General features: G+C 41.1%; 2 protein-coding genes and 1 long non-coding RNA gene across 9 annotated transcripts; 2 read left to right on the forward strand and 1 right to left on the reverse strand.

Moving 5' to 3' along the window:
- Window positions 1–4,304: 4,304 nt before the first annotated feature.
- On the forward strand, window positions 4,305–19,566 carry LOC144369974 (uncharacterized). Of its 2 annotated transcripts, XM_078030466.1 has the most exons (4): window positions 4,305–4,459; window positions 13,217–13,343; window positions 15,670–15,745; window positions 16,968–19,566. In XM_078030466.1, the coding sequence occupies exons 1-4, from the start codon at window positions 4,457–4,459 to the stop codon at window positions 18,598–18,600; spliced, it is 1,839 nt and encodes a 612-aa protein (XP_077886592.1). In that variant the 5' UTR covers window positions 4,305–4,456; the 3' UTR covers window positions 18,601–19,566. The 2 variants fall into 2 exon arrangements, with proteins under 2 accessions (XP_077886592.1, XP_077886593.1); XM_078030467.1 differs by lacking the exons at window positions 4,305–4,459; window positions 13,217–13,343 and adding an exon at window positions 14,040–14,083.
- A 30,499-nt stretch (window positions 19,567–50,065) lies between these two features.
- Window positions 50,066–107,695, forward strand: LOC110599075 (zinc finger protein 519-like). Of its 6 annotated transcripts, XR_013429852.1 has the most exons (8): window positions 50,066–50,188; window positions 72,390–72,516; window positions 78,669–78,747; window positions 79,975–82,151; window positions 82,580–82,686; window positions 85,306–94,464; window positions 105,353–105,463; window positions 106,547–107,695. XR_013429852.1 is itself a non-coding variant. In XM_078030474.1 (4 exons), the coding sequence occupies exons 1-4, from the start codon at window positions 50,186–50,188 to the stop codon at window positions 80,224–80,226; spliced, it is 228 nt and encodes a 75-aa protein (XP_077886600.1). In that variant the 5' UTR covers window positions 50,066–50,185; the 3' UTR covers window positions 80,227–80,420. The 6 variants fall into 6 exon arrangements, 1 of the variants encoding a protein (XP_077886600.1); XR_013429853.1 differs by lacking the exon at window positions 85,306–94,464; XR_013429854.1 differs by lacking the exon at window positions 82,580–82,686.
- On the reverse strand, window positions 65,477–67,747 carry LOC144369978 (uncharacterized). The gene is made up of 2 exons (XR_013429858.1): window positions 67,444–67,747; window positions 65,477–65,835 (listed from the first exon to the last, which is right to left on the reverse strand). It is a non-coding gene; the product is annotated as an uncharacterized LOC144369978 (long non-coding RNA).
- Window positions 107,696–110,797: the final 3,102 nt, after the last annotated feature.

Consider the following 110,797-nt stretch of genomic DNA (forward strand, 5'->3'; position numbering starts at 1 on the left):
TCCTGGTGTGTTGTTCAGCATGTCCTGCCTCTTGGGAGTTGCCACACCAAGACTGACACTCCATTGTCAGAGCCCAAGTCATCTTGAGTTTTTTCCCCTAAATATTCAGGCTTGGACATTCGTATGGGGCTGAATGTGTCAATGTTGCCTGGACATTGAGCCTTGACTCTGATCTTGGGGAGTTTACCACCCAGGGTGAATATTCACAAGTGAACCCTTTGCTTCTGGCTGCTCCTCTGGCAGGGGAATTCAAGGTCACCAGACCATGCCACAAGCGACTCCCAAAGTTCTCTGAGTCGCTTTCTCCCTCCTGCCCAAGCCCTCAGCAGGACCCCAGCAGGGAGTTCCTTCATCAGCACTGTTTAAGGCCAATGTGACAGGCTGCTTGTTAACACGAGGGTGAAACGAGAGCCTGGTCCCCTACTGCCTTTTCTTCTTCTTGAGGCTGCTACTTGTACTGGCCAGAAAATCCTAGGAGAGAGCAGGCCATGTCTGCCATGCCAAGAGTCTGTGCCAGCCTTCAGCACAGCACCTGGCCCAAGGTCCCTGGAAAGAATGGCTGCATTAATTGAACCTCAATAAGCCAAGAGTGCACTGACCTCAGGTTGTGACTCCCACAGTCACATGGCACGCCAGGGCTGGGAGGACATTGGGCACATTTGTTACCAGTCTGAGGCTGGCTTAGCTGGGGAAATGGCCTTAGCTACGGAAGTGCCCCCACCCCTCACCAAGACCAGCTCTGTTTGCATCAAGACAGGCAGGGGTGGGCAGTGCATGATGCTGTGTTTTCTCTTGTAAAGTGCAGAGTGTCCAGCTGCAATTAAGCATGCACGCTGGGCAGGGCCTCTGAGGTTTTTTAGAAAGGAGGTGTGCACCCACTGCCTGGGATCCCTGTGACTGGCGGAAACCAGAGAGAGCACTCAGGTTGGCCTCGGTTTGTGCAAGGCTGCCATCATGTGACCGTTGCAGGCATTTCTCTCCAAAAGTGGCCCAGCACTGAGCCAGGAAGCCCAGGTCCAGCTGGGTTTTACATTGGTACAGAGCGGGTTTTACTCTTCTATAATGATGGCGGTTTTCTCCCTCCATTCAGAACATGGACTCAAGATATGGATTAAACTCGGAGTTTAATCGGGTTCTTGTTGCCAACCAGGTCTGAGTCTTCCCCAGGGCACCTGCCAGGCCTGCTGTGAGCCTCCACTGAGGTGGGCAGCGTCACACTGGCAGCTTCCCAAGGGGCAGAAAGGCCATTTCTGTTTGTACCATTTTGCATGGAGAAGCAGATGACAAGTCAGCATCCCAAAGGACACTTTAGGGAGGTCTTAGTACAGGAAGAGGTCCAGCTCATTGCACTTGGTGGAAGCGACCTCAATTTTTTAGTGTTATGACCCAACAGAACGTAGAACTCTGGTGACCAGGCACATGCATTCTGGAGACAGTCCCCTATTCAGCTCACGTGAAGGGAGATGCACAACAGAGCAAGATGTTTTCTTGATGGGTTCAAACCTTCCAAGGTTCTAGGCCCCAAAAAGTTTAGAGTGGGAGCATTTTCACATGTGGACTCAGCCCTGACCCATCACCCTTGTGGCCGCTTATCAGGAGGCACCCACAGGTAAAAGAGCAGCCCAGAGAGGACCACTCCAGGCCAGTCCTGTGACCACCCCTGGGAAGTCCTTTAGCCTTCCCCCCCAAGCTCTAGTGGAAGAGACTTCAGGGGACCTATAACGACAGGATATCTCATGTTGAAACTGGCAGAATGTTCATGTTTGCACCACTGGACATGCATGGTAGGGTGGATATTAAGTATTGGATCCTAGTTTTGCTACACAAATATTTATCCAGAGACCTTATTCTGACCCAGCGTCACCACTGGATGGAGGCCTATGTACATATTCACATTTACCTGATCTGGGTATAAAGATTTTCAATGGAAGTGTCCTGTGGAGTCAGCCAGGATGGTCGGCGTTAATTTTTGGCCTACATGTAAGACAATCTCTTTGCGAGTTCCATGCAGCTCCTTGTTAATTCTGTCTCCTTGGGGAAGAGGAAGCTCACCACACCATGAACAATGGTATCTCTGGTCTGAGGTTAGATGAGCCTACTGGGGAAGGGTCTCCATGGCAGGAGCGGGAGACTTCTAGGACAGGCCAGGACAAATGGCCAAGTATGGGGACTCCTCCAGTCTCTGTCTGAGGACTTGACCACTTGAGTGACCTACATTCCCATTGCCCAAGAAACCTAGACTGCATTCCTCCCTCTGGCAACTGAATAGGTGTGAATCTCCAGATTGCACACTTGGAGAAATAACAGAGAAAACATTTTCAATGTTTACTGGGCCCTGAATGTTCCTTTCCTGTGGCTACTGTTTTCGTTTTAGCTACCTGCCCCAGGTAGCCCATATGCCAGTCACCTCCACTGTACTTACACTCCTTTACAAGACTTAAAAACTCACACCTTTGCCAGGAAAGTGTTGGGACAAAGAGGAGTGAGGGTTGCACAAACAATTGAGGTAAAAGTACTCTCTGAGTTTTTCAGGACTGTGCCACACCACAAATCTCTAAAGCCCCATCAGGCCAGCAGCTGTGTCCTCACCTGCCTTCATAATGTTCCAGTGAGAAATGTCATTTCCTGCAGCAGTGCAGCCTTTCAGTGCTGGTGGAATGTGACGTGATTCAATTGCATCTTCATTCAGACACGCCGCAGGGACAGAGTATGTATGTCCTAGTGGGCTGCCTCAGTACCATATGGCATCAAAAGACAATGCCCAGATGGGGTTTTAGGACAGAAGTTTATTTGTCCTAATTCCCAAGGCTACATATCAGGGTGCTGGCTGGAAGGATTTCCTTTGAGGCCCACTGGTTGACATCGAGATTGCCATCTTTTTTTTTTTTTTTTTTTTTTTTTAAAGAGAGAGGAGAGAGAGAGAGAGAGAGAATTTTTAATATTTATTTTTTAGTTTTTGGCGGACACAACATCTTTGTTTGTATGTGGTGCTGAGGATCGATCCCGGGCCGCATGCATGCCAGGCGAGCGCGCTACCACTTCAGCCACATCCCCAGCCCAAGAGATTGCCATCTTATGTCTATGTTTGCATGACATTTTCCTGTGCTTCTCTTCATCCTTATTGCCATTTCCTATAAGGGGAAAATGTTAATTGGATTAGACCTCACCCCAACTAACTGGATTAACACTTATCATGTCTTCATGAGCCATATATTCAAATAGAGTCACAGTCTGCGGCACCGGTACTTAGAACATCCACATATGAGATTTGGGCAGAGGACACAATTGAGCTGATGACCTAAAACAGTCTCCTGCTGAAGACAGGCTCCCAGGAAAGGCAATACTGAGTGAAGAAATATGCACAGAGAACAATTTAATAGCCACAGTCAGATTACATCACAAAGAGCTGCAGAAGTTACATTGCCACCAGAAATCTCTGACTGTAGCTGCTTCTCTGCAGCTAGGATTCCGTGGCCGTTGGCATTTAAAAAATTTTTTTTGTTTGGATAATCTCCTGTTCATGTGGCAAATAAAATCACACTGCTCCATTCTTTTCCAATTTCCCAAACTGACAAACTTGAGTCACTTTCAGCTCATTCTCAGTCATTTGGACATTTTCTCCCCAGAGTTGTCCTCAGGTTCTGGGCCCCGCAATGTATACTTCACTAGTAGTATTTCTTTAGTCACCTAAAGGTAATATTCTGAAATATCGGGTTATGTTATTAAAATCAATTTCAACTGTTTCTTTTCTTTTATGATATAAATACTAGAAAAAGTCCTATGCCTTGCATATGGTTTTCATGGGATATCGTTGCTTTAGGGGGTTGCTTCCCAGTTCAATGTTTAATCTGTCTCCTCACAAGACTAACGAGCAGAAAAGTTAAATGACATTTTACAGTAACTGTCATTATATTCTTTTCATTCATGAATAACATGGCAACATATACAATCCATAAGTTGAGATGACCTCATATGCAAGCTTAAGTGCAAATGTTCTGATGGTGGGGCTTGACCCCCACTTCTGGGAGGAAAATTTCCCTTAAAATCACTGCAGCCTGGAGCTCTGGGGTGTCCTTTCCAGATCTCAAAGGAAAAAAAAAAAGAAAGAAAGAAAAGAAAAAGAAAAAGAAAGCTGCAGCCTGTCATTCTGGCCTCATGCATGCCTGGATTGGTTGTCCTCTTCTGTCACTCAGAAGGCAGGCTCACTGGGCTCACACTCAGGGGGCGCGGTCTGTAGCCGTGTCCAATAAGGAGCGCGTAGAGTAGTGAGCACTGTCCAATCCTGCTCACGGCCGGCGAGGAGGGCGGGCTCCGCAATACGGCCGAGGTGCTTTTCCCGGACTCCGCCATTCCTGCCCTCAGGCTCGAGGCGCCCGTGGGCACTCTGGAGTCCGGCAGCTCTGCCTGCAGGTGCTGACGGTCCCTGGGAGCCGGCCTGGCTCGCGAGTGCCGGGAAATGGTGAGTGTGCGGGGGCGTCTGGAGCCTGCGGAGGGGGTCTGGGGAGGGAGACCCTGGGTGCCGCGGGGCCGCTGCAGGGGGGGGGAACGGAGCTGACCACCCGGACTCAGGCAGCCCCCGGGGTCTGTGGGCCTGCCCCGCTCTGGGGCAGTGTCCGTGAGTCCCACTGGCCAGCGGGGCAGGGACGCTGCGCAGCCGGCCTGGTCCCACAGGGCGTCCTCCGCTGCGGCCGCTGGCCTCTTCCCTGACGGCGCGGTGATCGGTCGGCGTCCGGGTTGCCCTGCACGTGGGGTTTCCCTGCGGGAGAGCTGCGGTCTAGGGACCTGGCTTTCCCCTGGGCTAGCAGCTTCCTCTCCTGTTTCTTTTTGGTCCTGGAGGCTGATCGCAGGGGTGCTTTACCACCGAGCTACGTCCTGGTACTTTACCTTTATTTATTTGAGACAGGGACTAGCTAAGTACTGAGGTTGGCCGTGTTATGGTTCCATTTATAGAGATTTTTCTATTGTAATAAAGAATGTAATTCTTACATACATTTGGGTTCCTGTATGGACTTGTTTATATTGTGATTCCTTGCTTTTTTTTTTTTTTTTAGTATAATGTTTAATATACATGTGTCAGGTAATGTTAGCTACTTTTTTACTCTTGTAATTCAAGTTTCTTGGCTTAACACATTTAACTGTAGATGAGTTTTAGGACTTTTTTCCTTTGCTTTCTTTTATTAAAAGTAAAGCATGCTCAGTAGATGCAGAAAAAGTATTTTTCAAAATATAGCACCCCTTTATGTTCAAAACACTAGAAAAACTAGGGATAACAGGAACATATCTCAACATTGTAAATGCTGTCTATGCTAAGCCCCAGGCCAACTTCATTCTAAGTGGAGAAAAATTGAAAGCATCACCTCTAAAAATTGGAATAAGACAGGGATGCCCTCTTTCATCACTTCTATTTAACATAGTTCTTGAAACACTGGCCAGAGCAATTAGATAGACAAAAGAAATTAAAGGGATACAAATATTACAAATACTCAAATTAGCACTGTTTGCTAGTTTGACCATATGATTCTATACCTAGAAGACCCAAAAAATTCCACCAGAAAACGTCTAGAACTAGTAAATGAATTCAGCAAAGTAGCAGGATACAAAATCCACCCATAAATCAAAAACATTTCTGTATATCAGTGTCAAATCCTCTGAAAAGGAAAGGAGGAAACCACCCCATTTGCAATATCCTCAAAAAACAAAACAAAACAAAAAACCTAGGGAATCAACCTAACAAAAGAGGTAAAGACCTCTACAACAAAAACTATAGAACACTAAAGAAAGAACTTAAAGAAGATTTTAGAAGATGGAAAGATCTTCCTTGTTCCTGGATAGGCAGAGTTAAAATTGTCAAAATGACCATACTACCAACAGCAATATACAGATTTAATGCAATTCCAATCAAAATCCCAATGACATTCCTCATCGAAATAGAAAAAGCAGTTCTGAAATTCATCTGGAAAAATAAAGAGACCCAGAATAGCTAAAGCAATCCTTAGCAAGAAGAATGAAGCAGGAGGCATCATCAGACCTAACTATACTACAGAGCAATAGTAACAAAAACAGCATGGTATTGGCACCAAAATAGACTTGTAGGCCAATGATATAGAATAGAGAACTCAGAGACTAACCCACATAATTACAGTTATCTTATACTAAACAAAGGTGCCAAAAATATACATTGGAGAAAACAGCCTCTTCAACAAATGGTGCTGAGAAAACTGGAAATCCACATACAACAAAATGAAATTAAACCTCTATCTCTTACCGGGCACAAAACTCAAAGTGGACCAAGGACTTAGGAATTAAACCAGAGATCCTGAGCCTAATAGAAGAAAAAGTAGGCCCAAATCTCCATTATATCAGATTAGTCCCTAACTTCCTTAATAAGACTCCTATAGTGCAAGAGTTAAAATAAAAAATCAATAAATGGGTTGGATTCAAACTAAAAGGCTTCTTCTCAGAAAAAGAGACAATCAGGTTAACAGAGAGCTTATAGCTTGGGAGCAAACTTTTACCACTTGCACATTAGATAGAACACTAATCTCTAGGCTTTATAAAGAACTCAAAAAACTAAACACCCCAAAACCAAATAACCCAATCAATACGTGGGCCAGGGAAATGAACAGACACTTCTCAGAAGAGGATTTACAATCAATCAACAAATATATGAAAAACTTTCCACATCTCTAGCAATTAGAGAAATGCAAATCAAAACTACTCTAAGATTTTATCTCACTCCAGTCAGAATGGCAACTATTAAGAATACAAACAACAATAAATGTTGGCAAGGATTTGTGGGGAAAGGCACACTCATACATTGCTGGTGGGACTGGAAAATGGTGTGGCCAATATGGAAAGCAGTTTGGAGATTCCTTGGAAAACTGGGAATGGAGCCACCTTTTGACCCAGCTGTCCGACTCTTTGGTGTGTACCCGAAGGACATAAAAATAGCATGCTACAGGGATACAGCCACATCAATGTTTATTGTACCACAATTCACAATAGCTAAACTGTGGAACCAACCTAGATGCCTTTCAGTAGATGAATGGATAAAGAAAATGTGGTATATATACATAGTGGAATATTATTCAGCAATAAAAGAGAATAAAACAATGGCATTTGCAGGTAAATGGATGGAGTTGGAGAATATAATGCTAAGTGAAGTTAGCCAATCCCCAAAATCAAATGCCAAATGTTTTCTTTGATATAAGGAGGCTGATTCATAGTGGGTTGGGAGGGAGAATATGGGAGGATTAGATGAACTCTAGATTAGGCAAAGTTGTGGGAGGGGAAGGGGGGGCATGGAGTAGGAAAGATGGTGGAATGAGATGGACATCATTACCCTAAGTACATGTATGAAGACACAAATGGTGTGAATATACTTTGTATGTGACCAGAGATATGAAAAATTGTACTCTATATGTGTAATATGAATTCTAATGCATTCCACTGTCATATATAACAAATTAGAATAAAAGATTTTAAAAAGTAAAGCATGCTGAATTTTTTTGTTAATTTTTTAAAATTTGTTTTAATTAGTTATACATGACAGTAGAATGCATTTATGCACTTTGATATATTGTACATAGAGGAGGTTTAATTCTACAACATTGTTCATGTTCTAGAATCACATCGGTTATGCAGTCATATATGTACATAAGGTAATAATGTCCATTTCATTCTACTAACCTTCCTATTCCCATATCCCTTTTCCTTCCCTCCCTTCATTCCCCTCTAAATCTTAAGGTAATTCTATTCTTCCCTAGTATCCACATATCAGAGAAAAGATTTGGCCTTTGGTTTTGGGGACTGGCTTATTTTACTTAGCATAATATTCTCCAACTCCATCCATTTACCTGAAAACACCATAATTTTATTCTCTTTTAATGCTGAGTAATATTCCATTGTATATATATATACCACAGTTTCTTTATCCATTTACCTACTGAAGAGCATCTGGCGGGGGGATGGTTCAACAGTATACCTATTGTGAATTGTGCTGCTATGTACATTGATGTGGCTATATACATTGATGATTTTAAGTCCTTTGGGTGTAGACTGAATTTTTTTTATTAGTGCATTACATTTATATGTACTATTGAGGTTTATTTTTGACATACATCAACAAGCATGGGATATAATATGCTCCATGTCAGGCCCCAGTACTTCCTTTGCCCTGTCTTCCTATCTTCCCCATTCGCTGTTTCCTGGTCTATTTATTTATAGATTTTAAAACTCCTGCTTCATAGATATATATAAAGTGAAATTCACTATGATATTTTAACATATGTACATAGGAATTTTGATGGTAAAATATTGGAGATTAATTTTGTGGAAAATGGTCATCTTTGTAATGATGGGTTTTTCTACACATGGGATGTGTGCTTGAGTCTTTCATATGCTTTTGATTATTTTTATTTTGTCATAATTTCTACATATTTTATTTTTCAACATGTATACATGTGAAGGTACCACATGCAGGTGATACCTATATAAAACTTAAATATGGTGCTTTGTACTATTTTAAAACTGGATATGATATGAGCAAGAATGTGGCTGGCCCCTAGTAACCATTTTCCCCACAGTTCCTCATTTATCTCTTCCAAAATGTACATTCTCCTGAACCATCCTCCTGGGTTTCCCATGTTTGGATGAATACAGCTGTGTTCTTACATGTTGTCATGGTCACATGTGATTTCCCTAAGTCTCTGTGTGGTTTTGGCCATTTTGCAAGGCATACATTTATCAAAACATCATGTTTGACACCATAAATGTAGGCAATTTTTGTCAGTTAAAGTAAAAAAATAAAAATTTTTAAAGTGAGTCAATTTCATGTTCATGTGACATGAAAGTGGAAAGCAATTTAAAATTTGGAATGATGGGTTTTCTTACTTACAATTTCAGCACAGGCTGAGAGGGGTATTATAAAAAAGCATCTACTTCCCAGAAGATGAATGTTAAAACAAACAAACAAATAAAATTCTAAGTTGTATCTAGCATCAAATTTTTGAGAAAGGTTTGTTTGATATAGATGGATGCTCCTTTGTTTGCGGCATAGATATTTATGATTGTTATGTCTTGTTGATGTATGATTCCCTTAAGCAGTATGAAATGACCTTCTTTATCCTTTCTGACTAACTTTGGTTTGAAGTCCACTTTAGCTCATATGAGGATGGAAATCCCTGCTTGTTTACATGGTCCATGTGAGTGATATGTTTTTCCCCATCTTCAGTCTGAATGTCTTTTCCTATGAGATAAGTCTCTTAAAGGCAGCATATTGTTGGGTCTTTTTTTTTTTTTTTTTAATCCATTCTGCCAGTCTTTGTCTTTTAACTGTTGAGTTTAGGCCATTAACATTCAGGGTTATTATTCATTTTAACTTGACTTGCTTTCTCCTTTGTTTGGCATATTTTTAGTATAGCCAGCATTGCCATAGCAACTGGGAAATCTTAACCCTATACTTGTGCACAGGGAAATGTTAACCCTATACTTTCATATGGAGGAATACTAGCACAAGCGCACCACGACCACAAGTTAGTCAGACACCTTGATTCTCAGCACCACACCCCATACTCAATTTGATCCTTGTTCTGTGGATACCCTTTTGAGGAGAGCATTTGACAAGAACCTTATCCCACAGCAGGTAGGTTTCTTGGCATATTTTAGCCACCTTCTTTTAAAAGGTATGATTGATGATTTCTGTTTTCCTGTAGATTGGGGTCTTCAGAATACATATTTTCATTATATATGCAATATTTTGCTCACTCATAGGTCAGTTCTGCAATAAAAGATAGTCCCTGTTAGTTTGTATTGAGGGGAGCCCATAACTTGGGATCAGCTCCTTTAAGAGGACTAGTGTTCTGAAGTCTTTTCTGTTCTAGTAGAATCAGCCTGACTCACAGAGAAGGCATCTACCAGTACAAGCAAATATTTATAGGTTTATATGAATGGGCATTTGGGTAAAGTATGCTTGTCAGTCATCAGAAGGCTATGTTTTTATACCCTAAGTATGTATTAGACTTTGAATTGTTTGAGTGCAGAAGACACAGTTCTGAATCACTTGCTGAACAGACCACTGGAGGCGTGGCCCTCACAAGTGGGCTTGATGAAACTAACACCCTTCCCCTAGTAGCACTCTCCTTGGAGTGTTTGATCAAGAACAGAGGGTGCTTCAGGAAGAAGGGTGAGCCTATGCGATTTTTGTCTGCACCTGGCACTGTTGTCCCAAAGTCCCAACTCCATTATTTGCCACTTTTCTCATTATCCTCAGTATAAACAGATTTGGAATTGGTTTGCTACAAGCTGAGGTGCTAGGGCCCTGATAAAGGAGTTTGTCCTTCCTAACACTTTTGACTGCCCTGTCAGCAGCCTGATTTCTCCTGGCCACACAGGTATCAGTTGTCTCAAGGCAGGATAGTGCAGGATCACCACCTGCTATGGGGTGGACACAGCCTGTATTATTGACAGTATTTTCAGGGGCATCCTTAGTGTCCTCTTCTCAGCTGTGAGGAGTCCTCTTTCTTTCCAGGTGTCTCCATGTGCATGTACCATCTTGGAGGCATGTTTTTTTTTTTTAAATTTTTATTTATTTATATTTAGTTGGACATAATACCTTTATTTTATTTATTTTATTTTTATGTGGTACTGAGGATCTAACCCAGGGCCTCGCACGTGCTAGGCAAGCACTCTACCACTGAGCCATAACCCCAGCCCCTTGCTTACCTTCTTTCCTTTGGTCAGTCAGAGCTCATGTGAGAGAACTTAGCTTGGTTTTCTGGGCTGATGTTGTTAGCAGCAGAGTCTCAGCTTTTAATACCTGTTGTGCCATGACTGCAGAATACCCAGATATCCATTGGCCATTGCCTATGAACTTGCTTTCATTGGTGAAGACACTTTAGTCTGGCAAGTCATCTTGAGCAGTCACATTGTATTGGGCCATTGTCATCTGCTGGCAACAGGTTTCCTCGATTTAAGGTGGCATGGTTTCTCTTGAAGTTGACATTTAGATTGTCAAAAAGGATGGCCTGGAATCTCCCTACCCTCCCAGCAGTCAGCTGACACCCATCCTTCTGTTTTAGTAGGACAGGACTTGGTGAGCAACAAACCCAGTGATGGATTGTTCTAGAGTGGATTTCTAAACCTCTTGTGGTAAATCACTGGTGTCAGTCACACCCCACAGGACCCTCCTTTCATGGTGTGGTCAAGCTGTTCCCACACACAGGCTACTGGCTGCAGTATACCCCCAGTGTGTGTAAGAGAACTTTAGCATCTGTACCTTGTTTCTCATTCACATAGAGTCTTAACACCTTCTGTGAGTCAGGCACAGAAGGGGCTAGGGCAGGGGCTCTCATGAGACTTTATTTTAACTTCTCAAAGGCACCTTGGCATTCTGGTGTGTAAGTGAAATGTTTTATTTATTTATTTTAAGGCCTCATACAAGAGTTTACCTGTTAGTCCACAATTAGGGACCCAATTATGGCAGCATGTTGACTGTTCTAGTCAGCTTTTTCAGTGCTGTGACCTAAATTCACAGCAAGAACAATTTTAGAGGAGGAAAAATTTATTTGCTTGTTCCCAGTGTCAGAAGTCTCAGTCCATAGGTGGCCAACTCCATTCCTCGGGGTGAACATCATGACAGAAGCCTGTGCTGGAGAAAAGCAGTTGGGAACAAGGTGCCAGGAAGCAGAGAGAGCTCTGCTCAAGAAGGAAAAAATATAAACCCCAAAGGCATATTCTCAGGGACCCACCTCCTCCAGCCACACCCTGCCTGCCTACAGTTACCATGCTGCAGCTGTCAGGGGTTAATACACTGACTAGGTAAGACTGTTATAACCCAGTCACTTCATGTCTGAACCTTACAGTGTCTCATACATGAGCATCTTGGGGACAATTAAAATCTAAATCATAACATTGACATTTCCAGGAACCTATGTACCTGTCTCTGGTCCTGACTTATTTATTGCTCAAGCTAGTATGCTTTTTATCTGACATTGAGATTCAGGTCATTGGCTAATCTGGAATCCCAGGTGGGTGACATGTTTATGAAATAAGCCATTTTAATGTACACTTCATATCCACATGAGCTGTGGTGGTTCAGTGCAGCAATAATATTTGAAAATCAGAATTCATAGTTGGGCTGGACTGTAAGTAGATCATTCTCATATCTTGAAAGTGTGTCACCAAGCCTGGGTCAATAGTGTGTTTGAAAAAAAGGACTCTATCCCAAATTCATGTACAAGTTTTTAAAAACTGAAGATATTTCTTTCATTCACATTGTGTCATTGTTTTACTATATAAAAAGTTGACATTTTTATGTCTGTGTATGGAAAATATAAATATCATTTGATCAATTTGATTTTGTTGTCTTAACATATTTCTAAAACTGATCTCATTTATAATAACAGCCTTTCTCTGAAAATTCTTTTATCATTCACACTTTCTTTTGACATTAGTGTTTCTTCTGAATTCCAGACCAAACAAACATGGTAAAAATCAAGCCCTGCCATTTACTGGATGCTTCATATATTTTCACAAAAAAATGAATACTCTTACTGCTATCCCATTATTTTGGGTTTTATGAATTAAGATATGAAAAACTCTTAGAGTGATATGTACACATTTCAAATTATCAAAAAGAATTGTTGGGTTTTGCTATTTAATGACACACATAAATCTTATTCAATATTTGAATATCAATGATTGATTCTTTTATTGGTCTACCTCCTTGCAATCCAAGTTTTTCTTGTATTACTGTTATTGAAATCACCAAAGAGCTTGCCACATATTCATAAAACCAGGCTTCATCTTAGAACTACTGAATCAGGGTCTCCTTTTTATTAAATCTCTGATTCATGGTTGTACAATTAAAATTTGAGAATTACCCTTCCATAACTCTCTCATGTGAGGAATATACACAATTTATCCTTTGATATATAAAACAACAATTAAAATGTCTATTCTTGTGTGGATGCCTTAATTTTATATTTTACTTTATAAAAGTCAAGTATATGCACTCTTTTTGGACTTACATCCCTTTTTCCTTGGAGTTAGATCATAGAGAGTATCACTGTGTTCAAAAGTATCTCACTAAATATTGGAAGACCCTCACTTACAAGACAGCCATTTCTACTAAATCTTATTTCAACTTCAGTTAAATTTAAAACTCTGTGAATGGTCATGTGGCCAATGTGCTATTTACATACAATTTCTATTCCAGAAACTATTGACATTCAAGGATGTGGCTATTGATTTCTCTGAAGAGGAATGGGAATGCCTGGAGCCTGCTCAGCAAAATTTATATGCAGACGTGATGTTAGAGAACTACAGAAACCTGGTCTTCCTTGGTGAGGATGACTTCCTTTCAGAATTCCTAATTAATTACTATATTTAATTCTTTTACAGAATATCTTTTGGGAACTTCTCTACAATAATAATTCAGATTTGTGCTTTTAAGAAAAAAGATAGGGGGCTGAGGATGTGGCTCAAGCAGTAGCACACTCGCCTGGCATGCGTGTGGCCCGGGTTCGATCCTCAGCACCACATACAAACAAAGATGCTGTGTCCGCCGATAACTAAAAAATAAAATATTAAAATTCATTCTCTCTCTCTCTCTCTCTCTCTCTCTCTCTCTCTCTCTTTAAAAAAAAAGAAAAAAGATAGGGCATGTTTGGGTACAGATAGAATATTAATTATGTTTCTTTTAGTCTTTAATCTTTCCCTTTCTTGGTGTGACATCTGTCATGCTTTCAGATTGTCCTTTTCCTCCAGGGATGCCCCAGTTCATCCCAGTTACCCACCACAGCACTTCCCTTTGCTTGTGAGGGTCAGCATGATCTGACAGCACTTCCAGTATTTGTGGGTCTCTTGGATATCTCTGCCAATATTTGGAGAACTCTAAGTCAAACCATTGTAGTATATTAACATCATAAATCAGTTTCTCTTACATTATTTGTATATTTATTCATTAAAATTCCCTTATCAGAGCTCTTTTTGAATGCTAGTAATGGATTTCCTGTGAAGTTTTTTGCCATGTAATGAATGTCAAGATTCACAATGGCTGGTCTTTTTGGGTCTACAGTTACAGGTATAAATTGTATTTATACAAAAGGGTTTATAAAATAATGCATCTGTGGTTATTTACGATTTCGTTTTTTTTCTTTCATTTTATAAAGTAAGTAGGCTTTCTCACATCAGTTATACTGTTTTATTTTGTGATTAGATGGAAATTTCCATCATTTCAAAAATTAGGACAATGGAGGTTGAAATTAAAATATGATTAAGCCATGTTTCTGTTGCCAATAAAATTACATGTGCTTTTACTTGCTTTGATAAATATTATACCTGTTTTTTTTAATGACTTGTATATTTTACCTGCATTGGTTTTTCATCCTGCCTATGTATATAGTAATGAAAATTTTCTATCTGTAAATTTAATGGAGATTGAATTCCAGGGTACTGTAATAATAAGATACATCCCCTGCCCCTTTTTATTTATATTTGGAGAAATGTTCTAAGTTATCAAGGATGGATTTGAATTTATAATCCTCCTGCCTCATAATTGCCAGAAGCAGAGATTATATGCATAACCATCAATTACATATTGATGAATTTATTTTTATTTATAGGTTAAAACCATAGCATTTTAATGGTAGCTTTCAAAAATTTTGCAATTCCCTTTAACTTATGTGTTGTTTGAAATAGTGATTTTGTTCAAAACCACAAAATAAAACTTGCTTTCTTCAATATATATATTTTTAAATTGGGGATAATATCAATAGATGTAGTTGTGTTTTAGTACATGGTGAGTTTAGTATATTGTACTTTTGATAAATGCTAATAGAATGAATGAAATGCTTTCTCAGCACACAACTGATAATTATGTGAAAAAAATGCATGCATTAATTCACTACATTTATTCATTTTACCATGTACATGTATTTTAAAATATGAAATACTTAGTACATATATAAATTTTTCAATGAAATAAGTCCACAAATAACAAAAAGTACAAGTTGTGTGTCTTGATTGCCATGTGTTGGCTTCATCCAGGTAATGTGGTCATAGGCCATGCATGGTTTTATTGCTTCTTAAGCTTTTTTTCATGATGAATCTTTTTGAAGCATGTGTGTTGTTTTTTCCAATTTAATACTTTTGTTCATATTTCTTCTTCAGAGTCTATAGTGTCTTTTTCCCTGTTGAACATCTCTGTGGTATTTTCATGCAAAATCTCTCTTACCTCTAGGTGTCTGTGTCATGGCAGTTAGAAACTAATTATCACACATTCTCCATGAAAGCCACACGTATTTGTTTAAGTTTAATATTTCCCTTATACTACTGAGAGTGAAGGGAGTTGATAGATTTTTTTTTTCTAATTGCACAATGCTAAATTGTGGAGGAGGGTAGAGTGTGGTTGATAAAAGGAACACAGTTTCCTTCCCTCTACTATACTCTTCTCCTTAGTAATGTACTCATCTTAGATCCTATGTTCTCTACAATGGTTTGGGCAGTCTCACAAATTTGTACGTTTTTATTTATTCTATGTATTCCTGAAGTAATGATTGTCTTGGATTTACTGCTGATGTCCTCACATGGGTAAAATTTTGTTATCTTTGCTAAATATATTCACTCCAGTCTAATAAGTAAAATAATTGTTATTTTCATTTATTTCAGCCACAACTTATCATATCCATGAATCTCCACCAGAGCAGGAAATAAAATCTTTATTTCAAAAAATGATGAAGGGAAGGTATGAAAATTGTGACTTTGACCATGTACAACTAAGAAAAATATGGGAAACTTAAAGTGAGCGTGAAGGTTAGAAATCATTACAAAGGACAAAGCCAATTAGCAATGACTATTTGTAATGTAATGTTACTGCCAACAGACATCCAGAACATTTAATACAACAGAGAAGAATTCAATTTATGCCAGTTATTTTGAGGAGCTATGTATGTCTTTAAGAATACATCCACAGCAATTTTTGAAACTTCCATTTCCTCTGAAAGGAAATGTGGAAAATTTGAAAAGAGATCTATTCCGTGCTTTCATTTTTAACTTGACCAATTTCAACTGCATTGAGTTAAAGTTGTAGTCAAACAATTGAGTAGATAAGAGATTCAGAAGTAAAGGACACACAATATCCGGGGGTGGGTGTGCGACTAGGGAAGAATAGAAATACTTTGGATTATCAGAAGGAAGTGAAAGGAGGGGAGGGGACATAGGGCTAGGAAGGACAATAGAATGAATTAGACATTATTACTGTATGTGCATATATTATTACACATTCATTGTAGCTCTACATCATGTACTACCAGAAGGATGAGAAGTTATATTCCATTTATGTATGATGTGTCAAAATGCATTCTACTGTCATGTATAATAATAAGAACAAATTTTAAAAAGTTAAGGACAAATTTCTAAAAGTGATCCTTTTGAGAGTTCCTTTACACAGTGTTATTCTACAGTAAAACAATAATTTCTCCTTTTGCTCAATCATACAATTATAATAATTTTAGGGAGGTCCTTACTTACCCACTATTGTTTAATGAACATTCAGATATAGATTTATGGAAAGTATACTACATACATAATGAAACAAGTAACACCTTTAGCCAAGTCTTTACCCTGGTTAATTACCAGTGTGTTTTTATTTGTGATAAAAATTTTGAATATAGAGACACTCATGAAAATTTAGTATTGGTTGCAATAAATCATTAATATGTTCACATTTCCAAGACCCTTTACATAGATAAACAATGTGGGAAAGCCTTACTTCAGTGCTCAAAACTTACTACCCATCCAAATATTCATAAGCAAAACCAGCTTTGCAAGTGTAAGGTGTGTGAAGGAGCTCTTCATCAAATTGCAAAACTTACTCTATAGAAGAGAATTTATACTGGAAGGGGGTTCTATGGGTTTAAAGAATGTATCAAAGCATTTCATTGTTCAACCCTTTCTAAACCCCACAGATACCATGACAGTGATAAACCCCACAAATTTAAAGAATGTGGCAAAATTTTTAATCAAAGATCACCTCCTGTTAAACATCCGAGGATTTATGCTGGAAAGAAGCCCTGCAAATCTAAAGAATGTGGCAGAGTCATTAACAATTACTCAACCCTTTCTAAATGTCTCAGACATCATAGCACTGAGGGGAAAAAAAGCTCACTTGGCACTGAACACCTGATAATTTGTACTAGAGACAGATCCTACAAACGTAAAGAATGTGCCAAAGTCTTAAAAATTTTTTCAGTCCTTACTCAACACCAAAGTACTCATACTGCAGAGAAGCCTTACAAGTGTGAAGAATGTGGCAAAGGTTTTAATAGAAGATCATTGCTTACTGAACACCAGATAATTCATACTGGACAGAAGCCCTACAAATGTAAAGAATGTGGCAAAGGTTTTAATCAAAGATCATATCTTAAAGAACACCATAGAATCCATACTGGAGAGAAGCCCTACAAATGTAAAGTATGTGACAAAGCCTTTACTAAAAGTTCCTTTCTTACTGAACACCATAGGATTCATACTGGAGAAAAGCCCTACAGATGTGAAGAATGTGGCAAAGATTTTAAACGAAGAATATTGCTTACTGAACACCAGAGAATTCATACTGGAGAGAAGCCCTACAAATGTGGAGAGTGTGGCAAAGCTTTTATTCGGAGATCATTGCTTACTCAACACCAGAGAATTCATACTGGAGAGAAGCCCTACAAATGTGGAGGATGTGACAAAGCTTTTAATCAAAGATCATATCTTATTTGCCACCAAAGAATTCATACTGGAGAGAAGCCCTATAAATGTCAAGAATGTGGCAAAAAATTTAATCAAACATCAAATCTTAAAAAACACCAGAGAATTCATAGTGGAGAAAAGCCCTACAGATGTGAAGAATGTGGCAAAGTTTCTAATCGAAGATCATTTCTTACTGAACACCAGATAATTCACAGTGGTGAGAAGCCCTACAAATGTCAAGAATGTGGCAAAGGTTTTAATCATAGATCATATCTTAAAGAACATAAGAGAATTCATACTGGAGAGAAGCCCTACAAATGTAAAGTATGTGACAAAGCCTTTACTAAAAGCTCCTTTCTTACTGAACATCATAGAATTCATACTGGAGAGAAGCCCTACAAATGTGAAGAATGTGGCAAAGGTTTTAATCAAACGTCAAATCTTAAAGAACACCAGAGAATTCATAGTGGAGAAAAGCCCTACAGATGTGAACAATGTGGCAAAGGTTTTAATCAAATAACAAATCTTAAGGAACACCAGAGAATTCATACAGGAGAGAAGCCCTATAAATGTCCAGAATGTGGCAAATCTTTTATTCGAAGATCATTTCTTACGGAACACCAGATAATTCATACTGGAGAGAAGCCCTACAAATGTACAGAATGTGGCAAAGGTTTTAATCAAAGATCATGTCTTAAAGATCACCAGAAAATTCATACTGGAGAGAAGCCCTACAAATGTGGAGAATGTGCTAAAGCTTTTATTCGAAGATCATTGCTTATGCAACACCAGAGAATCCATACAGGAGAGAAGCCCTACAATGTTAAGAATAGGGCAGAGCTTTTAATGAAACATAAATCTTAAAGAACAGAGAGAGTTCGTAAGCAGATGGATGACTCAGGAGGTTGGATGCAATCAAATAAGGAAGAAATCCCTAGCACCAGTTACGTGGCCCCTCCACAAGCAAATAAGAGGGATAAGGGATTTAAAGGAGCCCACATTTTTAGGAGGCCTGTAGCATGTCTGGGTACAGAAAGATCAGAGATCAGTCACTGTTATACTAACCTGAAAGGTATAATGTGCATAGTATCAGTATCCTAGGGCAGGAAAGAAGCCACTTCCCTTTAACTCCCTGCACAGGACAGAGGAGGGAGCCATTTTGCAGCTGTGCTGTGGGAATTGGCACCTGGGGAGCCTATTCCAGGGAAACCCAACCTGGACCTAAACTACAAGCCAGGCAGACCCACATCACATGACAAAGAGTGCCTAAGAGATGAGGAGAACAAATGGGTTTACAGGGGGTGATACAGGTCATGGAAACCCACCCTGTTGCCTTCTCTCCTTGAGTCCAGCAGTTCACAGGACAACCTGGGAGAGACTTGCCTGCCCAGGAATTTGAAAGGACAGGAGTGGGGGTGATTGAGTTTGGAGATCAAACCCTAGAGAATAGAAAAATGGGGTCAGTGGGTGATGGAGGGGACAAAAGATTGGTGCCTTAGCCAAAAGGGGAACCGAGGGGAGATAGTGGAATTCAGTCCCTCACCATAGATTGGCAACTGCTGGGACCTGTAGGTACACTGATTTAAAATCTTCAGGTCAATCACCATTCAAAAAAGAACATGGAGCCTACCTCAGCCTAAATTTCACTTCCAGGATCTCTGCTTTCAGGATCTCTCAGACACCAATGACCCCTCCCTGTGTGTGGCACAAACATCACACTCCAGCCCACCTCCCACCCAACACTGCTGAGAAGGGAAGCCAAGAATTTTTTGAACTCTAATGGAAACAGCTTTTTAAAGTTTTCAATAAAACCTTTAAATTTTTTTTTAATTTTGTTTACTGTGATCTGAGTAATTCATGGACAATTATACATATGCATATTTGTCTCTGCTCATTTCTAGCATTTTTTGGAGGTAGTTATTATTTCATGGCTTGGCATTTTGAGGGCTGTTTGATTAGCATATTTTGGTTTTGTATTCTTTTAGTTCTAATTTATTTTTACTTTACATATTTTTTCTCACTTATCTATTTTCCTTGAGTCTCTTTCTTTAATTCTGCTAACAGCGAAAGTCTATTCTCTCTTTCACACTTCCTTTAATTTATTTCTTCTATCTTCTCTCCCCCCCTCTTAATACCCCATACTACGATTTCTTCCATTTTCTCCCCGTTCACCATGAAAATTGTAAACCCTTTTGAAAACTTACTGTTTTTAATGTGGACAAAACCACATCACATCATTTCTGTTTATTGTGATAAATAACATTGTAGACATCAAAACAGGAACTATTTGCTCTAATGCTGTATATTGTTTGTCTCCTGCTGTTATAGGCCAGGCTATATAGGAAATGACCAAACAGACTCCATTTTACCCTGAGACTCCACATCATGTAAGAAGTGCTTCTCCTGTGGGAACACCTGCCTCTGTATCCATCAGTTGTGGCCTAGCATAGTATATTTGGCAAAAAAAAAAAAAAAAATTCTTATACAATGTAAAATTGTTCTCTTTTTGACTCCTGTATTTTTTTGGGCAATGTACCCTGTCAGAGATTATCTAAACCTTAGTAATCATTCTTTAACTTCTACTCAACTAGGGACATTTTGACCCACTCCCCTTTCTTCTTATGATTTTAGATCTCATGATATTAGTTTATGGTTTTGAATTGTAGTAACAGCCACTTATAATCAATATGGTTTTGGACTATAAAGGTATAGTCAAACTCTAGGAGGGGGTCAAAGGTTGTAGACTTGCAGTCTATCCTTGGCCCATCTGATGGTAAATCCAGACTACCACTTAATGAATCAAGTTTTTTTCTCCTGCTTTAATATCGACTTGGTGATTTATTGTAATCTCATCACAACACCCCTAAGCTGTGAGGTACTGAAAACCTTCAAAGACACTATAAGTCTACAGGGTGGAAACTCAGCTGCATAAAATTCATACTGTTAGATGGGTAGACACACAAACAATATGAATAAGCAAGGGAACAAAACATCACAAGCAAAGCATAATACTACAATAGCAGAATTCTTTGATGTTACAGTGGAAGAAATGCCAGAGCAGGGGTTTAGAAAGTTCATACTTAAACTGATCTGTGTGGCAAAGGACAATGTAAAGAGTGTAATCAGAAAATACAGGAAGTGAAAGATCACTTCAATGAAGAGAGATTTGGGGAAAAAGTCAAGCAGAAATCCTCAAAATTTGGGGCTGGGGTTGTGGCCCAGCAGTAGAGCGTTCACCTTGCACGTGCGAGACCCTGGGTTCAATCCCCAGCACCACATACAAAAATAAACAAGTGAAATAAAGGTGTTGTTTAAACTAAAAAATACATATTTAATAAATTAAAAAAAAGAAATCCTCAAAATTATGGAATCAATAAACCAAATTAAAAATTCAACGCAAAGCATCACTGGCTGAATAGACTATTTGGAAGATAGAGTTCCACACAAGAAAAACAAAATATGTAATTTTGAGCATAAGGTTGACTCTGAAGAAAAGATGTTAGGAGTCAATGAACAGAACTTCCAGGAAATTTGGGACAACATGAAAAGACCAAATATAAGATTTATGGGGGCTGGGGATGTGGCTCAGGCGGTAGCGCGCTCGCCTGGCATGCGTGCGGCCCGGGTTCAATCCTCAGCACCACATACCAACAAAGATGTTGTGTCCGCCCAGAACTAAAAAATAAATAAATATTAAAAAAAAAAGATTTATGGGATAAATGAAGGCTCAGATACAAATTAAAGTAATGCACGATGTTCTCAAATATATCTGAAATTTTCCCATATCTTAAAAATTAAATGGAAAATCAAATACAGGCCTACAAAGCTCGAAATATGCAAAATTAAAACATGCTCACACAAGGCACATTATCATGAAATGGCCTGCCATGCAAAATAAGGATAGAATTTTAAAGGCTGCCAGAAAAGCTGACGGATCACATTTAAAGGGAAACCAATCCAAGTATTGGTTGATTTCTCAGTCCAGACTCTAAAGGCTAGCAGGTCCAGGAATAATATACACCACACTCTGAAAGAAAATGGATAGCAACCTAGACTATTATGCCCAGCAAAATAAAGCTTCAGAATTGATGATGAAATAAAAATCTTCCATGGTAAGTAAAAGTTAAGAGAATTCACAATTAGAAAGCCTGTACCACAAGACCTATTCAAGAAAATGCTTCATGAAGAATATTTAGAATACCTATACAATGTAGAAAAATAAAATTGAAAACCAACAAAGGGAGGAATTACACTAGAAGAATTTCAAAGGAGAAAGTATTCAAATTAAAAACCATAAATAAAAATGGTGAGCAATAAAAAGTATTTCTCAGTAATAACATTGTAAAAATCAATCAAAAAGCTATAGACTAGCAGATTGGATTTAAAAACAAGACCCAACAATATGTTGTCTCCAGGAGACTCACTTCATAAGCAAAGACATCTGCAGACTCAAGGTAAAAGAATGGGATAAACATTATTCACATGGATCTTGTAAATAAGAGGGGTTTCTATTCCCATATCAGAAGAAGTGGACTTCAAGCCAGAGTTAATCAGAATGGCCATTTCATACTGCTTAAGGGAATTGTATATCATCAAGATATAACAGTATTAAATATTTATGCTCCCAAATAATGAAGCATCTATGTACATAAAAGAAAATCCTTCTTGGGGCTGGGGATATAGCTTAGTTGGTAGAGTGCTTTCCTCACATGCATAGGCCCTGGGTTTGATCCCCAGCACCACAAAAAAAAATTTCAATTTCGAGAATCAAATAGATCACATTGAGTGACTTTAACATTCCTCTCTCACCACTGGACAGATCCTCCAAATAAAAACTAAAGAAGGGAGCTGTTGAACTTAAAAGAAATTTTGATAATTTAAACGTTACAGACTATATAGAATGTTTTATCCATCAAAGACTAAATACACTTTTTTAGCAGCACATGAATCCTTCTCTAAAATAGACTATATCTTAGGCCACAAACCACGCTTAGCAAATACAAAAAAAAAAAAATAGAAATACTACCTTGCATTTTATCAAATCATAATGGAATGAAATTAGATATCAATGATAAAATAAAACATAGAAGCTACTTTAACACCTGGTGACTAGGTAATATGATATTAAATCACCAATGGATAGCAGAAGAAATCAGAGGGGAAGCAAAAAATACTTAATGGTGAGAATAGTGACATGGTATATCAAAATCTCTGGAAACTGTGGAGGTTGTTCTAAGAGGAAAGTTGGTTGCATGAAACTCATTCATTAAAAGAATACAAAGTCACACATGCAGACACACACACACACACACACACACACACACACAAAGCCTAACAGGTCTAGATAGATAAGAATATCTAAAGCAGGAGAAGAGAGGAAATAATTAAAACCAGCCAAAGTCAATGAAATTGAAACAATTTAAATATCAATGAAACAAAAAGTTGACTCTTGGGGAAAAAAAAAGCAAAATTGATAAACCCTTAGCCAAGTTAGCCAAGAGAATGAGGGAAATTTTTTTAAATTACTAAAACCATGACGAAGAAGGAAGTATCATCATGGACATTATTGAAATTACCAAAGAGAATGAAAACCTATTCTGAAAATTTGTATTTCAATAAAATAGAGAATCTTGAAGACTTCAACAAATTCCTGGAGATATAGACCCACACAAAATGAATCAGGAGGACACAGAAATTTTAAACAGATTAATGTCCAGCAAGGAAACTGAATATGCTATCAAAAGCCTACCAACAAAGAAAAGCTCAGGGCCAGATGGATTCCCTGAGCTGTGCCAGACCTTCAAAGAAGAACACCAATCCTCATCAAATTATTTCATGGGAAAAAAATGATCCAGGCACAGTAGCGTACACCTATAATCTCAGTAATTTAGTAAGGCCCTTTCTGTAAATAAAATATTCTTTGAACTTGAATTTTTGGGCAGCCTTGGAAATGTTGAGACTATGGGGACCCCTTGCGAATGGACTAAATGTATTTTGCATTGTGAGATGTTCATAAGCTTTGGGGGCAGGGGCAGAGGGTTATGGTTTGGATATCCCTCAAATTATGAGACAATGTGAGAAGGTTTAGAGGAGAAATGATTGAGTTATGAGAGACTTAACCCAGTAAGTGGATTAATCCACTGATGGAATTCATTGAGTGGTAACTGAAGTTGGGTAGGATGTGGCTGGCGGAGGTGGGTCATTTGGGGCATGACTTTGAGGTATTTATTTTGCATCGGTCAAGTGACGTCTCTCTCTCTCTCTCTGCTTTCTGATCATCATGTAGCCACTTCCCTCTGCCACATCTTTCTGCCATGATATTCTGCCCCACCTCAAGCCTCAAGGAATGGAGTCTCCATCTGTGAATTGCGACCTCTGAAACTGAGCCCCAGATAAATTTTTCCTCCTCTAAAGTTGTTCTTGTCAGGTAGTTTAGTCATAGTAGCCAAAAGGGTGACTAAAACAACCTAGTTTTTCTACTCCTTGCTATATACCTAAAGGGCTTAAAATCAGCATACTACAGATACACCGCCTCTGTTTATAGCAGTTCAATTCATGATAGCTAAGCTATGGAACAAACCTACGTGCCCTCAACAGATGAATGGATAAAGAAAATATGGTATATATACACAATGGAATTTTACTCAGCCATAAAAAAGAATGACTTTATGAATTTGCCAATAAGGGGATGGATCTGGAGATTATCATGCTAAGTGAAATAAGCCAATCCTAGAAATCCATAGGTTAAATGGTCAGTTGAAATGTTGATGTGTGAATGATAACACACAGCAAGCAGTGGGGTGAAGGGAGAATAGAAGTTCAGTGGATTAGGCTGAAGAATGAAGAGAGGGAGATGGGATAGGAATAGGAAAGACAGTGGAATGAATCCAACATGACTTTCCTATACCTATATATAAATATGCGACAGTAAATCTCACCATCATATACAACCATGAGAATGGACCTTAATTAGAATAACTTACACTCCATGTATGTATAATATGTAAAAATACACTACTGTCATATATATCTGAAAAGAATTTTAAAATTAAAACAAAAACAAAAGAAAAATGTATTGCGGGGATTTTGTACTCAATTTTAATTTTTAAATTTCCATTTTTTGTTCTGTGTATTGAACTCAGGGATACATAACCACTGAGGAACATCCCCAGCCCTTTGTTATTTTTTATTTTGAGACAATATCTCACTGTGTTGCTCAGGGTCTTGCTAAATCATTGTGGCTGGCTTTGAACTTGTGAAAGTCCTTATTCAACCACCCAAGGATTACAGGATAAGGATTACAGGCATGGGCCACCATTCCCAGTTTACAGTGAATTTTTACTTGTATTCACATTATATATGCAATTTTTTACTAAATAAAAGTAAATGTCAACACTGTCATGTAACAAATCAAATAATTATGTCAGATATCACACTATTCCACTTTACTAGAGGATCTGTGCATCAGTAAAACATAATATTGGGTAAATAGTGCCTTAATATCCACATCTCCATTAATTCTTTCACACATTTTATTCAAACTGTATTTGGGAATTGCCATTTGCATAAATCAACTATTTACACATTTTTTCTGTTTGTAATGATGAACAAATTAAAAGAGTTATAGGAATGATATAAGGATATGAAAAGAAGCCCCAGATTTACATATCTTCAGTTTCAACGTTAACATCTTAAAGAGTGACAATACTTCCAAAGGCCCTGCACCTCTGCAGAGTCATGAACTCATCTCAAGGCCATAGCACTTCCTCCCTTCAGGGATCTGGCCAGTATTTGTAGAGTGAGGAAGTGTCCTTGAGGGGATCACTAGGCCTCTAACTTGTATTTAAAGAGCCCCACTGGGAATAAGATCTCAGAGTCTTACCTGTGGAGAGGATGCTCTGCCTGGGACTTCCAGTCAGGACCCTGAAGTGTTGCCCCAGGACTGCCAGCTACAGGGCTTCAGGTGTTGGTGTTTACCCAATCTGGTGATGTAATTTCTTCTCTTTCTTTCTCAACTATCACTTGCTTTTGCTTCCATATTATTGCTAAAAGAAACATTACCCTGTGTAAATTGAGTGTCTTCCTTGCCTTTTGGATCTAATGTACAAAATTCAGGAGGTGCACACGTGTGTAATGCTTTCACATCACAAATACATGTATGTGATATATAATCTAATCAGTAATTAGCACATCTTTCACCTCAAATATTTTTCTCTGCTATGGGGAGAAATTTGAGGCTATTTTCTTACCTCTAAGTACATGGTGCATTATGAATAGCTGTAGTCACCCTGTTATGTAATTGCCTCTCTGCTTTCTGGCTTTATGTCTGTCCACATGATTTTTTCTTTCCCATCCTCCCAACACAATATCACACAGCATACTGTGACATAACAAAGTGTGTACTCCCCAGAGGCCAAACTGATGGAATCCAGATCATCTTGATCCTGGACTTTCAGCCTTCTGAAGTTTTGAGTTAATGACTTTTTTATTATAAAGTAACTAGCCTTGGGTGTTTTCTTAGAGCAATAGAAACGGGACTCTCACGGTGTCATTCAACTTAAATTTTATGTATTGTTTTTATACTTATATTTTTTTAAAAAATAAAAATAGGAAACTAGAATGTCTGTGGTCGTAGAGTGCATATTTACCTGTGTGGCTGAATTTACCATTTTTTCTTGTTATTTCACATGGGCTCAAGGTACTGTCTTTTTTATCCTTTCATTTATGCTTCCTAGCTCTACTAGCATTTCTTGAGAGGTTGTTTACTCACAACAAACTGCTCAGGGTACAAATTCACCTGTGTCCTTTGAAGCCCAGTTTTTCCTTAAATAATTTTTCTTTTTTTGAAAAGAAAGAAAAGAATGTTTATTGCTTTGCTCACAAAGGAGAAACACAGGGGACTCTTGTCCCAAAGACAGCGATTCTCCATCCACAGGAATAGGGGGCTTTTATAGAGGTGATTTAAGGGCTACATTCCACGTGTTCTCTGTTGGAGTTTTAATTCGCTTGTTAAATTTGGGAGATAGTCAATTCTGAGTTCTTGTGATGCCACCCCCAGAGTCTGCATTATTTTTTCCTTTGATGGGTGTGCCCTCAAGGACAGAAAAATCAGCCTAGAATGGGGAAGAAAGGTAATCATGTTTCCCCTGATATTAGGGAGGGGGAGAGATTAGGAGGAGAGGAAGAGAAAGACATTCATTTAAAAATAAGTTGTAGTGGGGCTGGGGTCTTGGCTCAGTGGTAGAGTGCTCATCTAGCATGCATGAGGCACTGGGTTCGATCCTCAGCTCCACATAAAAATAAATAAATAAAATAAAGATAAAAAATAAGCTGTAGTGGCAGAACAGGAAGGGCTGTATTTGAAGCACAAAGTACACCACTGTTGCATTTCCCCACTGTCAAGTTCTACATGCCATTTCTATGGAAAGATGGGCAACAACATCTCCAAACTGCTTCTTGCTGAAAGGGGAGAAAGTTGGAGGAAGTGACCCAGAGTCCTTGTACTCTATCAGAGGGGCGTGGACAGTGAAGAACATTTATCATCATAGCCGTCCATATTTTGCTGCTATATTATTGCTAAAATAAACATTACCCTGTGTAAATTGATTATCTTCATTGCCTGTCTTCATTGCCAGACATCCACAGTGTGAGATGGCAGGTGAGTGGACAAAGGCATACATAGGGCAGGGATCATGCTAAGACAACAATAAAGACAGCAAATCATTACTTTTTTTGTAAACAATTAGCACAAAGTCAATAAGTATTTCAGCCAGGCTCGGAAAACCACAAACATAGGAACTCATGATTATATCAGTGAAAAATAGATCAATTTTATCAGAGTAGGAAGTTAGGAAGATTTATTGTCTGAGATTAGACTCAAATCAATTCAGGACAAACTGTGACTATCTAGAGTCCTTTGAGATCATTATTATAAGGCATTCCCACACAAGAACCCTTACTTTATATTCTCCAGCCCTACTTACTTTTGGCAGGGCTGACACAAGTGTACATCATAAGTCACATTTTTCCTTTTAAATGTCCATGTAGGACTGCTGAGGCTATACTCTCCTGCCAGGTGTTTAAAAGGAAGTTGATCAAAACTGACCTTATTTCTCTCTACTCTGAAGAGTTGGCTGAGATTCCTCATATCACTCTTGGGGATATACACAAAACCTCCTTTAGCTTCCTCTACCAGTGGTCCCATCTACCTGGATATGGGTCAGGGTCCTGCTGTCCATATATGGCTTCTCTTGGAAGCATTAGAGGGTCTGATGACCCTTCTGTTTGAAAAATGTGCACTGGTTGTCTTCTCTGGGCCCATGCAATCTCCCTGATCAGCAGATCAGATGACTCACCAGAGTTGCAGGGCCCAGACAGGGGGTCCCATCATTCACTGGGTCCTGGCTGACCTTAGAAGGCAAGGGCCAAAATGTTGTCTGCTTTTCCCTTGGCCCTTTTACTTGACTTTGGTCTCCAAGTTTTCAGTTGTAAACACCCAGTAAGCCAAGTTCTCCAGTTTTAAAGAAGGAGTAACTTTAATATCTATAATTTTACAATTACCTCTTTCATTAATTGGGGATTCTATTAGTACTGGAAGTCAGCATTATATACTATCTTTCCTATAAATGATGGCTTATTATATCAAATTAACCCAGGTTGGTTTTTTTTTTTTAGAAACACCATCTCTGCAAAATACTAACAGGCAGCAGTTATAAACTTTACAAGGAAAATATAAAATGAAATTAACAGAGCAAAAACATTCAGTTTGTATAATAACTATGAACCAAGGAAAATTATTTTTATAATCTTCTACCTTACTTAGTTATATATTATATCCCCTGTTTCAGATCACAGTAATCTTTACAACAAAAATCAATCTTTTGAACACAACTTTAGATGAGCTGAAGCCTAAACTATTTTGGAGCCATTCTAACATGGAGTAAGGTGGTGGCACAGCCTTATCTCAGGTAAGGAAAGGAACTTCACAAATTATACAACATCACATCTGAAACATGAATCAAAGAAAGGCTAAGAGAGCTTTTGACTTTCTTTTTGGGTAAAAAGTGCCAAAATGCTTCCATGTTTTACAATGTTCCCTTTAAACAGATCAGGCTCTCCTTATTATCTTTCAAAAATACATGTAAATTCCAATTCCAGTGTGAAGAGTAAAACAAAATTGTATATATAATTTATTGATAACAGGTTATTTTATCCAGCTATAAAACAGAAAATGACAGGAATAAATACCAACCCAATTTGTTATTTCTATACCCATCTGAGACTGTTGCTTCAGATAATTTTAGTTTGGAGACACCAACTTGGCAAAGTGCTCTCCTAAGCTCTAGATTTAACTAAGTTTAACTTTTAAAGTGCAATTTAGAATCCAGAGTATATGGTAAAAAATAATCACAGGTCTGCATGGGTTAACCAAAATCAAAGGATAGCCTTAAATCTCAGACATTTAGGAAACAGTATTAAGGATCAAATTACCTTAGTCAAAGCAAACAGATATAAGACAGGTCTTCAAATGACAGTGTGGCCCTTCTATGTCAGATACAATGTATAAAAGAGAGTACTTATTTGTTATCTTGCCAGTAAACTTACAAAAACTTTTACTTTAAAAACTTAGTACCTAACTCTGAGACAAGGCTTAGACAGATATAGTGAGAGGCATACATATACCTAGTCACATGTATTTTGGATGTCAACTATATTGTTATAACCTAAATAACGGTTGTTTGTTTAATCAGTTACAAAGTAATCATTTAAGACTTTAAAACAGGTATAAACCCTAATTCCTTTAAGACTTAGTTTCACCCAGTAATAAAACATAACAGATACAAGAAATTTATCTTAATAAAAGGAGATTGATGTTTCAGACTTTGCTTTATATCAGTATACTAAAATTCAAATAACTTTAGCCAACTGTGCTAATTATAGCCAATTTAATCACAAACACAAAATTTTTGAGATTTACCTTCTGCAAACTTTCTGTGACTTACTTAAACATTCACAACTTCTTTACATCTTTAGTTTTTCCCTCTTTCATCTTGGACTTTAGCACAAGAATATTACTTTACCAGACAAAATACTTTCTTATCCAGAAACACTTCTTTTACCTTGTAATTTTTCATACTAAAGTATTTCCATATGTATATTTTTTTACCTTTTCTAGTTTTAGATCCTTTCTTAAATTCATATTCTGGAACAATCTTTATGAATGTTGTGGGTGCATTTAATTTACACAATAAAACTTATCCCATGAGAGGATTGGATAATCCAGTGTGTACGAAAAGTGTATCTTAATCTTTTTTCTCCAAGGTTGCATTCAAGGGGTTGGAGCACAGGATATTTTTGATACTGATCTGTCTCCATGATTATTTTCCTAGTGCTGTCTACTTTAAGTGGGTTCCCTACCATCATTGAAGCTAGTCATATTGATATGCAGTGGGGGAGTCCTTTCCATCCTTTTGTTAGGCTTCCTTGATGATCCCTTTGCAGATGCAGCCTACAAACATGAGTTGGCCTTAGTTTCTTTTGTCTTTTCTGGGTGCAGTTTTTGATTCTGCCTGTCTCCCCAGGTATTTACTTTGATGGATACGGTTATAGTAGGGATTGCTTAAGCCCCAGTGATGGATATCCCCTGGCCACATGGGTTGTCCTGTCAAATTTTAAAAAGAGAGACTATGTCTGTCACAGGTCATATGCTGACGATGCTGAAACCTACTGCCACATTCTTTTTGGCCCCAAGAGCAAAAGGGGCTGGAAGCAAGGAAGAGGCCAGGCTCCCTTTGGCCATTCTCCACAGCCCAGGCAGCTTTTCTGGGATTTTTTTTTCCAGTTTAGGGTTAATGCTGTCGTACTGCCAAAATACTGGTGACCTTCATAGACCCAGGCTCTCCCCTCTGTAAAGATCCATTTTACCTTCCTGGTGAAGTCACTATAATCTGTCCAGGCATCCAGAGTACCCACTCATGCAGAGATCTTACTCTTCACAGCTGAGGCTGCTGGATGGCTTCTAGGCCTGCACATGGAGCCCAGGACAATGGCTGGTCTCACTTGCAGTCCTCTGAAAAACCTCAGGGGCAGCGACTCTGTCAACACCAAAGTCACTGGTGATATGTTCTCTGTGGCCTTGGCTGACATTATCTTTTTTTCATTGGAAGAAAAATTTGATGCAAGTTTTAGCCCCAAGGGAACAGAGGTGACTATTCTGAGATTAAATAGACTTTATGTCATAAATCATCACAGGAGACAAAGACATTGTGTGCTGGAAAGGATCAATTCACCTAGAAGATAGAATCAATATAAACATAAAAATTCCAAATAAAATGTCCCAATATATGAAGAAAACATTGTGGAAATGAAGAGGAAAGCACACCAGTATATAATACTCCACTCTAGTACAGGCACAGCAGATTGAAGATCAACAAGGAAACAGAAGGTGCCAACTTCATGTTGGACCAAGGGACGTGACAAACACTGAGCACTCCTACCTAGCAATGGTAGAACAGAGACACTTAAGTGCACACATAAAAATAAAGCATTTATTTTACTTTCTGTTATTTATTTTGTGATGCCATTTATGCAGATATGAGCTTCTAAAAGCTATCATTTTTCTTTTGCTTGAAGAATTTTTAAAACGTTTCTTGCCAGGCAAGTCTACTAGCAAAAAATCTTTTTTTTTTCTTTTAGAAAGCAAATTTCTGGTTTGTAAGGTTCAGAATTCTAGATTGGTGGGCTTTTCTCTCAAAATTTTAAAAACTACATTGCATTATCTTTTTTTTTTCATTTTTTACTTTCATTTGCATTTTCTTATGTGCCATGGGTTATTTAAGTGCCTGGGCCCTATGTTTTTATTTCTTCAGTTTCTTCTGGGACATCTTTTCCCTCTGTGCAACCTGCTCTTCTGCTTTAGGAACAGGGTGCTCCTTTTCGATGAGGGTCCTCTCAGTGCAGCAGGGGAGCTAATGTATGAATATTAATCTGGCCATGAGCTCTGTATGTGCTGAGGCACTTTGCTTGCTTTGTTCACCTGAACATGTTCAAAGACCAGAGAATCTCTACCCAAACCCTTAAGTGGAGCATTGCTCTGCATTTTTAATCATGATCAGCAAAAATTCAGCACTCTTTTAGGGCCACCAACCCTGTGTCCAGCCCCACTGTTTGGCCTGGGGACAGCTCCACAATTGTAATGCCAGAAGGCCACACATTGCTTCTTTAAAGTGACATTTTCAGTACTCGGTAGCTTTTCAGATACCCTTAATGGCCTGCACAGTTTCATGGGTGTTCTTAAAGTGAACACAAAGACTTGAGCCTTTGATTTGCATGATGGTGTGGGGTTTTCCAGGTCAAGAGAGTAATGAACCATTTTCACAGATCATCTCAGGCAGCCAGCATTTTCTTCTGGCTTCCATGTTTCCTGTGGATAAATCAGATGTCAGTTTTATGTTAGCTCATACACAGGCAGCAGTTTTACTGGATTGTGGAGGGAGTTTTTATCGTTGGTTTTCAGCTACGTGAACATAGCATGTTGTCATGCAGAGGCTCTGACCCAGGAAACAAGGCTCACGGATCTGGCAACTGAAAGAAGATGAGGCATAGTGGGAATCTTGGTCATTCTTTTTTGGGCAGTGGCCATAGCTATTAGCCAGCTGACTATACACTAAACACACAACATAGCCCACCAGAAGTCTCAGCAACAACCCACACATCTAGGCATCTACAATCCATAATGATCCCTTAGCAAGGAGGGCAGAGCCCTGCATCCACAGGCCACAACAATAATACACGCAAAATCACACAACCCAAAGCCAAGCCCTATCACTTATGGTAACTAAAAGTTACTGCTGCTTTCATCCCATATTGAGGTGGCAATAAAAGTCTTTTCCAGTCATATCCAATTGTCCAGGGACGGACTGGATTCACCAGGGTTGTCCAGTAAAACTCACAGACATTTCAGTGTATACCCAGCAGGCACCTCTGCATGCCTGTGTGTCCAGTTCACAATGGTGTTGGTCAGGACACCCCTACAGATGAAAGGGCAAGGCAGTTACAGGCATTAGGACAGGAAAAATCACTTCCATCTGGGAAAATGAATGTCAGCTTTGAATCCTGGGAAAGCACAGTGACCACCTACAGTGGCTTCCCTGGGTGGTGAAATCACACTTGTACAGTTTTGTCTGAACTTCAGTGGGCTTGGTGTGCACCCAGGAACTCATAACTGGCCAAAGGGAAATAACAAACAGGCCCTTTAAAATCTGTGTCCTACCCATGGGACCTGTCCAAGTCACATGTACCCAGGGGGTCCACTCACTGGTTACAAGGAGAACACGCTTCCAACCCTTTATTCATGGGGATAACAGGCTACCCAATGAAGGTGGAGGGCCTTCATTGTCCAGGGCCATGTCCAATCACATTTGTCCCCTATTCAGTCAAAAGAACACTTACATGTTTCCCAAACCCAGGGTTAAGTTCAACACCCTTTGTTGTCACCTGGACCTGTACTGGGCTGCTGTGCATGCAGCAAAACTTCCATAGGAGCTGGTCTCCTCACCAGGTCGCCCATTCAGAACCCTTAGAACGACCCACAGATGCTGGGCCCACTCCTTCGTGGGAGGTGGGTTGACTGCAGTTCTGGGTCCTTGCTGGACAGGCTATTATAGCTCTCTGTCATGCCTGCAGCCTGTGGTTGGTATGTGACACATGGCTTCCCTTGAATCTGTTCCTGAGCTGCCCATCACTGCACACTCTGACGTGTAACTTGAGTCCCTCGGTCACTTCCTATTGTGATGGGCGGACCATACAAGGTTGTCAACATAGTCAGGGTGCCAATTGTAGCACGCTGATTCACTTGGCCACTGGGCCAGGCAAAAAACAAGCGTGTACCATATCCACTGCCACCAAGGCAAATAGGGTCACTCTGCCTTTGGTAAAGGGCCAATGTAGGCAACCTGCCATGGTGGCAGAAGGATGCACCACTGCATTTCCTGGCCACCTGGGGCTCCCCGGTGTAGGGGGGGAGGCTCTGCTAGCAGGGCCTCCCACCTTAAAGGCAGACCCCCCCTGCATGCTGTAAACGGATACAGTCTGCCTGTCAAGTTGGTAGGAGGCGCTGCTCCTACCCTAGCCCAAGTGCCCAAGTGCCTGTTTCATCATTCCCTGGGCTACTCCAGATGCATGGCCAGTGACTTGTGATGCAGTTATCCCTTTTTCATGACCTATGGCCCAAAGATCCTGCCACAAGGCTTAACCCCACAAAGGCCGATGCCCTAACGTCCAGTTGTCCACTTACCATGTAGTAGTAGTCCACAAGTTAACCCCTGAAAAAGAGCCCAGCTGTCTGTACAGACGATCAGGGGTCGTGGTCTATGCACTGCCAAGGCACAGGACCCAGCCTGCTGGCTGCTGTCTACTCCCACATCGTGCCACAAGGTGTCAGTAGAGGGCTGTTAGTAACAGCAGTCCCATGGCTGAGGACCCTCTGCTAAATCCACAGGTGTTCCAAGTGTGGTCACTTTCCGGGGCTGCTCATTCCTTAAAGGGCCATGGCTCTGCTGACTCTGGTGCATCAGCACAATCTGGGGCCTCCTTGGTTGCATATCGTACCAGCCCTAGAATCTGTTGAAGTTCGTGGGACAAGGGACTAGTAGACAAAGCACTTTTTCTTCCAAACTTGTGCCCCACTTGCTAGGATAGGAGTCTGGGTTACCCCTGCCCTCAGGATGACTGCCCAATTCTACACCCATCCTGCCACAGGATGCACAGTACACACAAAAACCTCAGCAGCATCAGATGGCCTCTGAGGCCACCAGGGCCTCAAGCTTCTTCTCTGTCCGGGCGTAAGGAGCCTCTGCACCCCTCCACAACCATGACCAGACCTGCTGGTTTCCAAGCATCATGCTGCTGCTACGGCTCACACAAACCATCCTGGGTTACATGGACATGCAGCTCAAAGTGGGCAAGCTGGGTCCACTGCCTGTAGGGCCTGCATTTGCTGGATGGCTCTTTATGGCCTGAAAGCCGTGTTCAGCTGCTGCGTCCAGTCCCCACTGAGCCCCTGTCTTCACTAGGACATACTGGAAATGACACAACTGGGCTAAATGGGGAATAAAGGTCACCAATGTCCCAATGAGCCCACATCGATCTGCAATTGCGCAACCGTTGTTGGTCCCAGATAGGCCTGGATTTCATCAATAATGACTTCTGGCACAACTTGACTTCCCAGAAACAAACCACACCCAAGAACCTGACATGCCAAGTCCCTGCACCTGGGCAGTGTTTACTGCCCAGCCACATGTCTCCATGTGACTAAGGCTGGAGCTGCAAGCGCTAAATCTGCATCAGAGTCAGAAGTCAACAGCCCATCATCAACATAATGAAACGTGCAGTGGGTGACTGCGTCCACTGGCCACCAAACCTGGGCTATGCGAATAACCTTGGGGCAACAGTTGAAATGTCCACTACTGGTCTTCCTATGTGAAGACAAACTGATCCTGGCTCTCCAGAGCCAGAGCAATAGAGAAGAAAGTGTTAGCCAGGTCCAACACACAGTGGAAAGTGCCCAGCTGCAAGGTGGATTGGTCCATGAGGTCAAGCACTGAGAGAACTGCTGCATTCAAAGAAGGCACCACTGTATTCGGTTCTTGATAAGCCACATCATGCTCCAGGTGCCATCAGGCTTCTTTACTGGCCACTGGAGAGTTAAAGGGGCAGTGTGGGCTCAATTACACCCATCTTCTCCAATTCCAAGACAGTAGCTCCAATTGCTGCATATACCCGGGGAGGCAGTACTGCTTCCTGATTTAGTTCTCCAGGGTTGTGACAGGACCTGGAATGCATGGTTTGCACATCCTCTCACAACCACCTTTAGAACTCTCTCACAGAGCCTGAATTCCCCACCGTGGTCTACAGTCACAGTCCTTGGAGCACATCTATACTCAGATGTTCTCTGGGGTAGGAGACACATGTACTGGAAAAATTAAAAGTGAAGAACTATACTCCAAATAGACTCGGTTTTACACAGTGGTTATTTCCCAATCATCCCCATACGAAATGGGAAATGAAGAAGCTTCCCAATTCCTTCTAGGAAAAACTCACAAAAAAAGCACAAGAGGAAAAAACTGTGAGCTGTCTTCTCTTGCCATTATTCCTTCTTTCTTAAGACAGATAACAGCTGGGCATAGTGTTGCACGCCTGTAATCCCAGTGGCTTGGGAGGCTGAGGCAAGATGATTGCAAGTTCAAAGCCAGCCTCAGCAACTTGGCAAGTCCCTGAACAACTTAGTTAGAACTTGTCTCAAAATTAAAAATAATATGGGCTGGGGATGTGGCTCAAGCGGTAGTGCACTCACCTGGTATGCGTGCGGCCTGGGTTCGATCCTCAGCACCAAGTACAAACAAAGATGTGGTGTCTGCCGAAAACTAAAAAATAAATAATAATAATAATAATAATAATAATAATAATAATAAAGTAGCTGGGAACATGGCTCAGTGGTTAATTGCCCCTGGGTTCAATACCTGGTATAAAAAAACAAAAGTCTGGTTCAAGTCTTTCTGTGGCACATGCTTTCATTTAACTAGAAGTAGAATGGCTGAGTCAAATCCTAGGCTTCTGTTTGATATTCTTAAGAAGCGGTCTTTCAAGTGGTCTCAGCAATCCAGGAGAATTCCAGTTCCTCCATATCCTCATGTTCTTGCCAAAACTCAGAGTTGTCAGTCTTTTTGGTTTTTAGACATTGTATAGATGAATAGTAGCATCTCACTGTGATTTTGGGGGGTTTGTATGCTGGGAATTGAACTCTGGGACACTCGACCTCTGAGCCACATCCCAGCCCTACTTCGTATTTTATTTAGACACAGGGTCTTACTGAGTGTTTATCACCTTGCCTTTGCTGAGGCTGGCTTCAAGGCTGTGCAAATGAAAGATGGTTTGTCTTACTCTGGGGGGATGAAGAGACTTTGTTCCAGTATGACTAGGAATCCAGCCAAGGTGCCCACCCTGTGGGGACATGTGGGGACATGTGGAACTTGCCATCCACTGGTCCCCAAACACTGTACAGAAAGTATTGCCCCTAGCAGATACTGGAGCTGAGTGCAGCTTGGTGTTTGGAAATCCAGATTAGTAGACCCAAATTATTGAGTTTAATAAGCCAAATTATTTGAATTTATATTTAGCAGCTGATATTTTAGCTCTTTAATTTTGCAAATCTATCAGATAATATTCTCTAATACATTTATAAATCCAATTTATGCCAAACCTCTTTTTTTTTTTTATTTTTTTCCCATTTTGTTATTGGTTGTTCAAGACATTACAAAGTTCTTGACACATCATATTTCATACATTTGATTCAAGTGGGTTATGAACTCCCATTTTTACCCCAAATGCAGATTGTAGAATCACATCGGTTACACATCCACGTTTTTACATATTGCCATACTAGTGACTGTTGTATTCTGATGCCTTTCCTGTCCTCTACTATCCCCCCTCCCATCTTCTATCTCTACCCCATCTACTGTAATTCATTTCTCTCCCTTGATTTTTTCCCTTTCCCCTCACATCCTCTTATATGTAATTTTGTATAACAATGAGGGTCACCTTCCAATTCCATGCAATTTCCCTTCTCTTTTCCTTTCCCTCCCACCTCTTGTCCCTGTTTAATGTTAATCTTTTGGTTTATTGTTTCCTGCATTTCCAGGATTTCTGTTTGTTTTTTATATCCTCTATCTCCCTATAGAGTTGATCTTTTGCTTCTTGGATTTGTTTATGTAATTCATTGTCAAAGTGATTTTTCACTGTCTGAATTTGATGTATAATGTCTTCCCTGAGACTCCAGATCATCTGAAGCATGTATATCCTGAACTCTTTGTCTGACATTCCATCAGCTGCAGATATTACCTCATCTAATGTTGAATTGACCTGTATTGTTTGTGGTCCTTTCTTTCCTTGTCTTTTCATACTGCCCATGATTCTTTCTAGCTTTGTGAAACTGTTGTGTTAATGCTTTTCCCCTTATATATTTGTATTGTTCTTGTATAGCTCCAAAATCCCTCTTTTGCGGAGAAAGACAATGTTAACAGTTCCCAATATCAACAGTACATTATCTAAGCACAAGTTTTCATTATTAATACATTTATAGTTAGATTCTAAGTCTATAGATATTGGTTTTAATTATTTCTTAAGAATATATTCATTAGTTCCATAAAAGGCGTACCATATCTGGTGGCATATAGAAAACTTAATTTCAGACAAAGGATGTTATACTTAGAGGGAAAGGAGTGAGGGTATGAGGTTAAACTATCTTAGCACCTTTGGAGAACTCTAACCAATAGACTGGTAATTTATGGAAGAATGTATAGACTCAACCTCCTATCTGTATTTAGATAGTTACCCTATGTATGGATAGCAAAAGTTAGGAGATTGAAAGTGGGATAGAGAGAATACGAATGAAAAAATAGAAAAAAAAATTAACAAGGAAGAGAAGCGAAATAAGAGAAGGAAAAGGAAAGTAAGATAGAAATAAAGAAAAAAATGGGGGAAGGTGGGGTATATGCAATTCCTCTATATTATATTACGTGGTAATTCAGTTGTTCATGCACAGTTCTTGGTTTCACATATGTTGAAGTTGTGGAAGAGAGAGAAGAAAAGAGAGAAAGAAAGAGAAAAAAAAAGTCTCTCAGAACACTGATTTCCTTGCTTCCAGTAGGTGGCATTGTCTATTCCTAGCTTGAGCCTCTGTATTCAGGGTGGTGGGTATAGCCAGTGTGAAAGGCAATGAGCGTCCACCTGTATCTTCCCTACTCTAGTCTCTGAGGTAGAAACCAGGTGCCTGTACAGTTGTTGTTTTGCATTGATAGCTACAACCCCCAAAAGCTTGTGGGAAATATTTTGAGTTATCGCAGCTAAGGGTGGGGGAGTTGGAAACCGGGTACCTGGATCAGCCGCAGAACCGTGCTGGTAGCCACACCCCCTTTGATGGGTTTTAAGGGTTGATGGGCTTCCTCTGGACTAGCACATGGAGCTGGGCAGTACTTCCTCCTCCGGTCTGGCTTGGCGCCGGGCGTCTTCCTCCTCCGGTCCCAAACCTCTTTTTTTTTTTCAGTAAATTTTAGGTTACATATAAAAACTACAATGTCATGAGCACAGTTAACATTTTAAACCATCTTTCTCTGACAAGGAAACATACTAAAGGCAATGGACATTAAACATTATAGAAAACACATTCTTGACTGGCTGATCACCTAGAAAAATGTGTGGTTATTTTAAAGACAACTTCACTCTTTTTTAAAATATGTTTATTTTATTTTTATGTGATGCTGAGAATCAAACCCAGTGCCTCACGCATGCTAGGCAAGCAGCTACCACTTGAGCCATATCCCAAGCCCCAACTTTACTCTTATTATTATTTCTAGATCAATTTAAATTGACTTTTTCTTAAAGGTTTATTTAAGTCACAAGAGCTAGAAAGTATTTGGATCGGTCTTTTTAATTTTATGAGTGCTCATTATTTATAACCCAATTTGATGCCATGTAGACAATATACAATACACATTTGCACATAAATATACATTAAAATATAGCAAAAAACAAGGATTTTTATAATTCTTATCTATATTATCCACTTGCCAGAGTGTTTTTTTTCCCCCAGAATCATTTATGAACTAATATCCCCTTTAACCAAGAAGCAAAAGGGAGTGTCTCTTGAGACAGGCAGAAGGGATAAAGACGGGGTCTCTTTTTCTAGAGTTTTCAAAGACCAGATATTGGGTACCCATAGGCAGGGGATAGGAAAGTTAGCATTGGTCATTAAACAAAGGGAATTAGTTTGCATTAAGAAACTGCCAAAATATTAATTTCTCCTTGTTCTGATTATGAGATTTCCCTCCAAGTATTTAATTTTTTGAGACATTTTGAAAGGGTAAAGTTCTAAACTGCAAAGCATGAGTTAAATTCCTGAGGCAGTTAAAACAAGGCCCTACTGGCCATTTAGTTGATTTATGGTCTGGGATCCTGTGTAACTCCTTACGTAAGCATTCAAGACCCTGTGCTGCTTGTCACATAGACATTCAGGGTCCGAACCAATCAGTTTAAATGTAACTCCCTCCTTAGGAATGACCTATCACTCCAGCCAACCCTGTTCCCGCCAATGAATGTACTAATCAAGTCTAAGAATTGTTGTTTGATTTTCCTGGGGTGTATGGTGATTTGTTAAAGGAGACTATGATGTATGCAAAGCCCCCGCCCTCCCCAAAAAGTGTACTTAAGCATTGTTCAACCCCTGCTCTGGGCTCTGGGCTGTTTTCCCTTCCTGAGTGAGCCTAGAGCCTCAGTGCGCTGAATCGGATCCTCAATAAAAATCCCTGTCTGCTTATTGCATGAAGCCAGTCTCTTGTGGTCTCTTCCTCCGACGTTTCGCCGGTCCCTTACAATTTCATATTTATATAATAACTGGCACTGCAATAATGTGTGGCTAAACATTCTTAAATATAGTTTAGATTAAAAATTTTGGAATATCACCATGAAGGAAGAAATTATTTTAACTTAAACACTAAATTTCATTTTTAAAATGAATAGTAAATCCTTGAGATACCACTTTCTAAGATTCAATGATCTCAAATGCTGAAATACAAAAATGTTTTTATTCACTTCAAAGAAGTGAAATAAGTTAATGCATAAAGAGGGACTCCACCTTGTACCACAACTCATAGAAAATAAGCACATTAATCTGAAAAACATCAACGTCTGAGCTCTGAACGTAGGTCTGCTGTGCTTTCTTGACCTGGTGGTGACTTCCTTTCTGTGTCAGTGATACATGTCCATGACATCACTGCTAAGTGAACTCACTCATTCCTCCCACAGATCACTGGACCATGCTCCATTTTAGGGGGTTTAAAAATTTCAAATCAATCTGTGCTGAGAGTACCTTCAGATCTATACCATAATTCCTGGTCGTATTCCCTGAGATACACCCAGTAAAAGCTGGTTGATTGTTCTAATTTCTACACATCACAAATGTCCCTAGTGACTGATGTGAGTAAACATGAGGACAGATGGGTTCTCGTCAGTTTCACCCAATATGGGTCAGGCCAGGGTCTAGGCTGGGGGGGGGGGACTCTGGTTCTCCCAGGAAAGGAGACATTTGCCCTACCTGCAGGCTACGATACCACGCAGCTTCCTGTGATCCACACCTCTCCTAGGTCTCCAAGCAATGCAGCTGTCAGTCAAAAGTCAAGAGGTGAACCTGGGCAGGACTCTTTGGAAGCTTCTCAGGGATCCTCAGTCATACTGGAGGGCAGGAGAGGCACACTGTCTCTCTCCATTCTGGGAGAACCCAGCCTCTCCCTTAAGAGTGTCCCCTTTCCCTTCTCATATCCCTTCAATAAAATTATGCCTATTACTCTGAGTGAAATCTCTGAACTCTTTCTGACTTGATGGCAAGAATCCAGGTTTGCTGGGGCTCTTCATGCTGCCCCAGTTTCCCAGAAGGCACCAGCCCTGCAGCAGTGAAGACTGACAGGTTCTCCTGATCGGCTGCATCTTCACTGCCAAGCTCTCTGAGGCCTCGGTCTCAGCCCTTTCAGGAAAAGCCAAAGGGGAAAGTGTAAGACAGAGCCAAACCCCAGGACTGTCCTCCCCTCTCACACACTAGCCAGGAGGTCCCCCAGGAGATGAAGTTGGGCCCTGTACCTGAGCAGCAAAGGCCCTTGGTCCCTGCTGCAGCAGCCCATGGTCAGTGAGGCCAGGCTGCTCATCACCCACAGTCCCCAGGCCATGTGTTAGATGTCTCCACAAGCAGACATACGTTTCCATCACTTTTACACAAAGATTTGCACGTGAGGCGTTTCATGCTAGAGATTCACCTGCACAGATGGGAAGCCTCTGCCTCGTACAACCTGCAGGATTCCATAAGAGGACCATTTCCAGCCTGCAGTGTCGAGCATGTGGAGGCTCTGGCAGCCGCTGGGTCTAATGAGACCACTGAGCATTCAGTCAATCAGAGTGAGCAGTGCTCTGAAGTCCTCCCTCCCATCCTGCTCAGCCTAAGGAAATTCTAATACATGTGGCCAATCAGAACTGACCGTGGCTCTGACACCTGTGACAGGAATCCACAACCCGGCTCCACCTGTTCTGTTCACTCAAGGAATATGTGGTTCTTAATGTGCATGGTAGATGTAGTGAAAAATGATTTGCCCAAAACTAGACAGAAATTGTCAGTTACAATTGTTTGCCCACTGACAGAAATGTATGTATAATACAGGAAAGAAAGCAAGCACTTTCAGAGTTGATTTACCCATTGAGACACAATAGGCAGAGTGCCTACGTTGCATGGAAACGTTTTATTTTGAAACCCAAAATAAATAAATACAAACTGTCCTGGATTATATTCATCTTCATACTAGCCCAGTAGGAAAGTGTAACTTTCAACCTTCTGCACCCATTAAGGGGGCAAGTCTCTTAAAAGCCATGCTCTAACCTGTGGCCAGAATTAGGTCCTTTTCAAGGCTTATATGGACTTAATGTTTCCCCCCCGCCATTTTTATTATTGCATTATAGTTATACATATTACTGGGATTTTGTTATATATTTGTACACACACCCATTAAAACAGTATAATTTAGCCAACATCACTGCCCAGCAAATCCCCCTCCTCTATCCCCATTTGGTCCCATCCCTTTGTCCCTTTCCTCTCTGACTACCTTTGATTTTTAGGAGATCCACCCTCAGCTTTGTTTTTCTTTTTCTTCTTTAGCTTCCCTAGAGAGACACACAACCCTTAACTTCTGAGTCTGACTTATTTCACTTAACACCATGGTCTCTCGTTCTATCCATTGTGTATCCCTACCACATTTTTTTTATCCATTCATCCATTGATGGACACCTAGGCTGGTTCCATAGTTCAACAATTGTGAATTGTGCTGGCATAAATATGGGTATATCCATGTATCCCTGTAGTATGATGAGTTTAATTCTTCATGATAAGTACTGAAGAGTGGTCTAGCTGGGTCATATGGTGGTTCCATGCCTAGTCTTTTGAGGAGCCTCCATGCTGATTTCCACAGTGGTTGTATTAATTTACAGTCCCACCAACAGTGCAAAAGTGTTCCTGTTCTTCCACATCTTCTCCAGCACCTATTTTTATTTTTGTATTCTTGATGGCTACCATTCTGACTGGTATGACATGAAATCTCAGTGTAGTTTTGATTTGCATTTCCCTAATTGGTAATGATGGTGAACATTTTTTCATATATTTGTTGACCACTTGTATTTCTTCTGTTGAGAAGTGTCTGGTCAGATCATTTGCTAATTATTAATTGGATTATTGGATTTTTTTTTAGATTTAACCTTCTGTTGTTCCTTGTTTCTGTGATTATTTCTGGGTAAGTGCTCTGGGAAGAAGAAAATAATTTTGCATAGTGTCCCCAGAAAGCCAGGCTGTACTAGGTTGAGCACAGCCACATATTTGCCCACTGTCCCTCTGTCCAGCTGCTGCTCAAATGTCTGCCAGAGACTAACCTCCATAGAGACAGAGCAGCCACCAACTCCAAAGGCAACATGAGAGCCTGCAGGAGAAGCCCCTCACTGCACACAGAGGGAAGCCAGCCACAGGGGGCCCTGTCTCCCACGTTGCACAACCAGCTGGGGCAGAGCTGTAGTGGATCCATGTCCCCTGACTCCTGGCACAAGTTCATCTTGTATTAAACTGAGACTGTTTCCACCCCAAATTACATTAAGCTTCTAGCTCCAATGACAGAGTGTGCAAACCCCTCACTCTAGAATGATCTAGTCTCTATGATATGGCCATGCAGTCACAATGACATTCTCTCACATGGTAGATGAACCACTTTACCTGCTAGACTCTAATAATCCTATAGAAGTAGACATCAGAGGCTTGGGTCAACTCAAACGATTCCCAACAGCCCCACCCCACCCCACCCTCATCCTGAAGACTCTAAGACTTTCCACCCTGTGGATGGGGAAGGGTTCACTTGACTTCTTAAACCAGATGCTTCACATAGACTAAATCTCACCTCTCTCAGAAAGCAACATGGAGTTGTTGTGTCTTCCAGGAGCCAGGCTGTGGCCTGGGCTCTTTTCTTTCATAATGGGGGTACTCCCTGCTTCTCAGCTCTATTTCACAACTGAACTTTGGTCTGGCCATCGCTGGTTCCTCTCCCAGTTCTAATGGTGAATGGCCAGGAAGGGGCGCTGCTTCCCACCTCCTTCATTCAGCACAACTACCCCAGGAAGAGAGCTGAACAGGGGCAAAAGACACAAAGAGGCTAAGGGGACACAGATCATTCAAGGGCAGAGCTTGTGTCAAGGAGATAGGATCCAAGGAAGTCTGGTCTTATGGGAAAGGGATGGGAGAAAACCCAAATCCTCCCCCATTCAAAAACACTTCCTCTACCCCCACTCTGTTTTTACTATTTGGGGTAAGATTTTTATATTTTACAGATTATTTTTATACTGGCTAAAAACTAGAAGGAACAATATGGCATGTTCAGTTGGTACCTCTGTTCTACAAGCTCTTTTGCAGACTTAAGAATGATGGTTGAAACATATGGATGGTTCACTAACTCAGATAATGCTCAAATGTAAATGATGAAATTACTACTGTGCTCTCTGAGCTGCACTTCTTGAGCTAAAGGTCTCGAAGCATGTACAACTACAGTGGCGCTAGGTAATTTCTGGGGTGGTGTGGAGAAATATAGAAAGATATGACCCAATTATGCCCCTGTTCCAACTCAGAGCCTCAGAACTGCCTGGGACATCCAGCTCTGCCCTGCATGATCTGCAAAGCTGTCACTGGGAACTCGGGTTAGGGAGCTCATCCTGGTGTGTTCAGCACTGCCACTTGGGAGATGTCACACCAAGAATGGCACTGCATTGTAAGAGTCCAAGTCATCTTGAGTTTTTTTCCCCTAAATATTCAGGCTTGGACATTCGTATGGGCCTGAATGTGTCAATGTTGCCTGGACATTGAGCCTTGACTCTGATCTTGGGGAGTTTACCACCCAGGGTGAATATTCACAAGTGAACCCTTTGCCTCTGACTGCTCTTCTGGCCATGCTAGGGAACTCAAGGTCACCAGACCATGCCACAAGCGACTCCCACAGTTCTCTGAGTCGCTTTCTCCCTGCTGCCCAACCCCTCAGCAGGACCCCAGCAGGGAGTTCCTTCATCAGCACTGTTTAAGGACAATGTGACAGGCTGCTTGTTAACATGAGGGTGAAACTAGAGCCTGGTCCCCTACAGCCTTTTCTTCTTCTTGAGGCTGCTACTTGTACTGGCCAGAAAATCCTAGGAGAGAGCAGGCCATGTCTACCATGCCAAGAGTCTGTGCCAGCCTTCAGCACAGCACCTGGCCCAAGATCCCTGGAAAGAATGGCTGCATTAATTGAACCTCAATAAGCCAAGAGTGCACTGACCTCAGGTTGTGACTCCCACAGTCACATGGCACACCAGGGCTGGGAGGACATTGGGCACATTTGTTACCAGTCTGAGGCTGGCTTAGCTGGGGAAATGGCCTTAGCTAGGAAAGTACCCACTCCTCTCACCAAGACCTGAGGACCAGGTCTGGCTCCCGTTAGCCTGCACTTCATGGGGGCAGGCGCATTTTCTGTCCTCCCCTCTGGCTCCCTTCCCTCTTCTCACCCCACATCCATTTTTCTCATCATCAAGGGTGAGACATCTGTGTACTAGGCATCCATGAATCCTGGACATGTGCCTTAAGCTTGCCAGTCAGTGCTTCAAGAGAAACATTGTTTCCATGTCATAAATGGAGCAAACTGATCCCCAAAATAACTTGAATGCAGTTACTGAGAAACAAACTTCAAAATACTGAAAGGAACATGGAACCAAACTGAAGGCATCATAGCCTGAGGATGAAATGTCTCTAAGTGTGTTCCAGTATTTTCTGAATCTCTCCCACAGTAGAGGCTGTCAAAGGTGTCAGAGACTGAGAGGAAGGTAGAGGTTCAGGGTGCAGCACAGTGGAGCAGAAAGGACCCAACTCCCAGCTGTATCATGCAATGTGAAGGGATCTCGGGAACAGGAGTCTTAAGGCCTCCCACATTTAACTAGGGCAGAAAGAAGCAGGGTGCATTTCAGTGGATTAGTCAGAGTCTTTACATATTTATTTATTGGCAAGTCTATGGAGTTATTTACAAAGTTAGGAAATTCTGGAATCAGCTTTCCTGGGCTCACTGAAAGCCACACGTTGTTCCTTAAACACAGAGACCCTTGAGCTCCTCTTTACAATATGTCTTCTCTGTACTATGTGACTTTTTGCAGCACTGAAATTTGGGGAGCAAGGCAGCACACAGCTCCCTTTGAAACAGACCAGTTCTGTTTCATTAAGACAGGCAGGGGTTGGCAGTTCTGATGCTGTGTTTTCTCTTGTAAAGTACAGAGTGTCCAGCTGCAATTAAGGATGCACGCTGGGCAGGGCCTCTGAGGTTTTTTAGAAAGGCAGGTGTACCTGCACCCACTGCCTGGGATCCCTGTGACTGGTGGAACCAGGGAGAGCACTCAGGTTGGCCTCGGTTTGTGCAAGGCTGCCATCATGTGGCCGTCGCAGGCATTTTTCTCCAAAAGTGGCCCAGCACTGAGCCAGGGAGCCCAGGCCCAGCTGGGTTTACATTGGTACATGGTGGGTTTTACTCTTCTATGATGATGGCGGTTTTCTGCCTCCAGACAGAGCATGGACTCAAGATATGGACTAAACTCGATTTAGTTTAGTCGGGTTCTCATGTTGCCATCGAGGTCTGAGTCTTCCCCAGGGCACCTGCCAGGCCTGCTGTGAGCCTCCACCGAGGTGGGCAGCGTCACACTGGCAGCTTCCCAAGGGGCAGAAAGGCCATTTCTGTTTGTACCATTTTGCATGGAGAAGCAGATGACAAGTCAGCATCCAAAGGACACTTTAGAGAGGTCTTAGTACAGGAAGAGGTCCAGCTCATTGCACTTGGAGGAAGCGACCTCAATTTTTTAGTGTTATGACCCAACAGAACGTAGAACTCTGGTGACCAGGCACATGCATTCTGGAGACAGTCCCCTATTCAGCTCACGTGAAGGGAGATGCACAACAGAGCAAGATGTTTTCTTGATGTGTGCAAACTTTCCAAGGCTCTAGGCCCAAAAAGTTTAGAGTGGGAGCATTTTCACATGTGGACTCAGCCCTGAAACAACACCCTTGTGGCCGCTTATCAGGAGGCACCCATGGGTAAAAGAGCAGCCCAGAGAGGACCACTCCAGGCCAGTCCTGTGACCACCCCTGGGAAGTCCTTTGTCTCTCTCTCTCTCTCTCTCTCTCTCTCTCTCTCTCTCTCTCTGGTGGGGGAGACTAGGTGACCTGCAATGACAGGAGTAGGGTATCTCATGTTGAAACTGGCAGAATGTTCATGTTTGCACCACTGGACATTCCTGGTAGGGTGGATATTAAGTATTGGATCCTAGTTTTGCTACACAAATGTTTATCCAGAGACCTTATTCTGATCTAGCATCACCACTGGATGGAGGCCTATGTACATATTCACATTTACCTGATCTGGGTATAAAGATTTTCAATGGAAGTATCCCCTGTGGAGTCAGCCAGGATGGTCGGCGTTAATTTTTGGCCTACATGTAAGACAATCTCTTTGCGAGTTCCATGCAGCTCCTTGTTAATTCTGTCTCCTTGGGGAAGAGGAAGCTCACCACACCATGAACAATGGTATCTCTGGTCTGAGGTTAGATGAGCCTAGTGGGGAAGGGTCTCCATGGCAGGAACGGGAGATTTCTAGGACAGGCCAGGACAAATGGCCAAGTATGGGGACTCCTCCAGTCTCTGTCTGAGGACTTGACCACTTGAGTGACCTGCATTCCCATTGCCCAAGAAATCTAGACTGCATTCCTCCCTCTGGCAACTGAATAGGTGTGAATCTCCAGATTGCACACTTGGAGAAATAACAGAGAAAACATTTTCACATCATTTTCAATGTTTACTGGGCCCTGAATGTTCCTTTCCTGTGGCTACTGTTTTCGTTTTAGCTACCTGCCCCAGGTAGCCCATGTGCCAGTCACCTCCACTGTACTTACACTCCTTTACAAGACTTAAAAACTCACACCTTTGCCAGGAAAGTGTTGGGACAAAGAGGAGTGAGGGTTGCACAAACAATTGAGGTAAAAGTACTCTCTGAGTTTTTCAGGACTGTGCCACACCACAAAACAAATCTCTAAAGCCCCATCAGGCCAGCAGCTGTGTCCTCACCTGCCTTCATAATGTTCCAGTGAGAAATGTCATTTCTTGCAGCAGTTCAGCCTTTCAGTGCTGGTGGAATGTGACATGATTCAACTGCATCTTCATTCAGACATGCTGCAGGGACAGAGTATGTGTGTCCTAGTGGGCTGCCTCAGTACCATATGGTATCAAAAGACAATACCACAGATGGGGTTTTAGGACAGAAGTTTATTTGTCCTAATTCCCAAGGCTACATATCAGGGTGCTGGCTGGAAGGATTTCCTTTGAGGCCAATGTTTGACATGGAGATTGCCATCTTCTTCTATGTTTGCATGACATTTCCCTGTGCTTCTCTGTATCCTTATTGCTACTTCTTATAAGGACAAAGTGTTAATTGGATTAGCCCTCACCCCAACTAACTGAATTAACACTGATCATGTCTTCATGAGCCATATATTCAAATAGAGCCACAGTCTGAGGCACTGGTACTTAGAACATCCACTATGAGATTTGGGGAGAGGACACAATTCAGCTGATGACATAAAACATTATATGTCCCCCTTTGACCTCCCTTCATGCTATTCTCCCAATAAAGAAGTTTCAGCTGCTCACCTCTACAGTGCCTTTCCATCTGTGCTTTAAAAACACAGGACTTGGTGGTATTTTACAGCCCTCTAGATCAGCCTGTTTTATAGTTGATAAATCTTGATTAACTGCACCACATTTTCAATGTCAACCTATATTTTGTTGTGTAATGGTGGGTTGAGATTAATTCTAGTTGATGTTTTCTCTAGATGTAAACAGAACCAGATTCCCCGGATCCTGGAATGGGAGCCCCAAGATGACTCAGATACATGAGAGGGTTCTATATGTGTTATAATATGTAATACACTATACTATATTATACCTATATCTCACAGATTCTGTGTTTTTTTTTTGAATAATTGTCACTTTCCAAGTCTGAAGAGAATAAACCTTGTGATCTGGTGGAGGTATTTTGGCTTTGGAATGAGATGTAGCTCATCAGGATTACCAGCCTAGCTGCTTACCATCGTGGGCCTCTGACCAGAGGAGAAAACAGATATCACAGCCTGGCCATTAGGTCTAAGGCCAAATTGCCAAACTATAAGTTTGCATTTAAATTACTTAAACAATGGAGTCAAGGCTGGGGACAGATTGCAGGGTATGTGCCCCTCACCTCCTGGGATCTCATCTTCATTTGTTTGCTGTCTGATTTCTGCAATCGGAAAGAACCTGTGACCAGCATCAAGTGGACACTTCCTGGTTGGAGCTCCCTGCTCTCACTCAGGGCATTGTGTCTTTAGACCTGAGAAGAAATACTAGTAAGCAACTGTAGCCCTTAATGCTAGCATATAGAGGGTTAGAGCAGGCCCCTTACCTCCCTAATGGAGGGCACCCATGGCTCTCAAATCAGGAACGTGGCTGCTGTGAACTGAGATACGCTGGAGAGAGATTTGAGGGTGTTGTTCCAAATAACATAAACTTCACTAGTAGTATTTCTTTTAATATTCTGAAATATCAGGTTATGTTATTAAAATCAATTTCAACTGTTTCTTTTCTTTTATGATATAAATACTAGAAAAAATTCTGTGCCTTGCATATGGTTTTCATGGGATATCGTTGCTTTAAGGGGTTGCTTCCCAGTTCAAAATTTAATCTGTCTCCTCACAAGACTAGCGAGCAGAAAAGTTAAATGACATTTTACAGTAACTGTCATTATATTATTTTCTTTCATGGATAATGTGGCAACATATACAATCCATAAGTTGAGATGACCTCATATGCAAGCTTAAGTGCAAATGTTCTGATGGTGGGGCTTGACCCCACTTCTGGGAGGAAATTATCCCTTAAAATCACTGCAGCCTGGAGCTCTGGGGTGTCCTTTCCAGATCTCAAAGGAAAAAAAGAAAAAAGAAAAAGAAAAAGAAAGCCACAGCCTGTCATTCTGGCCTCATGCATGCCTGGATTGGTTGTCCTTTTCTGTCACTCAGAAGGCAGGCTCACTGGGCTCACACTCAGGGGGCGCGGTCTGTAGCCGTGTCCAATAAGGAGCGCGTAGAGTAGTGAGCGCTGTCCAATCCTGCTCACGGCCGGCAAGGAGGGGGCGGGCTCCGCAATCCGGCCGAGGCGCTTTTCCCGGACTCCGCCATTCCTGCCCTCAGGCTAGGGTCTCCTGTGGGCACTCTGAGCCTGGCTCGCGAGTGCCAGGAAATGGTGAGTGTGCGGGGGGCATCTGGGGCCTGGGGAGGGAGACCCTGGGTGCCGCTGCGGCGGGAGCGGAGCTGACCGCCAGGACTCCGGCAGCCCCCGGGCTCTGCGGGCCTGAGTCCCACGGGCCAGCCGGGCGGGGACGCCGCGCAGCCGGCTCCGGCCGCAGGTCGGTTCTGGCGTGAGCGCGGGCCGCCGCCGGCCTCTTCCCTGAGGACGCGGTGATTGACAGGTTGGACGGCGTCCGGGTTGCCCTGCACTAGGGGTTTCCCTGCGGGAGAGCTGCGGTCTAGGGACCTGGCTTTCCCCTGGGCTAGCAGCTTCCTCTCCCGGTTCTTTTTGGTCCTGGAGGCTGATCGCAGGGGTGCTTTACCACCGAGCTACGTCCTGGTACTTTACCTTTATTTATTTGAGACAGGGACTAGCTAAGTAGCTGAGGTTGGCCGTGTTATGGTTCCATTTATAGAGATCTTTCTAGTGTCATGAAGAATGTAATTCTAACACACATTTGGATTCCTTTATGGACTTGTTTATATTGTGATTCCTTGCTTTTTTTTTTTTTTCCTTCATGTCTAATATACGTGTGTCAGGTAATGTTAGCTACTTGTTTTGCTCTTGTAATTCAAAAGTTTTTTGGGGGCTGGGATTGTGGCTCAACGGTAGAGCGCTCGCCTATCGCGGACGGGACCCGGGTTCGATCCTCAGCACCACATAAAAACAAAGGCATTGTGTTGTGTCCATCTACAACTAAAAAAAATATATACTTTTTTTAAAAAAGCTTTTTGGCTTACTTAACACATATTTAACTGTGGATGAGTTTTAGGACTTTGTGCTTTGCATTCTTTTATTAAAAGTAAAGCATGCTGAATTTTTTTTTTATCAGTGCATTACAGTTATAGTTCTATTGGGGTTTATTTTGACATAATCCATCAGGCTTGGAATATAATTTGCTCCATTTCAGTCCCCAGTAATTACGTTTTCCCTCTCCTCCTGCCTTCCACATTCGCCCTCTCCTGGTTATCCTTCTATTTATTCATAGATTTTTAGATTCCTGCTTCATAGATACACATAAAATGAAATTCACTATGACACAAGAACTTTGATGGGAAAATATTGTAGATAGATTGAAAAATGTTCATCTTTGTAATGATGAGTTTTGTTACATGTACACATGGGATGCCGTGATTCTTTCACGCGCTTTTGTTTATTTTTATTTTCTCATAGTTTCTAAATTTTTTTCTATTCAAACATGTGTACATGTGAAATACGACATGCTTGTAATACCAATATACAATTTAAACATGGTACTTTGTACCGTTTTAAAACCAAGTATAATATAAGCAAGAATGTGGCTGGCCCCTAGTGACCATTTTTCCCACAGTTCCTTATTTCTCTCTTCCAAAATGTACATTCTCCTAAACCACCTGCCTGGGTTTCCCATGTTTGGATGAACATGGTTGTTCTTACATGTTGTCATGGTGATTTCCCTAAATCTCTAAGGTGGGAGAGTATCAGGTATCTTCAATAGTAAAACACTTTCCACAAATAAATAATAACAACTTAAACTTCAGTTTATGAGAATTCATGTGCTTCATATCTTCTTCTATACTATTTAATGTTGTCTACAATGGGTTTTATTTTACATTTTTCTAATGTCCAAAGATGTTGATTTTTGTATGATTATTGTAGATATCTCCTATATAATTGGCAGTTCAAGTCTGTACCCTGCATTTTGTTTTGTTTTGTTTTCTCAAAGATAAGAAAATCCATCCAGGTCTGGGGTTGTGACTCAGTGACAAGAGCTCTTGCCTCTCACATGTGAGGCACTGGGTTGGATCCTCAGCACCACATAAAAATGAATAAGCAAAATAAAGACATTGTATCCATGTGTAACTAAAAAATATTTTAAAAATTAAAAAAAGAAAAGCCATCCAAAGAGGCAGGAGAGAGATTTCAGGGAGAAACTTATTTTGCTTTTTTAATCATTAAAAATGTTTATTTGCCTTTTTTCTTCTCCTGAGTGTGTACTATAGGTTCCTTCTCTGTTCTGTTTTTGGAGGCTATTTCAAATTAAATTCTAGGGTTTATCTTTGGAAATTTTAACAGGAAAAATAAATTAGGAAAATCTCTCTTCCCTGTGGCTGCGGAAAAATGAATATATTTCCTCAAATCATCTGGTAAGTAAATTGGTGAATGACACATTCCCTAAAATATCTGCTTCTAGTTTGGAGTTTTTGTCATTGCCCATTTTTCCATAGAAATGGAATGCAGAATTTGACAGTGGGGAAATGCAACAGTGGTCCACTTTATGCTTGAGTATAACCCCTGTTGCTCTGCCGCTGCAGTTTATTTTTAAAATGGATATGCTTTCTTCTTTTCCTCTCTCCCTGTTCCTCCCTGATCTCTCCCCCTCCCTATTCTCAGGGAAAACAGGATTACCTTTCTTTCCTATTTTAGGTAGATTTACCAGTCCCTGAGTACTACCCATGACAGGAAGGAAATAATCCATACTTTTTGGTTGTACCACAAGATCTCAGAAATGACTGTCTCCCAAATTAACAAGTGAATTGCAACTCCAACAGAGAACACATGGAACTTAGCCTTTGAATCACCTCTTTAAAAGCCTCCTGTTCCTGCTGAGAATCACAGGCTCTGGGCCAGGAGTTTTCTGTTTCTCCTTTGCTAGCAAAGCAGTAAACCACCTTTTTCCTTTTTTCTCAAAATGAATAACAACTGTTCCTCTTTCTTGAAGGTTTTTCTTTCTTTCTTTTTTTTTCCTGGAATGTTTTTGACAATCAATCATGCATCCTTTCATCTGGATTTGGGAACTCTGGAAACTTTTAAATTACCCTTGTTCCTCACATATCGTCATTCAACATTGCTGCTTTGTGTGGGTGCCTCCCAGTTCAAAGTTCAATCTGTCTCTTCACAAGAGCAGAGAGCAGACAAAGGAGGTGAAATTTTACAAGAAGTGTCATTATACTATTTCCATTCATGACTAATATACACACATCTATAACCCTAAATTGAAAGGAGCTTATATGCAATGTTCAAGGCAAATATCCTCCTGGCTGGGCTGGATTCCATTACTACAAGAAAACCTTCCCTTGGTTAGCAGAGGCCTGAGGCTATGGATTTCAATTCCCAGCACCTCAAAAGAAGAAAGAAAGCTGCAGCCAAGAACCTGTCATTCTGACCCCATTCATTCTTGCTTTTAATGTCATCTGTCACCCAGACAGAAGACTCACTGGGCTCAGCCTGAGAGGGTGAAGCCTTAAGCCCTGTCCCTCAGGAGCCCTTAGGTAAGCACTGTTCAGTCCAGCACACAGCCAGTGAAGAGGGCAGGCTTGGCCACCCTGGGTGGCTCCAGGGCCTGCCAGTGTTGGTGGCCATCACTAGGCTCCTGCTGCTTTGCTCGGGAGGCTTCTTTGCTCTGCTGTGCAGGTGCTTAAAGATCTACAAGGAGAAAACTGGGCCACTCAAAAGCCAGTGAATGGTGAGTGTGCAGTGGCCTCCTGAAACAGGAAGCGAGGCTCCTGGCCACTGGCCACACTGACTGTCATGAGTCGTGAGTGGGAATCCCTGTGGTAGTCTCTGTGATCTGTAGGGCTGGGTCTGCTCTGGGGAAGGTCAGCCCTGATTCCCAGCTGGACAGTAAAGTGGGGCATATGTCGGTGGTGGAGACCCTGCCCTATCTCTGCAGAGTGTCTTCAGCCCCTACCTGAAGCCCTATCTGGGCACTTAAGTGTCAGCATTCTAGCACATTCCCGGGTTGTGTGGGGACTGAGTAGTGGGATGATCATCAGAATCACAACTACATGTGTTGTTTTCCTGCATCGGGGCTGTAGTCTACAGGATCCTCAGTTCCTCCTTCCTGCTGAGCTTGCTTTTCTTTCTCCCTTTCTATTTTTTTTTTTGGGTGGGGGGCAGTGACTAGGGACTGAATGCAGAGGTACTTTACCACTGAGCTACTTTCCCAGTACTTTTTTTTTTTGAGACAGTGTCTCACCAAGTTTCTCGGTTTAGCCTTGAATAGATACTGAAGTCTCCTGAGTTGCTGGGATTATAAGTATGTGCCACCTGCCTGAATCCTGCTGAATATTCTAAATGCATGGGAAGCAAATTGCCAAGTCCAGAACCCTGTCTCCCATCTTAAACCTTTGTGCATCTGCCAATAAATTCCTAAAATTCCAGCTTCTTTTCCACATTCCCAATGACAAAGTCCCCTCTCCACAATATTATCAGCTATTGGTTTCCCATGCTATGATTCAAATGGCACAGTACTTTTACTTTGTTTTACCATGAACTGTTTAAAGGATTTGTTTTCTAACTGGGTACATTGGCATATGCCTATAATCCCAAAGACTCAGGAGGCAGAGTCAGGAAGATTACAATTTCAAGGTCAACCTCAGGGACTTAGGTAGATCTGCAGCAACTCAGCAAGACCTGTCTCCAAATTTTAAAACAAGGGCTGGGGCTCTAGCTCAGGTTTAATATGCATGGGGTTAAATCCCTGTCAAAACAAATAGAAGAGAAACATTTGTGACCCTAAGGTGAGCAGTGTCAGCAGTCACTAGAAGGTAGAATGATTTTTTCTTACAGTCTGTGGAAGGAGACTGTGACACTAGTCCATTGTCAGGATACTTAAAACATTCATAACTGAAAATAAATTCCTACTATTTTAGCAATAATATTTTTGAAGATTTCTTTCACAGGAGGAAAGTTTCTTTCTGCCATTTAAATTAACCGTGTTGCCAGATGCTCACATGGTAGATGATAAAGCTGACTAGTGGTCGTCAAAGCCATGTACATCTTTTGCAGAATATTTTTGGAGATTAGATCTTATTGTCAGAAACAGCAACACTTTTGTCATACAACTTCTTCAATCTAAAGTATTAATATGTTCTGTGTTGTACTATGAGGAACATTTCCCTCATTGCTTTACACTAAATCTCAGAATTTGTTCCTGAAGAAACATTCTATAGCTAACAGTGAATTTTTTTTTTTATTTGCAGTAAACAACCCTGATCTACATAAGGAAAGGTCTGATGCTTTCATAATTTCCTGATGATACTGTTTTTAGTTTTGGAGATTGATGGATTTCTTTCCTGACTCTATCTTCTGGATGGGGAACAAAAAGTTCCCCTGGCTAGTGATTCTGTCACCTCTTGTGTCTGGAAATGTGTTTATGGCAGCTTGTTTTCTTGTTCTCTTGGTTTCTGACTTGTAGGGACTAGAGTTTGGCTGAGATTCTTACCATATCTTTATTTTGAGACAGCATCTCACTAAGTTACTGAGGCTGGACTCAAAGTTGTGATCCTCCAGACTCAGCCTCCCAGGCAGCTGGGATTACATGTGTGTGCCACCACTCCCGGCAGGGATTGCATTCTTGATTTTGATATTATTATAAGTTGGCTCAGGATGAGATGTAGACTTGCAAATGTGTGTTACTATCTCTATTCCTGAGGGTGGAAGATGGCGGCCACAAAGAGAGGGAATGGCTCTCCATAGCCTAAGAAATGGAAAGCCAAGTACTATTTCAAATACAGTTATTAAGTATTTAAAGGTTCCCCAGACATTATAAAAATAATTGTTTGGGACATGGAAAGAGGAAGGGGGACTAGGTGTTTCAAAGTGTGAGAAAGAGGACTCTGAGAAAACTCAATGCTGAGCTATCTGGGTATGAGTAGTCCTCGAGGTCCAACTGCAGGGTGGTAGGAGATACACAGGAATGGACGCAAGGCTGTGGGTGTGTTTGGTGATCAGGAATAGGACTTAGTCTAAGCTCCTGACCATCACCCCCACCCACAAACCCACAGACATCACTCACTCCCGTTCCACCACCCAAGTGCACATCAGCTCTGCTCTAGATGCACCTGCTTGATGGGAAATGTCAGCGTCCGTGGCCCTCCAGGCACCACCAAGGCAGAACTTCTTGCCTAGCTTGTGGCAGAAACCAGCAAAGAAATGATAGTCTATCTCTGTATCTGTCTTTCTCTGTCACACACAAATAAGAACAATAATAAGATTTCAGTTATAGATAAATTGATGGATGAATGAACTTGGGAGTAGTGTGCCAAATAATTGGAGCACTGAGAGTATAAAAGTGCAACAATATTTTGAATCACCATCTCCTATCACCCTAATGTTTTATCTCTTTTGCATGAAAGCAGTGTGTGTGTGTGTGTGTGTGTGTCTGTCTGTCTGTCTGTGTATGTGAGTGTGTGTAATATAATCTATTGGACACTCCCAAATTAATGTGTGTCAGGATTAAAGAGAATTAGCATTTTTTTATCTTTTTGTTAACACATTTAGAGCAACAGAGACCTGGATCTTAGTCCATGCTTTGGATTGCTTCTTTTCAGTTTGTTAAAACCAGGCCAAGGAGCATAGCATCTTTTGTTGGTGTTTCTTTCCTTTGTGGTATAAATCCGAGTTGTATAACAGTGTGTTTAGCAATGCATATAAAGTAAAAAATCAGTGGGGTTAAGCAGTTTAGTGTATCCATCAGAAATTATGTTATATATTCACAATGGTATATTATCCGAAAATGAATAAAAATAAACCCTATAATGTTAAGCAAAATAGTTGAAATTGGATGATGTAATGCTAAGTGAAGAAAACCACACAAAGTATCACATCTCATACATGATAACTTAAATTTAAGTTTATGTGAAGGTAGAATATTGATCACTGTGGCTGGGGAGGGTGCTGGGGCATCGAGGGTATTGATAATATTGATAATAATTGAATATTATCAATACATGCATATGCATATATGAACGTATCACACTGAATCCCATTAATGTGTACAATTGACATGTGTGAATAAGACCCATAATCTCACATAATTACTTCATTCTGTAGTAAGAACACCTGAGACATTACTGTCCTTGGGAACTTGCAGTATATGACCCAGTATTATTAACTTGGTGCTCTACAGCCACCACTCTCTCTCTCTCTGTCTGTGTTCATCTTCCCTCCACCCCAGATTCCACACCGAGTCTGCAATGGACTTCTTTCTGTGTCTGTATCTTTTCACTAGGAATGAACTCCTCCAGCTTTATCCATATATTGCAAATGGTAGAATATTCTTTTATTGCTGGGGATTGAATCCAGGGTTGCTTTCCCAATGAGATAAAATTTTTATTTTTCACTTTTAAGGCAGTATCTTGCTAAATTACTAAGGCTGGCCTTCAACTTTTGCCAGTACTCCCAACTACAGCTTCTGCATTTTTCTTTCAAAGCCTGAATGATAAGCCAGGTGTGGGGGTACATACCTTTTGTAATACCAGGGGCTTAGAAGGCTGAGGGGGGAGGGTCATGAGTTTGAAGCCAGCCTCAGCATTTTAGCAAGACCCTCTCCATCTTAGGAGACCCTGTCTCGGGACTGGGGCTGTGGCTCAGTGGTAGAGTGCTTTCCTGGCATGTGTGAGGCTCTGGGTTCAATCCTCAGCACCATATAAAAATAAATAAATAAAATGAAGGTATTGTGTCTATCTACAACCCCCCAAAAATATTTTAAAAAGATCCTGCCTCAAAATAATTTTTAAAAACTGAAAAAGATTATATATGTATGTTTATATAAAAGAGATACCCTAATTTTCTCATTCAGTTATTCTTTAATGGACATATAGGTTGTTTTCATGAAATAGCTATTGTGGATAATGTTGCAATGAACGTGAGAGTTCCTAAAGGTGGATTTCATTTCCTTAAATTATTGCAATGGCTAATTTGGGCTGTCAGCAAGAGTAGATTGAGGTTTGCCTAACAATTGCTCTAGAATACCTGTGGGGGCATGTGTGAGTCTGTTTCCTGATGATTGGGTCAGAGAGCAGTGGGAAGACCTGTCAAGAGGCTCCAAGCTTGAAGGGTGCTTTTTTCCTGATAGCTTTACCTGTGGACACCTGACTTCAGATTCTTCAGCCTTTGAATGTGGACTTGCACCATTGGCTCTGCGGGGGTCTTTCCACCTCAGTGTTCTGCCTCTTGGACTGAATCTTACCAGTTCCCCAGTTTTGCAGCCTGAAGGCAATGGTTTTAGGACTGTTCATCCTATGATCATGTGAATCCATCTGACGAGTCCCCTTCTATATGCACATGTATACGTGTAGATTTTACTGATTCTGTTTTTCTGAAGGACCTTGAGTAACACAGGCATATGCTCAGGAAAACATCTGGATCATGTGGTATTTCTAGTTTTACTTTTTGAAAATCCCCCATGGTGTTTTCCATGATGTCCATACCAGTTTATATTCCTGGCAAGAGAGTCCAAGTTTCCTTTTCTGCACATCCTCTGCAGTGTACGGTACCTACTGTCATTTTGATAAAAGCCATCCTAACAAGAATGTGGTGATATCTCACTGTGATATAAACTGAAACCATAAAACTTCCAGAAGAAAATGGGAGAAATTCTTTGACATTGGTGTTGGCAGTAGTTTTGGGTAGGATGAAGAATGAAGAGAAACAAAATAAACAAGCGAGTCCATATAAAGCCAAAAATGCTTCTGTACAGCAAAGAAATCCATCATTAAAATGTAAAAGTAGACTGAATTGGAGAAAATGTTTGGTTGTCACATATTTGAGAAAAATTAAATATCAAAAATATATGAAAATCCTACAACTCATCAAAAAAGAAAAAAAGGGGAAAAGACTAATAACCTAATTTAAATATGGCAAAATGCCTAAATAGACATTTCCCTAAAACTTAAACAAATGTATGAATGTATAGAAACACTTTTCAGCATCATTAATTATCTAAAAAATACTTTAGTTGTAAGTTGTTTTAACGTCAAACAGAAGTATGAGTGCTAAATAGTGTGTATTCTCCATCCTACACTGGGCATCCTGAGACATTGTCAGTTCACAAAATGCCAGGCCCTGCTGTTCTTCCTCATTCCATCTTAATTGCATGAAAACCTAGAAATTGGAAGATAACTTCTTATGTATAAATTCCTAGATAGCCATGGATTTTGAAATTTACAATAAGATTAAATAGGATACATTCATAGACCTTGTTGTGACCAAATAGAAAATAGACCTACAAAATAAAATTTAACTTAATTACAAATATCCCTTTAAGAGGCTAACAGCTGGGGCTGGGAATGTGGCTCAAGTGGTAGCGCGCTCGCCTGGCATGCATGTGGTCCGGGTTCAATCCTCAGCACCACATACAAAGATGTTGGGTCCGCCTAAAACTAAAAATTAAATAAATAAATAAATATTTTTTAAAAAGAGGCTAACACCTGGTCCTGGGTGTGCATGCCAGTAGTCCCAGCCACTTGTGAGGCTTAAACGGAATGATGATTTGAACCTGGGCTTCAGAGTCAAAACCTAGTCCAAAGGCAGCCAGCCAACAATACCCTAAACAAGAACAACATAAAAGGAAAAAAAAAATGCCTTCACTGGTGATTTCTGCCAAACTTTCAATAATGAAGCACTAACAATAATTCATGATCACTTCTAAAAATATAAGAAGAAAAACTTACCAATTATTTCTGTAAGGCCAGGTTTACCAGATAACAAATCTCAAGAATGGAAATTGCATGTCATTGCACGGATTTGAGGAAGTCACTTCCTACTCAGCAGGTGTCAAGAAAATAATAATAATTATCATGATAATAATTATAATAGAATGCTACTTAAGATATGAGAAAAGTTTATTTGAACAATAATAAATGTTATAAAACAATAAATATGAGAGTGACATTAGGTGATCTTCCAAAAGAAATGATCAAGATTAGAAACCTACTTTTGTGCTGGGGATGCGGCCCCATGGTGGAGAGGTTGCCTGGCTTGTGCAAGAACCCAGGTTGAATTCCCAACGCACAAAGTAAAGGAAGAGCTTTATGTTATTAGAGCATCATAGTTACACACAGTAGTTGGGTTATTTTGACAAAATCATACATGGTGGGATTCCATCTACTCCCTTTCAGTCTCATTGCCCCTTTCCCTTTCTATGCTCCCTCCCAACATCCTCCTGTCTGCTCTACTGATCTTCCTTTCACTCATTTACTTACTTTTTGCTGGGTGCTTTCTACATGTAAATAAAGGTGGAATTTATGGTATTACATATGCACACAATATGATTGTGTTAAATCCATTCCCCGTTTCTCTCCTTTTCTGTCCCTCTTCCCCCTCCCTCACGCTCCTTCCAGCCTTCCCTGTATCTAAGATCTCCAGCCCCCTTTCCTCCTTGCTTTGCTCTGGCTGTCGTGCGTGAGAGAAAACCTCTGACCCTTTTTCTTCTGAGCCTGATTTATTTCACTTAGCATGATGTTCTCCTTTTCCATCCATGTCCTGGCAGGTGTCATTATTTAATTATTCTTTATAGCTGAGTAAAACTCCAGGGTGTGTGTTTGTATCTATTAATGGGCACATGAACTGCTTCCATGGTTTGGCTATTGTGAATTGTGCTTCTATAAACATAGATATGGCTGTATTGAAATACAGACCTAATCACATTTAGCTGGGTCTGTATGGGAAACACTTGACGCATATCCAGTACTCGTGGCTATTGGGACGTGTTTCTCTGATACACATCAATCATCCATAGGAAGAAAAGAGCATCAGTTCCCTGAGGATCAAGTCTGGAGCCATGGCAAATGCACATAGCGCCCCTCATTATGGAAGTGATCTTCGTCACCCATCCAGTCTCTGGCGTTCTGTTTCCCTTTTTATTGGCTGTGGCTCACTGCTCTGAATATATTTGTATATATTTGCTATTTAGAATACAAATACTCTGTGCCTCCTGGATCAGTGTCTGTCTTTTTCAGGTTACCATTGTGACCATGTTTAGGGGCATGATTCGATTCGGCAGCACTTAGAGCATTCACTGTGTTGTGAGCAACCACAGCTCTCCAGCTCCACAGCTCTCTAGCTCCCTGTGTTACAGATTAAACACCCAGCGCCTTCCAGCACGATCCTGATTTCTCTGCCCCCCCACACACACACTGGGGTGTGATGTTCATCAGATGGATTTTCTTTCCATGCCTTGGCTTTGTCTTAAAAGTTTAGATAATTTGACCTCTGCTCTGTGTGGCCAGTTCCTCTGATTTCTTTCCCTTACCATGTTTTCAAGGCCATCTCTATGATATTTTAGTACTCTAATTAAACTCTTACTGAGTAAAATTCCAGTGTGTGGACATACCGAATTTTAGTCATCAGTTATGATTATGGTTGTGCCTTCGGCAGGACTGCAGCTGAATCCAGGTGTACTCTACCACTGAACAACATCTCCAGACCTTTTATTTTTCATTTTTGAGGCAGATAATCCTTAAACTGGCTCATACTTAATTCTCCTAAGCCTCCAGAATTCCTGGGATTCTAGTCTGTACTTCCATCCCTAGCAGTTATTAGGTAATCTGCTGTTGGATATATGGGTTGCTTGCTCTTTGATTATTTACATTTATGAATGTACATTATTGATATTGATAAATTGATACAACTGTATATTCCAGGTGAAATTCAAATGTTTTCTTTGCAAGGTCAGCTATTCCTCAAGGTAGGAAGCTCTCTCTGAAAAGGGTTGTAGCCAGGAACCTGTCAATCTTGTGTTCTGTTACCAGGCTTTGAATTTTTTCACCTGTCACTCAGGTCCAGAGGAATCTGAGCCTGGAGCTTTGTCCACTCAGGGATGATGGGATGAGAATTAGCCAGTCAGAGGCACAGGTAGATAAGAGGGGTAAAGGGATAAAAGGCAGATAAGACTTCCTAATCTGAAAGATTTTTGTCTCTGGCTCAAGCAAAGCTCTGAATCCATCTTCAGGTTCCCTGAGGTCTGGGTGTCTGTGTCACAGGCCTTGTCACTCTGATGTTTCAAGTGCTGGAGCATTTGTAGAGAGGTTGCCTGGACACAGCAGGAGTCAGGAAATGATAAGTCTCCAGGGTTAGGTGTGGTGTAACAGGGGCTCAGGGTTGGTTTGAAGCAGCTTGGCCTAAGGTTAGGTATTAAATCTGTGAATTCCATTCCAGCACAGGTATAGCTTGATATCTGTTCTTTCTGGCCCACATGATTGCTTCACTCTGTTCCTGATTGGATACCTTGGAGAGATCTAGAGCCCTCTGTGTGGCTCCTTGCCTATACCTTACACTGACTCAAAATGGGTCATGAACACAGGGATGGTCATCATGGGAGAATCCTGACTTATGTAGAAGATTTCTTTTGGGAGCATCTGTGGTCTGTAGCAATCCTTGTCACTCGTTCCAACCCAGAGGTCACCTATTTTGTACTGTTTCCCAAGTCTGTGGAAAGCATGGTCTTTCTAAATGCTGTATTCCTCCTTCCAATTCATTACATAATTAAACATGTACCCATGCTACATTTTAAGTGGTAAAGTATTTTAATTCATTTTCACTAAGTTATTCATGGCATTTTAAAAATTTTTTGTTGTTGTTGTTTATGATTATCCACATAACAGGAATTCAGGGAATAATCACCTGACATTCAGTTATAAAACATCTTTTTATCTCTTCTCCATTTATCTTTCTGAGGCACAGATGCCCTATTGGAATGTCTTTTTGAGTCTCCCCTTAGGAAACATGATAGGATGATATGTCCTCGGTCACTGCTGTATCTTTTCCTAGTTCTCCATTAAGACCTGCAGGAGACTGACACAGGTTCCAGTAGCTGCCGTGTCTCAGTGTTCCTAGAGGATATCAGCCCCTGTTCAGTCACCTCCTCCTACAGAGCAGCTTGAGTTTTTGGAATGGAGCCTCTTGTACTAGCAACTGAGTAATCTGGGGAGCATAGGAATGTTTTGGCAGAGGTTTCATCAAAGTAGATCATGGATTGGACATTAGGATTATCTTCCCCCAACTCTAGTTTCTAATCCTTGCAGACACATTTTTGGTCTAGTATTGAAGAGAAAGTCAAAGGTGATCCTTTTCTCTAGGTCCTCAGAGTTGTGAAAGGAGATTAAACTATTCTAGAGAACTCAGAAGATTATCCAGTGAATTCTTATGGATGTTTCCAAGGCAAAACTCACTTCATGCAGATACAAGGGCACAGGACAATGCCACATGGTGGGGAAGGTCATCCAGTCCTTACGTGAGCTGGATGTTTATGGGAGAATTTCCCATTTGGTCGGATAACCTGACTTGACCCTTGAGTCAGCAGTGCCCTTCTCTGGGTTTATCAATTTAAAAAAATAGATGTTCACTAATTTCATCCTCATTTTTTATAAACTATGTATTTTATCAGTTTTTAAAAATATTTTTATTTATATTTAAGTTTATTTAAAATTTTAAGCTTAATACTTTAAAAATGTTTTAAAATATAGTGCCAAGGATCAAATCCAATGCCTCACACATGTGAGGCAAGTGCTCTACCACTGAGCCACACCCCAACCCCTATCAGTAATATTTTAAAGATATAAAAATGTTTTCTAAGAGGCAAGATATCGGTGGATTTTACTTTTGAAAAATGCATAAACCAAGGCGAAAGTTCTGAGCCTATAAGTGATACCGTTGAAGGCCCAGTTCTTTCTGTGAGGCTCCCCTGCTGCTATCACATTCTGCTCCCACCCCTGTGGAAGGGTCTCATACACTATGGGCACAGAGCACCAGGAGACTGGGGATCCAGAACTAGGTATGTTTCTGACTTTGTGGAACAGGGAATTGGATGGCCTTTCTGAAGGTATGATTTTTGGTATTGTGGGGCTATTTCTATACTGTCAAATGTGCCAAAGTCAGATTTGGGTAACAAGTAACTTTATTTTAAAGATGCTTTGAATTACTGGGAAAGTAAGATCTCAAATGTTAGGCAGAGAATGACCTGCTTTCTGTCCTTGTCCCCAATGCTGATCCAATGATAAGAAAAAGGTTCTGAGAAAATGGAAAAAGTTTTGTTGCTTTGAGAGCAAAGGAGAAATACAGGGGACTCCTTTGTTTCTAGAGGCTGTAATTATAACTGCCCTGGGGAACCAAGGCCTCACAATGAGGTTCTAAGACCACATGTGCCCTGTCAGGAGTTGTATCCTTGGGGGGCTGCAATTTCTTAGATTTTCTAGTGCCAAACCTGAACTTTTTTTAAAAAACTTGGTTATTTTTAGTTGTACATGACAGTAGAATTCATTGTGATATAATTGTACAAGCATGGAATATATCTTATTCTAGTTAGGACCCCGTTCTTATGGATATACGTGATAGTGAGATTCACTGATATAGTCATATCACTCTCTTCCCTTTTCCTACCCCACCTCCCTTCCCTTCATCCCTAAAATCTTGATTTCTTCATTCCCATGGTGCAGGAGCTGAAGGAAAGATAATTAGCCAAGGGCAGGAAGGTGAATCTTGCTCTTCCCATGGTTAGGAAGGGAGGGAGAAAGAAAAGAAGTCCATTTCAAAATAAACCACAGTGACAGAGCAGCAAGGATTATGTTCAAATCATGGAGTGGAAAGCCCTGATACATTTCGTCCACTGTCAATTTTTATGGACAAATGGCTGACTACATTTCTAAGCTGCTTCAGGCTTAAACTGGGTGATGAAGGAGTTCCTAGAATGGAAGGGTTTTCTCTGTTGTATCTTTTTCTTTTGGATTTTTTCTAGAAAGGATGAAGAGGAAATTCCAGCCTTGGTGGTAACCTGGAAGAAGCAGACTCTTGTAGAGCAGTTCCTGTTGGACTGATCATTGTTCATTGTTTTAACTGAGGTTTTGTTTTTAATTTTTATTTTACTATTGCCAAAATTTCCCTTCTCTGAACATGGTACAAGGAAGGGTCTCTAATACGCTATTTCTTTGTGGGTTCAATTGCTTTGACCTGTATAGCCATTAATTCAGAAACCCACAAGAGGTGATGGGGGATTAAGAAAAGCACAAACATGTTGATAGAAAGGTGGGATCAGGTTGGAAGCTGTCCTCTGATTGAGAACAATGATCCAGAGCTGGCTGCACACATTTATTAGACAGGTTTTATTATCAGAAGGTTATTTGTAAGAAAGTTTCTGGAAAGCAAGCAGGCTTGGAGGTTACAGAATGGGTGAGACATTAGGGTTACCTCTCTGTGTTCAGAATCCCAAGGGCCAGCATTGCCACAGCAACTGGGAAATCTTAACCCTGTATTTTCATAAGGGGAATCCCAGCCCATGTGCACCACAACCACAAAGTTCTGATTACAAAGTAATCAGACACCTTAATTCTTATCACTGTTCTCCATATCTCTTCCCCTTTTGTATTTTTGACATGCAAATGATGTGGTTTTGTTTGAAGCTATCAGATTTCTCCTCAGAGCATGTGGCATCCGGTTGTAATAATACAAAAAAGAATTAGTAGCAAACACATAATTCCAAAAGTATACCATATTATATGTTTTAATATATTCCAAGGATTAAAACCATTTAAATCATTAAGTATTTGTTCAGCAAGCCATATGGGATCCACCAGATCAGTTTGAGAGTTGCCAGTGTAATTGATAAAATCTAACATGGCTATCAAATGCCACAGATATCTTTGTATGCCACCATCACTGAAGGTCAGAACATGACTCACAAATCCTCAAAAAGTCATAATTTTTTGATGTGGGTGCCCCTTATCAAATCTCTGAGACCAGCTGGGCTGGGGATGTGGCTCAAGCAGTAGCGTGCTCGTCTGGCATGTGTGCAGTCCGGGTTCGATCCTCAGCACCACATACAAAGATGTTGTGTCTGTCGAAAACTAAAATAAATATATATATTTATATATATATATATTTATATTTTATATTTTTATATATATATTATATATTTTATATTTTTATATATATATAAAATCTCTGAGACCAATTCAGAATGAATCCACTACTGCTAGAGACATTATGTGTACTGACATAATCTTGGCACAATCCTCCCATTTAGGAAAGGCATTCAATTCTATTGTATGACTAGGACAGTAAGGTATTCCTGGATTTTCCATGGAAAGCTTAGGCATATCATCAAGAAGTCCCATTTTTTTAACTGTCTGGAAATACTATTTTTTATTTTGTATCTGGAGAGTAGATTCTTTCTCTGCTTTCTGGTTCTCATATGAACTGCTTCTTTCTGCCACACTCTTCTACAACAAGCAATGGAGCCAGCCTGCTATGAATTAAGACCTCTGAAACCCGGAGCCCTTAACTAACCTTTCTTCCCTAAATTGTTCTGGTCAGATCCTTTAGCCACAGCAGTGAAAAAGCTGATTAAACAGTATATAAATCACACATGATAGAATCTTAAGACTTAACCTTGTTTTTAGTGAAGATACATAAACAAAGCAATCTCAAACCTTTTTCCATTTACCAATTTATGTAAACAAACATAATATTTAAATATGCTACCTCATGGAGTTTAAGTGTACTAAATTTCATATTTAGTAGTTGATATTTAGCACTTTGAATCTGTAAATTAATCAGATGTCTACTTTAATTCTAGGAGAATTAATCTCATTTATATTAATTCTGATTTACTTATTTTTAACTGTAAAACCACTATGTCAAACAAATGTAGTTAACAGTATTAGTCATCTCTTTCCTGTTGAAGAAAAATCCTAGATGTAATGGATATGACATCTGAGACAGTTTATAGAAACAAACACTTTAGTAATTGCATGAACACCTAGAAAAATGCGAGCTAGTAATTTTAAAGACATCTTTATTTTTTATCTATTTACCCAATCCAAATTGAACCTTTTTAAAAAAAATCATATAAACTAAAAAGTGTTTGGATCCATTTCTTATTCAAATTTTAATTTTTGAGGACTCATTTATCTCTGTCTAATTTGATCCTATGTACATGAGATATGGGCATAAGGACATATGTAGACACAACAATACACAGGTGTACACACATACACAAAACAGGGAATATTTTGTAAGTGGAGCTCCACACATAGGAGGCAATGTTATAGATGTTTATTAAAATCTTTATTAGATTTAACCTGATAGAAATTTAAATAGAGCCTATCTGACATTTGTATTTTGACTTAATTATAGGGCAGTCCTGTACAGCTGGAAATGCCAGATGTAAAATTTAACAGCTATGCAGACACTAAAAGCAAAGGTTCAGACAGACAGACAGCCATTTCTTCTTGATGGCTATTAGATCAGCATATTCATGTCCTTTTTAGGATTTAGTAAAAAGAATATTTTAAATGTATTTCAGAGTTAACCCTAGGAAAATTGGCCTCTGAACAAGACATCCCTCTCTTTGGATCCTGTGTATTCCTTATTTTACATCTGACTATATAATCACACTCCATACCTTTATTTAAATGATTCCATCCCCCAGGATTGTCCCCTGAACTACTCACCAAAGTTCCCTGTGTCCAGGTCCCTGTTTGGGTACCAACTGCCACCCAGCGAGGGGTGATGGGGATTAAGAAAAGACAAACATTTAGAGAGAAAGGTGGCTTCAGGTGGGAAGCTGCCCTCTGGTTGAGAACAATGATCCAGAGCTGGCTGTACACATTTATTGTATGGTTTTATCATCAGAAGGTTGATTGTGAGAAAGTTTCTGGAAACAACAGGCAGGCTTGAAGGTTACAGCACGGCAAAACATTATGGTTACCATGCTGTGTTCAGAATCCTCTGTTCTTAGAAGCCAGTGTCTGTGACTCAAGGTTAAAACTGGCATTTCTGGATATTTTCCCAGAGAGACCAAGGGCCAGCATTGCCATAGCAACTGGGAAATGTTAACCCTGTACTTGTGCACAGGGAAATGTTAACCCTATATTTTCATATGGAGGAATACTAGCACAAGCGCACCACGACCACAAGTTAGTCAGACACCTTGACTCAGCACCACACCCCATACTCAATTTGATCCTTGTGCTGTGAAACCCTTTTGAGGAGAGCATTTGGCAAACACCTATCTCACAGCAGGTGGGTTTCTTGGCATATTTTAGCCACTGTCTTTTTTAAGGTATGGTTGATGGTTTCTGTTTTCCTACAGATTGGGATCTCCAGAATACATATTTCCATTATATATGCAATATTTTGCTCACTCATAGGTCAGTTCTGCAATGAAAGATAGTCCTTGTTAGTTTGTATTGAGGGGAGCCCATAACTTGGGATCAGCTCCTTTAAGAGGACTCTAGTTTTCTGAAGTCTTTTCTGTTCTAGTAGAATCAGCCTGACTCACAGAGAAGATATCTATGGGTACAAGCAAATATTTATAAGTTCCTATGAATGGGCATTTGGGTAAAGTATGCTTGTCAGTCATCAGAAGGCTATGTTTTTATACCCTAAGTGTGTATTAGACTTTGAATTGTTTGAGCGCAGAAGACACAGTTCTGAATCACTTGCTGAACAGTCCACTGGAGGCGTGGCCCTCACAAGTGGGCTTGATGAAACTGACACCCTTCCCCTAGTAGCACTCTCCTTGGAGTGTTTGATCAAGAACAGAGGGTGCTTCAGGAAGAAGGGTGAGCCTATGCGATTTTTGTCTGCACCTGGCACTGTTGTCCCAGAGTCCCAACTCCATTATTTGCCCCTTTTCTCATTATCCTCAGTATAAACAGATTTGGAATTGGTTTGCTACAAGCTGAGGTGCTAGGGCCCTGATAAAGAAGTTTGTCCTTCCTAACACTTTTGACTGCCCTGTCAGCAGCCTGATTTCTCCTGGCCACACAGGTATCAGTTGTCTCAAGGCAGGATAGTGCAGGATCACCACCTGCTATGGGGTGGACAGCCTGTATTATTGACAATATTTTCAAGGGCATCCTTAGTGTCCTCTTCTCAGCTGTGAGGAGTGCTCTTTCTTTCCAGGTGTCTCCATGTGCATGTACCATCTTGGAGGCATGTTTTGAGTCAGTGTAAATGCTTACCTTCTTTCCTTTGGTCAGTCAGAGCTCATGTGAGAGAACTTAGCTTGGTTTTCTGGGCTGATGTTGGTAGCAGCAGAGTCATGTGCCATGACTGCAGAATACCCAGATATCCACTGGCCATTGCCTGTGAACTTGCTTTCATTAGTGAAGACCCTTCAGTCTGGCTCAGCTAATCAATCAAAAGTCCAACTTGCCAAAGAGTCTCCAAGCTTTCTGAGCAGTCACATTGTATTGGTCCATTGTCATCTGCTGGCAACAGGTTTGTTTGATTTAAGGTGACACAGTTTCTCTTGAAGTTGACATTTAGATTGTCGAAAAGGATGGCCTGGAATCTCCCTACCCTCCCAGCAGTCAGCTGACACCCATCCTTCTGTTTTAGTAGGATAGGACTTGGTGAGCAACAGACCCAGTGATGGATTGTCCGAGTGGGTTTCTCAGCCTCTTGTGGTAAATCACTGACTTCAGTCACACCCCACAGGACCCTCCTTTCATGGTGTGGTCAAGCTGTTCCCACACACAGGCTACTGGTTGCAGTATACCTCCAGTGTGTGTAAGAGAACTTTAGCATCTGTACCTTGTTTCTCATTCACATAGAGTCTTAACACCTTCTGTGAGTCAGGCAGGCCTAGGGCAGGGGCTGTCATGAGACTTTGTTTTAACTTCTCAAAGGCAGCTTGGCCTTCTGTGTACAGTGGAATGTTTTATTTGTTCCTTTTAAGGCCTCATGCAGGAGTTTACCTACGAGCCCAAAATTAGCGACCCAAATATGCAGCATGCTGACTGTTTTAGTCAGCTTTTTCAGTGTTGTGACCAAAATTCCCAACAAGAACAATTTTAGAGGAGGAGAAGTTTATTTCAGGGTTCCTGGGTTCAGAGGCCTCAGTCCATAGGTAGCTGACTCCATTCCTCAGGGCCTGGGCTGAGGCAGAACATTGTGGCAGAAGACTGGTGGAGGAAAGCAACTGGGAACATGGTACCAGGGAGCAGAGAGCTCAACAAGGAAAAAATATAAACCCCAAAGGTGTGTCTCCAGGGACCCCCCTCCTCCAGCCACACCCTGACTGCCTACAGTTACCATGCTGCAGCTGTCAGGGGTTAATACACTGACTAGGTAAGACTGTCATAACCCAGTCCCTTCATGTCTGAACTTTGCATTGTCTCACATGAACTTTTGGGGGACACGAAATATCTAAATCATAACACTGACATTTCCAGGAACCCATGAACCTGTCTCTGGTTTCTGACTTCTATAAGGCTTAAGCTAGCCTGCTTCTGATCTGACATCAAGATTCAGGTTATTGGCTAATCTGGAATCCTGGGTAGGTGACTTGTTTACAAAATAAGCCACTTTAGTAGACATCTCATATCCACATGAGGTGCAGTGGTTTAGCTCAGCAATAGTATTTGAAAATCAGAATTCATAGTTGGGGGTTGGCTGTAAGCAGGTCATCTTCATATTGTGAAAGGATTCCTTTATCCAGCTATGACTCTCACAGCTGACACTTTAAGACTTTCATTAAATAGTACAAAAGATTTTTAAATCCCTGAGATAAGATACTCCAGCAATCCTGGATGATTATTTTTTATTGAAGTCCTGTCGCTCAAAAGCAAACAGTAATTAGGGATTCCTTTTCAGAGTATTGCAAAAGAACCCCTCTTTTAAATCTAGCCCTTTGAACCAGACACAGTTACCTGACATCACCATTAGTAAGGTGTATGGATTAGGTACTGTGTGGCTGAATATCAGAAACGATGTAATTTATAGCTTTCAGGTCTTGCCCAAGTAAGTATTCATCAGTGTGTGTGTGTGTGTGTGTGTGTGTTTTGTTAAACAGCCAGGATTGCGGTATTACAGAGTATTTGGCAAAACTAACCAAATCCATCTTTTAAGAACTTGTCTGCAATAGGCTTCAGATCCTTATCAATGCTTCCCTCTTGAGAACGTATTGTTTCTTCTAAGGGCAGTTTACCACCTCCTTAAACAAAATCATCTTTGTAATGACATTAATCAGCTTTCTCAGAGTCTCTTTGACCCACAGAGTTATTTACTTTTTTTGCTTTGGTACCAGGGATTGAGCCCATGGCCACTTAACCACTGACCACATATTGTTGTTTTGTTGTTGGTTTTTTTTTAATTTGGGGGAAAAAAATTTGGGACAGTCTCACTATGTTGCTTAGGGCCTTGCTAAGTTGCTGGACCTAGCTTTGAACTTGGAATCCTCCTGCCTCAGCCTCTCACCCTCCCAAGCTGCTGGGATTATAGGCATGTTCCACCATGCCTGAGTCAATAGAGTGTTTAAAAAAAAGGGGGGGGGGGTCTATAACACATTGATTTATAAGTTTTTTAAAAATTGAGTATATTTTCATCTATATGAAAATTTATTGTTTTAATGTATAAAAAGTTGACATTTTTGTCTTTGTACATAAAATATAAATATCATTTGATCAATTTTGTTAACAGGTTTCCATTACTGTGCTCATTTATAACAACAGCCTTGCTCTGAAAATTCTTTTAACATTCACACTTTCTTTTGACCTTACTATTCTTTTCTTCTGAATTTCAGATCAAAATAAACTTGGGTAAAAATCAAACCCTGCCTTTTACTGAGTGCTTCATAAAATGTTATAAAAGATAAATACTCTTTAAAAATTTTTTTAATATTTATTTTTTAGTTGTAGTTGGATACTATCTTTATTTCACTTATTTATTTTTATGTGTTGCTGAGGATCGAACCCAGGGTCCCACACATGCGAGGCAAGCACTCTACCACTGAGCCACAACCCCAGCCTGATGAATACTCTTAATATCTCATTATTTGGGGTGTTACGGATTAAGATATGAAAAACCCTTAAGGTGATTTGTACACATTTGAAATGATCAAAAGGATTGTTGTTGCTGTTTGTTATTTTATTAACACACATAAATCCCGTAAAATATTTGAAGTAAGACTCATCAGTGAATGTTTTCTTCAGTGGTCTGCCTCTTGGCAATTCAAAGTTTATCTTGTATGGCTATTACTGGAATCACTTGAGAGCTTACTGCATATTCAGAAAACCAGGCTCCATCTCAGAACTGCTGACTCAGAGTCTTGTTTTAATAAATTTGATTTATTATTGTACAATTACAATTTGAGAATTACCCTTCTAAATCACCATAACACTCTCACATGAAGAATATACACAATTTATTCTGATATATAACATAACAAAATGTATACACTTGTTGTGATGCTTACTTACTTCACTTTTTCCTCAGAGTTAGATCATATATAGGATCATTATATTCAAAAGTATCTTATTATATAATGGAAGTCCCTCACCTGCAAGAGAGCCATTTCTTCTAGATCTCATTTCAACTTCAGTTAAATTTTAAAAACTCTGTGAATGACTTTGTGGTCAATGTGCAATTTATATGCCAATTTTCATTCCAGGAACTGATGACATTCAGGGATGTGGCCATTGATTTCTCTGAAGAGGAGTGGAAATGCCTGGATCCTGCTCAGCAAAATTTATATAGAGATGTGATGTTAGAAAACTACAGAAACCTGGTCTTCCTGGGTGAGGATTCCTTCCCTTCAGAATTCCTAATTATTTTCAATATTTAATTCCCTTTCCTTGCAGAATATCTTTTGAGGTATTTCTGTAAGAATGAGTTTCACATTTGTAGTTTCAAGAAAAAAAGGGCATTTTGGGGTACAGATAGAATATTAGTTACATTTCTTTTAGTCTTTTTTTTTTTTTTAAAGAGAGTAAGAGAGGAGAGAGAGAGAGAGAGAGAGAGAGAATTTTTAATATTTATTTTTTAGTTCTTGGCGGACACAACATCTTTGTTTGTATGTGGTGCTGAGGATCGAACCCGGGCCGCACGCATGCCAGGCGAGCGCGCTACCGCTTGAGCCATATCCCCAGCCCCTCTTTTAGTCTTTAATCTCTCCCTTTCTTGGTGTGACATAGTACTCTAGATAAGTGGTACTTAGAGTAATTCAGTGATGTTAAATATTGTGACCTACACATAGCAGAGGACACAGTTAAGAGGCCCAAAGGTCAAGGAGGAAGCCAGACTTCAAACTGTTGATTGAGAAGTTATCCCAGCAGAGAAGATATTTCAGATGCTTAGGTTTCTTCCTGTTGTTATCATAGAAGAACATATACTGCCCTGTCTGTCATGCTTTCATATTCAGTAAAGCCTCCTGATTGTCCTCCAGTGAGGTCACAGTTCATCCCAGTTACCAACCACAACACTTCCCTTTGCTTGTGAGGGTCAGCAGGATCTGACAGCTCTTCCATGATGTTCAGGTCTCTAGGAAAGCTGGGCATGTTTCCAGAGACCTTCAGGTCAAACCATTGTAAAATATTAACATCTTCAATCAGTTTCTCTGACATTACTTATATATTTATTCATTAAAATTCCCTGGTCAGAGCTCTTTCTGAATATCTATAACGGATTTCCTCGGAAATTTTCTGCCACGTAATGTCAAGATTCACAATGGCTGCTCTGTTTGGTCTATAGTCACAAGGTGTAAATTGCACTTATACACAAGGGTTTGTAAAATAATGCATCTGTGGTTATTTACAATTTTGTTGGTTAAATTTTTTTTCCTCTCATTTTGTAGAGTAGGTTTTGTGTTGTAGAGTAGGTTTCCTTACATCAGTTAATAGTGTTATATTTTGTGATTAGATGACAATTTTCATTACTTCACAAATTAGGACAATGTAAATTGAAATTAAGCTATGCATGAACCTTGTTTCTGTTACCAATAAAATTTACATGTGCTTTTACTTGTATAAATATTACACCTGTATTTTTAATGACTTCAATATTTTATCTGGATTGGTTTTTCACCTGCCAATGTATATAGTGATGGAAGTTTCCTATGTGTGAATGTGATGGAGATTTAATTCAGGGGTGCTCTAATAATGAGCTACATCTCCAGCCTCTCTTTATTTATATTTGGAGAGAGGACCTCACTAAATTATCATGGATGGCTTTGAATTTAAAATCCTCCAGCCTCAGAATTGCTAGTAGCTGGGATTACGTACATTCCCATCATTTATATATTGTTGAGTTTGTTCTTATTTATAGGAAAAAGACCATAGCATTTTCATGGTAGCTTTCAAAAATTTTGTAGTTCTGTTTATCAATTTATGTTGTTCGAAATTTTAATTTTGATCAAAAACAAAAAAACAAAACTTGTTTTCTCCAACATTTCAAGTTTACTGTTCAGCAGTGTTAATTCAATTGTTATGCAGTGTATCTCCTGAAAGTTTCCCTATCAGAAAGCTAAAAAATCAATTCCTATATAAACAAGGCCTCATTTCTGTGTCCCCCATCACAAACACCATTCTCATTTCTGTTCAGAAGGAATTATTTTGTTTTGTTTTTAGTTTATATATCTCATATTAATATAATTCTGCAAAAATTGTCTGTTAGTGACTTATTTCAATTAACATAATGTACTCAAGATTTATCCTCATTATAGATTTTAGAAAATTTCTTACCTTTTTTGACTTAAAAATATTCTATGCTTTTTGTATTCCATATTGCCTCATCCACTCATTTCAAGGAATATTTGGGTTGCTTCCACATGATGGCTCTGTTGAATGATATTGTAACAAACGTTGCTGTGCAAATGTCTCCGTTTGCCATAAATGTGAAAGCTTTTTATCAGAATTCTTTATGCCCATTTTTCTAACTTGATTTCAATATTAACTATTGAATCTGGTAGCTTTTAATATATTTTTAAGTCATGAAACAACAGTCTTCCAATTTTATTTGTATTTTGAATATTTTTGAAGTAGTCACACAATTTTGAGTTGCCAGACAATTTCTAGAATAGCTTTTTCTGTTTCTGCAAAAAGTAACATTGGGAATATGATAGATATTATATGGACTTTCCAGATATTGTTGAGTAATACAAACATCTTTCACTTTTATCTTTCAGTTCTTGAACAAGGCCAGTTCAAGAGTATTTAATCCAATCTATTAACCTTTGTTTCATTCCCTACAAGTTGGTCCATTTCCTAGTGGAATATTGAGTACATACGTCAAATTGGTTTAAAATGTCTTTCAAAGTCTTCTGTTTTGTGATTAACATTTTATTGGACTTTTCCTTTACAAAAAATGGGGATTGGTGTCTCCTAATATTACAGTGTTGCTTTCTATTTCTTCATTCACTTCTCTCCATCTTACCTTTTTATATCAGGGAAATGTGATGTGAGTTGAAAGTCTATCTAGTCTTATTTTGGTATCCTAGGGAAAGGTTTCTTTTATCTTTGTATAATATTCTACTTTGCCTCTTTTCAAAGTTTTTTTAAGTTAAATTCTATTTTATCTCTTATAACTTTTTGTTTTAAGCTACATTTTGCATATCATCACTTTGTGGCCCGGCTTTCTTGTGGTCATATTCTCATATTCATATTTTCATATTCTTTTGCTTTCAGTCTACTTATGTCCTAGATTTAGAGTTTCCTGTAGATTACATACCATTGTGTCTTAGTCAAGCTTTTTGTTTTGATTAGTGTTTGGTAATAATGCATTCATAATCAAGTAAATTTCTACAAATGAAGAACCCATTCTTCCTACTTTGTAAGCTGTTTTCTGTATTTCTTATGATTGTTCTACTGTGTGTGTGTGTGTGTGTGTGTGTGTGTGTGTGTGTGTGTGTGTGTGGTGCTGGGGAGTGAACCCAGGGCCTTGTGCATGTGAGGCAAGCACCTACCAACCAAGCTCCACCCCAGCTCCTCCCACTTCTCTTAATGGTTCAATTTGTGGTTCCTTGCTTTTCATGGTGACAAGCTTTCATTCCTCCCCCACTTATGTTTACACTTTCTATGGGAATTTATTCTCTCATTTTCAGTGAGACTTTATAAAGTTTGCTGTAAGTTCACACTATATTTTAAACTGGTAACAAATTAACTTCATTATAAAATTCGGCATGTTAATATATTCATTCAAAATTATGTTGTTGAAGATTTTGTACTGCATTCCCATTTAAAGTTTATGTTGATTTTTACGATTTTGTCTTTGAAATTCTGTTTCAAAATTAATTTATAACCCATTATTAACAGTAAAATAGAATTGTATGTGACTTTTTTTTTCTGCCAAGAAAACTGTATTCTTTTCTTTATGAGTTGTGGTGTTGTGCAGATTTATTGTTCACTATGAAAAATTCCCTTAGTGTTTTTGGAGGACAGCTCTAGTGGTGGTGAACTTTTGAGCATTTTCGTATTTTAAAATCTTTTATTTATTGATTTATTTTTTCACTTTTGAAAGATAGTATTTCTGGATACAGTATTCGTGGTTGGTAATTTTAAATCTTTTACCCATTTGGCAATATCCCCATTCCTTTCTGCCATGTAAATTTCCCTTTTTAATTGATGCATCTTTTTCTCTGTGCTCTTCAGATTCTCTTGAATTTTTAAACTTTGATTAAATCATTCTTTGAGTCTTTCTGTTTGTCCTACTTTGAGATAACTGAGCTTCTTGGATCTTTATTTGTTTTATTTATAGTATTCATAATTGTTGACTTTCTTGTTAGTACTGGGGATGGAACTTAGTGGTGCTCTACCACTCAGTTACATAATGCAGCCGTCTTCATGTTGTAAAGTTTTTGACAGACAGTACATTGCTGAGGCTGCCCTCCTGGTTTAGCCTCTCAGATTGCTAGAATCAGTTGTGCACAACCACCCATGACTCTCTCAGACAGTCTTTTAAAAGAATTCTTCACATACACAATTTCTGCTTATTTCTCTTAACAAGTTTTTTTCTGAATTTTATTTAGTTTTCTGTGTTCCTGGTTCGGTCACTTTACTTTTTCAAATGGGGAGTAGTATCTTTCAGTAATTAATGACTCCCACTTTCCTCATGTTTAATTCTTAATATTTTGTTACCTAGGTTAAGCCATCTTTGTTTTTATGTGCTGTACTATTTTAATTGATTTATCCATTTAAAAACCAGTAAATAGTAAATTATACATTCAATTTTGTAAATAGTATGGAAGTATATAAAGAAATTAAAAATAGGCAAGCACAGTGCTACATGCTTGTAATCCCAGCTAATTAGGAAATCATGCAAAAGGATTTCAAATTCAAGGCAAATCACAGCAACTTAGTGAAACCATGTCCCAAATGATTTTTAAAAGGTTTCTGTTGTAGCTCAGCAATGCAAGACCCATGGCCTTAATCCCAAGCTCCACACATATTAAAACATTAACAAAAGAATGACCCTGTTATCGAGAAATGCAGGTATTAAATATATATCCACAAAAGAAATAAATCAGCATGTTGAGGAGATACCTCCACTACCATGTTCACTGCAAGCATTGTTCACAATACTGAAACATGGACTTATGTTCTGTGCCCATCAATGACTGAATGAGAAAAACTATGGTATTTATACATGATTACTATTTAGCCATAAAAAAGAGATACTTCATCATTTCAACTGACCTTGAATGAATATTCAGGATTTTGCATTATATTAAATAAGGCAGACAAAGAAAATCAGCTGAAGGAGCATCTGACTCACAGGTGGAAGTCAGAAATGCAGAGAATAAAATCGTGGTCACCAGGTACTGGATTTTGTGGACTATTGGCACAGTGTTGGTCAAGCTCTACACTTTCTTTTTTTTTTTTTTTTTTAGTTCTAAGTGGACACAATGCCATTATTTTTACTTATATATGGTGCTGAGGATCAAACCCAGTGCCTCACCTGCTGTACAAAAGCACTCTACCTTTGAGCCACAACCCCAGCCCCTACACTTTTTTTAAATTGGACAATCAGGTCAATAGTTGTAGTTGTATTTTACCACATGGTGAGTGTGGTGTGCTGTACTCTTGTTAAATACTAATTGAATGAATGCAATGCTTTCTAAGCATAAGACTGATAATTTTATGGAATAATACATGCATTAATTCACTAGGATTAGTCATTTTACCATGTACATGTACTTTAGAATACATAATATACTTAGTATATACACAAAATTTAACTTATCAATGAAATAAGTCTACAAATAACAAAAATTTAAAAACATGAAATACAAGTCCTGTGTCTTGATCACTGTGTATTGGCTTCATCCAGGTAATGTGGTCATAGGCTGTGCTAGGTTTTTATTGCCTCTCATGCTTTTTTTTAATGGTGAATCTCTTTTGAAGCGTGTGTGTGTATATCTTCAACTTATAATTTAGTTCATGTTTCTTTTTCAGAGTCCATAGGCTCTTTGCCCCTGTTGACCATCTCTATGGTATTGTCATCCAAAATCTATCTCTTCAAGTCTCTATGCCATGACAGACAGAAACTAGTTTTCAGACAGTATCTAAGAAAGCCGCAAATGTTTGTATGTGCTTCATATTTCCCTTAAACTACTGAGATTGAAGGGAGTCGGTAGATTTTATTCTAATTGCATAATGCTATATTATGGAGGAGGGTAGAGTGTGATTGATAAAAGGAACATAGTTTTCTTCCCTCTGCTATATTCCTCTCCTTAGTAGAGTTCTCATCTTGGATCCTGTGTTCTCTAAGGTGGCTTGGGCAGTTCTCACAAAGTAATTTTGTCTGAACATTTTTATTTAGTCTGCATATTTCTGGAATAATGATGGTCTTGGATTTACTGCTGATATCCTGACATGTGTATAATTTTATATTATTGTTGCAGAATATATTCATTCAGTCCAGTAAGTAAAATGATTGTTATTTTTATTTATTTCAGCCATGACTTCTCATCATACCCATGAATCTCCACCAAAGCAGGAAATAAAATATTTGTTTCAAAAAATGATGAATGGAAGGTATGGAAATTGTGACTTTGACTATTTACATCTAAGAAAAATGTGGGAAACTACAAGTGAGAATGAAGGTCAGAAATCATATTACAAGGGACAAAACCAATTAGCAGTGACTATTCATAATGAAAACTTCACTGCCAACAGCCATCAAGAACATTTAATACTCAAAAGAATTCAATTTATGCCAGTTTCTTTTGAGGAACCATAAATGTCTTTTTAAGAATATATCCAGAGCAGTTTTGAAGCATATATTTCCTCTGAAAGGAAATGTGGAAAATCTGAAAAGAGATCTATTCCATGCTTCAGTTTTTAACTTGACCCTTTTCAAATGTAGCATTGAGTTAAACTTCTAGTCAAATGTTTGTATAGACAAGAGATTAAAAGTGAGGGGGACACAATGGGCAGGAAGCTAGTGAAGAATAGAGGTCAGACAGAGGGACGGAAAAGAGGGAGAGGATATGGGGTAGAGAAAGTAAAATTAGACATTATTACTATATTTGCATATATTATCATCTGACTGATGTAACTATATAGTGTATAACCAGAAAGATGACAAGTTATGCTCCATTTATGTATGATGTGTCAAAATGCATTCTACTGTCATGTACAACAATTGGAACAAATTTTAAAACATTAAGGACAAGTTCTGAAGGTGATCTTTTGAGAGTTCCTTTACACAATGTCCATTATCCTGCAATAAAGTAATAATTCCTCCTTGTGCTCAAACATACAATTTTAATGCTTTTAGGGAGTCCTTACTTACCCACTATTGCTTAATGAAAATTCAGATAAGTAATGAAACAAGTAACACCTTTAGCTAGGTCTCTGTCTTGATTACCAGTGTGCTTTTATTAGTGATAAAAATTATGAATATAGAGTAACTTATAAAAACCTTAGTATTGGTTGCAGTGCCAGAAATCATGAATATTAATATGTTCACTTTTCAAAGAACATTTATTAACAATGTGGGAAAGCCTTACTTCAGTGCTCAAAATTTACTCCCATCCAAATATTCATAGGCAAAACAAGCCTTGTGAGTGTAAGGTGTATGAAGGATCTCTTCATCAAATTGCAAAACTTACTCTATAGAAGAGAATTTATACTGGAAAGGATTCTTATGAGCTTAAAGAATATATCAAAAAAATATATTTTTAATTAAATAAAATTATAAATATAAAGAAGACAAGGTATCAAAGAATTTCATTGTTCAACCCTTTCTAAACCCCACAGATACCACGACAGTGATAAACCCTACAAGTTTAAAGAATGTACCAAAATTCTTAATCAAAGATCACCTTCTGTTAAACATGTGAGGATTTATGCTGGAAAGAAGCCTTGTGAATCTAAAGAAAGTGGCAGAGCCATTAACAGTTGCTCAACTTCTTCTAAACATCTCAAGCAGCAGAGCAGTGACAAAATAAAAAGCTCACTTGATACTCAACACCTGATAATATCTTCTGCAGGCAGATCCTACAAATATGAAGAATGTGCCAAGGTCTTAAAAAATTTTTCAATCCTTACTCAACACCAGAGTACTCATACTGGAGAGAAGCCCTACAAATGTGAAGAATGTGACAAAGGTTTTAATCAAAGACCATTGTTTACTGACCACCAGATAATTCATACTGGAGAAAAGCCCTATAAATGTAAAGAATGTGGCAAAAGTTTTAATCAAAGATCATATCTTAAAGATCACCAGAAAATTCATACTGGAGAGAAGCCCTACAGTTGTGAAGAATGTGGCAAAGGTTTTGTTCAAAAATCACTGCTTACTCGACACCAGAGAATGCATACTGGAGAGAAGCCCTACAGTTGTGAAGAATGTGGCAAAGGTTTTGTTCAAAAATCACTGCTTACTCAACACCATAGAATTCATACTGGAGAGAAGCCCTACAAGTGTGGAGAATGTGGCAAAGGTTTTTATTACAAATCAAACCTTACTCAACACCAAGGAATTCATACTGGAAAGAAGCCCTACAAATGTGGAGAATGTGGCAAAGGTTTTAAACAAAGATCATCCTTGAAAGATCACCAGGGTATTCATACTGGAGAGAAGCACTACAAATGTGAAGAATGTGGCAAAAGTTTTTATTACAGGTCAAACCTTACACAACATCAAAGAATTCATACTAAAAAGAAGCCCTACAAATGTGAACAATGTGGCAAAGTTTTTGAGCAAAGATTATATTTTAAAGAGCACCAGAGAATTCATACTGGAGAGAAGCCTTACAAATGTCAAGAATGTGGAAAAGCTTTTAAACGAACAGATAATCTTTCTCTCCACCAGAGAATTCATACTGGAGAGAAGCCCTACAAGTGTGAAGAATGTGGCAGAGCTTTTGTTCATAAATCACTGCTTACTCAACACCAGAGACTTCATACTGGAGAAAAGCCCTATAATTGTAAAGAATGTGGCAAAGCTTTTCGTCAAAAAGAACATCTTATTTGCCACCAGAGAATTCATACTGGAGAGAAGCCCTACAAATGTGAACAATGTGGCAAAGATTTTAATACAAAATCATTGCTTACTGAACACCAGAGAATTCATACTGGAGAGCGGCCCTACAAATGTGAACAATGTGGCAAAGCTTTTGTTAAAAAATCGCCACTTACTCGACACCTGAGGACCCATACTGGAGAGAAGCCCTATAGATGTGAAGAATGTGGCAAAGATTTTAAGCAAATTTCAGCTCTTAAAGGACACCAGAGAATCCATACAGGACAGAAGCCCTATGCATGTGAAGAATGCGGCAAAGCTTTTTATGACAGATCAAACCTTGGTCAACACCAGAGAATTCACACTGGAGAGAAGCCCTACACGTGTGCGCAGTGTGGCAGAGCTTTTGCTCACAAGTCACTGCTTACTCGACACCAGAGAATTCACACAGGAGAGAAGCCTTATAGTTGTCAAGAATGTGGTAAAGCTTTTAGTCAAAAAGAAAAGCTTATTTACCATCGAAGACTTCATACTGGAGAGAAGCCCTACACATGTGAAAAATGTGGACAGGCTTTTATTCAAAAATCACAGCTTACTCAACACCAGAGAATTCATAGTGAAAAGAATTCCTACACTTGTGAAGAATGCGGCAAAGGGTTTTATCACAGATCAAGCCTTACTCAACACCAAAGAATTCATACTGGAAAGAAGCCCTACAAATGAAACATTCTCCCAATGCTTCAAAGGATGGTTCAACCCTTATTCTACACAGGAGGAATCAACAGAGAGAAATAGAAATATTAAAAAAGTGGCAAAGTTTCCAACAGTTGTTCATTCACACCATATTCAGCCCCTGAGAATTCATACTTTAGAGAGAGAATACAAGTGAAAAAATATCACAAGGCTTTTAGCCATTGTTCAAATATACTAAAAACTGGAGGATTCATAATGCATTGAAACCCTAAAAAATGTAAGTAGTGTGTACATGCCTTTAATCAAATTTCAAACTTTCTTTAAAATATGAAACCTCATATCTGTAGTGAATGTGGAATGACATTTGTCCAAAATATATTCCTTAGATAACAGGAAAGTTAAGAAAAATCCATTCAAAAATAAATATATACTAGAGTCCCTATCTATACATATCTTCATGTATATGAGGGTAATTGAGAGTTATCACTTTAATAAAGAAAATGGGTAATTGACTTTAACTTTTCCAAAATTTACTAAACATCATTAGCTGACGTGGTAGAAATAATGAAATCCTCACAGAAATAGTATAGTTTTGGTAGAAAGGGAATTTGTTTATTGTGATTCAAACATTACCAAGTAGCCTCACTTTGAAAACTAGAGAACACATGGGTTTCACAGTTGATTATATCAGGAATCTAATTGCAGGAGGGAGCTTTCCAGATGGCAGAATAGAAGAAGTTCCTTTCCTGGCTGCTCCATGGCATGAAACCAAGAAAGGCATCTTCTCTGCAAGGTGGATGGATATAAAGAGGGTAAATAACTGGGAATTCATACTGCGGTCAAACAATGGGAACTATGGGAGTTGGATGCAATAAAGTAAGGAAGAAATCCCCAGTGCCAGCCAAGCAAAGTGGAAAGGTGGTGACATTAAAAGAACCCATATTTTTTGTAGACCTGTGACATGTCTGGGTACAGAGAGATCAGAGGCCAGTCACTGGGGACTAACGTGACAGGCATGCTGAACCACATCCTAGTGCCAACAAGGAGCCATCATCTTTCAGCTGTGCTATGGGGGAGGGCAGTTGGGGGAACTGATCCCAGGCAGACCCAACTTGGGCCTAGGATTCAGGCTGGCAAACCTAGAACACATGACAAAGAGTGCCTAAGTGACCAGGAGAAAATCAGATGTGGAGAGGGGTTTACACAGAGTAATATAGGTCATGGAACACCCACCCTGCGCCCCTCACGCCCCAGCCCAGCTCCCTCCACATTTGAGTCCAGCAGCTCATAGGACTGCTGGGAGAGACTCACCTGGCTGGGAATTTGAAAGGGCAGGAGTGGGCATACTTTGCTTTGGAGACTGAATCTTAGAGACCAGAAAGCACGGGATCAGTGGGTGATGGAGGGGACAAAGGATTGGCTCCTTAGCCACATGAGAGGAACTGAGGGGAGGTACCTGGGCTGCAATCAACCATTATGAACTAGCAACTGCTGGGCCTGGAGGTGTGCTGATTTAAAATCTTCAGCTCAATCGCCATCTGAAAACGAACATGGAGTCCACCTCAGCCTGCTCCCCACCTCCAGAATCTCCACCTTTGGGATCTCTCTCACATCCAGCCCAGCCCATCCAATACTGCTGAGAAGGGAAGCCAAGAATTCTTTGAACTCCAAAGGAAATAATTCTTTAACTTTTCACTGAAATCTTATTGTGACCTGAGTGGTTTATGGACACTTATACATATGCATCATTGTCACTTTTTCTCATTTCTGGGATTTTTGAAGGCAGTTATTTTTTATGGCTCAGCATCTTGAGGGCTAGGATTAGAATATTTCAGATTTGTTTTCTCTTCTTTTAGGTTTTTTATTTTTATTTTACATGTGTTCTCTCACTTTTCTGTTTCCTTTGAGTCTTTTTGTTTTTACTTCTATGTTCTCTCCTCCCTCACACTCATCCCATGCTACATCTCTTCCATTCTCTCCCTGTTCATCATTCAAACTTGTGAATATCTTGGTTCTGTAATTTTCCTGACATTCTGTTTATATCAGCAGACATGTAGACTTCTTTGGTGATAAGAAAATTTCTGTTTGATAAGAGACCTTTCCTTTCCCCTGAGAATATTTATGAGAATTTTTTTCTTAAAAGGGAGCTTTGGGTAAACTAAGGAATGTACTTTTATAATGGACTAAAAGTCTTTAACAGAGTGGATATAGATGCAATTGTGAGCAATAATCAATCTTTCCAGGGTCTTTGCAGTTGTTATTCAGTTGAGATGAGATCAAACTGAATTACAATTGACCTTCAACCCAAAGATTGGTGTCCTTGTAAGAAAAGATGATACATAGAAAGTCTCAGAGAGAAGCCAGAGAAAGCCAACGCAGTACCACTCCAAGGAACCCCACTAACTGCTGTCATCACCAGAAGCTAGGAGGGAGGCATGGGACAGGTTCTCCCTTGGGACACACAGAAAGAACCAATGCTGCCTGGTGTGTGGTTCTGTGCTCTGGCCACTGAGCTTCGAGGAAAATAAACATGTGGTTTTGAGCCACTTGGTTCTGGTCACCTATATATGGGTTCTAGGAAACCAGTACAACACTGTTTCAATCAGTGATGGAAGTTTGTAACACGGGAGGTACTTTTATGAGTAAACTTGACTAGGTTAAGGAATGCCCAGATAGTTGGCAAAGCATAGTTTGTGTGTGTCTGTGAGGATGTTTCTGGAAGAGATTAGCATTTGAATCAGTAGAATAAATAAAAATGTTCTCCCTCGTCAGTGTGGCCTGGGATCATACAGTCCATGGAGGGTCAGCCCAGAGAGCATACAAGGAGATGGAAGGGCAGATTTCCTTTCTATTCTTGGGCTGGGGCTGCAGTTTTCTCTTGTCTTCAGACTTCAAATATCCTGGTTCTGTGACCTTGAGCTCTGGGACTTGTGCCCTGTGGCTACCCACACTGCCCCTGGTTTGGGATTTAGGACCCAGATTGAATTATACCAAAGCTTTCCTCTTGCTGCATATTACACATGAGAAGGACTCCCAGCTTCCAAAATTGAGGGAATTATTTGCCATACCATATCTACTCTTATTTATACTCCTCATCCGTCTCTCATACTGTTTCTGTTTTTCTGGAGAATTCTAATATACCTAACACCCTGATTTTTCATCCTGTATATCCCATGTTTCTTTTATTTCTTTCTCCAGATCTTTAAATTTTTTTCATTAAAATATCATTTTTTGGCATTTTATTTTCTCTCTCAGTTTTTCACCTAAAATTTCTTATTGTGTATGTATAAGTGATTGCCTGAAAGATAATAAATTGACCCCTTATCAGAGTGTACCTACAATAAATATTTGTATATAATATATGAACTTATATATGTAGCATTTCACATTTAATGAGTTTTTTGTTTTGTTTTGTTTTTGTTTTTTTGCAGTGCTGGGGATCCTACCCAGGGCGTTGAGCATGCACAGCAAGCACTCTACCAACTGAGCTACATTCCCAACCCTCACATATAATGAATAAACCAGTTGCACCATCTGTCAGAATAGTCAGGGCCTCACCAACCACATGTGACTTCTCTTGGAAGCATCAGGAATATTTCCATCTCCAGTGACCCTCCTTTTTGCAGAATATGCACTAGTTGGCTTCTTGCTTTTCTGTAGTACTCTAAATCTCCCTGATCAGCAGATCACATAACTCACTGGAGTTATAGGGTCCAGAGAGGGTTCCTGTTATTCCCTGAGTTCCAGTTGACTTTAAAGGGCAGTGGCCAAAATATTGGCTGAATTTTACAGTTACCCCTTTTATTTAATTAAGGTCAGTATTAGTACTGGAAGTCAGCATTATATACAATATGTCCTGTAGGTGATGGCTTATTATATCAAACCCAGGTGGGTTTTTAGAAGCAGCACTTCTGCAAAACACTATCAGGCAACAGTTCGCAAGGAAAATACAAGATGAAATTAACAGCAAGAACATACTTACTTTGTGTAATAGCTATGAACCAAGAAAAATGATTTTCATGATCTTGAACCTTTACTAGTTATACATTATATCCTCTATTTGAGATCACAGTAATCTTTATAACAAAAATCAATCGTTTGAATACAACTTTAAATGAGTTGAAGTCTAGCCTATGTTGGAGCCAATTTAACATGGAGTAAGGTGGGAGGCAGAGCTTTATCTCAGGTAAGGAAGGGCTCTTTATAAATAATAGAACATTACATCTGACATGAATCAAAGGCTAAGAGCTTTTAACTTTCTTTTGTGGGGGAAAAAATGGCAGGAGTGTCTCATTAGCTTCCAAAAATACATTTAAATTCCAATTCCCATGTGAAGAGTAACACAGAATTGTACATGTAACTTGTGGAGAACAGGTTACTTTATTCAGTTATAAGCCATGAAATGACATGAATAAATACCTACCAAGTTTGTTATTTCTAAACAAATCCAAAACTTTAATTACACATAATTTTAGTTTGGAGGACACCAACTTGGGATAATGTTTTCCTAAGCTGTACATTTAACTAAGTTTAACTTTTAAAATACAATTTAGAGTCCAGCTTGTGTGGTAACAATAATCACAGATATGCATAGATTAACAAAAGTCAAAGAACAGCCTTCAATCTCCTATACATTTAGGAAACAGTGCTAATGATCAGAAATTGGTTTCATCAAATCAAGCAGGTAAAAGACAGGTTTTTAAATGACACTGTGGTCTTTTATGGCCATATATAAAAGAGAGTACTTATTATCTTGTGAGTAAACTTACATAAACTTTCATTTTATAAACTTCTATATAGCACTTAGGCAAGGATTAGACAGATATACTTCTCAGATGCATACATATACCTAATCACATATTTTGCATGTCAACAATATTATTATAACCTAAGTAACAGTTGTTTGTCGAACAAGTTACAAAGTAATCATTTAAGACTTTAAAACGGGAACACACCTCCATTCCTAAGACTTAGTTTCCCCAAGTAATAAAACCTTACATATAGAAGAAAATAATTTTGATAAGATCAGATCAATGTTTCAGACTATGCTACATATCAGTATATTAAAATTCAATTTACTCATAATCTCTGAAATTTACCTTTAACCACACAAACTCTTAATGCTTACTTGGACAAATCACAACTTTTACCATGCAAAGACTTTCTTGCCCAGAAACATTTTCTTTTTCTATCTACTAAATATTTCCATACCTAGAACCTTTTGATATCTCTTTCAGTTTGGGATCCTTCCTTAAATTTATATTCTGAAACAGTTTTTAATGCATTTAATTTACACAACAAATTTCATCAGACAATGATGGGATACTATTGTAGCAAGAACTGCTTTTGCCCCATGGTGAATACCCTTGGCCAAATGGGGTGTCCTGTCCGATCTTAAAAGAGGAGACCATTCCTATCCCCAGGTTATAAACTAAGGTGCTGAAACGTACTGCCACATTCTCTGTCCCCACCAGGCTCCAACCACCAGGGGCAGAAGGAGCTAGAGCAGGGATGGCCATCTTGGCTTGGGCTGTTGTTTTACAGCCCAGAGAGCTTCCCGCCCCCAGTTAGAGCTGATGTCCCGCACTCTGCACCCAGAGGCAGTGCCTTTGGGCACCTTAACCTGGTTCCCCTTGGTAAAGATCTCTTTCCAAACCCTAGAGCAGCTTTTGCGGCCTCACTGAGGGGACAGTTCATTCTGGGGGTCCCTAGGTTAAGAAGAAGCTCATGTGGCTCGCTGAGACAGGTTAAAGAGTCACCTAGACCATGACTTGAGGAGAAGAGACCAGTCCCTGGGCACCCAGGTGGGCGCGCGCCCCGTCCCCAGGTGGGCGCCTCCAATGGCGCTGCCGTCGGGCGGTCGGCGGAGGGGCCGCCTGTCCCTCTCCACCCTGGGCCGTGCTCTGACCCTCGCGCAGGGAGGTGGCCATGTCCGAGCCAGAGGGGCGACCCAGGCGCCGCTGATGGGACCAGCAATCCCCGTCCTGGGGAAGGAGGGTCAGTTGGGAAATCCGCGGACGAGCGAGAGGACAAATAACGGACAAACTCAGAGGACAGGATTTATATGGACAGGGGACAAAACTAACGAGAGACAAGACGTAGGGGAGTGGACAGTAGGAACCATCAGCGTGACGTCCCCCCCAGGAAGGGTCGGCCGCCGGGGGGGGCAGGTTCTGGTGGGCTCCCGTCCCCACCAAACCAAAGTGAGCCAGGGGACAGTCCTGCCCTCCCTCCCCCGGAACAAATAACGACCAGATGGAAACAGTGCCAAGGAGACCTTCAGGCGAAGTGTCCTCCCAGAACACACTCAGTCAGTCCTGCGGCCAGTCAAGCCCAGGACCCAAACCACATCTCCCAAGAGAGAATCAGGAAACCGAAATCCTCCACCGCTGGCCTCCCAAGACGATACCAGAGGACTCATGTGGCAGATGACCCTGTGGTCAATGATGGACCTCAGGTCACTGACAGCGAGGCGCATGGCCCAGGTGTGCAGTAGTGTGCCCTCTGTGTGTCGGCTCACTCCACCACGTGAGGAAAGGGACAAAGCCACTGAAGTGTGTTTCCCAGGATGTCCACCCATCGCTCCCTTAGGGGCCATCATACATGGCCACACCTGTTATAGTGGAACATAGAGCTGATCTGTACTTTTCACTTCCCAAATTTACCAGAGCTCTTCATTTTAATTTATCTTTTACAAGCACCAACATTTGAGCTGCTGACACTCTCTGCGTATATGTGCATTTTCAATATCTTCCAATGTTGCTCTTTTACTAAGGATATTCTTTCATCTCCTTTTCATAAAAATTTTACTTCTTCAAACTATTGAGATTGATAATTAGCTATTGAATACCGAGTCTCTTTCACTATTTAAGGCTTTTTAAAAAATATTCATTTTTTAGTTGTAGTTGGACACAATATCTTTATTTAATTTTTATGTGGTGCTGATCTCAGCTTTAGATGCCTTCCCCTGGTGTTTGAGCTCTATTGTGGTGTGATTGATGCATAGTAACCTGTCTATATTTAAGGTACCTGCATTTTCCTTTCTTCATCTTTACACATCCATGAGACCAGCACTGCAATAAACATGATGAATATATCCACACCCCTAAAATGTCCCTTAGTACCCTTTTAAAATCCCTTTCCCACTCTTCCCCACCACCTTTTAAAATTAAATTCAATCTTACTGAGCAAAACAAAACCAAGACAAATGTCACAATTATATAGATCAATGATCGCAAAGAGAAACACCTTGTAATGACCACTACATTAACTACCAGGACATTACTGATGCCCAGACAACCCCCTCTTGTCCCCCTCCTCTCACTGTCCACAGAGTCCTGTTAGTGGAATTGCTACTTTTCTAACTAGAACTGTTAGTGTTCTGCAAAACAAAAGAATCAGAAGTATGCCTATTTCTTTATTAAATTATACAATATGGGGAGTTAAAGGGGACAGCTGTGGGCTGGTCCATTGCTGTCTAAGGGAGGGGTCTGAGAGATCTGAGGACAAATCAGGAAAGGGATGGGCTAGGGTACTAGGCTGGGAGTGCAGAGTACAGACAGGAGGGGCTACTCAAGAAGAACAAAGGCCTGTGGTCTAGGTGGGGTCGGGAGGATGAGCCCGGGAAGAGAGGAGAGGCGGGGCCAGCTGGGCACTGGGATGGCAGGTTTGAGGGTCACAGTGGCAGATAAGGGTGGGGACAGTGTCCAGGGAGGCCGAGTGAGGCTGGGGAGAAGGAGAAAGTGGAGCTCTGGAGCCAGAGGAGAGAGCCAGGAGAGGTTCCCACTGTCAAGTGTCCCCACCCCCAGTCCCTGGGGGCTTCCTGCCCCCAGCCCTTCGCCTGGGGCTCACGCTGCCACCCCATTTCCTGTCTTCTGCAGGGACCCCCTCGTCCCCTTCTGGAGCAGCTCTCTTGGCACAGCCCCTGTCACCCTTATCTTCCTCCCCCCCTGTGTCCCCTGCTCCTGCTCCCACCCACCCTGGGGGATGTCCCCCTGCTCCTCACACTGTCCTCCCCTGCGTCCTCCTCTCCCACCTGGGCCTCTCCAGGTTCTGCATCCAGCCCACCAGTGGCTCCACACTCTTCTCTAATGCCCCGCACGTCCAGCTGGCCAGGGGCCAGGTCCTGGAGGCTAGGCAGGGTGGAGGCAGCCCACCTGAGGTGACAAAGGCAGTGGGGACACTGGCCTTTAGAGCCTTCTCCTGGAATCCTTTGTGCTGCTCTGTTCTGCCTGGGAGTGGAGTTGGCGGTCCCCAAGGTGTGCCTGGGTAGGTGGCACCGGGCCCTCTTCCCAGGAGCTCCACCACTGGGCGTCCACAGCAGTGTCTGACAGGGCCACTGCGTCACTCCTTTGCAGTTGTTCATCTGTTAATTGATGATTTGTTTTGGCCTTTGTCGTCCTTGTTACCCCTGGTGAGTGCAGTGGTCCTGCATCTTGAATGACCACTTCTCTCAGCCATGTTGACTTCTGTTTAGTTGTCTTTTGAGTGTTCTCTTTGTAAAGATGTTGTGAATCTCCTGGGTTGCTTTTCTGTTCTGAGACGACAGTGGTTTTCTCACGAGCACATAGCACCTCACGTGATCGACCACTGTGATCCTCTGCTGGAAGGGCACCACAGAGGGTCCCACTGGGTGTCTAACCTCCGAGCATTGATGTGGGATCCACTGATTCAGAGAAGTTCTATACAGGTTTATTTAACTTTTTTAAAATTTTTTTGCTTTGAAACTATTCAATGTAAGAATATTTTCATAATAGCATAGTAACAAAGTTTTTCTCTGAAATTTTTTTCCTTTTAAATCTTTCAAGTCTTTAGTATAAGATAGGATAAAATAAGGATCAAATGTTATTATTTTTGAATAATAGTCATCTAGTTGGCCCAGTGACATTGGTTAGAATATTGGTAATGATGTAAGAAATCAAAAATGACGTACTTATCTCCCACCTAGAACATCAGGACTTGTATATACAAATACCACTTTCACAAGTTAGTAAAGAATGAGCACTTATTTTTGTTTCTGACTTCACTTTAGTTATGCATAATATTAGGGTTTATTTTGACCTAATTATACAAGCATGAGAGACTTTCTCTAGTTCATCCCCAGTACTTCTTCTATCTTTGCTCTCCTCTCCCACTGTTCCCTTTGCCCTAATGTACTGATGTCTCTTTATATTTTTTTGCAGATATTTTAAATTAGGGTGTTGCAGATGTAGATGAAGGTGGGACTCCCTGGGACACATGTGCACTAGACCCGTCCACTGTTCTTCCTTTCTTGCCTCCTTCCTCCCTCCCTTCTTCCCCATTCCTCTACACCCCTGACCTCTCTTCTGTTTTTGTGGAATTCCCCCCCCTTTTACTGTTATTCCCTATTTTGTTTTAGCTTCTGCAGATCAGAGAAAACATCTGACCTTCAACTTTCTGGGTCTGGCTCATTTCACTGAGCATGATGTTCTCCATTTCCATCTATTTCCTGGCAAACACCAAAGTTTCATTATTTTCTGTGGCTGAGTAATACTCCCTTGTGTCTGTATCCCACATTTTCTATATCCATCCATCTGTTGACCGGCCCCTGTGCTTGGCTAGTGTGAGTCGTGTTGCTAGAAACACTGGTGTGGCTGCATCCCTATAATGTGCTGACTTTAGAGCTTTTGTGCTTGTACCAGAGTGGGATCGCTGGGTCCGATGGTGCTTCCATTCCTAGTTTTTTTGAGGAGTCTACATACTATTTTTCAGAGTGGCTTTACTCACTTGCAGTTCCACCAGCAATGTATGAGTATACTTTTCCCCACATACTTGTCCACATTTATTAGTGTCTTTATTCTTTGATAATTGCCATTCAATTGAAATGAGATGAAATCTTAGTGCAGTTTTCATTTGCATTTCTCTGATTGCTAGAGATGTTGGCCATTTTTCATTTATTTACTGGCCATTTGTATTTCTTCTTGGGGAGTTGTCTGTTCAGTTTGCCCATTAGTTAATTGGATTATTTGTTTTCTCAGTTCTTTATATATTCTGGATATTAATCCCTAACTGAGGAGCTGATGGCAAAGGATCTTTGCCCAGTCTGGAGGCTTGCTCCTCATGCTCTTAATTGTTGACTTTGCTGTGCAGAAGCTTTTTAAGTTGACACCATCCCACTTAGTGATTCTTGGTTTTATTTCTTAAGCTTTAGAGGTCTTGTTAAGGAAGCTGATGCTTGTGCCTCTCTGTTGGAGTATTGAGTGTGTTTTTTTCTAGCAGTGTAGTTTTTGGTCTAGTTCCTGGGTCTTTGATCCACTTGAGTTGACTTTTGTATAGAGTGAGGGATGAGGTCATCCTGTTTCTCAACATCATTTGTGAAAAAGGCTTTCTTTTTTCCAACCTGTGTTTTTGGCACTTTGCCAAGCATCAGGTGACTACCTCTGTGGGTTTGTCACTGTGTCTTTGGTCCCACTAGACTTCATGTCTGTTTGGTACCATAGGCACCAATACCATGCTCTGTGGGACATCCAGGTCTGGTACAGTTGGATCTCCAACGTTGCTCTTTTTGCTCAGAATTGCTTTGGCTTTTCTGGCTCTCTTCTTCCAAGTGAATTTCAGAACTGTTTTTTTCTAGTTCTGTGAAGAATGTCATTGGGATTTTGGTAGGGACTGCATTGAATCTGTGTAATGCATTTCAGTAGTGTGGCATTTTGACAGTATTAATTCTGCCTGTCCAAAGACATCTTCTAAGGTCTTCTTCAATTTCTTCAAAGCCAGTCTCAGCAAAAGTGAGGTGCTAAACAACTCAGTGAGACCCTGTCTTTAAATAAATACAAAATAGGGCTGGGGATGTGGCTCAATGTTTGAGTGCCCCTGAGTTCAATCCCTGGTACCAAAAAAAAAAAAAAAAGATAAAGAAAGAAAAAGAAAAATGATTGATGTATGTTGCTCTTGTATCCTTCTTTACTAAAATTGTTTTTCAGCTCTAGAAATCCTCTCATGGAGATGGGTGTTTTTGTTTATTTGTTTGTTTGTTTTTATCTTCTAAATATGTCATGTCATCAACCAACAGAGATAGTTTATGTCATCTACGACTCTCACAGACAAGACAAACTGGCTTAAATGGGCTGGCAGCGAAAAAGCATACAACACAGACATAATTTTCAAATCGTGGGCAGGGTGGCTCTTTGACCATAAGGGTCAGCATCCACTTTGGAAAAAGAGAGCGCCAGAACCCTCAATTCATTTATTTATAGTGAGATTAACAAAGGATTTTCAATAGAATGTTCTTCACCAAACAAGGCAGGGTGGGTTGTCCAAGCCCCAGTGGGTGACACCAGGTTCATCCGGGGAAAGCAGACTTATTTGCAGAGCAAGGAGGAGGCCGCCTGCTGCATTGCGCAGCCCAGACAGTGTGCAGTGCCAGACCCACACCCCTTGGCTCAGGACTGAGAGGGTGCTTAAGAGCTCATGGGTGGCCCCACACAAGTTTGACTTCTCTTCCTATTTTTATACCTTTAATTTTCTTTTCTTGCCTGAGTGCTCTGGCTAGAATTTCAAGGACTTTGTTGAATAGGAATGGTAAGAAGAGAAATCCTTGATTTTTTGCTGTTTTTGGAGGAAATGTTTTCAGTTTTGCTCTATTCAGTATTATCTTGGTCTTGGGTTTATCATCTGTAGCCTTTACACTGTTGAGGTACGTTTCTTCTATCCCTAGTTTTTCTAGTTTTTGTACATGAATAGGTGCTGGACTTTGTCAGATGCTTTTTCTGCATCTATTGAAATAATCACATCATTCTTATTCTTTTATATATTCATTTATTTTTTAGTTGTATTTGGACACAACACCTTTATTTCACTTGTTTATTTTTTTATGTGGTGCTGAGGATCATACCCAGGGTCTCACACATGCAAGGTGATCGCTCTACCGCTGAGCCACAACCCCAGCCCCATTCTTGTTCTTTTTTAAAAAATATTTTTTAAGTTGCTGACAGACCTTTATTTTATTTATTTGTATGTGGTGCTGAGAATCGAACCCAGTGCCTCACACATGCTAGGTGAGTGCGCTACCACTTGAGCCATAACCCCAGCCCAGAAATAAGAATTTTTGATTCTGTGCTCACCTAGGATATTGGCCTGAAGTTTTCTTTCCTTGATGTGTCTGTCTGATTTTAGAATCAGGATAATAATGGTTTCAAAGAATAAATTTGGCAGTGTTCCTTCCTTTTCTATTTCATTAAATAATTAAGAAGAATTCATGTCATTTCTTCCTTAAATCAGTTTGGTAGAATTTACTGAGACTCTTATGTGGTCCATTGCTCTTCATTCAAAAGAGTATTATTTAACTTCCAAGTCTTAGAGTTGTCTCAGTTTTTTTTCTCTTTACTGATGTCCATTTTCATTCCATTATGATTTGATAGGATATAAGGAATTATCTGGTTGTTTTTCATTTGCCAAGATTTGCTTTGTACAATAAAATATGATCTATTTTAAAGAATGTTCCATGTGCTATTTTTTTAAAGAGAGAGAGAGAGAGAATTTTTTAATATTTATTTTTTAGTTTTCGGCGGACACAACATCTTTGTTTGTATGTGGTGCTGAGGATCGAACCCGGGCCACACGCATGCCAGGTGAGTGCGCTACCGCTTGAGCCACATCCCCAGCCCTCCATGTGCTATTAAGAAGTGAATTCAGTTGTTGATGGATGAAATACTCTATAGATGTCTATAAGGCCCCATTTGATTAATAGTATTTTTTAGTTTCAAATAATCTTTACTTTGTTTATGTCTGGATAATCATGTAGTGGCTAGAGGAGTGTGTTAAAATCACCCAGTATTATAGTATGAGGTCTATTTATTCTTTTTGATTTGTGTATGGTGAACCAACCATGCATTCCTATAACAAAACCGACTTTGAAAAGGGTTTGTTTTATGTACATGATTGCACTACATTTGGGGGCATACATATTTACAATCATTGTATCCTGTTGTTGAATGTTTCCCTTAACCAGTATGAAATGACCTCTTTGTCGCTTCTGAGTAATTTTTGGCTTGAAATCCACTTTGGTATCAGAGTAACTACCTTGGCTTGCTTTTGACTTCCACTTGTGTGGTATGTTTTTTCCATAATTTCACCTTTTATCTATGGATGTCTTTGTCCTAAAGTGAGTCTCTTGCAAACAACATATTGTTGGGTCTTGTTTTTAAATCCAATCTGCTGAACTGTGTCTTTTTTTGTGTGTGTGTGCCAGTGATTGAATCCAAGGGTGCTTAACCCCTGAGTCACATCCCCAGTCCTTTTTATTTTTTGTTTTGAGATGGTCTTGCTAGGTTGCTTACAGTCTTGCTAAGTTACTGAGGCTGGCTTGAATCTGCAATCCTCCTTCTTCTACCTCCTGAGCCTCTGGGATTACAGGCCTGCATCACCATGCCTGGTAATCTGTGTCTTTTGATTGAAGAATTTAGATTGTTTACATTAAGTGTTATTGTAGATTATTTTTATTTCCTCCCACTTTATTTTTAATGCTTAAATCAGATTTTATCCCCCTTTCATTGAATAAAATCTGATTTGACTTTTTCTAGCGTAGTTCATCCCTATGCTGATTTTCGTTTTTATTTTTCATTTTCTTATGCATGGAATATTTCACTGAGTGCATTTTTTAGTGCATGCTTAGTGGTCATGTTCTTCTAGTTTCTGCTGACCATGTAAACTTTGGTTTCAACTTCAATTTCAAAGGACAATTTTGCTGCATGTAGTCATCTTGGTACTCATTTTCTTTCAGGGCTTGTTATATATATTATTTCAAATAATCCATTAAAACATTATAAGAAATTCAATCAGATAGATTGAGGACACAGGGTTAGCGACTAGGACAATGACTATCAAATCACAATGAAGTGTGATATATATATATGATCACAGTTGATGCTAGAGCTGTTCATCATAAACCACGCCAGGGTGGAGAAAAAGCTGACTGTGTCTTGGTTTGGATTTCATCAGGATTTGGGGGCCTTAGAAGGTGTCCTTTTGTCTTGGGCTTTGGATCCCTCCAGAGGTGATGGGAAGAGAAGTCACTCCCCTAGTTGCTATGACTTCCCACCAGCTGGTTCTCTTTGGTCAGGGCCTGAGGCTGGCTGCTCAGGAGGTCCAGTGTTATGTCTGTTGGCTGTTTTTCATTTGTTTGTTTGTTTCATATACCGACACTCAGGGCCCACGGTTCTGGGCAATCGTTCTGATGGCCACAGTTCACCATGCACCTGTTCCTGTGTCAATACACAGGCTCTTTCTCAAGGTGGCCTAGAGCCTGGTTGTCTGCAAGCATGGATCCTGTGATTGTAGGTTCTCAGTGGGTGGTCTGGTGCAGAAGCACCCCCCTGACTGACAGCTCTCTGGGTGCAGTCCATACTCTTGAGTAGATTTTCAGCTGGTTCACCTGGGTTCTGGCTTCCACTGCCCAAGGTTTAAGCCTTGGGTACCGGCCCCTCACTGGGATTGAGGATGTCCAAACACCACTATCTGGGACCACAATGCAGGCACCATCCCTCTCCACTGCCAGCAAAAGAGGCCCTCCATGAATGACTGACCTCCCGCCTTCTGCAGCCACATGTGGATGCCTCCCTCTCCACTGCCTGGGACAGAGGCTGCCTGGATCCCTCTGCAGTGCACCATGGGCACCTATTCTCCTCTGTCTGAGCTCCATGGAGGCTGTGCAGAGGTTGGTATCCCAGGGTGGACCTGTTCCACCCGACTCCTCTTTTTGTCTTGAGGGAGGGGCTTTTAAAATGTCTAGAAGCACTTCCCCTTTCATTCTTAGAGGGATCACGGAGACACACCACCGTAGAGCTACTTCCTCTGTTAATTTGTTGCTTTCTGAAGGTGGGGAGACGCCCTGTTGATTGAGTTTCCTGGGCAGCTGATGAGCTGTGGTCTCCACACAGTGGCTGCCATGGCCTGGCACAGCATTCTGTCCACAATTTGGGTTAAACTACTTGATCTCCTTCAGTGACTCTGTTGCTTTTGTCAGACGAGCCCTAACCTTGGTCTATGAAGTCTTGAATAAAACACCTATACAGTTTCTAACAAGCAAGAGATCTATTGTTTGGGCATGACCCCAGCCCAGTGCACATCTGGGTCAACTGAAGGCCATGCAAAAATACCTATTTGTTCTCACAAGCTCCTGAAGTTAGGATTCCTGTCTCCTTCCTTTTGTGGGTGATCAGAAGCCTAACTTCCAAAATCAGCAGTCAGTTAACCCACATGAATGTCATAGAGACCAGCCCACTGTTTTGTGATTTTTACTTTATTGACACTATTCAGCTCTGGTTACCTTCTCTTTGTCTGTTTATCTCCTTCCTTCCTTCCTTCCTTCCTTCCTTCCTTCCTTCCTTCCTTCCTTCCTTCCTTCCTTCCTTCCTTCCCTCCTTCCCTCCCTCCTTCCTTCCTTCTACTGAGGATTTAACCTATGGTGCTTAACCACTGAGCAGCATACCCCAAAATTTTGGTTTTTATTTTGAGCCCTAAATTGCTTATGTCCTCATACATTACTGAAGCTGGTCCTACCTCAGCTCCTGATTCACTGGGATGACAGGCGTCTATCACCATGACATCCCTCTTTTCTCTTATACTCTCATTATAAAAACCAGTCTGAATAAAAAAAAAAATTGGTACGAGTTAGTGGACCTGTATTAATCAGGGTTCTCTAGAGAAACAGAATCAACAGGAAGTATGATTATAAAAAGGGAATTATTAGATTGGCTTGCACACCAGAAGCTGGATAGTCCACAGTGGCCCTCCGTCTGCTGGAGAGCTGGAGGAACCAGTAGCTGCACAGTCCAAGATGCTGATGCCTCAAACAAGTGGGATCAATGATGCTACCCCTGTCCAAGACCAAAGGCTTCTGGAAACTCCCTGGAGAATCAGTGGGGGTCTGCTTGGGAAGAGTGAAATAATGAGACTCTCATATCCTCAGGCGATTGCAGCAGAAATCAAAACCCCTTCAAGAAGAATCAGCTTGCATCTGCTGCTTCCTTGCTCTTCCAAATTGTATTCCATCCAAGCCTCCAACCTATTGGTTGTTGCTGCCCAAGTTTAGGGAGGGTCTCCCTTTAGTTTCCTATCCCACATGCCTATCATTCCTAGACACACCCCCACGGACACACCCAGAAGCCTCTTAATCTTAACCCAATCAAGTTGACAATTCAAATTAAACATTACAGAACCCAGACACTTAACCACCAAGCCACATCTCCATCCCTGTTTACATTTTATTTAGAGACAGGGACTTGCTAAGTTGCTGAGACTGTCTTTGAACTCCCTGAGCAGTTATGAATAGACCCTCAGTGAACATGGGCATGCAGACATCTATTTGGCATGCTGATATAATTGCCTTTGGATATATTCCTGGAAGTGTGGGATAGCTTAATCACATGGTAGTTCTAATTTTAGGGTTTTTATTTTTAAGGTATTGGGGATGGAACCCAATGCTGTGTCCATATAGATCAGTGCTCTCCACTGACCTGCATCCCCAACCCCTTTTGAGTGTTTTTGAGATGGGAGTCCAACCAAGTTTGCTAGGGTGGCATCAATTTTTTTTTCTCTTGTCTCCATCTTTCAGGCCACTGGGTTTACAGTCATGTTCTGGCATCACCTTACTCCCAGCAGTTGTGTCCTCTTTTGAGGCTGCATTTGGCAAGATGCCCTGTCTGGACTAAAATTTGGAATTCCCCTGCCTCAGCCTCCCAAGTAGCTGGGATTGCAGTCACTGGCCGCTCTGCCCAGCTATTTTTAGTTGTTTGAGGAACCCTCACATTTTTCCACAGCATGTAAGTCCTTTTTCTCCACATCTGCATCAATATTCGGTTTTTTCCCTTCCGAAAATAGCCATTCTAATTGCAGTGAGATGACATCTCTCTGGCATTGATTTGCATGTCCCTGAAGGCTCCTTATAGTCAGCATTTTATCAGCTATTTGTATTTTTTTGGAAAAGTGTCTGCTCAGATAATTTGCCCACTTTTAGATTGGATTACATGCTTTTTAGTGTCCCAATTTTTAGGGTTTTTTTTCATATTCTGAATATTAGTTGTGCATTGCGTGAATGGCTGTCAAGCATTTTCTCCCATTTGTAAGTTGTCTCTCTTTGCTTTTTTGCTGTGCACAGCTTTTTTCATTTGTAATTCCATTTGTTTATTTTTTTCTGTTTGTCTTTTGTGCTTTTAGAGTTATATAAAAAAATCTTTGCCTGTGCTGAAAGTTTAAAGTGTTTCCCCAATGTTTTATCCAGTAGCTTCAGTGGTTGAATTAACACATTGAAGTCTTTCATTCATTTAGAGTTGATTTCATAGAGTGAGAGATACAGGTCCAGTTTGATTTATTACTGAAGGTACATTCACTAAGATTTGGAATTTGTAAGTACAGTCTTCCAAATTTTGTCTATTTTGGAAAGAGTGTTAAGTGCATATGATTCCCTGTACATCCACATTAATCAAATGGATCACATTTAAAATCCTGCAGAAATGGAGGGGGAAATTTTGATGGGATGGCATTGATACATACATCTTATTTAGATTTGCAATTTTAAAATTAAATCTTCTAATCTACAAATATGGGGTGCCTTCGTATTTATTTAGTTCTTTTTTTAATATTTATATTTGGTTTTCGGCGGACACAACATCTTTGTATGTGGTACTGAGGATCGAACCCGGGCCACACGCATGCCAGACGAGTGCGCTACTGCTTGAGCCACATCCCCAGCCCTCCATTACATTTTAAAATTTGAAATCATGCAGACTGTGTTTCCTACATGATTTATTACATGAGACATCAGCACCTTAAGATATATAGAACCCCACCCAACATGTCAACTACTTCAAAATTAAATGGAACACTGATAAATATCCCAGAGGTCAAGGAAGAAAGCACAAGAAAAGTAAATAAAAAGTGCTTTGAATTAAGTGATAATAAAAGCTCAGGATCCCTGTTCAGATGAACATTTATAACTTAAAGTACTTGTATCAGAAATAAGTTAGATAACAATCAAATTATTCTCGGGGCTGGGGATGTGGCTCAAGTGGTAGCGCGCTCGCCTGGCATGCGTGTGGCCCGGGTTCGATCCTCAGCACCACATACAAACAAAGATGTTGTGTCCGCCGAGAACTAAAAAATAAATATTAAAAAATTCTCTCTCTCTCTCTCTCTCTCTCTCTCTCTCTCTCTCTCTCTCTCTCTCTCTTTAAAAAATTATTCTCAAATTATATAGTAGAAAGGAAAAAAATAAGAGTAAGAACAGAAAATAATGAAACAGAGAAGATATAATACAGCTAAAATGCAATAAAAATCAAACAAGTCTAATCAAGGAAAAAGCAAGATGCTGGGCGCAGTGGTGCACACCTGTAAACCCAGTGACTAGGGAGGCTGAGACAGGAGGATCACGAGTTCAAAGCCAGCCTCAGCAATGGTGAGGCACTAAGCAATTCAGTGAGACCCTGTCTCTAAATAAAATACAAAATAGGGCTGGGGATGCAGCTCAGTGGTTAAGTGCCCCTAAGTTCAATCCCTAGTACCAAAAAAGAAAAAGAAAAAAAGAACATAAAAATTAATATCAATGGAGAAGGAGCTATAAAAATAATGCTACAAATGCTAAAAATATATTAAGTAATATTACAATTGTATGCCAACATTCGTAATAGCTTATGTAACATGTTCTACATTCAAGATGGGTCTGTGTGCTGATAAGAAGAAAGTGTATTCAGTGAACAGTATATGAAATATTCCATTTGTCTGTTAAGTCTACATTTTCCATTGTATTTTTTACTTCTATAGCTTCTTTATTTAGTTTTTGTTTGGAGGAACTATCCAGTGATGACAGAGACATGTTAAAGTTACCCAGTATTATTGTGTTGTGGTCTATTTGATTATTGAAATCGAGAAGGGTTGTGTGATGTATGTAGACGCTCTATTTTGGGGGGCATAAATATTTATGATTATTATGTCTTGTTGGTATATAATTCCCTTAGCATCATGAAATGACCTTCTTTGTCCCTTCTGATTACCTTTGGCATGAAGTCCGCTTTGTCTGATAGGAGGATGGAAATCCCTGCTAGTTTACACAATACACATGAGTGACATGCTTTCTCTCATCTTTCCCTTCAGTCCAAGGACGTCTTTGTCTATGAGGTGAGTCTCTTGAAGACAGTATACTGTTCAGTCTTTTTTAATCCAATCTGCCAGTCTATGTCTTTTGATTGATGGGTTTAGGCCGTTAACATTCAAGGTTATTATTGAGATATGATTTGTATTCCCTTGTTGAGGGCCACAGCCGAGTCGGGATGACGCATGGCATTTTTGCCAGAAGTAGTGGTTGAGAGGTGACGCCAGTGAGCCATTAAGATGATGACTTTTGAGTTCTCACGGAGTTCCTGTTGAGTTCTGGTTGAGCTCTTGCGGGGATTCCTGAAGAGTTCGCATTGGTTGGGGAAGTGCCGGAGGAGGGATTTCCGGTTGGTGGTTCCTGGAGGAGCCGCGTGGCGTGCGGGAGAGTTCCTGGGGAGCCTGTGTGGAGTGTGCTGGTAGAGTTCAGAAATAAAGTTTGTTCCTGCTTCAGTGGCTCGTGATTTGTGCCCAGCCAGACTGCGGCATTCCCTGTCATTTTGGTTTATTTCTAGTTTTTAACTTAAATTAGTTTCTCCTTGGATTGACTATTCCTTTAATGTAGTTCCTCCCTTTGCTGATTTTCAGTTTATTTTATCTTCATGGGATACTTTGTTGAGAATGTTCTGTAGTGCAGCTTTCTAGCTGCAAATTCTTTTAACTTCTGTTTATCATGGAAGGTTTTTATTTCATCTTCAAATCTGAAGCTTAATTTTGCTGGATATGAAATTCTTGGATGGCATCCATTTTCTTTCAGAGCTTGATATATGTTGTTCCAGGACCTTCTAGCTTTTTTATGTTTGGGTTGAGAAATCTGCTGAGATCTGAAGTGGTTTCCCTGATATGTAATCTGATACTTTTCTCTGGAAGCCTTTAAAATTCTATCTTTATTCAATATGTTAGGCATTTTCATTAGAATGTGCCGTTTGTGTGAATCTGTTGTAATTTTGTACACTTGGGGTCCTGTAAGCTTCTTGTACTTGATTTCCCATTTCATCCTTTAGGTTTAGGAAATTTCCTGATGTTATTTCATTGAAAAGATTGTGCAGTCTCTTGTTTTCTATTTCCACACCTTCCTGTATCCCAATAATTCTTAAATTTGGTCTTTTCATGTTCTAACTATCATAATTCTTGGATGTTCTGTTCATGGTTTCTTAACATCTTCTCTCCGTGGTCAACTCTATTTTCAAGATTATATATTTTGTGTTCATTGCCTGAGGTTCTGTCTTCCAAGTAGTCTAGTCTGTTGGTGATGCTTTTTATTGAATTTTAAATTTTGTTTTATTGTTTCCTTCATTTTGAGGATTTCTGCTGTTTGTTTCTTTAGTTTTTCTTCAGAATCTTTCCCTTTTTATTGAAGTGATCTTTCACTTCCTCTGCTTTCTCTCTGATTTTATTCCTTATACCACCCTTTATTTTGCAGGTCAGTTTAACTGTGTACATTCTAAACTCCTTCCCTGACACTTCTTCCACTGTGGTGTTGATGGATTCTGTTACTGGAGTATCTTGGTTTGTTTGGGGTGATCTTTGCTCTTGCTTTTTCATGTTGTTTGTGTGTCTATTCATCTAACAGTATGGATTTGAGGGACTAGAGTTTCTACCCTGTGGACTTAACATTCCCCTGAAGGTTTCCAGTACCTCACTGTTTGTTGGGGAGAGAAGTAATAACAACAACCAATGCCAATAACATGCCACATTGAACCAAATAGTTCTTACTATGATGTCTACAATGTGAATTATCGCAATAAACAAAAGTAATGTGATAATTTATCACCTACAATAAAAACAGCAAATTTGCAAAGTAGTTTATAATTTCAAATGGTGGACAGGGAGAGAACAGAAGTGATATAGGATGTGTTATTATGAGGGATGAGGAGCGAAGAAGAAGTAAAAAATTAAAGGGAGAATGAAAGAGAATATAGAGATTGGCTGTTAGAAGAAAAGAGAGAATCAAGGGACATAGGCAGGAGAAAAATGTGTATAAAGTTAAATGTTTTTAATTAAAAATAAAAGAATACAGAACCAAACTAAATGTACTAATAAACATCCTAGTTCACAAAAAAAAGCTAATCCATGAAAAATAACTGGCTTCAAAAATGCTCAAAATATGAAAAAAACAAATATGAGTATGTATAAATGTCCACGTACCATTAAGGTCAAAATTAAACACATAAAAAGAATTTTAAGAAGATCTTTATGAAAAGTTAAAGAGCTCTTTCCATTGGAGTTCGAGGGTTCTGTTCTCTTCTCAGCAGTTTCAGCTGGGATCTTCTGGAGTGTGATGCTCCACCCTCTGGATTGCTGGAGTGAGCGAGGTGATCCTGTAGGTGGATTCCTGCAGTAGGCTTAGGTGGGCTCCAGGCTCTTTGCTGAATGCCATTTATCTGGAGATTTTAATCAGTGCACCTCCAGTGCCCAGTACTTGCTGGTCCATGCTGGAGGACTGTACCCCAGGGGTCTCCCTGGGTTCCACTCATGTGGCTGGGGGCCCATTCTTAGTCCCCTACGTTACTGGACACCACCTTTCCTGGTCTCGGGTTCAGTCGCCAAACAATCTCTCCCATGAGTTCTCTGTCAGAGACTCTCTCCCAGCAGATCCTGCAAGCAGTCAGATTGGAGGTGGAGGGTAGAGCCAGTGGGTTTCCACCACCAGGTGTCCCCTGTGTAAACCGCTCTCCATGTTTGACTTTTCTCCTGGTCATTTAAGCACACTCTCTATCGGGCAGCGTGTGTTTACTGAGCCTGTATTTTGGGCCAAACTTGAGTTTGCCAAGCATGGGGCCCTCAGCTGCTGCCCCTCACTCACCAGCAGCAGCTGCAAAATCGTTCTTTCCTCTGTCCTCAGCTTGCAGCTTGGAGAGATGCAGCTTTCATCTCCACACATGGATCGTGCAGCGCCGCTTGCAGGTCCGATGGGCAATGCCCTTGATCTCTAAACCAGACACACCCCTGGCCTCCCCAGGATGCGGGTTTCTTTAACTCCCTTACCTCTCTGCTGTGCTTTTGGAGGAACCACTCTGGCTGGGCTGTGGCAGCGGCTGTGCTGTGGGATTTCCTCCTTATTTCATTATATCCCACCGCCTGGGTCCCCAGTCTGCTTTGAATGTTCAGTTTTAAATTCCAGTAACCCCCCCCCCCTTTTTTTTTGTTCACCCACCTTGCTGGGAAGCTGCCTGTCTGCTTTCTTGGTTCCACTCCATGGAGCAGCCAGGAAAGCGACCTCCTCTATTCCACCATCTTGAAAACCTTGGGATCTTATTCATATATATCACCTTATCTATTCGTATACATGCTCATTTGCATATTCATATATAGCATATACATATTCATATACAGAAACATGTACATGCTAATATCACGTACATATCTATGTTCATACTCATTCATATACATATGCATTTGCATATTCATACACATGTTCATATTTACATACACATTCATATTAATACCATATGCACATTTATATACATATTCATAGACATATTCACGTACATCTCTTTGGCTTTCATATTTTATGGTAGAACTGGAATGATCTGAAATGGGAACTCCTCAGATGGAGGGTACAGAGGTTAACTCCCTGGTCAAGTGCAGTATAAATGATCTTACTCCCTTCACCAAGTGGAGGTCATGGGATCATACCCATCATAGAGTGAAGGGCACAGGGCCACTCCCCTGTGGGGACCTTCTCCCCTCCCTGGGCAGAGGGCTTGGAGTTCCAATTCCCTCCTGTAGAAAGGATCCATCCTGCAATTCCCTCCTGTAGGGCAAGGTGATCCATGCTCCATTCTGAGCAGGAGGCACCGTTATCTAATATATATATATTCATAATCATAATCATGTTTATTTATATGTATAATCATCTACAAATTCATAAACATATTAATAATTTCCTCTTTATTTTCCTGCTTCATGGGTTAAACTGGAGTGTTCTGGAATGGATACTCTTCAAATGGAGGGAACAGGATTAACTCCCCTACTCGGGTGCAGGCTCTACTCCTCTCACCAGGAGGAGGGCTGTAGATTGTTCCCCTCAACTTGCAGGGGTGGGGTGCAGGTGGGCCTGTGGTCGCATCCCCCACCCCAGCCTCTAGGCAGCAGGCTCAGGGTTGGGACTTGGGACATCAGGGTTGCATTCGCAAACCTCTGGGGGAATGAGGACTTCTGTGTTATACTAAGGGGGTGCCAAGGCTGGGAAAGCTGGAGCGAGGGTGTCAATTTACTAAGATGGTAGAGAAAGCATTCCGGCTGATTTTGAGCTTGAGGGTGATGCTGGACAGGTCGCTGCTGTGTCTTCACCACAGTGTCGCCCCTCTCCTGCCGCCCGTGCAGGCCCGCAGTGGAACTCACAGTGGACCTTGTTCTGTGTTGCTGCAGGGATGGGCTGCTATTGAGTGGATAATCGAACATTCTGAAAGCGCTGTGAGCTAACAGGCGTGGACCTGCACCTCGGGATACACGGTGGTCACTGCAGTGCTCGTGATCCTGGTACAGACGTTTGGCGTTTCGTTAACCACGTGCATGGGGCGTGTGCCAGAGGATGCTCAGGAGCCCGCTGTGCTCCCCTCTGGGCCTGTGCTTCTCAGTGTCCACCCCCAGGTGGAACCTCCAACCCCACTGCTTTGCACTTCCTTGCTTCATGCAGGATGTGTTTTCCGGGGACACTTGAGCTGCTGTCCTCTGGTGCCTGCAGGTTCCTCCTGCAATGCGCGGCTAGGGAAGAACCCTCCTTGGGTAAGTCAAGATGGGCTTAAAGGCTCTTCTGAGGCAAAGAGATTTCATTTGGGGTAAAATTTGTTCTCTTTTTTTTTGGAGCTGGGGATGGATCCTAGGGTCTCACACTTCTACTCCTGAGCTCCATCCCCACCCCACACATAGTCTGTCACCTGCCAGAGCCAGTGCTCAGCCCCTGCCTGCTTCTCTTCAGTGGCAGAACCATCCCTGGAATGTCTGAAAGTGTCACAAGCATTGCTTGATTTGTGCCCGTGAAATTGATACTGGGTGCCCAGCATCCTTGGCCACGTCTCACTTGGGAAAGGAGACCAGAGCCCTGCCTCCCTTTGTCCAGGGACTCCTCATGCTCCTGGTCCCCGTCAGGCTGCTCTGGGCCCAGCTCCCCACTGTCTGTCCATCTGTCTGTCCCCAGCCTGCCTGCTCTCGTTTGGCCGTCCTTCAGCCAATAAGCTGTCTGGTCCTGGTGTCTTTAAGAACTTGTTGCTGATTTTGCCTCAGTCACTGAAGCTGCAGTTTGCCAGTGACCTTGACCTTGAATCCAAGGCTGAGAGCTGCTACAGTCTTTCCTCTTCCCTGGTGGCACTGAGCTGAGCACTCTCAGGGAGGTTACCAGGCTGGTGTTGCAGCGTGTGTGTGTGTGTGTGTGTGTGTGTGTGTGTGTGTGTGTGTGTGAGAGAGAGAGAGAGAGAGAGAGAGAGAGAGAGAGAGAGAGAAAGAGAGAGAGAGAGAGAGAGAGAGAGAGAGAGAGAGAGAGAGAGAGGGCATTGATGTGAGTCGTGGCTCCTCAGGTTCTGTTTCCTCCAAAGCCAGAGCTAACCTGCCTCCATCTTCAACCAGATACCTGACCCAAACACTCCAAGAAGACAGGAAGGAAGAGAAAGAAGATGGAGAAAGGCGAGCTAGACGTGGCTCAGGCCTGTCTGGAGGGGAACCTGCTGGCACGGAAGCCCTGGTGACCTTGGAGCAGCCCTCAGCGTGCAGGCTGCGATCATGGGCATGCGGAGGCTGCCGGAGTGCTAGAACCCCAGCGCCAGTCCACGCCATGTCGCCACTGTGCCCTGGGCCTGTTCTGGGCCTTTGCTGCCTTTCCCTGGCACGGCCCCCAGTGCTTTTCTGCCAGTGCTGGGACCTTGCTGCGAGAGCTCCTTCTTATGTCCCCACTGAGCCCTGTCCCTCTGCAGAGCTGACACTGTCCCTGCCCTCCACCTGAATGTGCCCTCCATGTTTCACAGATACAGTCTCTGATCCAGAAGCTTCCTTCTGCCCCAGGTTCCCTCTGTACCCCTTGGCAGGGAGCTCTGCTCAGATGTCGCTTCACACTGATGGGAGCTGAGCCCTGGGAGCCACTGGACTTGCTGTGGGGTCCTGTGGCCTGGTGGGTTTGTGGTCAATTACCAAATGTCTTTTCTCTGGAGTGGTTTGGCTTCTGACGAGACTCCCCAGCTCCTGGGGAGGGGAGGAACACAGTGGCCTCCCACTTCCTATAGGCTGGGCAGCAATTCCTCCAGCCTGGCACTGCCCTCTTGGGACACCTGGGGTGTGGGACCTGCTGGGCTCTCACTGGTGGCTTTGGGCCCTGCCTGGGCTGGACTGTCCCTGCCTACATCTCCAGCCCCAGCTCTGCTCTCCCACTATAACTGATGGCCTCAGGGTGCCAACACCTCCAAGTTTTTGAAGTTTGTTTTCCTGGTTTTCTCCTCATAGTTTCATGGACATTTCAGGGATCAGGGCAAAAGGCTTTTTCTCAATGTTTTGAAATCAAAGTTTAAAACAATACTAGTTAAAAAAAAAAAGTCAAAGCAGCCCATATTTAATTGGTTAGAAGAAAAGCACAGGACTGTGTTGAACAGAGTCCTCAGCTCTCCCTCTACAGGTGAACCCCCCACCCTGTTCTCACAGACCCTTCCAGAAACTCTCTGTGCCTGTGAAAGGTCACATGTGGGGTTTGATCTTTCCCTTCTTTCATTAAACTTAGATAGGATCGTGCTGTGTGTACTGTTTTGTGACTTGTTCCCCCTACTTTTTAAACATTACCTTGAAAGTCCTTTGGAGGATTCCCCCTGGAGGATTCGCTGCATGCACCCAGCCCCTCATCCCTGGGGCCCCGAGGGCCACGTTCACTGGCTCTGCTGTGCCCAGTCCACTGGTGGGTGAGGGGGGACCATCTCTGGGTCACTGTACCCCACTCTTTCCAGTGCAGCCTCTTGTTCCCAGGTTTCAGGATGACTCTGTCACTTCACAGGGTCATTGTCTAAGCGTGTCACCTTGGGAGTTGTGTTCTGGAGGGAAGCATGTGAGGCTGTGATTTGGAAAGCATGTGCTGAAGACAGCTTCTCTGATCTGTGCAGCGGTGAGGCTGCAGAGGTCCCGGGTGTTTTTGGAGTAAGATGGCATTTTTAGTGTGAGGGCTGTTGTAAATGTCAGTCAACTGATTCTGCCCAACTTCTGGCAGCTTGAGGGAGGTAAAAACAAGCCCCTGCATGCACTGAATTCTCAGTCTTCCATGCTCTCAGCCATTAACAGGTTTTAAAAGTTTCCCTTGAAGTGATCATTAAACCTACAAGGTAAGTTGCTTGGCTTTGTAACACGGTTGGTTGGAAGTGAACACAGTACTTATTTCTACAACCATTTCCATTTGGAATTCATCAGCACAAAAGAAAATTTGTATGATAAAATAGCAAGGAAGCAATTTAGCCTTGATTTCAAACTAGATAAAACTGTCAAAAGTCAACTTTAACAAGACAGCATGCTCCATAACCGACAGAAGTGGCTGTTGCATTAATGTCTAGTAGATACCCAGATATCCCCAAGGGGAGCCCCCTGTCCTGGGATGCTCTCCGCAGAAGTTCTAGAATATCAGTCGCAGTATAACAAAAGTAATACCAGAGAAGAAGCAGAAGTAAGACTAATGAGATGGGATATATAATGTAGGGAAGGACGTGTGGGCAAGGCCCTCTGGCCACTTTGGGAGGGGACTCAGTGCTGTTTTGTCCTCAGGGTGGAGGGGTCTTGGTGTGGGTGACTGGCCGCCTGAATGTGGCCTTGGTGAACCCGCAGCCTGCAGGTGTCTCTGCAGGCACCAGAACCTGGCCCGGGGCCCCAGCACTGCCCCAGCCACTGCCCCCACCTGCAGCCCCAGGACCACGCCTGGGTGACTCTGCCACCTCTTAGCCCACCGTGCCCTGTCTTTTCTCTTTGATGGAAGAAAGACAGGTGTTGACTACTGACAGGAAGTTAATTCAGCTTCCCCAGAGCCATCCTTTCTGCAGAGTCCATGACATTGAGAGAAGGGAGTGGATTTCTGCACCTTGAGTCCTCACCCCACCCCCACCCTGCCAACAGAAGTTTCCGGAGGGATCTGTCCCAGGTCAGCCTTCCTTGGTTTCCAGCCTCGGGTCTGCGAGGCCCTCAAGTCCAGCAGGAATGAGCGCAGGGCTCCAAGTCTGCAGGACACCACCGGGTGACTCCGGCCACGTGCACCCCTCCCGGCGTCCCCGAGAAGCCGCAGCCCCTCCGACGGCCCTGGTCTGGGTGCACCGGGAGCTGCTGGGTCGTGGTTCTCTGGGGCCCGGCTCGGGTTCACCCCGTCGGGCGCTGGACCCTCGGAGGAGCGCGGCGGCTTTGCTCCTGAAGCCGGGCGCCCTCCGCCTGCGTTTGGGAGGCGGCGACGGGCGAGAGGAGCTGTCCCAGGCCCGGCTGTCCCAGGCCCGGCTGTCCCTGGCCGCCTCCCCAGCGGCTGTCGCCCGCGGAGGCCTGCGAAGCGTTCAGCCTCCAGGGCGAGGAGGCTCAGGAGGAGGCCCGCTGTTGGCCCGCGCTCTGGTCTCCTGGGCAGGCCGCCGGCCGAGCTTCCACCCCCTCCCCCCGGGAGGTGGTCACCGACCAACCAGAGCAGTCCCGAGGTCCCCGTGGAGCCCGCGGAGCCTGTGTCGCGGTGCTTGGAAAGCTTGGGAAAGGCAAGGCTGGGTGTAGGGAGGGTATTTTTAATTTTTGTAACTTTTTTTTTCTGGTACTGGGGATTGACCCCGGGGGCACTTTATGATTGTGCTACAACTCCAGCCCTTTTATTTATTTATTTTGTTTTGAGACAGGGGCTGGCTAAGTTGCTGAGGCTGACCTCAGACTTGTGAACCTCCTGCCTCAGCCTCCACATTGCTGAGATTGTAGGTGTGCACCACCACAACCTGGCTTACTTTTAGTAACTTAGTCACTAATAAGTAGCACCTTTCAGCTGTAGAACCTTCTAGTGAAGTTACAGGTGCTCATGGGGATGGATGAGCTTTGGAGCCTCTTCTTCTCAGTCTAACCATGCTGTGTCCAGCGGTCCCAGGACTGCCCAGCTGGGCAGGCTGGCACTCTGTGGCCCCGGGTGACTTCAGTACCACCTGTGAGCCGACAATGGCTCAGGTGTCTTTAAAGGCTGGTTAATGAAAACCCGCAGCAGGAGGGAGAGGAGACCTGGGAGGCCCATGCGGCCCTTTGTGGAAAACACTGCCTGCACCTCCCCAGGACCCCACTCGACCCTGGTCGCCATTGATTGAGCCAAACTTTCCTCCTTCTGCCAGAACCTTGCTCTCGCCTCCGTTTCCCAGACACACAGCCTGCGTGACTTGGGGCGTCCTTCTCAGCTTCTCCAAATGGCTCAGGTAGGTCTGTCCCCATGTCACTGTCGGCTCCGTGCTGGGTGCTCCTCCCCAGGCCTCGCCCCAGGGGCTTCTCTGGCCCATGCAGAGGCAGGGAGGGCTGGCCTGTGTGACCTGGGAATGTGGTCACGATGGTGTGACTCCAGAAGCCGGTCACAAGAGACACTGTGCCCTGCTCCCTGTCTCTCGGGGCCTGCGGGGGCCTCAGGGTACCGGCCTGTGAGCAGCCACCTTGGAGGCAGATCCACTAGCCCAGAGCAGCCTTGGGATGACAGGAGCCTCCGCAGACTTGGCTGGGAGCCCGAGGGGAATCCCTGCTAAGGCTGCTCCTGAATTTGTGACCCAGGGGGAATTGTGAGATAGTAAATGCTTGTTGTTGAAGCTGGAGTTTGCGGCAACAGTAACAGATAACTCGTATGTCACCTCATTTCCATCGTCTCTTTCACAC

Source organism: Ictidomys tridecemlineatus, chromosome 13 (genome assembly GCF_052094955.1).
Source record: "Ictidomys tridecemlineatus isolate mIctTri1 chromosome 13, mIctTri1.hap1, whole genome shotgun sequence".
NCBI classification, from domain to species: domain Eukaryota; kingdom Metazoa; phylum Chordata; class Mammalia; order Rodentia; family Sciuridae; genus Ictidomys; species Ictidomys tridecemlineatus.

Coding starts and splice junctions, on each gene's coding strand:
- LOC144369974 (XM_078030466.1), top strand. Junction 13,344..15,669: donor CAGAAACCTGGTCTTCCTTG/GTGAGGATGACT, acceptor CATTTATTTCAG/CCACAACTTATCATATCCAT. Junction 15,746..16,967: donor CAAAAAATGATGAAGGGAAG/GTATGAAAATTG, acceptor TAAACCCCACAG/ATACCATGACAGTGATAAAC.
- LOC110599075 (XM_078030474.1), top strand. Junction 72,517..78,668: donor CAGAAACCTGGTCTTCCTGG/GTGAGGATTCCT, acceptor TATTTATTTCAG/CCATGACTTCTCATCATACC.